This window comes from Electrophorus electricus, chromosome 8, assembly GCF_041902795.1.
Source record: "Electrophorus electricus isolate QZ-2024a chromosome 8, ASM4190279v1, whole genome shotgun sequence".
NCBI classification, from domain to species: Eukaryota; Metazoa; Chordata; class Actinopteri; order Gymnotiformes; family Gymnotidae; genus Electrophorus; species Electrophorus electricus.
The window spans coordinates 5,056,157-5,200,335 of NC_137504.1; the positions used below are offsets into that span (position 1 = coordinate 5,056,157).

A 144,179-nucleotide genomic window follows, 5' to 3' on the forward strand; every position below is an offset into this window, starting at 1 on the left:
ACAAAAGTCTGAATATATCTGCTACGTCTGACAGCTTTTACATCCCTGTTTGCAGGAGCTGGAGGAACAAGCATGCCCTAGGTTGTCATAGTGACCGTGGCCTTCACATGATGTCACAGCAGAGGAAAACTCTGTAGGGTGAAGCACTTAACAGCCGTACCCAAGAACATTTAGAGAGCAGAAGAAGGCTTTCATTTTTGCAGTATCTGTACCAATTTGAAAAGAGCCAGGCAAGCTGGGACTTAAGGTGATGCAGAAACATGAAAGGGCTCATTCCAATATGTGCAATTTAATATTTTATCTGGATTTTTCTTGGTCTGATATTGTTAATCACATAAGTTAAATGTCTTGTTAATCAAGTTCTTAGAATTATTTGTGGCGATTGTATTCTAGTTTTCTAAGTAACTGTCAAAATTCCTACACAATTCATCTTTAAGTAACCTATAAGTGGCATTTGAAAAGAGAAGAGCATAAAATAAGATGTTACACAAGAGAACAATCCATTTTATACATTTGTAATTTTGAAATCTGCATATATCTTAAGATTTTCAGGATTCACATCACTGGTGAAATTTTAATAGGATCTCTATTCAAGATTGTTTAATTTAAATAAAGTTGATTTTAAACGCCTCCCTTATGCTGTGATTTTTGGAATACACAGTCATCTTGGGAAGCCATGTTCAATTTTCCAAGCAAATGTTTTGTCAGCTTTATCGATCAAGCACATAATGGTAAAACATTAGAATGACGGCATTCCGCCCTAGCAACAGCATTGTTTCCACGGCAACATCCTCTCAGTCCATTTGTCCGGGACATCAACGGGCGACAGTGTTCACAATGTAGGCTGTTCATGACGAAATAGTTTGCAGGGGGCTAACAATAAAAAAGCAATGAAAAGACAGTAGGATATTATTGATTACTGTTCTCAGAACAGATGCACAGACTGAGCATGCATCTGTCGTCTGACAGACTTCGTCATGCTCTTGCTAAACTCTGAATAGTTAAGACGACCCACGCGTTTTTGACCGGCCCAGTCTGCTCTCTCCGTCGGCGTGCATCGCCAAGCAGAACATCTGCCGCGAGATTATAGTACAGCATGGAGCCCGCCGTGCTCATATTCTTGCTGTACGTGATGATAGCCCACGAGCTGGTGTGCGGACTTGTGCAGTACCGGAGACGAGCAGCCAAGCCACGCGAACGTGCCGCTGTCACATGGCACTCCAGGTGAGCGGCGGAGGGGCGCGAGAGCGCAAGGGCGCGCGCGCCAAAAAAAAAACAAAACAAAAAAAACCCAAACCAAACCAAAACGAAACAAAACCGCGCGTGCCTGTGCGATGAATAGCGCGAAGCGTGCATGTTCTTGTTTTGATCGCCGCGTGCTGTGTCGCCTCTCCCCTTCAGCGCTCGTGTGTGCCATGGCACATGGAGGTTTAGCAGCAAGTCCGTGAGGTCAGATAGACGAGGCTGGAAGAAAAGTGGACGCACAGTCAGGAAGGCGTGAAGCCGAGCGAATGCTGAGGATGGCTAATGGACCTAAGTCCGACTCAACGTGTTGAGAATACTGTAATAATAGATACATTACGCCGCTTACTGCCTTTAACTGTGCTTTGATGGACAATGAATGCAACTGTTTTGTTTGCCAAAAGGGTTACGTTTACATGTTAATATGGACATCTCCGTGTGACTTCTAGTGTGGTACTGTGTTTGACCAGGCAGCTGCTGTTTTTGTCTGTGGGGAAGTCTGTAGATTTGTGTGCTACATGTCTGTGTGTCATTTGTTTATGGATTTTGTGCTCCATTTAAATAGGAACAGTATTAATTAGTAATGTAATGCACCAAAAAATATTGCTATGGTGTTTAGAGTTAGATTGTAAAAGAAAAATGTAGTACATTGTTTTACATATGCATTATGGAAATAAACTAATGAAAGAAAGGAATTAATATTAATGCTAGTGATCACCAGTAAAGCAGTGATTCCTCTAAGCAAAGAATCAGTACACGTCACTGGTGACTTATACAGCCACATTGAGATTCAGCTGCTCCCTTTGCGTGATGTTCTGTATGCACAGTACTAATTAAAAGTAAAAATAAAGCTTCTGGTCCTGTGTTCCATCTCATGTCTTTGAACCATATACACAACAACTGAATCATGTGTTTTTTATTTGACATTTTGATCACTGTCCACTGTCTCAATATCACCGAAGCTGCCAGTTTGCCACTATGAAATAGGTTTGTGGCATCCTGCCTAAGTAACTACCTCCTACTCCCTACTTCCTTCTCCCTTCGGCATGCTGGTGTGGTAGGGAACACCAGGATGCTGATATCCTGTATACATGTCTTTGTTCCGATGCTTTGAGCCAGAACTTCCTGAAGCCAGTGGCTGTGCTCCCTGGAGCAGCACTGCAGCAAACATCAGTTCCACCGATGTCGCCATAGTAACAGACAACAGAGGCAACTCATGAGAAAATGGGATGCCGGAACTAACCCAGTGGTTTTATATTATTGACCCACACCATAGTGTCTACAAACCAACATGCTGAAAACCTGCCCTTGGGTGCAACACACAGTCATGGGGCCTAAACTGGACGTCCTCACGCTAGTGGTGCATAAATAAGTAGAGCCTGTGACCAGCTACAGCATGATGGAGATAGCCCTTTCATGGCACCAGAGGCAACTATGGATGCAGTACAAATCAGCACCATAGGGAGTGCTGATTTGTTCATAGGGAGGGTTTTGCAAAATAATATCAAAGAATGTGATTAACTCATCCAAATATTTTACCTTATGTTGTTTAAGTGGAAAGTGAGGTTCTGATTAATTTATGGATAACAAAAAGGTTATGGGGCACTTGCTTCAAGTGCTGAGAGGCAACCATTTCCTGTTGGACTGGGTGTCAACTGCCACAGTACAGTATGTACAGTTAAAATGTCATATTACCCATCTGCACTGGTCTCTCAAATTTGCTTGGTTTTCAGTTAACTGAGATTGACATGAGACTTTCAGATTCATCCAACAAACTAGGGGCATACGAACCCACAGTACTGGCTTTGCCAAGACAATGTTCTCCTTCAGCATTTTCTGTGGATAACTCCCTTGTTTATTTGTGAAGTAAAGGTGAACTGGACATAATGAGCAGGTGTGGTCTTCTGTGCCCTTTCTGTCTGCTTGCCTGTGATGAAAATGTACTAGAAGGAGTTCTCTTGCCAGTCTCCATGAGCTCCAGTACAGCATGTAACTGTGTGCTGAGTAAATGAAGTGGATAACTGGCTTCAGCAAATGAGGGTAATTTGTATTTCAGATGATGAGCGTTCATCGGTGAGTGTATATCCCAAAAGATTTCATGTTGTCTCAGTCAGAATTAGTTCCTGACTTTGTATGCAGTTTTGTACAACAAATTTACATAAAGACAGATAGCATTTTTATTTAAAAAAAATTAATGTTACACAAAACTTGTTTGTTGTTAATTACATTAACAGCATTTGGCTGACACATTTATTCAAAGTGACTCACAATTATGACTGAGCACAACTTGAGGGTTAAGGGTCTTGCTTGGGGACCCAACATTAGCAATGGCGGGGCTTGAACCAGCAACCTTCCAACTAGAAGTCAAGTACCTTAACCACTGAGCTAAATATTCAAACAAAAAGAGGGTACATGCCCACCAGAGGGTAATGGCACCAGAGACGTCCTTTCAGCTCTGCACGGTGGCGTTATGCCATAAGATGCAGCTTGGGCTATTTACTTCACACAAGTATGTTGCGATTAATCTGCAGTGGGTTTAAATGTAGCATTGAAAACCTCAGACAGGTTTTACCATTTCACTGGAGGAGGATCAACAAAAGGGGAACCCAAACAGAGGTTTTTAACACCTTCTGTGAGTAAGCACACTTTGGGCTTTTACAGTAATGCAAACGCTATGCAAAGAACAGATGATAGTGTCATATGGTCTTTGTGTGTTCTCTAGTAATTGATTTTTAATTCACACATTCTATGGTCTGTCTAACCATTAGGAGCTGTCACTTTACATTTGAAATATGCAAGAAAATCAACTCACAGCACCAAAGAACAACAAGAATGCACTTCTGATGTTGACAAAATGTACTTAAAGAATGTGACGTTCTGTTATACACTACCAATACACTTCTACTGGAGGCAATAGACCTATACAAGAAATTCTCCCATTTAGGGCTGAATGCAAAAAAGCAATTGTCAATTATGGTTCCACAAATCAGGCAAAGCACCCTTAATCAGCAAGTCTACTGTCTCTAGCATTGTTTTTTCTTGCTCCCTGTCAGCTTGTGCAGGCACCACCACATCGCCCTCTGTTTTCGCTAACTTGGAGCAGAACAAGAACCTGTGATCCTCCGTACGCTGTCTCAGGATTGAGTCACAGTCTCTCAGGCTACCTTAGGGAAGCCTCTGCTAGGTCACCTATGTCTGGATCGATGGATGCTCATCACTGCAAGGCTGAAACCCTAGAGTCTGAACCCGCTAGCACAGAAGGTATACAAAAACTCTATTTCACCCACTCGCAAAATTCTTGTTTTTTTAGTTTCCTTATTCATATAATTACAAGAAATTACATTCACCTCACAGAATGGATTTGCTTGATGCATTATGTTAAATGTATCTAATATGGTTATATAATAAGTGGTTTGTGATTGCTGTGTGGGGACTAAAGTATTTGCTCTATGGTAGATATGTGTGTGTGTGTTGTGTGCGAATGAAACTTTGAAGATCCAGAGTGAAACTTTGATGGTTCTAGCACAAGTCAGGCTGAGGTTTCTGACAGTAACATATTCCTGGTTCCAGAGAGCATGATCAGGGATCCTTTCACATTGGACCTCAAGAAACTGGTTCTGTGTAAGGTAGGGTAGATTATCTCTATATCATGTCATAAATCTAAGATAAGATGTCTCAGATAATGGATAATGTTACATGTTGTGGATTGCACTCTCTAACATACAGCCAGAAGCTGAAAGCATTTTTCCACCTGTGGTTTTGGATAGAGCAGGATATTGTTTCTGTCTCTGGGCATTGGGAGTTCCAGGTTGCGCCATGTGAGGGGATTGAGAGGGGAGATCATCTGTAGATAGCCTACTTCCTGCTGCAGAGTGTGTGAAGACTTCAGCAAGGTCGCCAGGCCGGACCCCAAACCTGTAGCAAGAGCAGCTTCAGCAAGGAGGCTTCCAGAGCAGAGAGAGGGATAGCATGAGTACTGGTGAAGACTACAAACACACACACACACACACACACACACCACACTGTGCTTCATCCTCTCCATCAGTACAGTCCTCCTGGAAGTCACACATCTTGCTGTCCTCTGTGTCACTGAATTGTTTCAGTGTGTGGTTTCAATCTACACCTCCCCCCTAACCACCATCTTGCCAGACACAATGAACTCTGCTGGCACCATCTCAAGCACATCAGAGTCTCTGATCCTCATGGGCACATGAACAACCACCAAAAACTCAGAGGCCTCAACGAGACCTCAGAGAACCTGTGTTCTCAGCTTCAGTGGCTAATCTTGGGGTCAGAATTCGCATTCCTGCCAGCATGGACCAGGACAAGCACGGATACTTGGAGAACTACCACCCTGCTCCTAACTGTGACCCATATACTGTTACTGGAGCTATTGCTCAGACATGCCTGTTGGATGAGGACAAGGACTAAGCAGAGGATCCTGTCTTATGGAACCTGGTCAATTCAAGTAAATCACTCCACATATTATAATTTCATGTTCTGTATTTAAAGAATAACAAATGTCCAGATTTTGTAGCACAAGATAATTCACTTTAGGCTTAGGATATAGAGGTTAGTGAGAAGGCCAAATGCATAATACATTATTAAATGCATAATAACATATATACATAATTTATTATTATTATTATTTTTACCACCACTATCAACAACTATAATAATAATAATAATAATTATTATTATTATTATTTAAATGAAGTTTACTGTAATTTGAAACTAACGACAAAATGTAGATATTAATCGGAACCAGTTTATGTTTATTTCAGGCTTTAAAAGGTGAACTCATTAGTCATTAGTGTGGATCCCACAAGGAGGCAGTATAAAAAAGCAATGTGCTGTCATTTCTAGTTGGTTAAGATATAAAACAAGACATATGGGGTAGTATCTATGCAAAGTAAATTGTTCTCAAGGATGCCATCCATGAAAACAGATAATTTGTCTCATATCAATTCAAAGAAAGCGTGAGAACTGCACTCAACAACCAAATGAGCAAGAGGTTTTTGCTGTGTAAACTGCTTTTTCTAAATTGCATTTCTGCATTGTTTGCTACATTTTCTTTTATTTACTATAAGGCGAATATATTTCAACTCTCAGCATCCTCAAAGCCATTCAAAATTAATGCTTGCAAGCATTGCTTAAAATATTGAATGTTACATGACTCACATGATCAAAACTAACACTGACATAGGTGAAGAGTTCAATACAACAAAAACAATCTACATGAATATATAGATATTTACACATTCTCTAGGGAAGAACTTCAAAAAGGGGAGAGGCTAATTCCTAAGTATCTAATAAAAAATTCAAGGTTTAAATTTTAGGATAAATTCAGCATTCATCTCCACTGCTGCCATGGTATCTAAATTGAGAATCCAAAAAGTTTGAAAATTGTATTGGTGTCCCCACCTCTCCTTCTAAGTGTGACTGTTCATATACCAATATATTTAAGGGCTTGAGTATTATGATTTGAGTGGCTTCTCCTGATACAGCTCTTATGTTCCTATATTCTGGTTTTAGTGGTCTTGATGTCCAAAATATCCCCTTGAGTATGGACAAAATAAAAAAATTAATAAAATTTTTAGAATTGCATGTAATATATGTTTTAATGGGATATTCTTTATCAGCTGGATGTGACCAGTTAGATCTGAAAAGAAACTGGTTTTCACAAGATTTTTACATGCGGCACCCTGAAGACAAGGGAACCATTCTGGAGTGACTGGAAGTGTTGACTTTTATGGATTTAAGTTTATGAAATTAAACTTTTGGCTACTGTATTACTGAGAAAGCTTATACATTATTTGCTTTCGATTATTTATTGTGCTTTCAGTATACAGTTAAATGTTCAACATGTGAAAAGCTGGCTTACCAATTGACTTTTACTTAACTTTTCTCCTATGCCATCTTACAAAAGGCATCCGAAGTCTTAAGAGGCCAATAATGTACAAAAGGAAAAATACCTTCAAATCTGTTAAAAATAAAGACTAGTTTTAAGTGGCTTCTTTGTGTGTCTTATACCAAAAGAACATAGTTTCTTATAGCCTGGTTTAAAGCTTGAAATGAACATAAGTTATCATACTAGGTCTCCTACCATACTAGCAGCAGGTGACATAGGTTTGCCTTTCAGATTTTCTGTCACGTTTCATGATTTCACAAAGATTGCACATCATGTATGGTATATTGATTTACAGGAGCACCCAAAATGTGCTCTGATTATTTGCTAATGCACCAACAGCAACATACTTTTCAGTATGTAATGAAATTAGGCAATGACATTCTTCCAAAAATAAGTCAAGCCTCAGTGAACTCTTTACAGATTGCTGATGCAGTTAGTATGAAGCCCACAAGAAGGCAGCATATGCAAGCGCTGTACCTTAGTCTTCGGGACAGTGAGTTTGTTGTTTAAAAGAAAAAAAAAAGTGGTATATTATCTATACAAACAATTATTTTGGAAGCCAACCAGTAGCACAGTTTTTTTTTTCATATCACATTTTTACTTTGACCACACCTTCGTGTCCTCCTTTGTGTTGAAAAGGTGCACACAAACGCTATGCCTACTGTTTCATGTAAAAAACCTGTTGCTATCTTTCTACAGTGAGCAGTTTGCTTAAGTTCTTCATAAGCCAGTGAAACAGCCCAAATTTACAGCTACATTAGTTGTGTTATGCTGCACTGTGCACACAAACAAATCAGAAAACTAAACACAATATTAAGTTTTTTTTCTGTTGCATGGCTTTTTGCCATGAGTGGCTGAAACCATTTCTGTTTATCTCATACTAGAAAAGATAATGTTTCAGTACAGATTATATACTGTGACAGAATGCAGAATCTCACTAGAGCTCTTTTTTCACTAATCTGGAACATTCCTTTTTATAGCCAAGAATGCAAAGCAGGCCCTCGTTGGTACCATAATACAAATTGTCCACTAATGTGAAGGCTTACTGTATTTGTGAATTAGTAACTAAGTCTAATAAATGATTATGGTGCAATTGTACATGTTATTTTGTAATTAATTGTAGTTAAATGAAAATGCTCCTCTGTGGATGACATATCCGGGCCATGTTTCCCAAAGTCATTATAGTGTAAATGAGAGAGAGTGAGTTCAGTGTAATACTCGCGCTAGCATATAAATTGTTTTATTATTATTATTTTTTTTCCAGTTAAAGATGATCTTGGTTGTGGGAAACCCAGCCCTGAGCAGCCATTCGTTTTGGGTTGGGTAACATTGACCTCTTTCTCCGTGCTGACCCCGAACCCCAACACGAGCCGGCCAAGTCCCGCCGTCTCATCTTCCGCCAACGACTCACGGAATGAGGCAAGCGCTCATCCATCAGCGCTGTACTGCTTGATGATGACAAATAAAATGTTATGCTCTGTCACATTTCTTGTTGACCCTGTAAGACAAACCTTCTGCCTGAAGGAAGCATATCCCGGAGAGGGAGCTGTATTTTCATGAAAGGAAAATGAGATTAAAAATACCTCGTCACGTGTTTAATCTAGCCCCCCATAACCGTGTTATATGTCTAATGGCCTAATGTTACACTTAATCAGTGATGTGGACTTAGAGAATACAAAGCAGGACGAAATTGGCAGGAAATTTTAATTAAAAACGGGAACCTGCGTGTGTGTGTGTTTGTGTGCGTGTGTCTGCGCGGCTCGTCATATTAGTTGTCTGCTTTAATACAGAGCGACTTAGTTATGCAACCATTATAGAAAACTGGCTACTGAAATTTCTACTACTGAAAAACAAAACAAAACCAAACACCTTATATATGTATACACGTTATAGCAAAATCGCTTCCCAGTCTGAACGACGAGCTCCACGATGACGTCAGCCTTCGCCTTCGGGAACTGGGTGGAGAGACGTAGCGCGCGCGGGCGCTGCTGCAGGTGGTACGCGGAACGCGCTGGTTCCTTTAAGAGCGACCGGAGCCCGAGCGCTTCCATCCGCGAGCTTCTTGCCTTCTCGGGGAGTCGTAGCAAAGCGACATGGGGAAGCTCCAGGAATTCGACATCACTTTCACCAATAACAAAGTGGTCTACAGCCCTGGCGAATCCATTTCAGGCACTGTGAAAATTATTACTGGGAACTCCCTGCCGTACAAGGGTAAGCAGATCACTTCGCGTCAAGATTTGCGGTTAGACGATCATGGATAATTGGTAGAGCTGTCACAGGGTTAAATGTTTTTAAAGTTAATTCTTAAAAAAAGAGACTCTCGCAGTCATTCTAGGCTTCACTCTTGCACGGCAAATCTATTAACATCTACTGAGTGGAGAAGTCAAACGTTTACCAGTGCCCTTCGCTGAATTTACTGTAGGATTGAGAAATTCAACGAAATTTTGCTAATCAGAATTTATCAACGAAAGCCTCAACAGTAGATGAAGACAACGGGACAGTACATTGTACAATATACTGCAATACACGCTGTAATTTATCATTCTGTTTCATTGTTGTTAAAGCTACATCCTGTGTGTTTAGTCACGCCTTTTTTCGGTTGGTCATGTTTACCTGATGCATCGATGAGTAAATTAACCGTCTGTGTGCACGTTTCAACAGGCTGAAATCTGATGAAGTATGCGTGCCTGTGTGTGCGCGTGTTTATTTCTTCCGTCACTTCCTCTGTCGTTGACTATGATAATAAAAAAAAACCCACTTTCTAAATATTACAAATTATGAATTATAGCAACCTCACATATTGAAAGACTGAAGCAGATGTTGACCTAACACTTTTCACCAGGCAGAATATGATTTAAGAAACTGAGTTAGGCAGCTCATTTTTCACTGAGAATGCGCTCTGTTTCTTTGGTCTGACAGGATGAAATTATATTAGAAGTTTAGAGAGAGCAGGATGTCAGCATGTATGCTCTTGAGCAGGTGAAACAGTGAATATCTACTAATAAACAATCCCTCACATGGAATCTTGGTACGTTTGGTAATGTGTACAATATAGTGATTGTCTCACGTTTTTGATATGGTCCATTAGTGCTTTATCTACCTAACCTTTAGACCCACATGATCAACTTCTAGTAACAGTCAGACTGGAAAATGATACTAACACTCAAGCATGGTTGTGTTCCTCTTTGCTAATCCTGACAGCTCATTTTTCATATAGACATTAAATGTTACACACACACATTAAATGTTTGAGATGAATCTCACTTTAACCTGAAAGGCCTGATACCTATATGTTTGGTGCATCAGTGTTGCCTTCGCTATGTGACTGATGGCATCATCACTTAATTGGAATGACAGTGGTATGCAGTTGCTAGGATATTCTTTTTGCATTTGTTATTGCCTGTTGTTCATTACAGCTTCATTCATTTGTCTGTAACACTGCTGCTAACACAGTAACCTAATATGAATGCAACCTTCTGTACAATAACAAATCACCATGCCATGCTTTAATATTGCTCTCTTTAACAGTCTAAACATCACTTATGCAGTAGATTAAATCTGTTCATTTAATCCCAGTCACTAGGAAACCCCTTTGTGGATTAGAGACCATGGATCTTCCTTCCTTTTCAAAATGAGTCTGTCATTCTGATCCCCTCAGGATTAAGATGTGTCATGTACATGGCGTGGATGTACACAGTATGCCTCCCTTTATCCCACTCTCAGGCCTTTCATTTGCTAGATGTTATCTTATACTAAATGGTTTCTTTGCACCACCAAAGGAAGCTTGCATAAAATGCAACATTGGAAATATGCATCTGCTTAGAATAGCAAGTGTTTCATTTTCCCCCCTCAGATACATCACTGTGTGGCAGTTCACTTTCAGTGCTGAGTGAGTTTGTGTCAACTAAAGATGAGATTGGAACAGCTCAGATGGAAAATACTCAGGATGGAAAATAGAAAATTAGCTTCATTTACTATTGTGCTCAGTCTCATTTAGATCATTAACGCTTTGTTCATGGGTTATGCAACCTTAACTTGCCATCTGACTTGGGGTTTTCTGTGATTATTTCCTACTAAATCAAGATCAAAACTTCAAAAGCAGTCCAAAACAGCATTCAAGACTGTTCATAGTTACTACCATCATAATGGTACCATCTTAACCTTAGGCTGTGCAGCAGCTGTGGAGGCCATTATTCAAGAAGAAAGGATTTTTCAGCTGTTATCAAAGGAATCATCATGTATTCTCATTTGTTATGGCTTGCTTCACTAAGCCCGGCACATTGTCTTTAAAGACACTTGATTATACTTTAACTGGGGTTTATTCTGAATCCAGCATGCTCTGATAAACAACTATCTCATGGAGAGAGACTGAGGTAGACATTGTCTTTAAGATCAATGTATAGACCGGTGCTATGGCCATGAAAGCCTAAGTCACCAGACTGAAGGTACTTAAGATGTCTCATGTTCAGCTTCCATGAGATATGCAAGGACATCTTATGGAATTCTGTCGTGGAAAATAGGAGCAGTGAAATCTGGTTCTGACCAAGAGGACTGTGCAGTAGTGTGAGATGGTGTGACTGTCACTGATAAAATGAAGGATTTACTCCAGTTCATTTATATTTGTTTTTTCAAACATTGCCCTGGAAGTAATAAAGCAAATTTGACTAAATTAGCAAAGGCATTTTACTCAGCGAGGCAAGATTCTCCTGACATGGATGCTAGACAGTATATGATATTATTTGATTTTAGTGGCCTTAATGCTGTAATTAGATTTAGATCGGAAAAGAATGTATTTCTGATTCCGAAAGGGGGAGTCTGATTGTTGATACACAGCAGCTGTAGGTAAAACTAGTTATTAAAGCTAGTCCTAAAGCTGCAACTTTGTCTAAAAAGGTTGTAGTGATGTTTTACTGCATTAAGAATATGTGAGGATGTTTTTCTTAGTAAGCGTTTATGTCTTTTTCTTTAGGTAGGTGGACAAGGACGTATATGGTCATATTCCTTTGTTGAAAGTAGGTTATGTCTTTACAGGACATTAGACGTACACTGTATCATTGTATAGCATGAGTAAGTAGGTGGCATAGATTAGTATGTGGGGTGACGTGAACATGGGCAGATGCACATCTAGCATGTCCGTAGAGCGTTCAGGCATTGGAGCTCAGCCATAGCAACCTTCCAGATTCCAGCCCTGTTATTAATGAGGAGCTGCCTTTGTGTTTTCAGTCCGGTGGAGGAAGAGACCTGCAAAAACAGGCACATCAGAGCACCAGATATCATGAGCACACCACTGCAGCATGAGAAGCAATATACGGCTGCATAGGTGTATCTTGGCTCGCTAGCATCCAGGAACGAAATATTCCCATGTCAGTTTTCACTGTAGTGTGCTTTGAGATCGATTTGCTCAGTTCTGGGATTTTTTTTTTACATGCAGTCAAAGATCAAAGCATGAGATTAGGCTTGTGTGTCATGCACAAAGGCTTGCTGATTGTCGTCTCTGTAGTGAAGCTCTTCTTTTCATTAGCTTCTGGCTCAGGCTGATAGATCCTGAGAGGCTACACCACTGTTGTTCCTGCTAGACATCCTTCAGCCACACACAGGCTCTGTGTGCTTCTGTGCACCAGCCTCTTTCCCATACATGGTGAAAACATTAAAGCTTTTTAAAGCTGTTTATATGATGGGGAAAGATGTGTTTGTTTGAAATTTCAAAACATTTTCTGATCTTGCTGTTGGTTTTAGGAAAAAAGTGGAAATTTTATGGTTTTATCCAAACACAAATAGCTCAAGCTAACATTGATTTATCATCCTGTGTCATAAAGTAAACAGCCTTTCTTCCCTGCAATGACAATGTGTCAGTAAATAAGGTGATTGACCTTTTCTAGCCTTGATAGCAAAAAAACATTAGTGTAAGAAGCTCAATTATCTGAGCTTATCAGACATTCAAATACTATTCAAAAAGGTGGACCTTTGAATAGTAATTACATTTAAAAGCCAATTACAAGTATATTTATAGTAAGTACTATTTTTATATTGTTCTTTGCTGTTCTTGAGTCCATTATTGTCCTGCACATCATGCACATCAGAGTCCAAGGTGCATTAATAAAGCAGACTTCATTAAAGATAAAAGAAGTGTGCAGTATTGCACTTTTTTAATGTCTGATTGCACAATAAAAGGCCCACTTCTTCCAGGGTGAGGGCAGTCCACCAATGCTCTCCAGTCCGCTAAGCACATGATCACACTATTGGGTGACCTAGTGCATTGCAGGGAACAGCAAGCACTCTCCTGCACTGTTCTAGCCATGCAAGTGTCTGATTGGCTGCAGTCTGGTGTCACTCCCTCTCAGTGAGAACATGAACACTTGCGGACACCCTATAACACAAACTCATGGAAAACCTGCCTGTGATGCAGGGGCAGACACCTCTGCTCATTGTGCAATAGCTGCGTTTCAGTGTGAGTTCCTCCAGCCTGTTCTCTGACTCAGTGATTTATTTTAGTCTGAAACCAGTGAACAGGATTTCCCTGCAGCAAGATTTGGTGTGCAGTCTAACTAAGTGTACTTATGGATGAAAAGCATGGATAACTGGAATATATTAATTTTCTTGTTCAGTTTCATGTTCTCAACCATAATCATATAGTGTCTGTGACTGTTTGAGTCACCTGAGTGTCATCTTTACCTCTCTGTAGTGGCTGGAGCTATAGTTCTCCAGGAAGGCTGCTAAGGCTAAGCAGTGTACCTCTCTTTAAATTATGTACATGCATTTATTAATGTATCGGTATTCTTGGTCAAGCTCCAATGTGCTTACTTACACTTAATGTGTAAATGAAATGTGTTAATAACCAATTAATGTACATAAAACAATACAATGTGTCTGTTTATTACGTATAAGTAAATTTATTAGTGTGATTGTTTTTGCTGTACACCTGGCCTCACTAGTCATAATGGGATAACATACTGAGCTAAAGTGTGTGATTGTTTTTGCTGTACACCTGGCCTCACTAGTCATAATGGGATAACATACTAAGCTAAAGTAAAACAGCTTTCATGCAAGCTTACCATGCAATTTTCACTCTACACTATGAAATCAGCAATATTACTACTTGCATTGTCCTTTGGATCTTGATTTAACTAAACAGTGTAAACAGGAGCACAGACTAACATTGTACATGCTAATGTTACACTTTAGTTTTCTAGTTACATTATGTATGTTCACTGTAAGATCATGGTGGGTTTCTCTCATTCAAAACCCTCACCCTCCTGGACTATGTGAGTTCAGCATGTGGCCTTGACTTGCCCTTTGGAAGCTCTATGAGTTTGGATCTCATTAACTAAAGTGGGTTCTAGCAGAGTCTGCCTCATTTAGTCAAGCACAAAGGAACGGTTACTATGCTTAATCACAGGTCTGAGTGTGTGTTGCACTGGTCTGCCTCTTCTTCTTCCTCTTCGTCTTCGTCCTGGCACCTGTGCCTACTGGCTGCCTTCCTGCCGGGCATTTGCTACACAGCGCTGCAGGCCCCGGAAAATGCCCAGCACCCCCCCCCCCCTACTTTTCTCACACTCGCACTCTGTACGTCTTTGCCAGAAAATGAAAATGGTCGAATCCTCTCTGAGGTCATCCAGACAGACGAGTCTGTGGATTTACATTCAAGGCTGTTCTGACGCAACCGGCATGAGCAACTGCTCTGGCGTGTTACCTCAGAGACGGGGGAAGACCATGATGGATGTCTTTGTGAATGTTTTGAAAAGTAACCAAAATAGTGCAGATGATTATTTAAAAAGTAGCCAATAAAAAAAACACAAACTAAATATCTGAATGTTGTAGCAGGCTGAGTCTGACTGTAAAAGCCAGGAGTGAAAATGAAAGTATCAGCCAGTGACTGAAATTGAAGAAACTGTAAGATGTTGTCTGTGGGAGAGTCCACAAGAGTGTTTAAATGTTGATGCTGCTAATGTGGCTCTTGAATAATTGAGGATGGCACAGAGGCTCTGTGTTGTATCCGTGTCTGTCTGTCAGCAGTCACATGAAGGCCCTTTGTGTGTTACAGCCCAACCCACAAATGTAACCTCAGCAGGCTGTATTCTCCTCTGCTTATTCTGGCTGCGGTGACTTTTCTGGAGGAACCATGTTAAGATGTTGAATAAGTCTAGATTTACACTGAAGAAGAGGCACTTCTTCAGAAGAAGATTAAGATTCTGCTTATTGTCATTGCTCAGTACAAGAACAAAGCAACTAAATGCCCTTCTAGAATGTCCCTGTGCAGAAGCTGGAGTCAGAGTATAGGGTCAGCCATTGTACAGCACCCCTGGAACTGAGAGGGTTAAGGGTATTACTCAAGGCCCCAGTAGTGTCTGAATAGCACTGATTCAAACCCCCAACCTTGCAAGTGATAGCCCTAAGACCTACCCACTAGACTATCACAGCCCTGGGAAGGAGAGTAAGAATGTTCTTAGTTCACCACCCTCTAAATCGGCAGGATGGCTGAGTCCTCATAGAATATGGAGGCTGCCCCTAGCTGTCTATGCCGGTGTGGCCATATCAGTCATCCTGTTTTGTACATAATAAGGTCTGATTGGACATCCATTGATCAGTGCTGTTTGTTTATAATTTGTGGGTGTCTGTATCTATGTATGTGTATGTTTGTGTGTGCATGAGATAGAGAAGGAGTGGAGTGGTTCTCTGACTGATCTCTTTCCATGGTCATGTGTGTGGGGAGATGTTGACACAAAAGTTTATCTCTGTCATCACTTGGGAATAGGTTAAAGTAGTTAGCACAGGATTGTTTTGTTGGAACATGGTTGCCATGCCACTAGCATTCAAGAGCCAGGGCCACACCAGATGTATGGGGCTTTCCCAGACCTGATAGCCTTCGTGTGCAGGTGCCCTCACAACTGCTGGGAGAACAAAGAGCCGTTTGCCTTCTCAGATATCCACAAGAGCTGGAGGAGGTTATGGACTGAAAGGTTTCACTACAGTATAGACAGTCTAGTGGAATTTTCAAGGGCAGAAGTGATAAGGCAGTCAAAAAAAGACTTCCGTGTCTGATTAAAAAAAATTGTCCAGTGTATGTCAAATTAACATAGACTATTCAGAAGGTAATCTTTCAAACGATATTTAAATTGGCAGTAAATAAATCCCTAACGTGGTTTATATAGTCTCAAATTTTTAAAAAAGCCCAAAAGTATATTCTAATTTTAAAAGTGAAATCTTAATGGACTTTTTATAGCTGGTGTAGTGAGAATATCATCCGTAAAACTAGACAAGGTTAAGTGTAAGTCTCCTCCTGCTCTCCTCCACTACGCTCTCTGGGAATTCAGGAATTCACACCCTGCCCCAGACTTCATCCTTTTGAAGCACTGGGGTATTGTTATGATTTACAGGAATTGTTTCCCTCTTTACATTTCAAGCAATGAGAAATATCTTGAGGGCAAATGGAAGAAGTTTGTTTCTGTAGTCTACATTCTTTTTCCGTGACTCATGAAAGATTAATTTCTTGATCATGCTCACATCATAAAAAAAACAGTCAGTGATCTAAATAACAAGAATGTTTAATGAAACTATAGTGCCAGTGACTAACAGATAGAACCCATTTTTCTGTTTGTTTTTCCATTTCATTTTGCACCAGTGTACAGCTTGTACACCAGAACTGCTTGTTAGTGAAAGTGCAAATACATGCTGATGCTGTAGATGTGTTTTTTATGAATCAATTGTCTATGCAGTGTGGGTATGAGAATGTATAGTTCAGTACTGATGCATAAAACATATCTCAGTTAAAAGAGTTCCAAGTTAAGCATGCATAAAAATGTGCTTGACTTTGGTCTCTTGTGGATATCTTAATATTCTGTAAATATCTAATCCACTTAGTTATAACAGCTGTTATGTATCTTATGATATTACAGTTTTCTTAAAATGGAATAGCTTTCTTTCAAATCAGGTTTGAGTGATTACTATACATAATAGTAGCCACACGCTGAAAAATTCTAATCCAAATAACAAAGTTAATGAAAATAAGAAAACAGGGCTGGTTGAGCCTTTTTGAAGATTGATTGATCTATAAATAATTTTTATGAGCTTCAGATGTTTTGGTTACCACAAGTACAGGATTTTTGCACAAGTGTGGTCATGCATAAATATGTGTGTGAGAGGGAGAAAGAGAGGGTGAAAAGGAGAGAGGGAGACAGAAACACAGACAGAGAGATAGTAAGAAAGACAGAGAGACCAACGCACCACCAAGCCAGGGTCACCTTTTGTGTACACCATAACTCATTTTTACTCATGCTAATCTTATCTCATTGAGCTCTGTAGAAACAGATGCTGGTAGTGTTGCAGGATTAAATCCTCTTCAGAATACCTGACAGGCTCCGTCATGGCCCATCTGTCTTTCTGCAGTTATGCCTCTCCTGCTAACATCGAAGTATTTTGAAATGGTTGCATATGGAGAGGAGGCCATTGCATTTTGGTTGAGCAATTACCTCGTAAACTTGGAAATCAATGCAAATGTATGTGAGGAAATTTGAACTGAGACTTGCATTTTATTTCCTCAACTAACTGAAAGTGGAGTTAGTCATAACAACCATTAAAAGCCCCATACTTTCTGCATACATTTTGGAGTTCCTCAAAGCTATATTAAAGTTACACATTATTATTTTTCTTTTCCTGTAAAAGAATACTTTTATATACTTTTACATTTTGGGGTTTCCCTTCTGTTGGAAGTTAAGGCTGCTAAATTCCATAAAGTTGTGCTGTAGTTCTTTCATATCTGCTTGAGGGCTGTTGTCATGCTCAATAGTGTGGTGGTGTGCATGCAGTTTGCAGTATTGTAGAGTTTCACAGCTGCAATCTGGAATTAAGTAGGCTGTATTTAAATGATAATGTTCACATTGGCTGTCTGAAACAGAACCACACTGACAATAGAGTTCAACTTCTGTTCTGCATTTTTGGCTATCTGATTTAGTAGTTGAAGATGAACAAACTTGTTTTTGAAACATTTCCAACTTGGTGGTGCTACTTGTGCCTAAAATAAACATGGCTCCAGTCACCCATTTACATTGATGTTTGCTCAATAAGTGGTGATCTAATGAGAGTTGTACAATTGTTCCAGCAAGCATGACTCAGAGGGTGTTCATAATCTGGTCACAATTTCAGATTAAATAGAACAGTACAAAGATACTGCCTTCTAGCTGTGGCTTTGTGTTGGTGAATAAGTGGTTAAGGAGTCAAGTGTGTGTGGCATGTGGCAGACTGGCATCGTGTGGCAAGCTTGGCCTGCCCTCTGTGAAGCAGCAGTGCCTTGAGTGACTTTGCTTGGGCAAAATGATAATAGCGCCATGCTGACAAAAAGAGCAGAATGTTCTAACCTTAGTAAGCATTTTATATTCACATGAAAAATTAAAAACTGAAAGACAGAAAGAGAGAGAGGAAATTACATGACAGGAAGAAAGGGGAAAAACACTCATTGTTTTCATCTGTACAGCATCACTCTGGCCTATTTATGTTTGCGTACTTTCACACCTTCCCAAGCTTGTATCCACCGTGTGCTCCCACAGCCGGCTCAGGTTTACACTCTCGCATTTTATGTCGGTGTTAAAAGCAGAAGCTCCTCTTAAACCCAGATGACCTGCTCTAGCGAGATGGGGGAGGCGGGGAGCAGCCGGCTGTACTCTCTGCAGAGGTCACGCAGTTACTGCAGCAGGATGTCCTGTTCACTGCAGCTGCCTATTATTCTGCCAAAGCCTCCTCTTCCTTTTTTCTTTCTTTTTTTTTTTCGTGTAGCAGTCATGAATTCTGGTGCAAAGCTCTTAATGGTAGCTTTGTGACCTTCTTGCAGGAAGTGCAGTAGCCTGTCCTACCGTAGTCAGCCACTGGAATCACGTGGTTGTATAATAAAATCAGAGTCAGTAAAATAATCAGAGGTAATACGCTTCGCTGAGGCTGTTAAGATGACTTATATAAATGAATTGTCTCGTTCGAATGTGGACAATCAAAGACAGTCATTTTTCGTCAACCATTTGCTTGAACCTGTTTGACATTCATTTGTCCTTCATTTCTAAAGCTTGTATGTGGCTTGGTCAGTACACCAAGTGGTTTGGAAGGTTAAGATCCTGGGTGCAAGTGCAGCATCTTTGCAGTCTGACTGTCCTGTAATTTTAGGCAGGGTCACATTGCTATTGTCACATTGGAAGAAAGGTGCTTATATTTACCATGATAACATTTTAGAATATTTAGTGCTGATGTATTGTGAGAGAAAGATTTTAAACCCTTTGGAATTATCTGAAATTCTGCAGGAATGACTCCTAAAATCTGATCTGATGTTCATGTAAGTCATAATAAATAAATAAATAGAAATTAAATATTAATGGTCCAAACAATATATAGTGTTTGATGAAAAAAAAATACTAAATATAGATTTGCAAACCTTTTCTTTTAGTTTGCCTGATTTAAACCATTTGTTTAGTAATGATATGGTACTGATGGAGCCATGGACTAATAAATATGACTAACATCACATTTGTAGCTCATATTCCATTTAAGTGGACCACTTATCATGCAAATGTGTGCAATAAGTGGATCACTTATCATGCAAATGTGATTAAGTGTCATACAACTAATATATTGAAATAGACATTGTTAGTATTTTCAGACGGATATGGAAATATCTGTCTTCAAATTTTATTTGGATGAAGCCTTTATTTATACTGTAAATGAAGTTTGCTCTGTCAACCTGTATGTTCAAGAATGTTCTTACCTTTCTACCTTTCTAGGAAGAAAAGCATTTGGTCAGTTTTACATAAAGTTAAAAAACTGAACCTATTGGCCTACTTTATAATCCATAACAATAATCAGTACATTATGAGGCAGACTCATAGGTTGATCTCAGGGAAATCTCTTTGTTAGATATAACATGTTTAATGTACATATGTAATCTTATTTATCTTGCAATCTGATCTCACAGAAACTTTCTTCATTGGGAATTTTGGCAGCCTAATCTCCTCTGTCTTTCTTTGATTGGTAGGTCTGCTCCTTCGAATCTCAAATTACATTCGGTAATGTAGATATCTGTTGATGTAAGAATATTTGATATTCATGTAAGCACACTTAAGGGCGTAATTATTGTGGTTCTGGCTAACAGTGAGGTTTTTTTTTTCTTTTCATGTCAACACTTTTGAATTAAAAGTCTTTGATGAGATACAATCTCTATGCTGTTATTATAGACGTTCTCCTGCTCTGTGTTTTGAGCAGATGATAGGGTGCTGTCCGTATTGTTCACTCATAGGAATGACCTTAAAATCACATTGTCCCTCAGTTTCAGTCTAGCCTTCTGAAACTCTGCTCAGCCCAGCTGGTAAACAAGGAAATATCAGTCTCTCCAAGCAGAAAGCTGGTCTCCATACCACCAGAGCCCGCCCTGCCTTGACGCTGACTCATTGTTCCACCCCGGTGATGTCACAGGGGTCAAATTCTGTCAGAATGGATTCTCAGCCATTCCCTGATTGGTTACCAGGTCGCTGCCAGTTTCCAGGGAGATTCCCCTCTCCCTCCCTCCTTTCTAGAAACTTCATTTGATTGAATACTATGGACAGTTTTATTAAACATTTATGTATGACTCCATCTCTTCCAAGAGCTCTGATTTGTATCATTATCTCTCAAGTCTCATTAGCTAAATCAATAATAGATGGACATGCTAACACTTTTACTTTTCCAAGATCAAAACTTTAAGTAATAGCTAATTCCAATAACCTTTTTTTTTCTATAAAAACTACTAAGATTTAAAAGGAGCTACTTTTAATTGAAGTGTTTCACTTAACTGAAGCATGACTATCTGCTCAAACAACCATCTACAACTCTAGAAAGACCTGTGTTTAGCAGGCAAAACATAAAACTGCAGCTGTTTTTCTAACTGATTCAAACAGTGCCAATATGTGCAGGGTCTACGTATTTGTAATGATATAATTGTAATTCCGGTACCATAGATTATAGAATTTATTTAATCAAATACATGACAAATTTGATTAAATAAATTCTATAATCAAGCTTTTTGTAAACCTTATACAAGCAATTCTGTCACATTACAGGCGGAGAATTACAGAGTTTAATCAATTTCAATCTTTTTTCGTGTGATATCCAACATTTTCTGTAGGTTTAGTCCAGTAATGATACCAGGTATGGGATCAGAGCTAAGAAATCTATTACTAAGTGACTTGCAGATGTTAGCCATTTTTAATCAGGATTTAGATACATTTGGTAGGCTGTTTCTAAAAGCCATAGATCGGATTGACTGAAAAGGCCATTTAGCCTCTCAATCATGGCAGTTGCTTGGAGTAGAAAATTTGTTTTCTTGAAATGGGAGTGTTAACTAGATGTTTCAGAGGCAGCAGGGTAGATACCGGAGGCTCTTTGTTGGTGTGTAATGACACAGTAAAGGCTTGCCTCGAGGAGGGAGGGGTTTCAGGAACACGGCTGGGAATGCCACAGGATGGAATGCATTCACTGTTGCTTTGACTTGCCCTGTGAATTTCATTCTGCTGGATTCGGTCTTAGAATGAGATTAGTGAAAGGCTGAGTTGGTGATATATAAAATCATTCTAAGAGTGCATTTGTCACTGCTATGTCTAGTAGAATCTCCCTCCTTGTTGGCTGTTGGCTCCTTCTAGTGTTTATAGTGATCTGTTGAGCAAGCAGTCTAAGCTCTGTGTCACATGACTGCAGTAAACTCAGCATACCCCAGAGACACCCCATTGCACTGCATCTCTGACACGATCACTGACTTCTTTATGCTGCGTAGACCCCTGCACCAGCACAGTGATTCACATCCTGAAGTAACCAGTTTGTCAAACATGTGGAGAGACTTGCTGTTTCTCCTCTCTCTTTTAACTTATCTGAGAGGAAGCTCCTTTTATTACCAAACTGCCATGGCTTAGCTTGTTATGTTTATCAGTTTTGTCATACCATTTTCCAGCTAAAATGTACAGCTAAAATTTTATCTTAGAGACCCATATCATTAAGGTCTATTAATATCATATATGTTCATGACTTTATATGTCTTGGTTTTTTAAACCATATATATGAAACACTTCATGCTGAGGTCTGGACTATGATAAAGATTGGGAAGAAGGTATTCCTCTGCTTCTTTTTGCTATCCGTAACACAGCTCAAGAGTCTTTAGAGTGCAGCCCTGATTTTTGGGCACACAGTGTGCGGTGAACTGAAAGTTTTATATGAGTAGTGGTTGCCATCCAGTCCCAGGACTAATGTTCCCCTTTGTGATTTCGCTGCTAAATTATGCAATTGATTGCACTTCTAAAGAAAACTAGCCAAACTTTTGAGGTTGGTGACAAGGTATTAGCCCCTTTGCTTATGTCGAGATCTTCCTTGAGTGTACGCATTGCAGGCCCCTATGTGATAGAAAAAAAGATTGTCCCCTACCAATTATTTTTTGGCTGTGTACCAACTATCTACCATGTGCACGTCTACCAAATTCAGAAGCCCTATGATATCTGCCAGAGAAGCTATCAGACCTGTCACCCTCGGGACGAGGGGATGACCTCCTTGCTATGGTTAAGAGATACTCATCACTGTCTTCTGATATGCCTTCGTGTGCTTTTGTTGTTTAGCATGATATAGATGTAGGCTCACACCCTCCAATAAAACAACATCCTCTCATGATTGGCCACCCTCCTAGCATCACTGTCTCCATGGTTTCCCTGTCTCGTGTCTTTTTACTTCCTTGTTGTGGTTCTGTTCCTTAGTTTCATTTTCTCCACCCACATTGTATAGTGCTCATTAGACCATGCATTTAATCCCTGTGTTTCTGCTGTCTTGTTGCTGGTCATTGTAATCCATGCCTTGTTTGTGATTCCTAGCCTTGTGATTCCTAGTGTTAATCCTAGACGCTGTTTGTGTTTTGTCTGCCTGCTTTGTTATTCGCTAGTATTAGTTAAGTTTGCTTATTGTTGCTGATGTTTCTGTCATAGCTTGCTACCTTTTTTGTATATGTGTATAGTGTATATGTGTATAGTTCCTTTTAGTTAATCATGTATTCCTGGACTCTAAATGTTCGCTCTATGACCCTGGACTGTTACAATGTTTACGACTGGATTTGCCCAGAGTAAAACTCTCTCTTCTCAGCGTATGCATCCGCCTCCTAACCGCACAATGTTACACATCCCTATTGAGTAAACTCCCATAAACGTGCTTTGTTGGAACAGGAAACACCATACTTACTTGATAATGGTTTAGTCATCCACAGTAACAGCCCTTGGTGTTCCCCTTGTCTCCTGGTTTGAAACCTGACAGAACCTTATGCTTTTGCATGGATTATCATAAAGTGAATAATATTACAGTGCAGGATTCATTCCCCATGCCTCGCATGGAGGACTGCGGCAATTTTGCTAGGAGCTGCTAATTTTGTGAGTAAGGTCGACCTTCTGAAGTGCTGTTTACTCTTTTCACCTCAGCCATCTCAGCTTTCGCCACTCCTGAAGCTATTGCACCACTTTCTTGTAAAAGTTTGTATCTGAACACCAAAGCTTGTAAATACACCAGACCTTTGCTGTAAACCTGTTTGTCGGGTTTGCACTCCATTACTCGTTATTACCGCTGTTGCACTGAAACCCTGTGTTACGGCCTCCCGGCCTAGACAGGGTGCTAACAGAATTGGGCACAGCTGATGAAGGACCTCTGTCTGAAACATTCTGCCTCTCTGTGTACTTTACTACAATTTTGAATCTCTCTCTCTCTCTCTCTCTCTCTCTCTCTCTCTCTCTCTCTCTCTCTCTCTATATATATATATATACATATATATATATATATATATATATATATATATATATATATATATATATATATATATTTACCTCCCATTTCACATACAATAACACCGATTTTCATATATGCACCCTTTTGGATTTGGATTTGACATACAGGTCTTACAATTTATAAATATAATTTTAACACTAATTACAATGTATGTTATCATAAAATGTATACTTTTGAAGTACTGTTTCAGGGAAGGCAGTGCAGTATAATTGCAGGGCTACAGGAGTCTTTATGACCAATGCTATATGATAAAGGAAATGAATATGTCCCTACTAGCTAAACATGAATTCATGAAATGTACATTTACATTTACGGCATTTAGCAGACGCTCTTCTCCAGAGCGACTTACAAAGTGCTTTGTCATTTACTCATAGAATACATCCTAACTAGTACAGCAGATACTAGTACAAATACCAATGTTCTAGAATACTGTAGAAATACAGGGATCACTGCTGATGTGTAGAAGTACAAAATACATAAAGTATATCTTAAACAATGATAAGTGTAATAAACAATAAGTACTAGAGTTTGTTAAACAACAGTGTAATAAACAATACCCTACAATAAGTACTAATTTAGTCATTTAAATATTCCATGAATAGGTGGGTCTTAATGTGCGTTTCAAGACTGCAAGGGACTCTGCTGTCCGGACAGCAAGTGGGAGTTCATTCCACCATCTTGACACCAGGACAGAAATAGTCTTTATGCTTGTCTTCCATGAGACCTGAAGCGCAGTGTTTTAAGCCCAGCCGTACTTGAGGTTCGAAGTAATCAAGGTATGGATCGGGCTTTGACCATTGAAATGCCTTCATTTGCTGTGGTGTGTACTACTCGCATGAGTGGAGCACAGGCTGTGTTTTTCCTGGTTGTAACAACGATGCCCATATAGCCAACAGCAGATGGTCCGAGTATGGATTTGCTACTGAACTCTAAGGATCCTCTCCTGCTCCTTTCCTTTAGAGCTGTCTGTTGTTTTTGAGGCAGTGACGGAGGGGCCGTCATGCCCACCGACCAAAAAGAGTGGCTTCCCTGGCAGCAGACTGGTGCCATCTGCCACTTGTGTTTGTGTGAGGCATTGATGGGGTGCTGCTTTAAACCGTGTGCCAGTAGCTGGCTGGACATCAAACCTTAAAATTCCACATAGACGCTTGTCTGATCAGAATGTGGCAACCCAATAACCCAACTCCACATCCTCATGTATGGCGCTAATGCTTTAAAACCATGCACAATGTCTTCACAGTATTCTCATGACTCAAGCATTCTGCTGTTGTTTTTTCAGTCAGGAGTATTGTTTTTTTTGCTGAGGAAGTGCAATCCTGCTGGCTTTCTCACATCTGAGCTGCAGAGTTAGACTGCACTGTAAGAGTCGGAGACAGCTGACCAGCACAGCGGACCTACTACTGATAATGGCATCTCTCACACTCTCATTTTCTCCCTTTGCCCAGTGGGTATTTCAGTAATTCTTTGTGATTATGAATGGGAAACCTGATGCTCCTGGGAAGGCAGTGTCAGTGAGAACTGAACTTGCCTGGATGTGTATGTGTGTTTGTGTGTGTGCATGTGTGAGTGTATGTCTGTGAATTACAGTGGAGAAGGGCTTTGTGTCCCCATTCTTATGAGCTCATTGGATTTGAGCTCATCCTGGGTGTGTTGCTGTTGGGCTGTTGGTGAATTTTGGGAAACAACATATGCTGTCTGACCAAATTAAGCCATTGTGGAGATCTTGGAACTGGACAATTGTAATGCAAATAAGGGTGGCCGGTGCTTTCTCTTAAGTACAGTATGGCAGACGGCTTTCAGACCGGATGGCCATTTCATGTGTTTGCAGGAGCTCTCCTTTGGAGTACTTGAACAATACTGTCAGGATTTTTCATTAATGATAAAAAGTGCCTACACTTTGATTGGCCCTACTGATTAAAAAGCAGATTACTCCATTTTACCTATTGAATTATTCCTAAATCACTTCAAAGTTCTTAGACAAAAATTCTGAGGTGATTTTGAGGTGATTATAATGAATTGTGCCTTTAATCTGTGTGCTAATTTTTGGAAAGAAGAAAGATGAAAGGGCCTCTGACCATAACGACTGTGCCTGCACAGTCACAGGCTAGTTCTAGCATTTACTGTATTAAATGTAGTATGTACTGTATTAAAGATAATGCCAGTTCATGGTGTTTTTATTCCACAATCAGAAGTCTGAATTAAGGCATGGAAAAATGGGATATGGAATATAGTGCTTCACAACTAAATTTAATACAAAATGAAATTATACTAATTATTGAAGAAAAAAGGCATTCATTTGAACATATAAATATAGAGAATGTAAAATGGATTAATTAGACAATGAAATAATATGAGCTGCATATTATATTGGTTATGATAATTTCATATATGATCCTATCAATTTTTGGAAAAAATTCGTAACAAATGCTGGAAAAAAACTCATTAAGCGTTTACCTATTTGTTTAATATTTTTGGTGGCATATTGAAGCTGGAATGTGTAAAGACATGATCACAGTGTAGAATGCTTTGAGCCATGCGTTTGAGCGTGGTAAGACTGACCCTGCTCTCTGCTTTGCAGCCATCAAGGTGAACTGTGTGGGATCATGTGGCGTCTCAAGCAGGATGAACGACATGTCATGGATGCTGGAGGAGCAGTATGTCAGCAGCATGCTTTCCATAGCAGATAAAGGTGAGAAGATAGACCACCTCTCGTCCAGTCCCTCTGGCGCAGTTGTTCATCATCTCCTGCTCATTTACTGGTTCAGTCTGCTGAGAAGTTGTTACAATGGCATACGGCTGGTCCTCTGCACGTCTTCTTGTGTTTAAATTATTCGCACTTGCAGAAGGCATTCGTCTTTTAAAGGCATTCTCGACGTGCACTCAGGAAAACATGGCCCACTGTGTCTTAGAGCAGGTGACAGTTCCTCTCGGAACTGTCTGCTTTCACACTGTAGTTCAGTTCTTCTTTTCATCCGTAAATATGCCACCTTTCATTGCTATCATTTCAAAGATGGCTTGCACTGAACTTTAAAAAGCTTGTGACTGCAGGTTATATTTGAGTGGCTGCTTGGTCTGACATCTTGCTTATGGTCAAAATACCAGTCTGTCTGCACTGAGTGTGTCATAAACAGTTTTCCATCTCCTACTGCTAAAACAGATGATTTCAGTGGAAATTAAGCAGTGAAACACAAAGAGACTCGCTTGTGTGGACCAAATAATGTAGACTGACAAACCTCCACCCATCTTTGTGTTTAATTTAAAGCCCCAGGTCTATAGTGAGTGACTGTTTCTTTGTTTTTCCATTATACTATTTTTTCAATTGTTTTATATGATGTATATGTGCCCTCAGTAGACAAATGCAGGGTCATTGTGCCGAGAGCATTTCTCTCTCTCTCTCTCTCTCTCTCTCTCTCTCTCTCATTTCTCTCTCTCTCTCTCTCTCTCTCTCTCTCTCTCTCTCTCTCTCTCTCATTTCTCTCTCTCTCTCATCTCTCTCTCTCTCTCTCTCTCTCTCTCTCTCTCTCTCTCATTTCTCTCTCTCTCTCTCTCTCTCTCTCTCATTTCTCTCTCTCTCTCTCTCTCTCTCTCTCTCTCTCTCTCTCTCTCATTTCTCTCTCTCTCTCTCTCTCTCTCATTTCTCTCTCTCTCTCTCTCTCTCTCTCTCTCTCTCTCTCTCTCTCTCTCTCTCTCCCTCTTTCATACACTCTCTGTGCTGTCCCCTGTGTGTAAGTGTGGGCTCTAGGCTGAAGGACATTACGCGCATCTCTTGTAGTGAGAGTGCTTGTTAGTGTACATGCTCTGGCGTGTCTTACCATCGCTCTCCTGCTGACCTTCCACCTCGCAGCCCTCTAAGGCAGCATGGGGACAGATGTGCTCCCTAATGACTCTCCTCAGAGCCCATAGCTGAACAAAGACAGCGCGTGGCTTCCTGCTCGCTGCCAAAAGCTAATGCCACGCACCCATTAAGGGTTTCCTTGCACGCTCCAGGGCTCAGCACTATGTACTCATGTGCTAATGGGGCCTCTCGCTCCTCCTCGCTGCAGTGTGCTGTGCAGGGCTGGAGTACTGCTGGCAGTGTCTACTTGCAGGCTTTGAGTGCTGTCTCATGTTCCTCTGTGCTTACTGGTGTGATGTTTTATGTTCTACATGTGTTGTTGTGCAATCAGTATCAAGACCTGCAAAAAGTGACGCAAGTACAGAACTCAAATGTCAAAGGTTTCCTGTTATTTTATTGAGGAAAAGTGAAACGCATCTTCGTGCATTTTGAGGAGGGGCCTTTTTTGCTGCGATTGTATGTGTGTGTCTATTTTTTTTTTTTCCCCTCCGCAGGCTGCTACTGGATACATGTGTGTTTTTTAGTATTAACCATGTAACACAACTCCACATTAATGTCCTAAATAATCAACTTGAGTGTTCATTGATCTACTCATCTCTGCTGAACAGTTTCTTTCAAGTGTATTCTCTTGTTTTTGCTTAGTTTATTATTATCGTGCACTTATTTCTTGCTGTCTTGCTCTGTCTTACTGTCTTTCTCTTGCTGAAGCTGAATAGTAATGTAGTATGCAGGCTGCTGGAGGGACACTGTTAGAAATGGTTCTGACACCAAGCCCTCCTATTGACCTCACTCAAACTGAGCTGTTTCTGCTTGCTGCCAGAGCCCTCCCGTGGCCCTTTAGCTCAGTCTGATTGGGATAAACAACAGGTTAAGCAGGATGTCAAAGCTTGATTTCCAAAGGAGACTCCTGTATATAATATATTCTTGATTTATTATTATATTATTGTAATATAATGGTCATTAATATATAACTTGTTATATATCTTAATATATAACTGTATTATACTTGTGCATTTTTTATATTGTTATACAGGTATGTATAAGCATAAACAATACAACGTATTTTGCAGACACGTTTTTACTAACTGTAGTGCAGTACACATAAAAAGTAAAAGCTTCATAATCTGAAATATATTGATGTGCCTTAGCTGAGCAGAGCTCTGGTCATCTATAATTATAGCACATCCAAAGTGATAGTGTTACAACCTTCAATAAGCATGCACAGTTCTGAAGTGCAAGAGTCTTCCTTTTTCTCCAAAGAGAATTCTTTTGAAATATGCCAGATTTCTCCTTGTGCTCTGTGAAGGATTTGGCGATAAGCCACATGTTGTGTCTGGTTCGTGTTACCACACATTTGCTTGCAGTCCAGTACATGAAAGGTGTGCATTCTTAGACTTGTGAGATTCATCTAATGCAGTGATAAATGGCATTGACAAAAAAAAAGATTAAGTCAAAAATTAGCGTAAGATACTTTTTGTATTGTCTTGAAAGTTTTATGATAAAAATCTGTTAGTTCCTTACAAACTAACATCATAAATTGGCATCATAAATTGTCATTATTCTTAGTCTTTATTATTATGAGACATTTGTGTTTTTGGATCTGGTTAAAGATTTGTGTTCCAGCACATGTCTTTAAAAATACAGCAGAAGCCAAGTACTTTAGACAGGAACTGGTCCTTCTCATCATTTCCTATAATATACCTCTTCCTGTCTGATAGACTCCTTCATGTAAACACGAGGAGATTAATGTTGTAGCTCTCAAGTTGCAGTAATTGTATTTAACTCAGAAAACTGCTCTTTACAGCACATGTTCACATAGGGTATTTAATGCATAATTAACTAAATGTTTTATATGTGCTTAGCACATATGTACCTATGTACAGCAACAGCTTTTATTTCATATATAAGTATATAGTTACTGTGTTGGAGTCCCTGAAGATGTCTTGGTGGTTTTCTAGAAAGTGTATTTCTTTTAAACCCCACACTGGCTGTTTTTGTGTGCATTGTCACTAGAATTTGTTTGTCATATGCATATCACCTTGACTTTAACATCTGCATCCTGTCAAAGTCGTGGCCATATCTTAAGACACTATGTGCACACTATACCGCATGTTACCATTCACTGTACAATATTCGGTACTTGAGGAGGTGATCTTGGCTCATGTGTAACAGATAATTCAGACATGGTGTTCTTGATCACCAATCCTGTTCTCACAGCTCTGGTTCTCTCCTCCTGTAGGTAATCTGCCAGCCGGAGAGCACAGCTTCCCATTTCAGTTTCTCATACCAGGTAAGATTAAGGATAAGTGGACTCCCAACATCTGAGTATGTTATAAATTAATTACACACTATAATCCTCCTGGATTAAATTGACATTTACATGGTACAATGGAGATCACTGGAAGTCAAAACATAAAAGATAAGTTTCATAGTGTAGGTATCAAATTATACAGTGGTGATTTTGTTGTGTATACAAACTTAGCGACTCTGAATAATTTCCCCATGGTTACTCATTAATGTTCTGACTAACATCAACATTGGTCCAACTCCCTTCCTTCCTTCCCGGTCTGTCCTGTTTTACGAGCAGCTGTATGCAGAAACTGTTCAGCATTGCTCTTTGAATAGAATTCATAAACACTCCATTGGGAATGGGTGTCTCTTAAGTGTTAGGTATACCACATGGAGGTGTAAGGTCTAAGATAGTCACTGATATCTCTGAAACATGGCGATGGGGGTAGAGGAAGATGTCCTCTTTTCACTTCTTGTCCTGTGACACTAGCAGTGCTAGCTGTACCAGCTCTCATGAGTTTTGTCATGCCTCCCACCTTACAAATTTCTGGAACCATCTACATGGATGGCCGCCATCATTTTGTGCCTGTCAAGGCAACAGTATGTGACTCGATAGTTCAGTTTCATGCTTAACTGAAAAATGAAAGAAAGAAGCAAAAAAAGATGGAAAATGATAAATCAGGTGTAACAATCTTCGGTCTTGGTAGTGACTCATTTCCAGTACACATGATGACACACAGAAGCAGAATGGTCTTCCAGGCAAAGAGCCAGTTTGGAAACAAAACTGTATCAAGGGAACAAACCAAACAATCAAAATGACACACATCCTACGCAGCTGTGACCATGCATGCACATCAGTGAAAGGAGAGCAGAGCAGGGCTGCTAGGCCTCTGCATATCTTTAGATGTTAGAAATATAGTATACTTGGCTCCACTCATGAGCTAATGATCAAGCTCTTTATGAGTTTAGTTGGCTGTGTTACAGCAGGGTGAGCACAAATTCTGCAGTCTAAATAGCTCTCTCTGTGTCCTCGGTTTAATGCCTCTGGATTATAGTAATAACCTCAGTGATGGCATACTGTGCCCTCTGCTGACACATTACAGAAGCACACACTACACTTTGATGCACTGACATAAATTTAGAACCTTTTAGAGCACGTTCAGTCACGACTGTATGAAAGGTCATGAAAGGTGTTGGGCACTGGGTTTGTGCTATGATTGGTGTTTAATTACCTTAATGATTCAATCTTCTGATTATGGATTCTGTACCTAGAACCATATAGCAGAAGCTTTAGAATGAATTCACTTATATGGATGTTTTTAATAGTTCCTTAATTTACAGCAATTAAGCCATCACTGTTTATACTCCTGCACAATCCGTGGATGTCAGAAGAAACCAACAGCAGTCAGCCGACAACAATCAGCTTGGCCTGGAGGAAGGGTTGATGGCAATTTTGGCTGATTGGCTGACCTGTGTCTGTCAGCACTTAGGTTACAGTGCTAACAATAACCTTTCTATAGGAATTGCTCTGGGGAGTAACTGCTGTTCTGAGCAAGGGAATAATAAATGCAATGGCGGAATGCCTTTTTCCCCCTGTCTGAGCTCCAGGCTGTTGATGGAACGTTGTGGATTTGAGCTCCCACTCAGTGGCTTGGTTGGTGATCATACTTCAAAACATCTTGACAGATTTGACCTAAAAGTGATCAAATGTGCCTAATGTGTGTATTTATAGCATCATGCCCAGCCCTCCATTTACCTGCCAAAGCCTCCAGCAATAACGAGCCTTTTTAGATGGATCCATCAGTCTGTTCTTTTTCTCGTCTTTGTCACCCGTTTCCATTATTAGCGCTACTAAATGAGTCCCTACTATTCACAATCCTACCATAGTGGAGCAAGAGACCATTTAGATCACAGGGATCTTAACCAGTGACAGTGCTATATAAAGCTTTGATTAATTAGCTCCATCGAGCTCTGACTAATAAGTCTCTAGGTTACTGTTCCCAACATTTTAAAGAAATAAAACAGCTTTTCTTTAGATGTTTTTATAATAAATGTCAAGAATCACAGTCTACATGACTAACTTTTACAAACCGTGTCATTCTCAGCCCATGCTCCCACCTCTTATGAGGGACCTTTTGGGAAGATCTTGTACAGAATCAGGGCTGTAATAGACACGCCACGGTTCTCTAAGGACTACAAGACCCAGAAGCCCTTCTACCTTCTCAACCACTTGAACCTCAATGAGGTGCCTGATATAGAGGTAAGAAGTTGTAACACTCTTTATAAAAAATAATGTATACAGCATCCATTCATGTCCCTCCAGATATTGCAAAAGAAACCACTCTTTTTATTTCATCTCCATCGGAACAATCATTAATTACAAGTTACTCTTTTTTCAGTATCAGGAAAAAAGCAAGAAGCATATTGTACAGAAAATTACACAAAACCTCCAAAACTAAGTATAATATTAAATGTATAAATAATCAATCAGTTTGTGCAGTCTGTACTGCACCCACTGAATGCCACTTTCAGCCATCCATTCTCACAGTCTTAAAACCACAGAGTTATAGCTGTGCCCTACCCTCCTAAAAGTGTTCCTAACATGGTGTTGCCCAGATGGGTGCACACCAGATTAAAACACCTACATACTTAAATATTATATCACCATATTCTCCTGAATCATTCAACCCAAACCATGAAGAAATATATCCGACAACTTATTTGATTCAATTCCCAATTCCTAAAGTAATTTCTTCTCCCAGCAACCTAGCTGTGCTGTGACAACTAAGAAGTTCACCTACCTCCTAGTGAAGACAGGCACTCTCCTGCTGAAGGCTCACAGTGACCTGAGAGGCTACACCCCAGGGCAAATCATCAAACTATCTGCTGAGATTCACAACAAATCTGGCAAAGACACTGGCTATGTGCTAGCTAGCCTCATACAGGTGGGAGCACACATTTAGATTTTTGTAACAGCCAATAAGCATTCTTACTTCAGTTGAGACTTTTGCAAGACCAGAGAAGTGCGGTGTCAGTGGTTTTTAGACAGCTGTGGTTCTAGGTTCTTGATGATGTAAAATGAGGAACATGTCTCTTATACCCATGTCTGTGTGCATATGTGGAATCAAATTGTGGGGCCAAATCCTTTTGGGATAGTTAACCGTTATAGGGTAGATAGGATAGATAGCCGTGTCAAAGGCTACTTTGCTTAGGGCTTTGAAATGATAAGCTGTGAACAAGTGTGCTCCATGTTTGTCCCATGTATGCTGTTTCCTTGTTTAGCTTTACATATATTTAAATAATACTGACCAAAGCCATTGGAGATGTATAAATTGAGTTGTTTGAAGAGGTGGAGCAGATGAATTTGGATTGGCCATCCCTCATCAAAAAAAAAGCTTTTTAGCTTATTAATCAACACAGATTTCTTTTCAACCTCCTTTCTAGTTGCTTTTTTGTTCTTTCTGAAGGACCTGTGTTCATGTAATGTCATTGATTATCTGTGCTCTTTTTCCTATGCACAGAAAGTGACCTATAGAACCAAACGGCCATTGTGTGACTTGCGGACCATAGCGGAGGTGGAGGGGGCGGGTGTAAAGGCAGGCAAACATGCAGAGTGGCGGGAGCAGATCATTGTTCCTCCCCTCCCTCAGTCTGGCCTTGCTGGCTGCAGTCTCATAGACATCGACTACTGCATCCAGGTTAGGGAGAGAATGCCCTATTCTTCACTTACAGACACACAAAGGCTGGGGGGGATTTTTAAAGATCAATAAGCTCTAGTCATTTTGTTTTATTATCAGTAAAAGAATTCTTTAAAAGTATTAATTATCATAATGCTTCATGGAAAAAAAAAATACTCAGCAGACTGTACTTCACAGACCATTAGTATTTATAAAAATAGATTTCATGAAAATCCAGATATGCTTTCTCTTCTTGACCCTTGCAGACAGTGACCAATAAGACCAAAGAAAGCATCAGTGCCTGTGATTGTGAACTTTTATTGTAACTTTCTAATTATCTCTGATTCCTGTAGGTGTCACTAAAGTCTCCTGAGACAGTGGTCACTCTACCCATCTACATTGGGAACATTGCCATCAACCTGACTGCTTTACAGTCACCTCCAGTCAACACTCTTCAGCATGGTGCTCCAATGCCTCCTATGACAAGCCTCAGTCCCAGACCAGTTGTTCCAAGTGCTCCCCCTGTTGAGGATGACCTGGAGGCTGAGCAGGGTGCAGGGGGGCTAACCAGTGAAGAGATTCCCACCAAGAGTCACTCCCAGCAAGACCCATCAGGCCAGGCTCTTACCCTGTCTCCCAGTGCGTTCAGTCACATGCCAGGCCAAGCTGTTATTCAAAGTCATCACGCCCAGTCAGCAGAGAGCTCCACGCCTTTGTTCTGTGTGTCCACGGGTGCCACTATCCCATTTTTCTCTGAAGGTAATGCCACTCCTGTGCCCACCACATGCCCGCTTATTCTGCCTCCGGAGTACAGCAGCTGGGAATACCCACATGGTGAGTGACCTCATGTGTACACATTATCCTGTTTACTTGATGCAAATATTATCTGCAACAAGAACCAATACATCATTGTAAAATAAATTGAACAGGACCCATGGGAAGGAAAGCCAGATATATCATTGAGATAATTAATCCTGTTTATTTTTTCCAGGGCATTACATATATTTTTTAAATAAATTTTTGTCTTCTTTCTCATTCCAAGAACCCCCACCCACATATGAGGAAAGCTGCAGCAGTAACAACTCCAGCTTCAACACCAGCTTGACGTAGATGAGTCAAGGCACTGGAAAACACACATTTCCATGTGTACATCTGCAAGTGCCCCTGCTGGATGCTCTAGTCATTGCATCCCTATCCCAAATCTGAACAAGTTTAGATAGAAGGGATCATTGAATTTTCATTTGATTTATAATACCAGTACTCTTTGTTCCTTGGTATGGAAGAAAGGACCCTGGAACAAAAACAGGGAATGAGCTTATCAGTGCCTAAATACAGTAGCACTCCTGAACAATTACAGGTTAATGAAACCTACTGCATATATATGAAAGGAATACCAGCATCTGTGATGTCTTTACATGAAAGTCTGTATCTATATGTCTTTCACTTGGCCCAAGCTGACCTTCTGTGAAGCCTGTTTAAAAAGACCGGCTTAGTAAAGCCACAGCCTGCATGACCATTTCTGTAGGACTTTAAAACAAAACTGTGGTCACTTTACGCCTTTGATCTGTGAACCTGCAGAGAAATGTTCACTCAGGCCATTGAGAGTGTAAGATGGCTGTTGTGGAAACCCTGGTTATTAATAGGTAGCCATCTTTGCTACTGGAGGAAGACACGGTACATCTGTCACCCTCCTTATCACTGAACTGCAATGAGCTCTATGCAGACACTGCTTTAGCTTTCAACATATAATGTAGCTGATCATTATATATGGGTAGAGAAGGCACCACATGGTGAGTGAACAGTAGCTACTACTCTTTGGATAGACAGAGGAAAAACAATTCTTGTTACCTTTCTACCTTGGATGTTGACCGCTTGCTTAATTTTCTCATTGAAGATTTAGGAAGACCTTGCTTACCCCTTAATCATTATTATATTTAGTACATTTTAACTATTATGTAATAATTGCAGTAATAATGTTGTTGGATAAGAAAAAAACATTGTTGGAAGATATGAGAGTGAATTATCATTACTTTGTAATGATTTTGCACTGGGTCATTTATTATAAAATGCCGCTATCAAATTGGCTGTTATGACCCTCTGCATGTATTCTTAAAAGTCGATGCACACCCAGTGAGTGTGTGGGGTAAGTTGTGATTAGCATTGCACTATAATGAAATGTTTACTTTCAGGTGCAACCAAGAAAATATTTCCTGAACTGGAATGAAATGCATGGGCTACAACAAATATGCACCACTGAAACTTAATGCAAACCCCAAATGTTTGTACATGATTTGTATCTTAATTTATTGTGTTTAAATCAAGCCACAACTACTGATCGTAAAAATTTATTGACTTCCCAGTTGAGGCCTTATATCATACTATGATTGTTATGTGCATCTTTGATAGTATTCCTACAGTGTTTTAAAAGTATGATTAATCATGATCCTTGAACTGTTGGTTTATCAAACATTTGAAATATTGAAGCACAAAATAGCACTTTTTAATAGAATTTGATTCTGTCTATTTCTATATTTAATTCTGTGAATGAAAGACACAGCGAGTGAGAAAGACCTCCTTTAACCAATTTCCAAAAATTCAGTATTGTTAAGTTAGCTTTAGATTCAGTTTAGTGTTTACTGTCATTTTCGGCATAGTGGAAACATTGTTCAAATTCCTGGTTCCTCTCCAGTCTTTCTCAAGTACATGTTCAGTTTCAGTCTGTTTAGTTCTAAATACTCAGCCGGGAATGTTAGTCATCACTGTCCAGCATCTAAAGGTTGAGAGTTATGTTCTTAGCATAGATTTTACAACAGACTGTGCATCCCTGTTGCGGTGGGTTTGTGTATTCAGGTGCACATGTGCATGCCCGTAGACTTTTCAGTACTACACGAGATGCCATTTAATTTAAAAAAGTGTCATACATTGATAACATTTTAAAACAGTTAAGAATTTGTATTCAATTGTCCAGTATCTAAATCGGAGAGGTAGCAGTCACAGAAAACAGGCAAGCTGTTAAATGTGTAAAGGGCCTTCCTGATTCAGTCAAAACCAAAACTGTGCTTCACTAATCCCACTAAGGCATAGTATGTAAAACGTCTTCCATCTACACATTGTCACACATGCTTGGTGTGACAATTGCAAACTTTAGATGTTAGAACATTGGAATAGAGTAATACGGTCTGATAAATCGTTTTTTAAACACCTGAATGGGTTTTTCTTGAGGGATTCAAAGCAGCTTGCTCATGAATGTTCAATACAGTACTGCATCATTCCAAGGATACAAGGATACTACTGTTCTCAAAACAAAACACCATATAATTTTTTTTTTTCATTTGTCCACCTGGAAAACTATGGTGACATACCTGCACGAGCATATACCACCACGCATGTTCTTAATTTACATCAACCCCTTGCCTTAACTATGAAAATAATAATTTAGTCTTACTACAGCTGTGGCACACAGAGATGATATGGCTGCGACTTGGTTTTAATGGTTTTCCTTTTGCATGTTATTAGTTTCCTTGATTCTATACTCTAAATGAATACCAATGTATTGATCAAGAATTATAGATCCTATTAGTTTTATCTAAAAAGGCCCACCATACTTGTTCATCTCCTTTCACAATGAAAAAGGTGTTGAAATTTGCAGAGTGCAGTAAAGTGGCTCCAGCTTTGGTTTGAACTTGAGATGTATGTATTGACCCCTCTAGCTTTTCATAATTCTCATCACCAAAGGTTCAACAGCTTTATTACTTTGTTTGTCCATCATATGTTACTTTTTTAATTGAAATGGGTGGCCTGTGGTTTTGTACTTTTCTATTGGAAACAGTGATTATGTGCATATGGTGAACTTTGGAAATATGTTATCGCCCGATGCTTGTTAGCGGGTTTTGCAATGCAGTAGCACCATTGTGGATCAATGTTGTATTTCAGAAAAAAAATCTAAATTGTACAGTGTACTAATAAAATATTATCAGCCTCTATCACTTTGCATGTTGCTGTGTCATGGTAATATTTATATAGTGCTTCTCCTGAATGCTTATTTGCTTCTTTTTTTAACCAGGATGGGTAGAATTGGATTCCAGGAAGTCCCACTTCTTTATTGTTAACTCATCAAATTTATCAAGAAAGTTAAACGCAAGTCTATGTCTGAATGCAACAGCATTTGTTGTTACTACTGTGGCTAAGCAATGATCAAAATGCCCAATTTAGGAAAAGAAAAATGTTGCTTGGTTAACCTGAATTGCAGGTGTGTGCACACTATGAATCCTTATTGAAAGGACTGTTTTATTAAATGGTGATTTTCTCTTAAAAACAACTTTGATAGAAAGCTAGCAACAGAATGATTATAGTCAGCGAATCCAATGCAGTTTAAACAAAGCTAAATCTTGTGTGGAGGAGTTTAATATAACCAACATTTCTCTTAAGTTATAAAACTACCCCTCTATCAATGTCAGTGAGAATAAGCACAACTGAATTTTACCATGACAAGCATTAAAGGGTTCTTTGCTGAGTGGTCAGTATTATGACTAGCTAAGAACCTGCTGTAGATCTCTGCTCTCTATGGGAGAAGGGTACTAAAAGATCAAGGCAACTGGAGGACAGGCCACACCTCCAGACCCGTCTGCTGCTGCTTTTCTGTTGCCATAGCAACTAGGCCCCGATCCATCAGTGTCTCGCACGGACATGGACCGAAAGCTATCTGCATGCACAGTAGCCTGCCCAAGGCTAAAAAAGAGGGTGATTTTGGGAGGGGATCTGATGGATTGCAAGTTGAGGGGAGAACGGGGAGAGAGAAGGGAAAGATGATGGAGTGATAACTGAACGGTATAATCGAGATGTAAAGATGAAGTTTAGACAGCGTCCTGCGCATTCGTAAATAACATTTACATATTGATAACACGAACACATCGTTGATCAAACCTTATGTAGACAGCAAACACAGAAACAAATACACATAATTAAGCAAGCAAGCACCACGTTAAATTGACGAAAATATGAACATGGATCATTACACCTCAAAATAGGTCGAGAAATTGAATCAGTGACGTGGGGACATAAGGGGTGGAGACTTGGGGTGAGGAACCATGGCTTCAGTGAAAACTGAGGTAAGCGAGAGATACAATTTTACCTTGTAACTTTTTTTCCGCGATGTTCATAAGAGTAAACTCGAATGGTAACAGTGATTACGGAGGCTCTTTGACGTACCCAGAGCCAGACGTCAAAGCTTTGAGGGTTTTTATTTGACCTCCATCTGCACAAATTTTCAAACATCCCGCCTGATGGTCTCAGTCTAAACTCGCTGCTTTTGTGTAGTATCGACAAGTGAGTGAGCATGATAATACCGACGGCCTGCTTGCTGTGGTATCGCAGCCCCGGAATCTGTATAAGATTCAGTATTCACCTTAATCAATTGATTTGTGTGCTTTATGCTGGTTACGGGGCCCCGTGCCATCCGGCTTCATATGCTATGTTGCTACATTCATAACGATAACAGTTTTTAAAAATGTGCTTTTGTATTCTTATCAATGCACGCTGATGCTGCTTTTGTGCAGTGCATTGAACTGCTCGTAAACAGTGTCTTTAGGTACCGTTGCAAAACCAAGTAGTCTGCATTTCATACAGGAAGCTAGCTAAAGCTAGCTAGAGCTAACTATGAGCTAAGATAGAAAATCTGTTGTGCTGTTGAGTGAATAACACGTTGACTTGGGTAAACATATCAAAGTTGGCACGTGTTTGATGAATAAAAGCGTCAGTTTAGCTGGATAGAGTTAGATTTTAAAGGTCATTGAATAAATACACTGCCAGTCTATTAAAGCTACCTGCTGCTGTCAAGTGTCCTCACCTTCATATTTCTGTCTGTTTTAGTCCTTAATTCTGTTAGACTGACACCGAACAGAGTGAGATACCTATCTATCTGTCGATCTGTCTAGTAATAGCTTGCTAGTGTATTTTCCAGCGAATGACTGGTAGAAGTGCATAGATTCAGTCATATAGCCGCTGTAACCTGTTAATGTAATCTCTTGGTTGATTTCCCTTAACAGTACTAGCTATATATCTGTGTATTCTCTATGCTGAAGTCGTGATATGTGTGGCTTGCGCCGATAGCCTTTATTTCCATGTCATTCTTAATTTACCCCACTTGTATTATTTCTACAGAAAAGTGTTAGGTGTCGGAGGGAACCTACCCTTCTTTGCCTGTAGAGGGAACCATACGCTCATGATATTCCATTCAGTTCACACTACTTGCTGGTGCTTCCAAGTTAGGAAGCAAGAACGCAATTACATGCACGTTTTCTAAAGGTTCCTGCGACTGTAGGCGTAACTGGATCTGTACTACCTGGCCAAATCTGGCGCATCCACTTTCGTCACATTCGGGACTGCTCCTCATTGAATTGAATAATGAATCTCAGGCTTAAATAAAGTCAGATAAGTGTGCTAGAAAATCAGTAATTTAATGAATGGTTAATGCAGGTGTTGTTCTGAATGTTGTTGCTGTCTGATTGCCATGTTCCTCTGTGTGCATGGGGCCATTTTTGATACTTTTGATTTAGAACTAATGGAGTAGTAGTCTTGATGGATATTGTGTTTACAAAGTCAGGCTTGGTAATGGGGAAACCTGATTTTTCTGATAATTCTGAAAAGCTGAAATTCAGTGCAGGTTTCTAACATTAGTAATAAGTCACTGTGATAGAAGTGTACCTTGAGTGTACATATGCAAACATCTCAAGAGGATTCCTTGTTTGTCAAAAGTGACCAGGACTACTTTTTAATGTCTGCAGTATATGTTTCTGTATTCCTATAGTCCTTACTGAGCATGCACAGGAAATGTCCTGCTGGTGAAAGGCAATATTTGGCTTAAAGCAGGAAAACACATTTCACTGTTCTTTACAGAAATGGCTTTTGACCAGGTTCATGTCAGAAAACTTTGACAAGCAAGGTTTTGGTTATCATGGTTTTTGGACTCCTTGAAATTGAGAACAATGATTTTGGAGTTGAGTGATACACCAGCAGTGAATCAAAAGGCTTCACAATATATCAGTTGTTAACCAATATCACAATATCCATATTATGTAACTCAAACCTACATTGTGCTGCCTGGTTTATGATTCTGTTGTATTTTGATGCGTTCTAAAAGATTTTTGCATGTAGCCAGAGCCATATATCTCTGGTTTAGTCTTTGTCTGTTTACTTACATAATTTGGGTTAGTCTTAGGCCATAGTTCGTTCTCAATCAAGCTATATTTTTAAACTGGTGCTGGGTTTGTTTGATAGTTCTTTGTTGTGCAGAACATAACCTCTGACACAGTGTGGACAATACATTTTATGGCTATACACTCTTTTCCATGTCTTACTTTTAAGACAAACGACAAAGTTTATTGCCATTAATATGTAAATGCAAGTTGCAAAGGAAATCACACACAAACAAAACAAGATACCTAAATTTGTATTACCTGATGAGCATTTTTTTAGTGCGCTGTCTTTGTTAGGAGCCTTTGTAGATGCATAACTCCATAGGTTGCCCTGGTTACCTATGGGCCAACCTGAAAACTGGGCCAAATCTAAGCATTTTCTACAAGGCTACAAGATGGCTAGAAATGTAAAGTCTGAGATCTAGTGTACTGTATATCAAATAAATTGTTTCTGTGCCTGACAGCCTACACATTTTTGACAACTTATTTTTAATTAAACTGTTTTGGAGACTTGTTGTGGTTGACTATTAACTGACATGTTGTCAAGACTACTCTTTATTTTTGGGTAAGAGCTAATTGAGATTTGGTTCAGTCATTGTGTGTGCGGTTATCTACAGATTTGTCAGCATGCTTATTTAAAGCTAAATCCTGCATTTAGCTGTGCACAGATAACGTCCTTTGCCATGCCATTTATGCTCTCTGTTTCATTAACACACTAGCACTTCATGGGCCTTACACAGTAGGGGTGTAACAGTACACAGAAGTCACGGTTCGCTTTATACCACAGATTGGACATAATGGTTTGGTATGAGTTGAGTACAGCATGAAAAAAGCAACAACCCCACCCCCAACGCATAAGGCTAGGCTTCTTTTTATTTATTTATTTTTAACACGCAGTACTGCAAGTTACATGGTGTCTTATAGTCCCCCCTGAGCTAGTTGGTGCAGATTGCAGCGCATTAAACAGTAAAATGTAAATGTCGGTCATATTATTATATTGTGCTGCTTAAGAAAATGGTAGCATGTTATAAAGCCACAGAATGAATAGAACAAGAAAAAAATTGTTCCACCTAGGCTATATTTGGACAGTTAAAGCTTAAGCCCAACCCAACAAAATGTAAATGCATATTGCTTCGGTAATGATTTTGGCCCTGTCTGCTTTCCAGACATAAGTTGGACTCTTGTTCTTTGGGGGGGAAATGAGGCGTGGGGGGTGCTAACTCCAGTGATTGACTGCTATAGTGTAGTGGGTAACAATGCTGCTTTTGTTTTTGGGCAAGACTTGTATTTGAGGCACTTCGGCTATGTTCACCTACCAACATGAAGCAACTCAAATTCTATGTCTTGCCTTAATGTGAGACAAATCAGATTTTTTTTTCAGGGATGGGTGGACACAACTCCCATCTTGTCAAATCAGATTTGTTACTTTCATACATTCTGTCTGATTCGTGCTGATATGACATGAAGGAGAACGGTTAGATAGGAATTTATGTGGTTTTTTGCCTATATGCTTGCGCCGTAGTTGTCAAAACAACAATGGAGGAGAGCAACACCAGTACCCAGAGAATTTGTAGAGAGACAAATTTCCACTCTTTAATGTCTTCTGGGTTTGTCAGATGCTAGTCCCCGACGAGAGTTCAAATAAATGAATGGAGTCAATGGGGCTAAATAGCTAAAATTGAAAACAAATGGGTGTTTGGGCAGTAGGCCGCTAGCATTTCTGCTACTGAGTTACTGATTGGTGAGCTGACACTGGAGTGTCATAAATGCTTGTATCATACGGCATGAAACTCGGTGACTACAGAAAAATGGAAATATACAGGTTTTCTTTTCTATTTTTAAAGTAATGCAGGCTTCTACTTTCTACAAAATTAAAGGAAGATCCTGGCCAAGTGGTGAGAGACTTTTCATTTTTAGCTGTTAAACTCAATTTGCCCCTGTTCATAGACGACTCTCAGGCGCCCTCTGGGGTTCGGCAGTCATTTTTTGGTATAATTAGAGGAATATGAAGTGGAGAGGCTTCTTATAAACCGGTTTGGCAGTGACAATAGCTATGAAAACCACAAGCTATCAGTCTGACTTTTTTCGCCTTCTCAACCTGATAATGTAAAGCTGTTGAACTGTTTGTCATCCTCCAGAGCAATGTGCAATGCATACATGAGCTACTAACCCATACATTTTGTGCTTTTAATACCATGTGTCAACTCAAATACGACCTTTTTTGTTTGTTGATGACACAGGTGACTTGTACAAATATGTATCCATGTATGCATGTGTGATGTTTAGGAGGATAGATGTGTTTACATTAGAGATATAGGTCACTTGCAATTAAGAATCCGGACAGGCAAGATGGGCAAATCTGATCTCAGCAAAAAATCGAAATTGAATGAGGCTTGTAATGTGAACATGGCCTTTCATGTGTGGTCTAAGATCGGATTCATATCCAATTTGTGTCCATGCAACTTCAGTGAGAGTGGTCAGATCAGAATTCATGTGAATTATTATTTATTTTATTTTATTTTATTGGCCTATACGTGGACGCTTGCCGCTGTCGTCATCAGCCATCACCGGCAGCGATGTAAAACATTAATGGACCAGACCCACAGCAGTAGCTGCAAAAACAAACTGTGTTGTTTTTGCCATCTTGACCTGATTGCATACAGCTGACAACCTGTTGCCATCTTCCAGAGCAAAATGTGATACATGATACTATTCTATCCATTATGCCTGTTTTAATACCATGAGTCATCTCACATGTCACTTGTGATTATTAATGTGAACCACCAAGATGGGCAAATCCGATTTGATCAAAAAAATCTGAATTGAACAGTGAGGTTTGTAAACATAGCCTTTAGGTTGCTAATATTAACGTAGCCTTTTGTGTGCAGTCCTAGATCGAGTTTGTGAGCATGCAACTTGAATGAGAGTGGTCAGATCAGAATTTACGTGACACTTGCGTATACGCAGGTGCTTATTGCTGTCGTCATCAGCCAGCACCAGCAATGGATGAGAACAACAGTGACAACCGTAGCTGCAAAAAGCAAGCCGGCTGGGTCACTTAAACCCTCTCGACCAGATCATGTACAGCCAATGAACTGGGTCACTTGCAATTATCAGTGTGAACCATCAAGATAGGAAAAATGGAAAATGCTTATTTGTTTAACTAGGTTAAATATTTGAATGTCCTCCAGTGATATCATTTTCAATATTCAGTATTAATTTCCATCTTTCATGAGCTAATTATATAATTGCCAAAATGTTCAATCAATAGTAAATTTCCACAGCTCTTTCTGTTAGATAAAACCTGCAATTTCTACGCTATAAAGGCTACACAATTTTGACAAAAACAACGTTATTGTTTTGAGACAATGTATTTGTGGTTACTAATTTATTTGTTAAAGGCTAACATATTGTTAGTGGTAGCTCAGTGGTTAAGGTAATCGGAAGGTTGCTGGTTCAAGCCCCACCATTGCTAAGTTGCCACTGTTGCAAGGCCTTTAACCCCCAATTGCTCAAGTTGTATTCAGTCATAATTGTAAGTCGCTTTGGATAAAAGCGCCAGCTAAATGCAATAAATGTAAATGCATTTAGATAAAACTAGATAAACATATGCGTCCATCTACTGGAACAGTAATTGCAATTAAGCGGGGTCACAAGATATTTTACATTTATTTGAAGAATTGAGTTAAACAGCAAACCAAAGAAACATAGCAATGAAGTGCTCAGTAGAAATCAGTTGTATTTGAGCAGGATAGTCACTAGACTCCAGCCCCCCAGGAGCTTAAACTTATTGCAGACCAGCTGAGAGGCTCCAAGTTATCGTTCATGGTGGTGTAGAAGTATACCAAAAACATCAAGTTCATTTTCACTCTACACATATAGATTTGATTAATGAAAACTTTCCTCGTAATTTCTTGGATTGATCACATTTGGTATCAGCTATCGACCTCTTTACAAATGCACTGCTTTTGAACTTTCTTCTCACAAAGAGGAGAAAAAAGTTATATGATGAGACTAGGCTAGCAGTAGCTGAGATGAAAATACGTATATGTGTGCTTGTTAACCTTTTAGGACTGACTTCCCACTTTATTTCAAGCCACTTTATTTCAAGTAAATTTCAAGCTACAGGGAATCTACTACTAGATTTTATTTTATTTTTTTTGAATATTAAATTTCGTCGGCTTGATAGAAATATCATATACATGGCTCAAGTCTCCTTTATCAACTTGGGTGGGTTAGTGATATGAGTGCTTCAGCAATTTTTACAGCAGTACTGTATTTTGCTCAAATTTCAAAATTGTGTTTGTGATATTTTACGTATGCCTTTACCAGAGGTTTTTATGTAGTAAACATGAATAGTTTAAACCCTGATCGTCACACCCTCTGGTGGCTGAGACACGGATGAATCCAGTTGCATCATTCTGCAATGATGGATATGATCAACAAAACCAGCATGTTAATTTTTAAATGAATAAGCTGTCTGGCTGCATGTGAAATTTGACCTTTCTCTGGCTCAAAATTGTCCAGCACTCTAACTGAAAAGATGCCTCAGGACTTGTTCACAGCCTGTTGGAACTTCCGAAGTGACACTACGTAGCTGTACAGTCAACAAATTAGAACCTGTAACTGAAAACACGGGCTTCCCACACTGTTCCAAATGGAGTGCAGAGTTCAGACATTTGAGTCACTTAAGGCTGGTAATGGGATCAAGGGACACAAAATCTAAGGCTCCATTCACATTACTGAGCTGAAGTGACTCCTCCATTTTATTTGTTTCCTTAATGTTACACTGATCTGATTTTTGTCAGGGCTGTGCGGACGCACACATCCGATCTTTTCAAATGTGATTTGAGTCACTTTTGCATGTGGTCCTTTCAGATTCATATTCATTTTGTGGCTATGCAACTTGAATGAGAATGGTCATATCAGAATTCATGTGTCTTGCCTATATGCATCAGCCAAGAATGGCAGCGCGGCAAAGCAGCAATGAGCGAGAGCAACAGCATTGACAGCAATAGCTTCGAAAATAGCAAAAGCAAGCCGTCTAGCTTTTTTCGCTCAGTTGACCTGAACTTTTACAGCCGACGAACTGACTGGTCCTTCAAAGCGAAAGGCATGTGTGGGAACAGATGACTTCACATTAGACAGGTCCCCCACTGGCCACTTGCAATCATGAACTTGAACAGTCAAAACGGACACATTCGTTCTGAACCAAAAAATAGTTTGGAATTTAACAGGCTTGTAATGTGAATTTGGTAATGTGAATTTAATTTCTCTCAATGTACTTTCAGTCAGAGCATATCAAATGCTTTTTTAATCATACTTTTTTTTAAACCACCAGTTGTTTTGATTTTGAATATTATCCCATCCACAACGAAAGTTGCATTCAATCTATTAACTAGCTAGCTAGCCCTCCTGAAAAAAAGTGGCTTTTAGCTCTCTCCTAACAATACAATTGAAGCATTGTCTGCTGGCAACACCATTGGGATCAACATCTTTATGTAATAAGCCTGAATTTGATTGGCTCGAAACACCTTCAACTTGGAAAATTGTTGGTTAGTAAATGTCTATATTGTTTAAATTCTCCGATGGAAAATGGCAGCTCACATATTTTGTTTCCACTGCACCTCTTGCAGTAGACTAACAAATTTATTCATTCAAAAAGCAACATTTTTGTGTGCAGTGGCTGATGTTGTCAGTGGCAGAGTAGTGCGCAGTTGTGCATGCACACCTTCAAGCCCTCCTTGGAAATTACTTACTAGTTCAGAGGTTGTAATTATGAAATGGTTTGCGTTCAATTCGTTTTTGGTCGGGGGAAATGGATGCCATGAGAGAATTCCTTTTGTTTTTGTGTTGTTTATGTACATAGAAAAAACTAAATATCTGCATGAGGCAACTCTTTCTGGGTTCTTCTGATTAGCTTTGTTACTATTACTAATCAACATAAGTGCAAGTTGTCCACAAAAAGTACAGTGCAAAACTACCGCTAATGATCTTAAAACTTCTAATGTCTACTGTTGGAGCAGCCTCCATACCGACAAGCAGCATGACGTTTTGTTACTGACACGCCCCCAACTCAGAAAGTCGGGCCTTATCGGAAAATGGGTAGCTGCAAGTTGCCAATCGCACAGCAACTACACAGAACATATCAAAATGATAACTTGCGCTACATTTCAGGAGAGGTGGGTAGTGTAGCCAAAAACTGTACTCAAGTAAAAGTAATATTACTTTAAAACAATAATTATTTAAGTAGAAGTAGTCATTTAAATTGCTTAAGTAAAAGTAAATAAGTATCTGTTAAAAAGACTAAACAAGTAGCAAGTTACTTCATTGTAACTAACTTATTACTAACATAAGGCAACATGTATGTACGTGTGTGTGTGTGTGTGTGTGTGTGTGTGTCCTACCATGTAAAATATGAGGTCCTTATAGTTTTTGTGCTGAATTAAAATCTGTTTTAAAGTTGTTTCTCAGGCATAGTTTTTAAGTGAATTGTACATGAATATAGGTTACATAATTATAAATAAGGCTGTTATTACACTAAAAATATGTACAGGCTTAAACATCCCTCTTAATTGTCCAGTAATAGTTTGCCAACATAGAGGGGCTCCACTTTCCTTGGTACCGATTTTCCACAGGCCTGCTATACATAACGATAGGTGAAGTATAATCTGTTGTAAACTATTTGTCCTCTCTAAGTAGACAGCTAAAAGCACTTTGGCAAATGTCTGCTAAATGCCATATATGTAGATGCAAATATAATGAAACAAAAAAAACTGGTTGATTAGAGAAATTCTGAAAACATTTGTATTCAGCATGCAAAAATACCTTATAAACAGCTATTTTTCTTTGCTCTAGGTCTTTGTCCTACTTAGTTCATGTGTTATGTTTAAGCTACATGAGGTTTTTCATATCGGCTAAATATTGAGCATATAACAAGTCACAAGCATCAAACTGGATTTGGTGATTACTTTGTGATTAATAGAGTTTCTGGGAATATTCTGAGCTCTTATATTTACATTGCAATTATGCAACTGATTAGTCAGGCTGGCTTGCTAACTAGATAGATGTCCTACGTCGTCTAGATAACAACTGCGTCTTTATGTGGTCAGAAGAAATCTCAATATATAAAATCAATAACAAACCATCATTTTATAATCTTGAAACCTTTTATAATACTGAAAATATGCCTCAATATGAATTATGCATTCCTACATGCCATGAATTCAGTTCAGCTGCTGCATTTATTTTTCTGCTTTTTGTAGTTTATAGCTACGTAGCTAGCTAGTTATTTTTTGTTAGAATATCACTGATGCAGGACCACACTTTACTTTCATATTAATAATGAAAGAGCATTATGACAGAGTATTAGTTTCACACACACACATCTGAGCCTTAAAGAAAAGGATTTATTGCAAGCTGCTTTTCATAAATATAATAATTTGAGTCCCATGGCAGAAAATGTGCCTGTTCCTTGTCCCTTACGTTGGTCTACTGTCCAGATGTCTAACTTACTGAAGTAAAGTGGTAGCACTCAGTGATCATATTGAGGGATTTCACTCAGTGATCATCTTTAGGATTTCACCAACCCTTCCACACTTGACAAGTTGTGGCAAAACTTACAAAATTTTAAAAATATTTTAAAATGTAACAGAAGGAACATTGACTAATATAATAGAGTAAATGTTTGATTTTGCAAATGTACTGAAGTAAGAATATAAAGTACCCTCTTTTAAAATGGCTCTACAGTTTGTTCGAAAAGTTACTTTAGTAAATGTAAAGGAGTAAATGTAGCGTGTTTACGACCCACCTCCGCATTTCAGAAACATGATGCAAATTCATGAACACTATACAAATTCAGAAAACACTTTATTAACAGTGACGACACAGACGCTGCATTTCGGAAACACGAAGCAAATTCAGATCACGCATTCAGCATCAGAAATGCTGCAAATCCAGTTACATCAAAATGGAAGTGTTGTTTCCGGGGGAAGAAAAGGTATGGACAATTGAACAGCTCGTGAAAAGAAGTGTGTGTCTGTGGTTAGCACTGTTTTGCCATTGGTATACGGTACAGCCTGAACGATTGGCCTATTCGCGCTTCGCATTCTTGCGTTTGTTGTAAAGGCAAAGTTGTAAAGAATGCTGCCTTCAAGTATGTTGATAATACAAAAACCCAACAAAAATATAAACCTGACCCTGCCAGTAAATATATAGGTTAGCTAGCTACATTCAGTGTTACTATGTTACAGTCCAGTTGAACCTGATGGGATACTGTCTAATGCAACTCGGTTTCTGTTTATATATCTACATTTAGAGTGTTTATTGATTTCAAATCATTTTGTATGCATGTAAAAACATAGCACTTTATATAAGAGAGTATGAATAAGACAACTGACCAGCTGGTCATGGTAGTAGGCAAATAATGTATTAAGACAGAAACTTGGACGTGTTAAATGGTATTTTTATTAGTGTTATTTAAGACTGCATTCTGTACAACATAGAAACAGTAAATATTCAAGAATGTGGAGGATGAATAGGTCAGTTGTTCATTCTAGCCTAACCAATGATCATTTCAAATATAATTATTTTTCATCAGCTACTTGGTTATTGCTAGTCTCATAGGGGTCCATCCTCCTGCGTGTTCTCCAGCAACACTTCTGTTGTGTTGTGGCTGGATTTGCAGAGTTTCTGAACTTGCGTGCAGCTTTTTAATTTGCACTGCGTTTCGGACATGTAATGCACATCTTTTCATTTTGATGAATATGCTTTGTGTAACCGTACCGTTTTTTTCATTTGCGATTGCTGAACATCGCTTATAGCAATTGAGTTGGATCAGAATGTGAAAGCAGACAACCACTGAATGTCCCTTTATAATGGTAGACATGGGCAAAAATATGAACTACCTCATCTTTGATGGAGTGCATGAGTAATGCGTCTCAACTGAAACTTCTCCCTGTTTCTTTTAGAAAGAATTTAGAATCTAGCTTGTGCAAAGTAAATTACATAGGTGTGGTTGGAGGGTGCTGCCCCCTCCCCAAAGTGTTATTTGAAACTTACCCCATTAATAATTTTATATATAAAACAATATTATTTTTATTATTGTTGTTGTTGTTGTTTGTTTTTAGGCCTACTGATTTTTACTGAGCTGAATGTCTTGAGTGGGACAGTGAAACAATGAGGGAGATGTAATACAAGAGATTCAGTTTATTTTTCCTGACACACCAGTCACCATAAAAGCAGCAGTGGTTTTTCATGTCGAGACAAAATACATAGAAAGGAAACATTTGACTTGTTGTTTTATGTCTGGTATTTTAATGTAGATTGTGTTTCAAAAATGCCCTGATCATTGTTGATGGAGAGTTATTTGAATCATAAGATTTGTATTGTCTGTTGAAAAGTGGTCAGAAGCTAGGACTCACATTTCTGCACCACTCCAAGCCTAAAGACAGATCCAAAGGCTTTATGTTGTATGCTGAGTGTGCTTCTATTTTAATATAAAGAGACCTTCACAAATTATATATGTAACATTTTTAATCCGAGACACATCTGAGACAAATCTGCATCGAATCTGCTCTTTCATTGTATCCACACACCATTCCATGAAATGGCTGCAGTGTTGTTGTTGTTTTTTTCCTGCTCTTCTTTCTTCGTGAAGAACAGCAGAGCTTCAACTGAGCATGCCCAGAGAGGGCCATGTCAATGCTTTCTACAGAGAGTTGATCATGTGACCTGAGCAGGGACGGTGCTTGTGCGGGAAGCTAGACGTTAGTCAGTGGAGCTTTGCTTACACCCTCTTCCTCCTCCCCCATCAATGGAGACCCACAGCTTAAGCCAGGTACTGCCATGTTGCTGGAGGGCTCAACTTACAACAAGGCAGGATTATTTGCTTCTCCATTTTTCAGTCTCTCTTCTGGAAAATGCATTGCCAATATATACCTAGTATGGTATTTTAGAGACTGTTTGATTCCTGAAAATAGGCCAAAGTCTATCCTATGTGTTTCTTTTCCTTATTTTTTCCATTTAACTTTAAATTTAAGGTTCTCATTTACCATTCAGTTATTTTTGGATCTGTTAAATTGCAGATGATCTGATTGATCCATTAACTGACGTGGATGAATTCGATTACCTTGTCCATTTATGTTCCAGAAGGTGATGGGAAGGCCTTCCTGACAGCTGTTGGACAGAGGCTCTGTGCTGGCTCTTTCAGATATTTTCTAATACCTGGTCCTGTGGTTTCTCTAACCCTTCTAGAGAGAAGGGCTTTTCATAGGGGAGTTGGTTCAATAGGGAACAGAGGTACCATGAATGTCAGTTTAAAGATGGGCAAGTAATTTGTCTGTTAAAGAAAAGCCTCCTGAGATTTCACCAGGCGTAGCTACAGGGAGGAAAATAATAGCATCTTTTCAAACATTTCATTTTTTCTCTGCATTTAATCTATGTGTGAGCTGAAAGCCAGTGTTGCAATTGTGCAATTTTTGTCCCTCAGAATAAATAGATAGAATGCTTCATATAATGTCTCAGCTGAAATGATGCTGCATGTCGATGTGTGGTTCATTAAATATAGATTTGAATGGCTTACACAATACTGGTAAATGGTTGGAAAATGGCTGTCCTGGTAAGACTACGGTACGCTGCTACCTTTTATATTATGCTATGTTATTTTCCCAGAGACAGCTCAGTGCTGATAGATGGATGAGGATTTCCTTGTCTCTCTCATTTTAGATGGGGTGCAGTGTTTGTTAGAGAACTCGGGTCACTTGTAGGAAGCTCTTTTGCATGCACAGAGCACTATGCTTTCATTTTCATAAAAAGTGTGTTTAAGCTAATGCATTCCATGGACACTTCATTGTAGTTACCATGAGGGGAAATGGCTCTGGCTTATCGGGGTTGTGTAGGAGAGCACGTGTCTGGAGCCCACTCTTTGTAATGCTTACACTCTCTTCCCTTTTTTCTCTCGTTCTCTCCCTACTGCTCACTCCCTCCTAATATCCTTCTGTGGCTCTTTTCCCGTCTCTCACACACTCTCCTTCTTTGCCTTCCCCCGCTGTAAAACCAGTCGAGCAGAAGAGCTTGTTGCCAAAATGGAACACATGGAACTGAAGATTCTGCCTTCCTCTATGAAGAAACATTATATGCTTAGAGGCATCAGGCTCTAAATGTGGTAACTAGGGCTTCATAAGGACCAGTAGATTTGACTCTGATGAGTGCGTTGCCTGCCAGCCTGAGGTGAATTTTAAAATGGCTAACGGAAACTCCACTGAGCATGCTCCATTGGTGAGCATAGTGATGCAGTCTGATGTTGACAGTACAGTCTTGGGCAGAACAACACAGCGGGACACCTTTGTGGCCCAGTGATCTTTAAACTCTGTTGTGAAGGGGGGGAAAAAGGTTGAAAAAATAATAATGAGAGCCAGCAGTGTGGCAAGATTCTGGCCTGTGTGAAATGTTCTTTTGTCTTTAGATTTGGTAGTGGACCTCTAATTCTCAATTATCCCTGCTTTGGTAGTTAATGATTCTCTAATTCTGCTCTGATGTCTGAAAAGTTTTTTGGCAGGCGTTAGAAAGACATACAGTACTTTTGCATTGACACTGTTGAGCCAAAGCAACACAACAGCCTCTCTTCAGATCAGATCGTCTTGTATTGAATCCCTTTTTCTTTTCCTGAAAAAAAAGATGTTAAGCTCTGTTTTTTTATGAAACCTGAGAACCTAGATACTTCTTGGGTTTTTATCAGTTAATGATTGATCAGATACTGGTTAGTGGATGCCTTCAGTTTAATTTTGTAAGAGTAACAACTGATGCATAAAAAGTACAGGATTATTCTGCATATGCTAATTTAACTCTGGTTTAGATGTAATAAAATTACTGACTTTGTAGAAGCAAAAGGCTTGGATTTCACAGGTTGTTCTTGTAACTTACAATTCGATGTTGTAAACATTGCGCCATTTTGTTAGTGCTGATTTTGGCTTGGCCTTCAGTCTCTCATGACACTTCTCAGGCTCAGAGGAGCTAAAGGCCTCTAGGTAGATGAGGAGATTAAGGATTGCTAACACTCTTGGTCCTGCTTGCTGTTGTGGGGAATAGGCCCTCTGGCTGTGTAGAGGGCATGTTCCTTTTGGCCTCCTCATACCTTTCCTTATTTTTTATTTTTGCGAGCAGCGAAATGGCTGCTTGCTTTCATTTGGTGCCCTCCTTTAAGAAGAAGAAAGTAAACATTTGAAATATGAACTGACTGAGCATGCTCTGTTCGAGCTTCAGCGAGGCCGACCAACAGAGGGAGCTGCTGGGTCACGTGACCAGCAAGCCGGGTGAATGTCTGCATGCAGGAGGAGAAGGAAAAAGAAGAGCAATCTGTTCGAGGCTCTCTCTCTCCCTTAATGGAGGCCATCGGTAGAAAGCAGGTATGATGCTGCCGGAGGAGCACCTTTAGCAAAGGAACAATCCTTCTTCCATGCTGGCTCAATCCTCCTTCCATGCTGGCTCTGAATATTCATCATCTGAGGCTCATTCCCTTGTTATTTTCCTTTTTTTCCTCCACAATCTACCTTTTATTTCTCCATTTCACATTCCATCCATTGAGAGTTGCCTGCTGTGCTCACGCTCAGAGAAGGGAGCTTTCCTGTGACTGAGAGGTGGCATCCAGGCTTCAGATTCAGCTGTGCAGTGCTCTGGTCAGCAGCCTGTGAACAAGCTCTGCAGGCTGAAGCAGAGCCCACTACCAGAGTCTGTTGGACCTTGTGGCCAAACATATTGGCTTCTGCTTCTCATGCGGAGGTGAATGGGAAGCTGGGTGACATGGCCTAAATGTTGTTAGCTTGGTAACTTGCAGAAGGAGAATCCAGTGGATTATTGCTGTCTGGTTTTATGGGCATTTTATGGGACAATTGCAGGCAAAGAAGAGGACTGGTCTCATCTCTCAATGGCAAACAAAAGATGCTTATTTGAAACAATTAATAGGCTGCCTTTCTTCTTTTGTTGAGAACCTTCATATGTTAGGGGTATCTTTCAATGGTGCTATTTCTTGTTCTTTTTCTCTACTGGCTCAGGATTGGCACATGAATATTTGTAAAGAACAGGGAAATATTACAACAGTCCCATGTAGTTTGCTGCAAGATAATGCATTATTGCAGGTTTGGACTTGTTGAGTAAGCTTGGCCTAACCAAAAGAAGAGTTTTAATAACAGGTTAAATGTTCCGAAAGCAAAATAATTTTATCATGCTTGCTTCTTTTTTTTCCTAGTTGTATTTTTGGGTCTTAGGAATTCTCTCTCTCTCTCTCTCTCTCTCTCTCTCACTGCATTTTTGAAAAGAGAAGATGGGGAAAGAGAGGCATTGTCCCAGCTGAGGGGACATCTCGCCAAGAAACAGGTTCTGTAACCAGTGTGAATACCGTGCTTAGTGTCATCTCCACCGTTGGAGGAGCCAGTGAATGAGTGAAAGAATGCAGCACCCACAGTGACATTAAGGAAGGTTATTTTTGCATCTGTACCAAAGACCTCTTTCCTTTGTTCTTTCTAAACATAATTTTCCGGAAGTGAGGATTTTGATCTTGAAAGCGTGTCTTAGGGATGAGACTATTGTTGTTGGTAGAGTGTGTATGATTTCTCAGGCTTACCTCTGCATTTGTTAATCCATCACAGTATTCCTTCCTTGTATGATCCTATATGGTACAGGAAGTCTGTGATGGGCTTGTTTAAGCTGTAGTGGTCTGAAAAGGGGTTGTTGGTACACTCATTCGGTTAATCATTGACCATATTCTTTTGGTTTTATTCTAAATATTTTTTTGGAGGTTTAATTAAGACGTAGTGCGATAGAAGGGTTGATTGAAAAATGAGTATGATGCATGCTGCATATTTCCACTAGTCTCATTTTTGCATTCTACTTTAGATGTCCTCCACATCCTTGCATGAATTCAGGCTGTTATTTCCTGAGTGGCTTACTATACAATAGCATGGGATCTGTGTTATAAACCTGCCTTAATGATGTGTTGGCTCTTGGGTAGTTTCTGCTTGCCACTCTTTGCCTGGCTCACTGTGGTCTGTAAAGCTGCTTTGTGGCAATGGCTGTTGTAAAGAGCACTATATAAATAAATTTTACTTGACTAGTATACAAGTTTGTATTTAGTTTACATGCTGCTGTGTTGTATAAAAAACATTGACTAATATTTTGTTTTGCTCTAACCTAAGCTGTAGTCACTGTTCATTAACATTGGCCTCCTGTATAGGTATCAAACTGACATGAATTGAAGTCTCAGCTGGAATAAGAAGCTTAATAGTTTGGTTTATTCTTTTTATCAAAAATACATATCAAAGAATTTAATGCAGATGTAAAGAAAAATCGTATTTTTCCATGGGCAGTCACAAATACGTTGATTTTATATGAGCTAGGGCTTGTGTTGCTCCTGCTTTTGAAACAGTAAGCTGCTTCAGTTTCTGCAATGGAATGGCATTTATTTTTGGAGAAACAGCTTGGCAGACTCAGTTACCCATCAGATGAAGAAGGACTCTAATATTAAATGATCCTTAGTGTTTTCCTATTTGATGTCATTCTTAAGCTATTATAAAGACAAATGTAAATTATGCTAATGTTTCCCAGGTACATTTCAAAGTCTATGCTTTTCTTATGTCTTATATCTGCGAGAACCTTTCGATGAGTTCATTAGAAATAATAGAAATTGGTTGCCCGTCCTACAAATGTCACAAATCCTGCTCAAACGCCCCCTATTCCACAAAAACATTTGCTGTCTTTCCTGTGTCAGTAAACAATCTGGTTAGGAAATGGCGGTTAGAAGCGGAGGGCCCTTCCCTCTCCCTCCCCTTCTCTACTGGGCATGCTCCATCTGCCCTGCAGGGGGAGAGCTTGAGAGAGAGAACGCCACTATTTGTAGCCAATCTTATTTTTTTCCCCCCATTTTGAACTTGATCTCTGTATACTAGCCTATAGTAAGTAGATTGCTAATAATTTAGCCCATGGTAAAATCAGTTGTGTGAGCAGGCAACAACTTTTTTTTTTTTTTTTTTTTTTTTTTTTTTAGAAGTCATAGTAGTCGCTTATCCATTTTCGTGTCTGTGGTGTGTGGACAGAAAAATATGTTTTTAAAAAAAAAAAACATCTGTAGGTTAAAATGCATAGCAGTGAGTTTAGGCTCCTTAAACCGAGTTAAGAGGCCATTGAGCTACATTTATAGCTTAATATGGCTCAAAGCTGGATCATGCGAAGTTGCTCGTTGATCATTTGAAGTGAAGAATGTGTACAAGTGCATTTAAGACCAGGTTTGAAAACACTTCACCTTCTCATGCAGGAAATGCCAGTGGATAAGGTTGCAGAAGCATTGGTTGTTGGCTTAGGAGAGAGCAAACATCTGTGCTGTCATAGACAGCCCTTCAAAAGTGAGTAGAGGTGCTGGCATTTGCTGGAAATCAGATCTCAAGCTAGCTCAATTTAAGGTCCCGTCATCTTAGACGGTCTTTAAGACATGTCTTCTAACCATGTGACACATGTATTAAACCATGGATGGTGCTGGTTTTCCGAACAGGTCTCACAGTTAAGTTAGAGCAGCTTGACAAGTTACCTGGGCTTTGCATGGTATGAAGGACAGCTTGTGGCTACTTCATTCCTTGGCTGCTGACTGCTTGTAGAGGTCAATACCAAAACTACTACATCATTTTTGGTTGGGAAGTCTTGAGTGTGTCTGCCATATGTCACTAGTTCAGAAAGAGCTGGGGAAGTATGCCTTTAAATGTTAGTAATGCAATAACGGAGTTTGTTTTATTTATTTATTAAACATGTCCAAGTATTAGAGATTCTTTCAAGTCTTTCTCTTGGCTCCTCTTGCTACTTTTTATGAGATGAGAGTTCACAGTGATCTGCTTGACATCTAAAAAAAATTAAGAGAAACAGAGATGGATAGGACTGCCCCTAAAGAAGGTAAGGGTTTTTGGGCCTCTGTGGAAAAACAGTAGTGCTTTCAGAGTGCTCATACCAGTGGCCATGATGGAAGCCATGGTAGCTCCTTTTTTAATGACAGAAAAGCTCCTTGGGTAAACAGCGGTTAGCCCTGAACTGAGGAATACAATCAAGGGGCAGTATGACAATCTCTCTCCTGGTTTTATTGGACCAGAACATGATTGGGTTGGTTAGGGAAAGGGGGACTCTTATTATGAAGTGGCTCCCCTGGTGGTGAGAGAGGGAAACAGAAAGAGGGACCGACCTTTATTGAGAGAGCAGCTCCAACGAACGGCAGACATTTTCTGACTGTCCTGCGGAAGGCAGCTGGTGTGGCTGCCAATCAGATGAGGGTTGAGGAGCTAGGCAGGGGTGGGGGAGGGGCAGCAGTGGGAAGAGCCTGGATTTTGCTGTAATTACTGCACCTTCTGACCACCTTCTTTTGAGCCTGGCTGCTGAAAATTCCCACAGTAGATGTTGAAGGCTGCCAAGTGAGTGAGAGTGTGTTATATGAATACTTCATATGAGCAGATGCACAGCACCAGTTGACTGTAGTGGACTCTTCATTGTCTACAGGTCTTGAACTGGACTCTGCCCTTTTATGGGGAAAAAAAAAGTTTCACTTGCCTACTATTTAATGTTTGCCTTTTGAAATAGTTGCTAATTATAGATATGAAAATTGGGTGGCTAGTGGAAATCCCTGATAGATATGTTAACCTGTTTGTTTCTCTTGCAGTGTCCACACATTCCCTGATAGCTTCATGGTTCTGGATTGACGAATGAGCTCAGAGAGCGAGCACAGAGAGGGGTTGGTACAAAGAGATGTCATTTTGACTGTAATCGTACAGAGGAACTTGCTCTGCTCTGTGTTGAGTGGACGGGCTTAACACTTTCTCATTCCTGAGCAATAGGCAATCAACTGGCTTTAACTCTGTCCCTCTGGAGGTTCCCTGTGTAGAGTAGTAGGATTGTGGCCTGCCTACGGCTGGAGAAAGCTCAAAGCTGGATCAGCATCGCTGCTTGCCAACAGGATACTGTTAGTTTTGATAAGATCTTGATTTGTATGTAGCCACCCTGTTTGTCTGTCTGTGTTTTGGCTCATTGAGAGATACTTGCACTGAGGCATCAGTGGGTTCACTGCTCTTTGTGGCTTGCAAGCATTTCAACTTGAGTCATTGTGCAGTGACTGGGGAAATCTAAAGGCTGGCAAAAGAGAGCAAGACCTGCAATTATCCACTGAAGTCCCTGTACATTGATTTTTCACAGAGCACAGGCCTTTCACGCTGCACGTCACAATGGACACGTAACTGCTGGTTTAGTCATGTGTTCTCTCAGGGGCCATTAGACCCCACGCAGTTTGTGCATTGTCCAAACGAAGCATGGAGATGACACTCTCACTGCAGGGCTCTGGCTGTCTCCTGTAACTGGGCCAAAAGCCAAGTGCAACTTAAATGGTACAACCAAACAAAAAGGAAATGGAGACGGATTAAAGGAGTAAAACACTGTGAAGGAGGTTTGGTGATTAGAGGTAGCAAGAGTGAAGAGATGTTAATTTAGGACCTATGTGTGGTCTGTGTTCTCTTCCTGTTCTTCTAACACCTTGCACTGGCTTTCTGTTTGTTCATATCTGTGTGAACCTGTATAAAATGCGCTAAACAAAGGAGTCAGGAATGATCTCCAATACTGTAGGCTGTATTCTTCCTATGAATTTGAGAACGTGTTCTGGATAAATAACCTTAGGCACCTGAAAATATCTTTCGTGACTACTTTCACATTGGGTAGACTTCTTTGTAGAGAGAGATGTGGAGAGATGCACTGTTCAGATGGAGTCTCTGCCAACCAATCAAAGCTCTTGTTATTGAGGTGTTGTTGAAATGCATTCCCAAGAGATGATATATTAACTCCATGTTTTTCCTTTCTGTTGATCTCATGCACTCTGATAGTGTGGGGGGTTTTGCAGTAGAAGCAATTTGACCATTTGGTTATGTTTCTATTCCTGAGAAAAGCATTCCTTTTTTTAAGGGTAAAGTTCTGATTCTGAGCATCTTTTCCTTTGAATTGGAAAGTTAATATTTATCTCAGTTATCCTTGCCCTTACTTCATAGTATAATTGCTAAGTCTGATAACCTTTGCTAAGATTTTTGACTATTAAAGCTGTGACACTTTTTTTTTTTTAAAGAGTACTCATTCGGAAGCTTCATCCTCTATTTTTGGGGGGTGGGGGAGGAGGGCTCTGATTAAGATTGTATTTTGCCATTGTTGCTGTAGTCTAATGAAGCTTGTGTTTCAGCCTGCCGGTTTGGTCAAGGGGGTTTTGGGGAAGAAAGAATCCATGAAGACAGAGAGCATGAAGGACGCTCACAGCGAACTACAAGAAGGTGAATTTGTTTCTCATTTTGCTGTGTTTATCACTGGAACTTATTTTTGTGGGTTTGTTGCTCATGGTCATTTTTATGCAATCTGCTGTTCTGGGCCATTCTCTAGGGGGCGATGGGGCCTGCTTGAGTAGGTTGGCAGAACCTTCCAAAAACAACACTGATATGAATGGGACCGATGAGGGTGCAGAAGCAAGAAAAGCTCAGCGGGGCCATGCCGTCCAAGGGCCACCTGTCCCATCGCAAGCTACGGAGAATGGGCTACCAGAGACTGATCCCCCTCATGGCTCCACCATGGGCAGTAATGGATATATTCTCAGTAAGGGTCAGGAGGACTCACCGGCTGCCCAGCATAGGACTAGCTGGTCCCCCATGGGGACTTCGACTGCAGGGCATGCCTCTAAAACACTCCCTCCTTCAGCAACACAACAGCCCCAGGGCCTGGGAACTCTAAGGATCGATACAGGGCCCAGCTTGGCAGAGGGGCGCTCAGAAAAAGAGACTAAGAATGGCATGGCGTCGAAAACACCTCCGCCTGTAACGATACACAGAGCACGCAAAACCATGTCCAGGCCAGCCTCGAATCAGCCACTAAAGGTAATGGCTGGTTCTTTCAGTGTTGTGCAAATAAATTCACAAACGTGATATGGGTGTGTAAAGATACAGCAATATGCAAGAAGTATTATCTAAATAGAACATGAATATGTTTTTAGTAGAGTCTGTTAAGTACATAAGACTGAAGATGCATTTTAATAATCTTAAAAATAAAAGAATGTTCTGAAAAAGTGGTTATGGTAATTAATTTTATTTATTTATTTATTTTACATTTCTTGGATGTTCTCATTTTAGGTCTCTTTTTTTTTTTTGTCATAATACAACTGTCTTTTCCACTCAGGGCATTGAAATAGTGTTTAATTTTTTCTTACTGCAGATTTTAAACAGGGAAACAAAAGAGCCAAGTGTGGTGAAACCTGAGAGAGTAGATGGAGCTGAACCTGGGCCACCTCCACAGATCCCTCCCACTCAGAACCAGCTACCTCAGAGCCAAACAGATGCCACACCAGCCAAGCCACACACAGGTTATCGCCTAACACGCTAACCCTGCTTCTTCTGTTCAGTTTGACAGGCTTTCTGACTTTAAGTTCATTATTGTCAGACCAGCCACTTAGATAAAATATTAAAACTATGAGCTTATCTTGCAGATAAAATATTAAAACTTCAGGCTATTTGTAGTTGTTGCAGCCTCACACCTGTTGACTCTTATACCAGATGTTCTTGAATGCAGACAAGCATGTCATAGCATCCATAATGAGCGTCCAAAAGGCAACAAAAGTTTGAGAGATTTATTTGTCCTCTACATAACTTCACTTCTCTTTTATATTGGCATGTTTGCATTTGGTGTTGTGTAGACATTTAAATGCATGCCTTTGTTTGCTCAGTAGCATCCGTGTTGAGAAAGAAGAAGAGAAAGATGGGAACGTACAGCCTCATTCCCAAGAAGAAGACCAAAGTCCTGAAGCAGCGCACAGTACTGGAGATGTTCCAGCGTATCTCACAATCTCCACCCAGTCCTCAGGTAAGATTTAACTCAGATGAACTCCACCTTAGGAATACATGTAAGCCTTCCCCAACAGCCAAGTTCAGACAAAACCTTGATGCATGTTGAAAGTTTTGCTTTTATTTTCGGTTCATGCTCTGTTGGCAGCCCGCACATTTGCGAGCTGCTGACAGGGTGTCATCCGAAACATATATGGATTGTATACATAGAAAAAGTATGTGGATTGTGTAATATCTTGTCAAAAAAATCCTCGAAAAACTTGTTTAGCTGTTTTGCATTGTTGTGTTGATCGGAGAACAGGCTGATTCTGAGCTGGTTTGAGGCGATTGGTTGATAAGGTTGAGAGCAGCAATGACCTCTTTGACCTCTTCTGCTCTACAGCAGCCAAAAGAGGCTGTACAGGTCAATGGAGAGCAGGGAGAGAATGAGTCTGAGGAAGAGGAGTCGGAGGAGGACTCGGAGGAGGAAGATGACTTGACTGGAGAAGAGACTGTCCCAGCATCTCAGGAGGGCAGCAGAATACCTTCTGTCCCACAGGTTTGGCCTTTTTTAATTTTTGAGATTTTGTTCACCTACCTGCTGATGTCCATCTCCTCTTTTTCTTTCTGTCAGCTACGCTAAAAACCAACCAATAAACAGAGCTGGTTGTGTCTGTATTGGTGACCAATGAGTAAACTTAAAACATTGGGGACAAATCAGTTCAGTATCGGTATAAAATACAAAACAAACACAAATCTTTGATCTAAAGCTGGTTGTTGCTTGTGTGTGATATAGCTTGGTGATGAGCAAGAGTCTGAGGAGTCTGCAGAAGAAGAAGGTGAAGAAGAGGAAGAGGAATCTGACTTGGTGAGATTTATAAAATATCCTCAAATCTAAAGACCTTGATCTGGACCGACATATCATTTGTCAAGCCCTGAGAAAAATGTAAGATTTTTGAAGATTTTTGAAGCTGGAACTATGATTTTATATTATTCAGGGGCCTTTGTGTCTTTTTGGGTTCTGTTTGCAGTATTATGATTAAAAAAATGGAGAAACATCTTTGGATCAGATTCAAGTATACTTTTAGAGATGAAAAGAAATTGTATGTTGCACTTTTTCAGGGCAGTCTTTGTCATATCTTTCAATTATGAAACTGGAAACGCACTGGTCTATATTCATATTTGTTCTTTAAGTTGAAAGCTCCATGTAGTAATATTATGACGTGTTATCCACTTGTCTTTCCCTGATTGGTCAGTCAGTCAGAGGATTAACGCAAGTCAGTTGTGAGTTCTTGATGGGAACAAACTAGGTCTGATTTAAGACATTAAGGTATGCGCTCTCATACCCAGATCAAACATAACCATGGGCTGAGGTCATTTACATATGAGCCCCCCATCAGTATGAGCTCCAGTAGCTCCCCTTTTAGAGGAGGTGGAGAATGGTGATAATGATTCCCAGGCGGTTCCCAGGGAACAAACATACTGTCCTACTGATAAATATGTAAGTTGTGCTTGATGATGAGAGCGTCTGCCAAATGCCATAAATGTAATTAAACAACATTTTAGTTTTGGATAAGATGTATTTGAGGCCTTTGTGACGAATAAGTTGGGTTTTTTATGAGATTTGAGGTTTACAAGTGATTTTGTTTACCTCAGAGTTTGGAATCTAGCTTGAAGAAGAAGTTGAAAAAAAAATCCAAGGGAGACAACCCATGGCTACGGCCAGCCCGGAAACGCAAGAAGAAGTTAAAGTCTAAGTCCGAGGGAATTCCTGGTAGAGTACCCTCTCCTTCATATGAGTAAAAATTATAGAGCTAATTTGCTTTAAACAGTTCATAGCCTAAACATTGTAATGAGAAGCACCACTGATTCAACACTTGAGGCCTCTCTCAAAAACACTATAATTTGCTTGCCCTGAGCCGCATAGTGTTGGAATAGTGTCGCTGATGATCTCCCCTCAGGTGTGGATGTCCAGACTCAGTCAGCGGCTCAGAGCCCAGGCCAAGCCCCTGCCTTGACCCCGGTTCCAGGCCCTGCCTGTTCCCCCACACCTGATGACCAAGGCAAAGAGTACACGGAGGTTCCATTAGACTCAATCGACCTGGAAGCCCAAGAACTTCTACTGAATACTCAGACCACAGGTGAGCAGAAGCCATTGTGCTTATACATACTACAGTTTTGTTTTTTGTTTTTTTACCATTCACATGGCATATTCTGATTAGATATACTTCGGTATAGTAGATGTACTTATAAATCATGTCCTGAGTGAATACGTTGTACTGGGACCTTTAGTTGGATTCAAATTGTCCATTTATTCCACTTAACGTTTTCTTGGAGTAAATATGTAGTAGTGTTGGTGGTATGGACTGTTAATTTCAGCCTAATTGTTAGTCACAACAGTGACATTTAAAATGGTGGGTATTTAAACACTGATTAGTATCTCTGAACATTTTGTACTTACTGAGCAGAGCTTGCTTTGGGTGGTGTCTGTTTGTTGTTCATTAAGCTGTGACTACAAACTCAGAAGGCCTAGTAGTTGATACTGTTGCCTTGCTGGTTCAGATGACTCATCAGCAGAGCAGTCCCTAAGGAAAGAGTGCCCCCTGGTGTTGAAACCAACATCCATACCATAAACAACTTTGTCAAGCATCTCTGATATGTTTAACTGTTTCCCAAAAATGCAATGCATCTAGCTGAGGATGTGCAGACGTCCAATGACCTTTTAGCTCGATGAAGTAATTTTTAATTTAAGTCAAGAAGCCATATGGTTCTTTTTAGTGTCCTGGAACTGTAAAATGAAATGTAAAATAATAAAATATTATCTAATGTAAAATATTTTAAAATGTCTCTATCAATAGTTTAAATTGTATTTCACACATAACTGGGGCCTGGTTCACAAGCAAACGGTGTCCTTGTGCGAATAGATTTAACGTTAAAAGCTTACTTAGGCTAAAGTTCAATTAATTTTAGTGATAAATCGTAAACGTACTATAGAACAGGGTTTAACCATGGGCAAAGTCCAGGTCATGCTACCAAACTGTTACTTGTGGTAAGTTCAGTAGCAGTGCACTTTTAATAATTGATTTGGGCATGAAATTTGCCAAAGTTACACTGCATCTTCCATTTAGTTATGTGACATTATTATATCAGAAATTAAAACTCTTGGTCTTAGAAATGGTTAATGGCTTTCTCATATAAATATTTGAATGCATTAAATATATAAAACCTGAATGGGCTGTGTACTTTGTTAAAAGTGCTTAATCCTTTGAGCGTAGAGATGTTGGATTTTTGCGTTGGAAAATGGATCACCTCAGAGCAACATATGTGCCACAGGTCTGCTGTGGACTGGAGGCTTCTATGTAGCAGACCACCCTCAACCTAGCACCAACACTACTATCTGAAAACTCCAGCAACATTGCTGTGCCTGTACCCTCATACCAACACCCCTGCCATGGCGGTGTCACTGCTGGGTTGAGTATGATCCAATTCCTAAATAATACCCGGGCAGCAGTTGCTCTGTTGGCAGTGTTGAAAGAGATAGAGGGTGACTATCAAATTGTACATGTCTGCAGTCTACAGTTGTATACTTATGAGAGTATTATGTTTCATTTGTCAGGGAACATGCAACAGAATACATTCATCTCAAAAGAGAAGAGATGCTTTTAACTTTTCCATCTACCCTCCCTGGGAAGGTAAACAAGGTGATTGATATTAAAACAGTCACATAAGGAGAGTGAACATGCATCAGAGTCTGATTAGGTTAATGCAACATGATGTTCATGAAAGTCTTAAACTCAGCACAGTGGCTAGCAGGTTCCATTGTTTAATAGATCTGAAAGAATAAGCCGATTATGCAAAAGTGGTAGCTTGGACAGGAATACGCTGTCCCCTGAACACAGACCATGTAGCCTTGCACGGACTCTGTGAAGCCAAACAAAGCTTTTCAAATATGAATAAGCCTAAACTCCAGAAGGGCATGCACGCGCGCGCATGTGTGTATGTGTGTGTGTGTGTGTGTGTGTATATATATATATATATATCTCAACATGATGTATTTGGAGAGCATTTGACAATGGTGTTATTCCATAATTTTGATGGCTTGCTTATAAAAAGACTTCCTGATCACCTTACTTGCCTGAGACTAACAAGATAAACAGTGAGAGATGATCACTGAATTAAACATTTACTAGATGCTTCAGTTGTGGGTGAATTTGTAATGTATCTAAAATTGGTCGATGTTATGTGGCACATCTTTGTGTTTCTAAGACCCGACTACACCTACTTGTTTCATGCGTTTCGCATATCTATATTATATCCAAATATAGTATCTTTGTTTTTGTAGATGTAAATATAATTTGTCTAATCATTGCCCTTAAGTCCTCATGGGCCTGTTTGCTGTTTTTCCTGGTGATTATATCACTCTATTTGCTTTGTCTTATTTAATTATCAAATTAAATATGACTTTGGTATTCGGTACCAGTCAAACACAAACTCCTTTAATTTTTACTATTTTCTACATTTTAAAAACGGGGAAGGTTTCAACTGATGAAATAACACTCATATGATTTATGCTGTGAGAAACAAATATTGACTTGGATTTTATATTCTTTGAAGTAACTATTCTATACTTTAATGACCGCTTTACATGCTTTTGGTATTGTCTTAACCAGCTTTATAATCCAGCCTCCTATGATGCCTTTCCATCAGTCTTGAAGACATTTTCACATTTGCAGAGCACATGTAGGGTGAGGAAGAAAAGTTCTGAAAGAAAACTATTTGCTGAGGGTGCAAAATTGTCTGTGTGTGTTTTGAAAATGAATTCATATATAAGCCAACACATTTTCCAAATTATATTTGTCTTAGATACAAACTTAAACATAATTCAATTATTCAATAATTAAGTTAAATGCCATTTTTACTATTAAAAACATGCATTTAGTCAGGCTTGTTTTATTTTTACAGCACAGTGTATTTGTAAAAACTCAGTTCAGCAATGTTTGAGACTGTGTACCATATTGAGTCATCTGGAACCTTCTGGCAACATCTTGAAGCTTTTACTTTGTGATTTTTATTCATTCAATTTGTTAAAATCCCCCATAAGAAGCATTACCTTCCCCTCATAGTGTTTAAGTAAATATAAGTAAGATTAAAAAAGAATTGAAAAACACAGACTGTGGTGGTGATCTGTTGGCATTCTGTAAATTACTTTTGGTGGTCAGTCAACTACCAAGACATTTCATAGGACAATGTAATGCTAACTCGAACACATTCACACAGAGGACTGTTAGGAGTTTCTAGTCATTTACATTGGATGCCTTGTTTCAGATAAATCAATACTCCAAACCCTTTACTCTAAACTCCTACATCTATAAGTATACCCAATAAAATGGCAGTGAAGTGAGTGAAACTGAAAGGTAGGTGTTCCCAATAAAGCTGCCGTATTGTGTATTGAGCGTATCGAGGCTAAACTAAGCAAGAACAACCTATACATTGTCTTAGCAATGTGCAGAACCTGGCATTGCAGAGAGCTCATATTTATTCTGCCCAGATCCTCACAGTGATGTCCCTGCTTTGTGTGTTTTTCAGGCGCATCGGGGCCACCAGCGGGCGCTGCCACTGACATGGTGCAGGAGCTCCCTCTCTGCAGCTGCCGTATGGAGACGCCCAAGAGCAGGGAGATCCTCACACTGGCTGACCGGAAGTGCATGGCCACTGAGAGCGTGGACGGACAGGTGAGATCATGCAGAGCCCCACCTAGAACCCACGAAAGAGAACACTGGCTATAAGCCTTTTATTTTATTATGTAAGCCTTATTTCTCAACGAACTCTTTAGTGTTACTTCATGCTGTTGGAGTTCAGTTCATAAACTGGAGTCCAGGTATCGTTCTTTTCTTGAAAATGAGATAACAAAAATACAAATGTTATAAAGCCTGTTGTGTTTAATATTATTTCATGTTGAAAACAAGTCGGTTACTCCGTTCTTCCTTTCTCCTTGATTTAACATTCATAACCTAATTAATTAAAGGTTCAGTGGTACTTCGAAGGAAGCCTGTATGTGGGTGTGAATTGCGAGCAGCCTCTCCACTCTGATTAACTTTCTCAAATTTAGAAGGAAGCCTTTGACATGTTGAACTCCGTGATGAGTAGACTGTTTGTTTTTTCCTGCATGTAGCTGAGCCGCTGCCAGAGTGCTGTGCTGAAGCACGAGATGATGAGGCCGTCGAACTCTGTGCAGCTGCTAGTGCTATGTGAGGAGCACCGCACGGGAATGGTGAAGCACCAGTGCTGCCCGGGCTGCGGCTATTTCTGCAGGGCGGTGAGTGCTCAGCTTCACCCAACACAGGTTGCCAGCCTAATCAATGAGACCATAACTTCGGCTGTGTTCAGACTGCAGGCGAATCAGATTTGTTTCTCAAATCAGATCTTTTCAGACGACTGTCTGCACTGCACTGTTGCAGTGATCAGATGGGATTTGTGTGTCCAGACATCACCAGGCTATCTGCATGTGCTGTGGTAATGACATAGGCATCAGTAACTATGTAGTTATGCTGGTGAATTGTTCTGGTTGGGTTCTTCCAGCTTCAATTGTACATCACTTCATTTACTGTTCTCTTCCACAGTGCTTACAAGTTCTCTGGTATGAATCTTGGCACCCCCGACATCGTCATTTATTATATTGCGAGTGATGCAAAAGACACTTTTAAAATCCAATTTGAGCATCCAGACTGAGATGCAACAGTAAAATCTGATTGGAATTGCATTTTAAACCACCTACATATGTGGTGTGGATCTGATTTGCAACAATTCGTATAGTTGTGTGTTTTTGTTTTGTTTTTTAGCGTCCAGACTATCAAAAATCAATCTGGATGCAATATGGATAACTCGCATTCAGACGTTTGAGCTATAACTTGTTAAATAGTAGCTGATGTGAAGGCAAATAAGTGCTTTTATATGCTATCGTCTGAGATTTCTGCACATTCTGTACATGAAATGGAAGAGCATTGTTCCTAAATAAATTCCTTGGTAAGATTAAAAAATCTTGCTTATTTGTTGCCACAGACAAATCTCATTAAGTCATCAGGCATGTACCTAACTACCTTTAACTGTAGGGAACCTTCATGGAGTGCCAGCCAGAAGTGAACATCACCCACCGTTTCCATCGGTCCTGTGCGTCAGTGCTGAAGGGCCAGAGCTTCTGTCCACACTGTGGTGAGGATGTCAGCAAAGCCAAGGAAGTCACCATTGCCAAGGCTGACACCACTTCCACCGTGCCCCCCAGCCAGGGCCCCAGCACTCCGGGCACCTCGGAGGGTAGGGCGGACACCACCACTGGAGGGTATGCAACGTCAAACACTGTTTCATTTTTCAAATGGTTTTGTAGAGTGATGCACTGATTCTGGTCACTGGCTGCTTAGTTACAGTCAGGAATGACATACCATTGGCATGGTGAGAGCATTGTTTCAAAGATGCAGTACATCTGTCGCAGTTTTTTTTTTTTTTTTTTCTTCTCCATAGTAAAAGTGATTGCACTTACTGTGCAGGTTGTAACATCTGTAGGTGATTTGTCATTTTAGGCCATCTCACCTCTCTTTGCCTGGAGAGGGTAAAGCAGACAGCACCTTATCCAGAGCTCCAGAAGCTGTGGATGGGTCTGCTTCTCCAGGGACCAGCAGACCAGGGCTTTTGGGTTCAGTAGCAGGGACTGGATTTTCAGCAGGACCCCCTAAAGAGACTTTGGAAACCATCCTACTTGCACTGGATTCAGAGAAGTAAGAAAGGACCCAACACAGTACATCTTTACATTATACTCAGACAAATACAAGCTTGTCCATGATATGCTTTATTGGTCATGATGTATTACATGTAATCCAGTCAGCAAAGTTGTCTATAGTTAAACTAATAAGATTGACTAAGATTCCACTTATGTGTATGTGTAATGTGTATGCAAAATTGACTCCACTATCGGTATTTCACTTTTCCCATTTTCTTCTCAGGCCCAAGAAGCTTCGCTTTCATCCAAAACAGCTGTATATTTCTGCCAAACAGGGAGAGCTGCAGAAGGTCTTACTCATGCTGGGTAGGTCACGCTCCACAGTCTGGCCACATTGTCGTTATCATTCTTTTTAGTGCTCACTGGAGGATGCGAGCATGTCTTTCTGTGTCCTCAGTGGACGGAATCGATCCCAACTTTAAAATGGAGAGCCAGAGCAAGCGCACACCACTCCATGTAGCAGCTGAGGCTGGACACCAAGAGGTCTGCCACATGTTGGTCCAGGTGACTATTATGTGGATTAGCTGTTTTACCTTGGTTTCAGGGAGCTAATCCTGCACTGTTTCAGGAGCTGGCAGGTGTTTTTTCCTTCTCCTTTTAAATAACGCCCTTTTGTTAAGGTTGTTTTCGGTTTGCTTCCCAGGCCGGTGCTAACCTAGACATATGTGATGAAGACCAGCGCACGCCTTTGATGGAGGCCTGTGAGAACAATCACCTAGAGACAGTGCAGTACCTACTGAGGGCTGGAGCCATTGTCTCGCACAAGGTCCTTTAGCTGGAATACTTTAGCACTGAGTCCACTGTACACATAGGCTGACACATGACTGCTGCCACTACTTCCATATGAATGTTCATTTTCAAATGTTTAGTTGTTGAAATACTTTGAGGCTTGTTTTTCTGAAGAATTAAATGCTTATTTTCTGTTTTCTTGTTATTCAGGATGGTGAAGGCTCTACCTGCCTTCACCTTGCTGCTAAGGTTGGACATTTTGGTATTGTGGAGCATTTGCTGTCTACAGGTTTTGTAGATATTAATTGTCAGGTATATGGTGTTTCATTTCACTTCATATCACCTCTGTTATATCATTTTTGATATTTTGCCACTTCAGACAGTCATGCCCTCGGGTTATGTTATTTTGGTTTGTATTTGGGGATATCATATTCTTAGCTGTGCTCTGTTTGCAGGACGATGGAGGCTGGACAGCAATGATTTGGGCAACGGAGTACAAACACATAGAACTGGTCAAGTTGCTGCTATCAAAAGGTGCTGACCCAAACATCAGAGACAAGGTCAGTGTAAGCCTTCAGACGTGCACGGCTCAAAATATGTTTTACTGCATATGGGTTTCAGATGTGGTTTTTAGAGCTAGGAGTTTTGAACTGAGGTTCACCCTTCAGTGGTCTCTGTGGTTATAGAGGTCAAGCTGGTACAGGTTTACCAAGCACAGCAGTGTTGGAGGCCTTTTTAAGAAGTGTTACAGGAGATTTCAGTTAAAATGGGAGTAGCCACCAAAACCATGTATCCAGCAGTGGTTCTGTGTTCAGAAACTGAATGGTTGGAGCAGGGATGCCCAACTCGTTATCTTCAGTAGTATCTAAATATCAGTGTGCTGAAACTAAACGCAGGAAGATAGTAGATCTCCATAACTAGTATAGGGCACCTCTGGGCTAGAGGATGGCTAACACCAGATCTTGTGGTGACAGATGGGCTCTAGAGGTGTTTTGTTTATATTTAACATTGACGGTGACTGTATATTTGAGACTCTTTGGCTTATTGTTTTAGAAGTCTGCCTTGTTTGCTGCTAGATGCAAAATTGGGACATTGTTTTATTGTGTGTTGCCTCATGTTCTCAGGAGGAGAATATCTGTTTGCACTGGGCAGCATTCTCTGGCTGTGTGGAGATTGCGGAGATTCTCCTGGAGGCCCGGTGTGATCTTAACACGGTCAATGTCCATGGAGACTCACCTCTGCACATTGCATCACGGGAGAACCGGCTGGAATGCATCATGTGAGTGCAAACTGATGTGGAGCCTTGAGGTCCCACGCATGTTCCACAGCTCTGCAGGCTTTTTGCTAATCAGCACAAAACAGCTGTGGGTATACATGGAAATCACAAATTCAGTCTGAGAAGCTTTTAAATGAGGAGGGACATTTCCTCAGACACTGTGCCTGTAGATTTTAATAAGATATTGTGTAAATTGGAACCCGGAGTATATATATGCATTGCGACCAATGGCACTCCAATGCAAATGGAGGAAAAAACACAACTCCAATGCAACCCCTGCAGCTTGTTTCTGTCGCGTGGGGCTGATGTGAGCCAAAAGAACAGGGAAGGAGACACGCCCATGGAGTGCTGCAGTCAGAACTCCAAGGTGTGGAGCACACTGCAGGCCAGCAGGAGGCAGAGGGAGACCAGCGGTGACGAGAGTTCTCCAGGAGAGAAACTCCTCAACAGGTACCTCAGTGAGGCCTGGACCACCTTCTCATTGCCTTTCATTCTGGGGTTCATTTTTCCCCCACTCATTCTTTCCTGTTTCTCATGTGGTGGTAATTTATAATACGTTTATAATAATAAGTTTATAATGAGTATAATAATTTTTAACTTGTTCCAGTGTTTGTGACCGAGTTGCCGATTTTGGTCTTTCACCTGCATGTGTTCAGGGACATAGCACGGGGCTACGAGAGAGTACCTGTCCCATGTGTAAATGCTGTGGACAGTGAGGCTTGTCCTGATGACTACAAATACGTCCCTGACAACTGCGTCACCTCCCCCATGAATATTGATAAAAACATTACTCACTTGCAGGTAAAATGCACAGTGATGCATCTCTGTGGCCACATTTGTTCTAGGAGGAGCCTACCTGTGAAAGTCTCGCAGATCATGATGCCAGTCTCTAATGGAACAGAATGTTTTTTTATGTCATCCACAGTATTGTGTTTGCAAAGATGACTGCTCTTCAGCCACCTGCATGTGTGGCCAGCTCAGTCTGCGCTGCTGGTATGACAAGGTGAGACCCAATAACTTATAGCCCAGAGAAAAATGGCCTGCATATCCCCACTCTTTCAGAACATCAAAGGTGTGTGGCTAACCAGAGCCCAGTGCAGTCCTGAACTACTAACCCAAATGTCCCCAAAGTTTTTCCACATGCGCTTTCTTTCTGCTCTCCCAGGAGAGTCGACTGCTTCCGGAATTCTGTTGCGAGGAGCCGCCTCTCATTTTTGAGTGCAACCATGCCTGCTCCTGCTGGAGAACCTGCAAGAATCGCGTCGTTCAGAACGGACTTCGGTATCCTATCCCAAAACATATTCCAAGTTTTCTCGATGTTCTTCCTCAGTGTTTCTTACTGAATGACCTGTTGCTCCCAGGACCAGACTGCAACTGTTCAGGACTCAGAACATGGGTTGGGGCGTTCGCACGTTACAGGATATTCCTCGAGGAACGTTCGTCTGCGAGTGAGCCTCTGTCTTTTTGTCTTCCTGTCTGTCTATCTCTCTCTGAACATGGGCATCCACTCAGAATTGGAGTCTTGCTTCTGTGGGTTGTAATGTTTTGAAGATTAAGATTCCCTTTATTGATCCTCATGGGGGACATCCAAGTGATACATCAGCTCCAGCTCAGAATAAATAAGAGTTAAAGCTAGAATTACAATAAAAGAAAGTTTTTATTTTTACTATGGGGACAATTACTATACACAGTTGCCTAAGTGAAATGGAAGTGACCGTGTGAAATAGCAGCAGGTATACAACGTTGAGGACTAATGGGACTATAGACAATGTCAGTGCAACAGTGGTATACTGTATAATTATTGTAACATATGTAGTATACAATAGTAGTAGAACAATCAATAGAACAAGTGTGTGTGTGTGTGTGTGCGTGCGCGTACGTGCGCGGGCGGTATGTAATGATTTGCAAGACATCTAGTGCAGTCGAAGTTGTAGGAAGAGGCTCTTGAGTTATTGTATGAGGAGGGTGCTGGCCAGCAAGAAGACAGACTGTGTCCTCAGCTTTTGTTATATAGTCTGATTGCAGTGGGCACTATCAGACTATCATTTTGTGTATTTATGCAGCACTAATGCCTCTCCTGCTGCCTCCTTTGTGCAGATACGTGGGTGAGATCATCTCGGACGCGGAGGCCGACGTCAGGGAGGATGATTCCTACCTTTTCAGCCTGGACAGCAAGGTAGCAGCAGACTTCAAACGCTTGTCCCACACTGCCACCTTGGCTTGTGTGGTGTACCTCAGTGCAGAGGTGCTAGCCTGGGGCTTGAAGGAGACAGATTCCCAGTGGTTTGACAAATTGAACTGCCTGCCTTTTTTAAACATTTTACCATGGTAGTAAACAACTTTACATTGCATACCATATCAGCAGAATAATTTGAAATTATGTTAGAAACTCTGCAGTTATTCTTGACTGTTGGATGTTTTAAGTTTGGGCAACCCTGGCTTAAGTAACTGGCATAATGAGCATTAATGTGAGCTAGGTTGGACAGCTATCAGCAAAACCTGGTGAAACTACCAAGCAATCAAGCTTCAATCTGACACCCCAGGAAGCTGGCTTTCCTTTAATCCCTAATTCTCTCGAACAGTTCTCCTGTTGTGATCAGTCACTTGTGCTTATCTTTTCTTCTTTTCCACCATTCCACTTAACTATTCTCTTAGCTTTCCTGAGCCAATAAGAATTGTTTTATTGCAGGCCGGGGATATGTACTGTATCGATGCTCGTTTCTACGGCAACATCAGTCGGTTCATAAACCACCACTGTGAGCCGAACCTGTTTCCGTGCCGAGTGTTCACCTCGCACCAGGACCTGCGCTTTCCGCACATCGCCTTCTTTGCCAGCAAGAACATCAGCACTGGGGACGAGCTAGGGTGAGCCCTCGATCAGCGTGGCCCGATAAGGAGCAGCTAGCCCGCAGGGCCACCCTGCCAGCTACGGCCATCAAGGCATTAGTTTGCATTATCAGATCAGTGGAGTGTAATTAGGAACAATTAAACATGGTTGGAGATGGAGCTCAATGGAACAGAATGGAATAAAATGACATGGGGCGGGGTGGGGTGTTTGTTTTCTTTTGCTGTAAGATTTCATTGTCCTTGCATGCTGGCTTGTGTCTCCAGGTTTGATTACGGCGATCACTTCTGGGACGTGAAGGGTAAGCTGTTCAGCTGCCAGTGTGGCTCGTCTCAGTGCAAGCACTCAGCAGCGGCCGTCGCACACCAGCAGGCAGACAGCACGCCGGGCGAGCAACAGACCACCACCCTCCCGGACACCAGCTCGTCCATCACGCCCCCGAGCCCCAGCTGAGCCCCCCCCGGCCTGGGCTCCCCCGCCTTCCCCGCCTTGCCTGGGCTACCGTTCCTTGCCCTCTACCAGCTGCCCGCACCATCACCTCCGTCACCAGCACACCCCGGCAGTGCCCAAGTCATGTGGGGAGTCCTGGGAAGCAGCCTGCCTGCACCACAGGCCTCTCACTCCAACCTCGCCGCCTGCCTGACGGAGGGGCATGCACGCAGACCGAGAAACTGGGCGTGCTCGGTAGAGGAGACGGACGGACACAGACTGACTTGTCAGCGTCTAGTTCTTCTGGTTTAGGATGGCATTTGTTTTCCTGTTGCAAGGGGCTGCCACATACAAGCTTGCGCGCGTGAGCTAAACTGTGCCAAGTTGCCCTGCAGGATTCCTCATCACTCTGTATCTGTTTGGAGCGTGTGAGAGCTCATGTCATTCTGTCACCTTCTGTTCCCTGCAGCCAGTGTCCACGCACAATTCAGTGACCAAGATGTGTTTACTTCACGTCAACCTTTTTTGGAACATCTGGGACGCATTCACTCACAGCACACTGACCTTTCTCAAGGACTTCACTTTCCAGGCATTTATGATGACAAACATTTGAAATTCCAAATTAAATTGTTGGCTAAATATTTTGAAATTCAATCAGGTTTTTTTTTTTTTTTTATATAAAACCCTTCAAGTTATTGTATTTTTTTAAACCGCTTCGTAGCATATCCCGATTGTTTGATGATCGATTATATTGGAATAGTCTTCACGTGCAAATCGATACCAGTATGTTCCAAGCCCAGTCTTAATGCTTTGTGGACCACACTGAGCTCATGTGGTTATTATTGACTCATTTGCAGACAATTCTGAACATCTGTTAATGTGGTTAAACTCTCATAGCTGCTGGCCGCTTGTTAGCGTATTTGCAGATCTCTTTTGCTGATCAGTACCCATCTGTTGGGTTTGTTCTCCTAGCCCGACACAGACAAGGGGAGGTTCTGGAAGTCTCGGTGATAAACTGCCCATTTTGAATCATCTCCCGCATGTTGCTGGCTTCGACAGGTTTGCCTAATATGAAATGCACACCTTATTCTATTCAATTGCTATAATTCCTGAGCTGGTTTGATTTTGGTTTTGCTTCAGTCATGCCAGCCCATTGGCCCTTCCTGTGCTGTAGGAGTGGACTGCTCTAAACACGTTTGTGGTTTCCATGGCTTGGCCCTTCCTGCTACCTGTCCAGAAATGTTGCTGTTTCGAACATTTCCTCTCAACAGCAACGATCCTTTTGTATTTCTCTTGATTAACATGGCAAGACTTCAATAGTTTGCTTAAAAGACCATGAAAAATCAAACTACAGACATTTTGGTCAAAGAATGTGTGGCTGGACAATAGGATATTGCAAATGGTGCTGAAAAAAGGTTTTGTTTTATGTTATTTTTTTATTACTCACTATGAGAATACAAGATGTAAAATAAGATGAAGCAAGTGTTGCTTTTTTCTTCATTTTTACACTTAAATTTACCTCTGGTTTTCTAACTCTAGTCGTCATCGTTAGCCTGTTCCTATTTTGTTAAATGCGTTCATGTTGCTAGTGAAGCTATTATTCTGTCGTTTTAAATGTTGGTAGTATAGTCACGTTATTTGTGCTGATTCTGACATGTAGATCCAAAACACTGCAAAATGAAAGGAAAAAATGTTACATATTTCTCAAGGTAGACACGATGCTCCAATGCATCGAATGGTTGTATATTTTTGTTTGTTTTGGTTTTTTTTTCCTTCAATAAATGTACTTCTAATAAAACAGGTAAAAATAATCTTTTGACTAACAACTACTAATACTGCCGATGTCAGATATTTCCATTTACTTCAGCTGTGCACTACCTGCCTTGCTGTAAGCAAGCACTGGCTGGGACTGAATAAACGACTGCCACAGACTAACCAGGACCAACTAAGTAACCAGGTCCTACTAAATAAACAGGACTAAGTAGCTGGTACTGACTAAGTAACCAGGACTGACTAAATTGAAAAATGTTGAAGAATCCACGCAGTACTGCCAAAGTTCAGCTTCATTTGCCACAGAGAACTTGCTCATGTTTAAACTCTCATGCATGTATGAGCTTAAGAATGCAACTAACATGAAGGGCTTTTCGGTCTCTGTCAAGTTCCAGGGCTGATCTGCAGGTTTTTACAGGTGAGTGTTTTTTCTTTTATTCTTAAACACTCAGTTCTTATCTTTGAATTTTGAATCTGCACCACTATGAACAAGGTCAAAGTAAGCCAGTGCTCCAGAACAAAGTGAAACATGAAGCAGGAAGTCTCTGATTGTTCCCCAGCAGTCTTTTCAGTTTCTAAAAATGATATGATGGTTCTCTTCCTGATTATGGAGAGAAATACTTGATTCAGAGATAAGTCAAACAGGGGACTGGGGAAAAGGCTTTTAAGGAGCCAGACAGGAAACTGCCTTTCCGCATTCCACAGAGCCAAATCTAGAGGCCCAGTTCCTGTGTCTTCATCTTTTAGTGTCAAGTGCATTGGGGAGGACTGCTTTGAGTGCATCCACTTTCTGAGTATGAGCCTATTGGCACCCGAGAACTCGGATCTTAAACGTCCTAAAGCAACAACATTAAGGGCCGACAGCAAGCCATGAGAGGAGCGGAGCACCAAAGCTCCAAATGGACGGAAAGGAGAGCCACAGTGGTGTACGGTAGGACCACCTTGGCTTCCCAGCTGTGACTGGTGTAGTTTATGCATTGAATTACCAGCCTTTACCTAATCCAGCTAACGGTGCATGTACTTGTTTTAATGTAACTTTATTTATCTTCTAATACGTAAACCATCACCTTTTGGCACTTAACACTTTTGAGTTGACAGTGTAATTACATTAGGGGTCTATGCACTTGTGTGAGAGAGTAATGGTAACGCACCCTTTTTTTTCTTTCTTTCTTTTTTTTGCACCATGTACGTAGATTATATTCTTTGCAGATTAAATAAAACTGAATTCAAATGTTACACTTAAGATCATGAAAACATTTTGTTAGAAATTCACTGTAAATTCCAGTTAAACCATGGGCCTTTTAGGTGTGTAATGTTTGTAAATGAATTCCTAATAAAAGTATTTTGTGCTAAACTGAAATGTCTGGCCCATATTACATTTACTATGTCTTTTGTAATTACAATAATGAGTCAGAAGTTTTGCAAAGGCCTTGACGTTCATGGTCACATTAATATTTGCTGTTAATTTCCCTGGTAGCCTGAACATCCTTTTAATTAAGACGTCTGTTTTGACCTGGCGCCCCTGTGCTCGCTTGCGTGACTGAAGCTGTCCGCTCGGCCACGTTTGGCACATGGCGCATGCTAACCCAGGGTGCCGAATGCAGCTCCTGGACTCGGTCCGCTGAGCTGCCGGACAGGCAGAAAAACAGGAGGGCGGCAGTCGCAGACCTGTCAGGCGCACTCGGCGAAGCCGCTCAGACGCACAAAGGCCTCCCGAGCACCGCACAGACGAGTGGATATCACTCAGTTGTCGACCTGGAAAGGTGCGCAGGCATGGACCACGCAGATATCATCAGTACGCACGAAACGCCCCAGGAGGGTGTCACGCTGTGGTTCGGCAGGTAAGATCCCAGGAAGAATGCAGGCCGCACCCAGACGTCTGCGGTTAACTCCGTCTGACACGTTTCCCTAAGCACACACCTGAGAAATGGTAACTGAACAATATACCCCGTTAAAGGCCTGATGAGGTGTTGTAGGCCAATTTGAATACTGCAAATGGGCCACTGAATAAAATCTGCATCAAAACCCATTCTTAAAGCTTAAAGGCAAATCTCACTCCTCAAGGTTAAGGGAAGAGGTGATGTAGAATTGACTAATAAATAATTGTTTTCTATATTATATAAATCTATTTGCCGATTTATGTAGAACACAACTTTCAAGTATATTTTTGTTAATTGGTTAACTTACCAAATTGTAAAAATGGACTGCTAATTTGTAATATACACTTTGCACCACTAGATGGAGGTAAAGACGAGGATTAAAAAGTCGTGTCGCGTGCAGGCAGAAGAGCCTGTGTCTGTTGTAGACCGACATTCTCAGTACCAAGACTTTTACTTTATTTTAAAAAGGCTATGGATTGAGCATTTGATTTTAAGGTTTCTGCGAGCAGTTCATATTCTAACGGGGCGTATGACTTTCTTAGTAATCCTCCCTTCATTAGAAATCTCTCGCGCGCGCACGCAATTTTTTGCTCTCTTCAATTTACTCTATTTAACAAAGAATTGTCCCATGCAAAACCTTGTTATTTACGTACGAATTTAAATATTCTTTAAGAATTTCTCTATCACGCATGGTTTTTGTTTTTGTTCCAGCATTGGACACTGAAGGGGGATTTTTTTTTGTCACTTCAGTTTTAATGAAGGCCCAAGTACTTATTAGAAAATGTAATTGCTCTGTCACTTAAAAACCATGTATGATTTAAAAAAAAAAAAAAAAAAAGAATTTTCGAATTCAGTGTAAGCGGTATCAATGTCCACCTATTTTAATTCGAACCAAAAAAAAGGTTCGAATTTTGTTGCTCAGTGTTGGTGACTACATTGTTCATGAACCCAAAACGTCCCTGACTAGATGTACGACTCAACTAATGCTCTTGTCCTTATCATCAATCTCCCACATCCTCCATTATGTCTAAACCTGAACAGCATCAAAAACGTAAGACTACTGGAGGACCCTAAGGACCCACCTTCTAGCAGTACACACACTGAGCAATGCTTTATTTCCCCAGTTCGTCATGACTTTAGCAGTTTCACTATCGATGCGGCTGCTGTAATAATGATTAAGATTGTGTTCTTATAGCAAACCAATGGGAAAACGGAACTGTTGAAAACACCTCACACGCCTTAAGCAACGTTTTTCTCTCCTTTTATTGTAGAGAAACCATAATATAAAATGTAAAAGTCCAATGTCGACATTTAATGGGAACTTTTAAACATAAAGATAAGCAACTGTTAAAACTTTATTACATGGTACTTGGTAAGCACCAACCAACACGTCGCCTCCGCGTAACCCGCTCTCCAGCAGGTGGCTTCAGCTTTAGACACATGTAACCACACTTAAGGACGAGGGCTGCCTGAATCGCTTACATTGGTGGCGGGCACCTAAGTGGAAGTCGGGAGAAGCAGCGCTGTATGAATTTGTTTTTGAAACGCGAACGTTTTTAAGTACCAAACGTCTGTACGCGATAAAGAAGGATTTGCGTGTGCATTGCTGTTTTCTGTGCGCCTTTTTTCTCTAATATGACGCACAAGTGATGTTTACATATTGGTTACGTGACCTGTCATCGTGGATGAGGTTTCTTTGGGTGTAGAACGCGGAATGGATTGGATGTCGGATGTTATTTGGTCTTGTGAAAAGCGCTTCATGAGGATTATATAAGTTTTCTGTGTTTTTGTAGTTTCCTTGCGGATGGAATGAGAGGCGACGGCGCGCGGAAAAAAAGATTAAATCAAGAGCAGACAGTTTTTATTTAAAAAAAAATCAAACAAAAAATAAATAAATAAAACAACATACACGCGATGGAGACTCTAAGTCATAACATATGTATGTACTCTGTTGTTTTCCCTGCTTCTCGTATCTGATGTTCATTTGGATTTTACCTGTTGGATATCCGCATGTTTAGGATGGCTCGCTTTGGAGACGATCTACCCACCCGCTATGGAGGTCCACCAGGCGCTGGAAGAGGGGGAGCCCGGGCGGGAGGTCCCCCAGGCGGCCAAAGGATGTACAAACAGTCGATGGCTCAGAGAGCCAGGACAATGGCTTTATACAACCCTAAACAAACCAAACAGAACTGCTTTACTGTCAACCGGTCTTTATTCATCTTTAGCGAGGACAACGTAATAAGAAAATACGCCAAGAGAATAACGGAATGGCCATATCCTTCCTGCTAAAGCCTTGATGTGAAATTTGATGCAACCATTTAACAAATAACCCCTAAAATTATATATCGGTGATAAAATGTAGACTCCGCTGTGTATACAATTTTATGACACATTAATGATAGGGAGTCGAGTAACCTTCTTTGCCACAAGTGTGACAAAATTGTTATAGGTATTTTAATATTAATGGAATATAATCAAAAACACTCATCCGGCGAGTATGCCGGGGTGTTGTCTTGTGCGCTATTTTATTCGGTTGTCTAAGGGCAGAAAGTCGAGCACTCGCACAGCTGTACGCAGACGTTGAAGGCAAAGTGAAGGCTCGGGGTGAGAGAACCGACCGCACGTATAAACCCACAGCACGTGCAGACATTAGCCATGACGTCCAGTCTCTTCCAGTTAAAGAGATTTACATGTAATTAATGTCAGCAATACATGTAGAGCCCGCTGCTACATCCTATCATGCAACGCAGATGTGACAAGTAACCCGAGTGACCAAAGCATCTGTGCTGTTTTTTTTTTTTTCTCGCAACCTTTCTTTTTTTTCCTCTCTCCATTGAGTCGAGATGCAAAGCATGAACAGCTTTTACGGTTCTGTGCATCGGCTGTTTTTTTTTTCTATAGCCAGCCACGTGTTTCGCCGAACGGAGCAATTAATTATCTTACCAGGGTGACACTGTTCACCTCTTACGCGGAATATCCCCAGCCGAGTACGGAGGAATAACCCACCGAATCGTTTTACTCAAGAACGACGGTTCCGAAAAGGTGCTTTCCAGGGTACTGAAATATCGCAGTGAATAACAAGTGTGGAGTTTTAGGCTGGATGAACAAAGAGCGTTTCCCGTAAACCTACCGTTTTTCGTGTTAAAAACAGCACATAACACCGCGTTTCCTTGTTGTTTTCGTTTATATAGACTGATAGTTAATCGGATGGATAGACGGTGGGTGTAGGTCTGTCTTTTAAAAGCACCCATAGTTTCCAACGCATTTACTAAGTAGGAGCAAAGCTCACAACGTACGTGACCGAAGTGGAGCATTATAGAATTTCCATTTGGGGAGTAAACCTAAAGACCTAAGCTCTGAGGAGTATGAAATGTAAAATTGGTCTTACTCATAAGATTCACCTAGATGCTTGTCATCATTAAGAGCAATTCCCAATTTTTCAGTGTTGTCGTTTATTAGCTAAATATAATTTAGCATGTGAAAGTTTGTGCAAACATCCAGATTTATAGTTCTTGGAGTCTTGAAGCACTACATGTATATGTATATCTTGTTACATATTTTTTTCCCATGCAGGCAATGTATGACATGGCACAGTTATCATGTATTTACCTGGAATGTGTGTCAAATTTGCACAAATAAGTTATGAGAAAAGGCACAATTTATGAGGCGCATGTTGGTGCAGACATGCATAAATTGTCAAAACACCATATAGTATAACATATTGGATGACTAATGTTAGTCAAGGTACTGTTTGATGTTTTAGTGCAGGCTTGCTTTCTTTATATCATATGGCTACATTTGGTTTGTCAGTGAAATTAGTATGTCGATGTTTTCCTTGACCCACACACTCCATTTGAATACATGATCTTGGCCACCATCATCGCCAACTGCATTGTACTGGCACTCGAGCAGCATCTCCCTGTAGGTGACAAGACGCCCATGTCCAAACGCCTGGTAAGCTCTCCTTTTATTAGTAGCTATCCTTCGGCTTTTTCTTCGCCCTCTCTCTCCCGCCACTTCACTCCATAAAGAATCTAATGCCATCTTTGATCTCCTTCTTTCTAATGAATTACATTTGTCTTTTTTGCTTATCAATCAAATTCTACCTTTTTGTCAATTTCATGTGGCTACCTACCTATATTGGTGTTACCTTTCCTGCACCCCCTGTGTAAATCAAGTCCCCACTTAAGCACATTAGTAATTTGTGGCCATGCACTCATGCGGGTGACCAGGGACCCTATTAGAGGTGAACCTGTTACCTCTATGTCTGTCTTGGAGCGCCAACCCAAGGCTAAAGGCTTGGCATCCACTCCTGTGGTCCATGCAGGAAGCACATTTGCACCTCATTAAGCCCTACCCTGCTGGGAGCTATTGACATACATATGAACACATGCTCTTTTTGTGACCCATCCCTAACACACACCGAGCAGGCTTTGATTCCTCTCTCCCTGTTATCCTGCTCTGTTTGAACCACCATCTGAACACTATTTGCCCAATCACAGCCATAAAACACTGGCCCTTAGTGACCTATTGCAGAGCAATCAAAGCGGACTCCCCGACGGCTGGAAGGAGGCAATAGCATCCTCTTTATGAGATGGAGTATGTAGGCAGAAATGGCCGTGGCCAGTGCAGTTCTGTTTCTAGAGCAGAGCCACCATGAGACAATGTTCTCCTCAAACGTGGCCACCTGCTCCTGTTCCCAATTAACCCAATGACTGTGAGACACCATCAGCAGCTCCACGTGCCCATTAGCAAACAAAAGATTCTACCCACTGGGTGGAGAGGGGGAGGGTAATCAATACAGAAGGATCCATGCTGTACTCCATTTTAACATGGATGTTATTGCGCTGCTTCTACAGTGTCAGAAACTATGGTGCAGTTAAAAATAGAAGTACTCAGTATGATGGAAATGTACAGTTCTACCTGCAGTTGATGCTCCCATTACTTGTGTGCTAAAACTCTAAAGATGGATAATTATTGAAAATGAATCATTGCGTTGATATATACACATGTAGCCTACTGTCAACACTATCATGCTTATAATCTTCTATCCTCTATTTATGCTCACATCAGGTTTTTAATCAAAATGTCACTTCCCAGACAAAAGTTAATTACATTGAATATTCAATGTTAAGTTATTCAAAACATGAAATTGCTGCATTGGTAATAATACATGATCAGGTAAGTAGCAAACTTAAACTGCATTTAGGCATTAGTCAGCTGCTTAAATATATGCTTTGCTATTGTCTGGCGATCATTTCAAAAACCACACCTCCCTATGACCAGTTTTCTTGTTCAGACATCTAAATAATATATGTTCATTGTCTTCAGTATTTCTGACAGTTATACATGTCATAACCCAAGGACTAAGGAATACATTTAGAAGCCCCATGATCATTTAACTAGCAAAACCTCTACAAAGCACTCCTGAATGTCACTAATGTGCTAAAGCTAGATTATTGTTAGATTTACATTTAAAACTAAGTTGAACGTATATCAAGGTGTTTTTTTTTATAAGCAAGCTTTAAAATTTGACTCATGTGAAAGGGCACAGATGTGCTTGGAAGGAGTGAGGTGGAGGTCAGACCAGTGTAAGTGCCTGAGCTGTCCTGGGACTTTGGAGATATTCATGGGCGAGATTTCAAAGGCAGTGCTGTGGTCAGAGCAGCTCCTTCACAATGATTGACAGAGAGATGTGCTCCTCTATTGTACATGCTCTTCATGCTTTCTTAGATTCAACAAGCTGCACAATGAGCGTATTTCTCCTACAACCAGTTTGGTTAAGCATACACTTTTTGTATATAATAGCTGTATCTACAGAGCTTCACTGGTCATTTTTGTAGTTACTCAGGGGTTTTGTCCAAACTCAACACAGCTTCCCTTCAGTACTGGGCTCTTCACATGGTTTGGACAGCCTTCTCCTCTCCTTACCAGCAGAGTCCCTGTTCCTCAGTCCATTTTGAATGTGTCGGCGTGGAAAGTAGAATATGCTGTCTTTCACTCCTTTGCTCTTTGTCTGTCTTTCCATCCATGCTTCAGTAATTCATCTCGTCATTTGAACAAAGAAGCCGTCCTTTCCTTCATTCCCTCTATCTCTCTTGGCAGGATGACACAGAGCCCTACTTTATTGGAATATTCTGTTTTGAGGCTGGCATTAAGATCATCGCCCTGGGCTTTGTCTTCCACAAAGGCTCCTACCTCCGCAATGGCTGGAACGGAATGGACTTTGTGGTCGTGCTCACTGGGTGAGTTCACAGCCCCAGGATGGAGGCTCACTATGCAGGAGATAGGGGTGTGTGTGTGGGTGTGGGTGTGTGTGTGTGTGAGTGCGTGCATGCGTGTATGCTGGCAAGGGTGTGCGTGGGTGTGTGTGTTTTGTGTGTTCAGGAAATTGGAGGATTTTTGCTGAAGTGCTTATACCACCGTTCTTCTCGGGTTCCTTTCCGTACTGCCGTGAACCCTCTGGTGTGTTTGTCCCTCAGTAAGTAGAATAGGAAGATGTTTATAGACAAAATATGAAGTGTAGACTTGTCTGAGAACTTTCACGGTTCCTTGTACTGCTGCATCAATGGTCTATGTTTGGGATTTAAAGGAGGAGGGTTTGGATATTTCTATATTTTTCCATGAAACAATTTTAAAGTGTGCATCTTTCTCTATCTAGACCTTCCTTTATACAGCAAATATCCAATGCATATTAATTGTCCACAAACAGAATTAAGTAATTTAATGTAAGTTGTACTGAAATCTTTTCTTCTGGCATTTGACAGTCGGTGTGATGCATGCACAGTGTTGGATCCTAAGAACTCCGCTGTCACTAACTCAACTGCCTTTACCCCACACACACTCTACTAAATGGAAAGTTTTACTTGAAAGAACAGAGGAAGATTCATGGTTCAGTGTCTTAATTCCATCTGGAACAGCGGGGCACTTTGCAGACAGCCATCCAGGGGGCAGATGTTGGTCTGCTTACCTGAGGAGCACTGGGTGGTTGACTCAGTTCCGCTGTGTGGCTCTCCTGTCCTCAGCCTGGATCACTGCGCAAAACAGCTGGGAATTTCTCTGTGTTTATACACTTCAACAGCGTAGGACCAGGAGTGGGAAACGTTTTGTCTCGAATCTAGGCGTGACAGTCTGCATTATTTAAAGTGTGTTGCCTGAGCTCTGTTTATTTAACTAGAGCTGATGATTTTTTTTCTGCTTTATGTAATTTAGCTATTGCATTTATTAACTGTAGTGGCAGTCCTGCTGAAACAGTCTGGGTTCAGATGGCTTGCTAATGGGCACAACGGCAGCAATCATCTTCCAGTCCTTGTAAAAACCTATCTTCATTGCTTGCGAGTGCTTCTACTAAACCGCTCTGTAATCTTAGACATACACCAACTCTGTTGTCGGACTTTCACAACGGTATTTTGTTTGCACGTCATAAATTGCTGCCTCACTGTGGCTCACATGCATCACCATGGGGCTCGTCACATCAGTGGAACAGAAATGAACCCTTCAGTGTGCCTGCTGCCACTGTTCCGGCTCAAGGACGGCAGTGACACATCAGCTCACGTAACCTGCCAAACGTGCGCCTCTTATGTTGCGTTCCTGTCCCTTAACCTTTTGTCAGTGACGTACTTATCGTCCCTTGATTTTTCCATATTGCCTCTGTATTGTTTTGTCTTCTTCCTCCTGCTCATCTCTCCCTTATTACCACGTGTGCGTGTTGTACTGGGCCATGACACTTTGCAATTTATGAGCGCGGTGCCGCTTGCTAGTACCAGTTCCAATTATTTATGGAGCAAATAATGGGTGTTCTGAAAAGTGAATAAACAGATAAATCAAGGGCAGAGAGTTGAACGAATGAAAAGAATGAAAAACTGAAGACGTGAACGCAGCAGAGGCAGTAGGACCAAAGGGTCGATGCGTGCTGCAGAGAACTGGGGACCTGAAACACTGGCTGCAAGTGAGCTGCTGAAAACAGCAATTTGTAGGTTTGGTGGAGACCTTAAAGAGAAATCTTTATATCTTGGCCATAATCATACACACATAACTACCAACACAGATTTGGGTCAGATAGATGTGTGTTCATGCACACATTTCAATCATTTCATGAGCTGAAATGGTTACAAAAATTGCTGCTGTAATTGTTTAGACTGAACTACGATCCCTTAAGTGAAATCATGGTCCACTTGTGCTACACTTGAGTTCTGACTGGGGAAATGGGGCATGTGCGACTCTCAGTAGGTCATAAAATCCAAATCGCTAACCTTCTGACTCCTGCCGCAAATCAAACTACAAAACCTTCACTAAAATACACCACACATTGCTGCATAGGCGGTAGTGTGTCTTTGGTGTTTGGTGTTTCTATATGAAAAGATGCCAAAATATTGAAATACTTTACTTCAACCTTTTAATTAGACATTTAGAATTATGGTTAAAGTAAGTCCTCTGTGGCCAAAGGTATGCTGACAGCCACACTAATTACTGAGTATATGTGTTTGTCACGCCAATTGCTAACAGGTATATAAAGAAAAAGGTTTATTTAACGAAAGAGAGTGCATTTGGTGTGCGTTACCCGATCAGATCAGAAATGTTTGAAGGGACGATGTCCTACACACTCCCAGACAGAGCTCTGTTGTTACCATCGGCTACCGTTACCTCGACAACAGAAGCCTGGCCCCGTGCTGTCCTCAAGCAACCCCCTGATTCCGGGAGATGATGGAATGTCTTCTCCTGCAGCATCTTCCTCATCCCAGTCTGCCACCCACTGCCCCAGCTCCCATCCACCAAAGGCCATCCACACCTGGTTTTCCCACGAAAGTGCTCCTTATTAACTCTCAGCTTCACATGCTATGGACTGATCACACCCTCATCCTCTCCCCCCACCCCCGCCCTCCAGCACTCCCCACTGCCCGATTATAGTTCTGATTAATTCAATGATGCTTTCGTTCACGGCGAGGTGCTTACAGCGTGGAATGCCTGCATCTTTGCACTCCTCCTAAACGATGATTTATACTCTGGCGGCACTGTGCAGCTGGCAGGACTGCTGGGAGCATCAGGAGATCCAGAGTAGGATAAATGTTATTGTTTTTGAATGCTATTGTTTTCACAAAGGGAAAGAGAGAGAGAGAGAGAGAGAGAGAGAGAGAGAGAGAGAGAGAGAGCGAGAGTCAACCTGCTGTCACTTAGCACCTGAGTAACTGCTGTCAGTAATCACGTACTATAATCTCTATACAGTGCTCTCCATCTGTTTGTCTTGCTTCCCTCTCTCTGTGTAACCTTTGTACCTGTGATAACTGCTCCAACATGGCAGGTAATAAACCTACATCTGCAAGTGGCACTATCTGGTGGACATGAAGAGGCTGCATCTGAAAGAGAGGTTAATATGCTGTGTGTGTGTGTGTGTGTGTGTGTGTGTGTGTGTGTGTGTGTATGGGTGTGTGTGTGTGTGTGTGTGTGTGTGTGTGTGTGTGGGTGTGTGTGTGTGTGTGTGTGTGTGTGTGTGTGTGTGTGTTTGTGAGTTGTGCTATACATGGCTATGCTCGAACACACGTTCTCTCATATACAACAAACACACGTTCACTTGTATACAACAAATCCAACCGCTCCCTCTGCCCCTGGGGTCTCTTCCTTTTTCACTGCTAGATCATTAATAGATTCTCCTGTACATGAACACAAGAATGTTTTGTATAACTTTTTTTTTTCCTGAAGACTTCAATTCCATCCCAAATCCCAAGATTTTCTGGAAAACATTCATCCAATGTCAGCAAAGACATTGATGTGTGAGATCAGATTTGTTGGTTAATTGGTTATTTGAATAATAGAAAATTATACTGTTGCTATACTCCCTCCATGTATTCCATGTATTCGAACCTTCATGTGAAGCACTGGTGTTCGTTAGGGCGCGGAGGCACTCACTGGGGCTTTTCTCCTCGTGCTCAGTGGCTCCGCTCTGCTGTCCTCCCGCAGACGCTGCCTGGCTGCACTTGGGTCAGCCCGACTCGATATGCGACTGCTGGGTGAAACGGCTGGTGCAGCTCTGGGGACAGGCGCACCTTTGCGTCCTGCACCCATGAGACAGGAGGAGCTGTTAATGTGAGAATGACTCTGTGTCTGTTGCCCTTGGGTACGGATCGATAGCGCAGAGCTCAGGAACACAACGAGCAGACAAGCACACACCCAAGCCGAGCGGTCTAGGCTAAAAGAGTTTACACGATATTTATTTCTATTGCCATCAGCCAACATGTAGGTTTAAGCTTACTTGGGATTCTCTGATGTGTTCCTTATCTAGAGAGGATAGCCTTATGCTCGGTCCATTAAATACCTTTTCTTCCTGATGATCATGGTATTTGCGTTTTATGTGTAAAGATATGTGGACGAAGCCATTGGTCAGTACAGACCTGAGATTGAAGTTAAACATGAAGAGTATTTTTCTAAGTATCAGGTGCATACAGCAGATCTGCTCCTTCGAAGCAGCATAAGCTGTGGAACGTTTGCCTTGCCTGGGTTCGTTTCCTCCCATTAGCCCCCCTTGATCAGCGTGCCTCCTTTAGACTCTCCGTCCACTTAGGCTCAGAGCTACATCATTCCCCAGACAGGCACAGCGCATGAGGGGCCCAGCCAGACTGTCCTCACATCATTCTGAGTATGGGGTGCTCAGTAGGAGCCCTGACGTTTAGGCTGCTGCCTGTTACTATGGTTACAGCACAGCCCCTCCCCCCTGACATGGAGTAAACTGATGAGTGGGCTGTTTGCCTCGGTCTGTGATAACCCAGGGTAGGTAGGTCCCCGAGGGCAGGACAGGTATGACCCTGAGGGCAGGCAGTACTAGGTGCACTGTGTGAGTGGGTGGGGGGGCTACTCAATCAAACACATTCCTCGTCTTTGTAGGGCTCATCTTCTATCTCTGCGTCCGGTCCGCACGTGGGTCACATCGTCTCTGGCTGTTATGCCCGCGTCACTCGTCATGCTCCGAGCTCTAGCCGTGGCAAGCAGTCCCTGTTCCATGGCACTCCTGCCGGGCGCCAAAGCCCTGACTTCAAAGAAGAGCAGGAGGGCCCGGGCTGCTTTCATGTATTCGTTGCCCGGCAAAGCAGTGGCTGCCTTCAAAGTGGCGGCGACTCACTTTGCTCCGTCCCCAACGACAAGGGCTCGAGTGCCATTTGAACGCTCGCCAGTGCCTCCTCACACAGAGGGCGACGCTCTCCCTCGAGGTCTGATGCCGAGCTTTGTGTATGCACACACGTGTGTCCTCGTGGGTGTAGAAATCGTGTAGCAGTGACGCGCACAGGAGCCAGGGCTGGTACTGCTGCTGAATGCTGTGTTCATTCTCCTCACCTGAGCACATGCTCTACAAGCTGTGTGTGACGCACCCAGTTCCAACAGCACTGGGGGCGATGGGGTCAGTGGGATGATAAAGCAATTAGTGTTTGTGGGAAGGTAATGTGTGTTGGCGGGACATGTTTGTTTTAGGGTGCGTCTACCTAGAGCCTGAGAGACAAACAGCACGAGCCAAGACGTCACACATAATGGATAATGTAGTTCTGACAATTAGTGTCCTCATCATTAAAGCCACTTTGAAGCAGGTCCCTGCTTCTTCAGTATGGACACCTCTGTCTGCTTCTTCTGTCTCCCTTTTTCTCTACTGTCCTCTGTAGACTACACTTGCTGTTTACTCCTTGCAGAAAAAAAGGAATTTTTTTAAATTGACCTAACTTGATCATTGACCCTCCCCCTACGCAGCCTGATTTTTTTCAATCACTGGGGGCTCCACTATAAGCTCTGAACATTTTAGAATATTGTGATAAGGTTTTGTTCTTGCTTAGTCTCCTGAAAAGTGGGTATTTTGAAAATAGATGGCTGTGGTGTGACAGTGATGCTCGCTGAGTTGTTTTCTTTTGAGAGGCTTTGTGAGATGTTTTCCCTGAGCTGCATGTTGCTTTCAAGACTTGACAGAAGTGATGCTGACAAGCTCTTCATTGGGCACGTGACTACGGGCCATGTGTAGGTCTCAATCTTTCACTCACTCACTCACTCACTCACTCGCTCGCTCACTCAGTCTCTCACTCCCTCTTTCTCTTTCTCTCACTCTGTTTCTCTTTCTCTCTCAGTCTCTCAGTCTCTCTCTCTCTCTCTCTCTCTCTCTCTCTCTCTCTCTCTCTCTCTTTTCCCCCATTTCTCCCACTTTAGTAAAGCACACAGAATATTTTACCTTTTCTGTCTTCCATAGAAAAGCTTGTGTGGTCTCATAATGATATGGTCTCTGTGCAGGTGTTTCATTTCTTCCATACACAATGCCAGTCTGTTGTATTTACATGTCTCCTGCAGGTGTTTGCTTCACACACACAACCGACCTGTGCTAGAGATGTGGGCCCTTTTAGCCTCTGATTATGACTCTGCTTCTGTCTCGTTTATGAGGGGGGGAACAAAAAAAACAAACCTCATGGGTTTCATTTTGATTTGTATATTACAGCCCCTTTATTACGGTGCACAGATGGCATTACTAGTACTATTGGAGTCCTTCTGTAAGTAGGCTTTATATCATTATATCATTATTTGATTTTTAGGCTTTATATTATTATTAGTTTCTTCTGTCTTACACAAAACACATACTCACAAAACCAAGTTTGTATAGCTCTATGCCTCATTTACAACACCTTTTAAACCTCTCTGATTGTCCCTTGTACTAATGATGAACCTCACTGAAACTCCCACAGTGAGACTCCTCATATACTGAGGCTCATCCTACAATGAGACTTCTCCTACAGTGAGAGATTCCTCCCACAAACAATGAACAGGAGTATCATGTTCTAGTGATCTCACTGCCCACCCTGTTTAGTGTTTACTCCAAGCTACGTTTCTGACTGACTTTTTTCAACTTTCTACTACAAGAGTTTTAAGATCTTCAAATTAGTTGCTTTTAACTTTCCTAATTCTTGGCTGAGATGAAAAATCATGGAGCGGCCTTCTGGGATTTTTTTTTTCTCTCTAAAATCATCACCTATGGTAAACACTTTTTAAAATCCGAAGGATGTACAGAGTTGAGACCTGTTGATCTTTAGCTCTACTTCGGTCGTCTCTTTCGTCCGGTTCTCCTTCCCCAGATGGCGTTCCCCATCTCTGCTCTGCAATGATCTGGCCCTCTGATCTTCACCAAGGGCCCACTCCAGCTGCAGACACTGCGAGAGAGGGGCCACAACCCTCCTCTTGACCCTGCTTTATGAGTGACGCCCCTCACGAGGTTAACACGAGACCTGGCCCTCTCTGTAACCAGCTCGCTCACATTTAATCTCCTCAGAAATGTGATTAGCATATAACTGAAATATTTGCTCCTACCTACGACCCATGACTGCATATGCTGCTAATGCAAAATGTCACAAAAGCAAAATTAGACACGTGTGCTGACATTAACAGCTCTGTTGCTTAAAACATGAACAGAGCAAGATGGAATCATGACAAAACAGCTGCCGTTCTGCACCACTGTGTAAACGTGGTATGACTCTCTGGAAGTGATTGGCAGGTTCTGAGAACGTGATCTCACACAGTTGAAGCAGGCCTCCATGTGTTGGAAGAGCGGGAACGATCAAGTTGATTTCGGAAGGAAACACTTTCCGCTGATTACCTTATATGTCATGCAGTGACACTGTCACAGTGAACATCGTCATTAAATTTGATGATAACGAAACGATAATAGGCCTGCTCTCCTATAAGGACCAGCCTACAGAGAGGAGGTTAGTTCCCTGATACACTGGGACCAGAAGAATATTCTTTCACTCAACGTCAGCAAGACCAAGGAGCTGACGTTGGACTTTCCAAAGAAGGAGCTGTAGCACATGCCCATTATCATCAATGGGACTACAGTAGAGATGGTCAGCAGCTTTAGGTTCCTCTGCATAAACACCACCAAGGCCCTCACATGGACCATGCACACCACTCGCGTGGTGAAAAGGCACAACAGTCTTTTCTGTCTCTGAAGGTTGCGGAGGTTCGAATGCCTGCATCCTCGGCATGTTCTACACCTGCACGGTGGAGTGTGTCCTGTCAAGCTGCATCATCGCCTGGTATGAGAAGCGCACCGCTCTGGACCAGAAAGCTCTGCAGACGGTGGTAAGGACAGCTTAACACATCACTGCGGTTGAACTCCCATCATTTCTGGAGCTGTACACCAAAAGCTGTCTGAGGAAGTCCAAGAGGATCACAAGAGACGCCACCTACCCAAGTCACAGTATGTTCTTACTGTTGCAAGATGGTTCAGAAGCATACAAACCACAACCTGCCAACAGATTCTTTCCACAGGCCATCAGACGACTGAACAGCCAGTAGTACTCTAGCGCGGCCTGTACTCTCATATACTCACACTCACATGGAGAATCCATCCCTCACCAGTTGCTTTGCACGTTACATGCATTGTCATGTAAAATATCTTGGACAATAATATATAATATTTTGTGGCATACTACTACTACCACCACTCAACTCATTCTGTCTCTGACACAGTGTCTTGGATTGTATTGCAATGTATGTATGATGAATGCGTGGTGTGTGGAAGGCATTTGTATAACTGTGTATTTTTATATTTTTTTAAATATATATATATATATATTTTTGCACATCTATATACACAGATTTACTTTTTTAGGATATGGACATGGTAATATTCACAGGTATATTTTTTGTAAATCAATCCTGCAAGAGTATAAGAAGTAAACACTTAAGCTTTTCACCCACCTAACTCGTGTGTATGTGCGTCATGATACAATTTATTTGATTTGATTTGAAAGGCTGAATGTGGGGCTTTTTAGCTTATCTTCAGTACTGCTGTTGGTATGTTTATGTTTTTAGAGCTGTGGCTTCGGTTTTATATTTAAGAGACTATACATGCTTGTAAATGTGTTTGTGCGTATGTGTATGCCGCTCTGTTTGTGTGTGTGTGTGGGAAAGAGTTATGGAGGGGACCGGAGTCATTTGCGGTGGTGTTGGTGACATTTGCGTCAGCTCCGTTGTATGGCTTTCTCCCTGAGGAAGGGGGTCACCTTTTGGTGTCATGGCATGTGTGACATGGCTGCAGCCCTGTGTCTGTAAAAGAGCCAGAATGAGTTCCAGCTCGGGGGTTGAGAAGGTGTGGAGAACCAAGGAGAGTAGAAGAGGTTGGGCAGAGAAGGGGTGAGGGGGAGCGGTAGAAAGGAGGGGTGGAGAGTAGGGATGGAGAAGGGGCCAGAGAGGAGTTGTGGAGGATGGGTGGAGAGACAGGATGGAGGATGGGTAGAGAAGAGAGTTGGAGAAGGAGTGGAGAGGATGGGTGGAGAATGGATGGAGAAGGGGGATGGACGCCACATGTCCGAGACATGGCTGTTTAATGATTGTAATCATGCTTCACTAATGAGCAAAAAGCATTTGTATTCTTAGCACTAGTAGTGGTTCATTTGATTACCCCTGGCCACTGGCGTTATGTACTCATCAGACTCTGGTTTTATTGCGTTGTCTCTGTGGTCATATTTGTGTCTGCTCCCCATCTCATGAGGCAGTTAGATACTGACCCCAATATCACAGCTAACACTGAGGGATATGAGAGCATACACTTACTGTTCAATAATTAAAAGCATTGATCATCCCTGTCTGCATGTGTTCTCCTAATTCCATCAGGGCCAGCAGGGCAGACTCTGGGGGAATATGTGGGCTAGGGAATTTTATGAGGGCTATAATGAGTGCTTTGCTGCACTTACTATCCAGCTGAGGAGAGAGAGAAGAGGAGAGGGGAAGCATGAAGTGGGGTACAGCCCGAGTCAGTCTCTGTTCGAGGGAAGTGTCAGAGAAAGCCCAGTGCCACACACTGCTTATCAGCACACTCTCAGACGAAGCAGGATCATGAAAAACAAGCTTCTCTACACTCAGTCTGAGAAAAGAGTGCGCTTCCCCCATCCTGGGCCAGAGTTGTTTTTGCCTCTGTTACTGTTCCTTTTTTCCCTGTTATTGTATTGTATTTGATTTTTACTTTTTGCAGTAATTTGACACACTAGCAGACAGGAGTTTGTCATTTGATTAGGGTGTCACGAATTGTTTGTGCAGTGTTTTTTCTCTGTGTGTATGCTACCTTTGTTCCAGAGGAAGATGGCGAGGACCTGGGCGGAAGTGTGAACAGGTAGGAGGATAGAGAGGGAAAGATTACATGAGGGTTTGAAAGGAAGAGGGGACCAGCGGGAGCTTCTGGGTGGATTAGGCCGACATGGCCGGCTAGAGCCTGAGGGGCAGCCTCTTGCCTGGGCCTGACAGGCGTGGTGATCTCTTTGGCATACCAATCCTGCAGAACGGAGCCCTGCTTTTTTCCTCTGGCTTGTCCTGCGCTGCACATCTCTTCCTTCTGATGTGAAGTGCTTCGCATTGCTCTTGGGCTTGTTGTCGTTCTGTTTTTCAGCGATGATGAACAGCAGTGCTCTTGAACTGTGCAGCCAGCTGACGCTTGCGTACTATGTGACTTTGATTTTCTGCCAAATGTGGAAGTTAGATCTAATGATATAATATATTAATGAAATAATATAAATGAACTACTTTCTCAGTCAATAAAAATGACTGAGTGCTTTGTGTGAGCATGAATATGTGCACTGGGGAAGATATGAGTGTTGTTACATGCATTGAGTAATAGGACTGTGAGATATGCAGTGAGAATGCTGTGAGCGTCAGTATATACAGTGTAAATAATGTGAGTGTGAGTATATGCAGTGTGAGTATATTTGCTATGCCAACATGAATGTTTCAGTGTTTGCTTTCAGGTTTCTACTCGTTGTAATGAGGACTCATTACATGATGTGTCAGAGCAGTAGCGGTAATGTGTTCTAAGTGTGGACGTATGTGTTAACGTGTGAAGACAGGGTTTGAAGGTGCTTGAGAGTAGTCCAATTCACAGCTTTTTTGTTTAAATATTCATTCCAAAGAAGCTTAATAGAATTTGTAAGAAGAATGAATGTGAACTCTCAACACAAAAAATTCACTCAAGGTTTACTTACTCCATAACATTGTATCACTAGCCATATCTTCTAGGGTTTCTCATAAAGCATAAATACAAGCTGAGTAAAGTTCTTTACATGACCTACCTCTAGTTGTAATCATGGTATGGAGACACCACCATGGCATGGGGTCCAGAGAAGAACATCTTTCTCTTGCTGAGTCTCATCTCCTGCATGGTGCTGACCTTTGGCTGACCTCAAGGAGGAGTTGGAATGGTTTGTGCAGTTGCTGAAGTGCACACTCGTGTCTGCTGAAATTGCCCGTGAGCTCTCAGACACTGGCTGGCCACCTCTGTCTAGAGCCCTACCTCAGTTCTTCACTGCTCTGCAGCCCAGGGAGTCCAGAAGCAGGTGGAGGGGCCTCAGATCCCGGTGTGCCATACACACTCACACACACACTCAAGAATTAGTTCCCTACTGCTTCTCAGCTTTCATTAAAAAAACAACAACAACAAAAAAACCAAAAACAAACAAAAAACAACTAATAATCTGTGAAAATTATAGTAAGGTTATTTTACCTAAAGAAGAAGCCCATTCTTAGGCTGTCCCAGACATGGCACAATCTACAGTAAGCAGTATTAGTACTGTACTGCATTGAATCACTACTGTTGTCACCTGACTCACTATGGTATCAGGATAAGATCATGCGTGTTTGACTACATCACTGAGGAAAGTCATTATCTCTGCTCTTGTTCAACGGTGAGTTTTTATTCAATCAACATGCCACATTGCACTTATGACAATGAGGAATTCATTAATTTCTTAACAGTTTAGCAGATTTTGTTGTTAAATTTCCTGTTTCCTCTAACTCTTTGACCTTGCTGGCTGGAGATCAGAACTAATTGTGCAGCAGTGATCCCTAGAGGAACAAACTGAATAGATTGTCTGCAGCATGGTGAGGGAAGCAAAAATATGACATTTGTTTAAGTTGTTTCAGGAAGTTGGTCCTGACTGGCAGGCTCAAGATATACCATCCAATAAGTCTTCCAGGAGTGGTCTCAGGAGATACCATCACATCTGGAGGTGAAAATGGGGGTGGTTCAAACCTTTTGTGATTCTTCTCTCTGCATTACTGGTATCATTATAAGGATATGCAAAGCTTGCCTGTTTTCTCTCTGCTTGGATTTTATCGTGGTGATATTTAGATATCAGTTACAAGGTCTATTTAATTTTTTTTATGTAAGTGTAAACATATTAAATTTGGCGGCATGTGTTTTGCACAGCAGTTTATGCACAAACCACACTGCAGTTTACACACAGTTACAGGCAGCCATAAGTTTGGCTAACAAAGCTTTTATATACAATGTGCTCTGGTTAATGCAGTATGAATTGACAGCGACTCATGATGAACTACGTTCATCACCATGCTGTGTTTTAGGAACAGGGCACCGAACACCGGGGAGGCTTTTTAGTCTCCATGGCAATTGATTTTAGTGCTGGCTGTCTGTGATTTGTGAGGAATGATTGGAGACTGGGGGGGGGGGGGGGGGTGAACCTACTGGATAATACCAGATTTACTCTCATGATTCTACCCAGAATGTAAAGCTTGGTGCCACCTTGGTAAACCTACTGGTTAATACCAGATTTAATCTCATGATTCTACCCAGAATGTAAAGCTTGGTGCCACCTTGGGAAACCTGCTGGTTAATACCAGATTTACTCTCATGATTCTACACAGAATGTAAAGCTTGTTGCCACCTTGGTAAACTTACTGGTTAATACTAGAATTACTCTCATGATTCTACCCAGAATGTAAAGCTTGGGGCCACCTTGGTAAACCTACTGGTTAATACCAGATTTACTCTCATGATTCTACCCAGAATGTAAAGCTTGGTGCCACCTTGGTAAACCTACTGGATAATACCAGATTTACACTCATGATTCTACCCAGAATGTAAAGCTTCGTGCCACTTTGGTAAACCGTACTGGGACGTCGGATGGATTGAAGATCAAAGTCAAACTGAACCAGAACAATTGCTGCTATTGCAAAATTCCACATCTTTGCCATTAAAATTATTATGTAAAATTATCAGTATATCTAGGTTTTAGACAGAATGAATGGTAGCATGTTTATATTATATGTGGCTTGCAAGAACATGTTTTTCAGATAGGTTAAGCTGATTAAAAAAAATCCGTGGAGCAGAATAGCTGCAGGTTTTGTCAGGATGCTGTATCCATACCGCTGTATGCATGCCACTACCTCACAAACTGCCAGGTAGTAACAGATAGCTGCCCTTTTAGCAGTGCTGAAATAATGCCAGGTAGCAGCTACTACCCACCACTGTACAGTGTACTCGGAAAGAGCTTTCTGACTAGTCTTCCTCTTCTCCATCCCCTTTTCTCTCTCTCTCTCTCTCTCTCTCTCTCTCTCTCTCTCTCTCTCTCGCCTTCTCACTCTCTCTCATTTACCCTCTCAGGCTTCTCCTACCAAAGGTCCTCCGACCTCTTCAACTGACATTTAAAATGTTAATACCTGTTCAGATCTAAAGAAAGGCATCCTGATGCTCAGGGTCATTCCCTGCCATGCGACATTCCCTGCCATGCGACATTCCCTGCCACTGCAGCCCTCATCTTAGCAGCTTTTACTCCAACTGGCTCTTCAAAGCAGCCTCTATTTCTAAATCCCTCTGACACGGGGCCAGTGATGCCTCTATCCGGTTTACTGCATGTATTTAGTAATCTGCACGTTCTAAACAACAGATGATATTGTCAGGTGCTACGCAGATTGCTACCTCAAAGTAAATAAGCACAGGTGTTATATTCTTACTTGTTCCTGGGTTTTTGTAATACTGTCGGTAAACTAACAAAAAGAGTAGTGTGATCCTTCTCAGTCGTCCCCATGTGTCTCTCTGTCAGACTGATGCTGTGCTCCAATAAGCCCAGCAGAGTCTCCGTCATGTCACCTTCTTGTTACTATGGTGACAAAGAATGAGCTGTTTCCAGCAAGGTTTATGCTTAAGTACTATCACACACACTTTCTCTCTTTTCTCTGTCATCTGTCTGTCTGTCTGTCTGTCTGTCTGTCTGTCTGTCTGTCTGTCCTCCCGTCTATCTATCTGTCTGTCTCACACACCCTCAGATGCATCCTACATACAAAGTGTACTACTGAATGTAGGCAGCTATTCTTTATTTCTCTCTACACACACATGCATACACACATCTGCAAACATGCATGCACACATGCACAGAAAGCAGCACTACTAAACATTGTTATTCTCATTTGAATCTAAACAATAGGTTTAATCTTAATAACACAAATATATTTCCTAAACATAAAATTTTATATATTTTATGCTGCCCCAAAAGTACTTGAAACCTGTTACCAGAGGCAATTTGATTGACGAATATGGAGGGAAAACCATGTCCCTTTCTGGCTCATTGTTAGACACAGATATGAGTGATACCTACAGTAGAATGAAATGTCAGCCACAAACATGGTGTGTTTGTGGTATACACATTAGTTTCTTTTCCTCTTTTTCAAGCCTTTTTGTGTTTAATTTTTTCATAAACCCAGGAATGGTTAATAGAGCTTACATATCGTGAGCCTAGCTTGCTAAACGTAGCAAGTTTGTTCTTTTAAGGAGAGGTTTTGTGGAGGTTGTGTTTCGTGCCTCACTGTGCTCTGATTTCACCTGAAAAATCACATGCTGGATCTGCTTCTGCCTTTACTGTTACTCTATGGGGAAAACTACTTGAGAGCACTTTGACTTGCAGAAGTACAGCATGCACTACAACCAACACCATGAAGAACCACCCTGCTCCTGTGCCACTGCTGATGGAAGCCGCAGTCAAGTCAAGTTCAAGTCAAGTTTGGTTTATTTGTCACATACATAGTCATACACAGTATAACGCGCAGTGAAATGGTTTGAGTGCTCTGTCCAAACTGAGGAGAAAAAAACAAAACAGGGGTGCACAGAGAAATATATATCTATATATATACAAAATATATTAACAATGTATGTACAATATATGTATATTATGTTTATATACACAATGTACAATGTATATATGGAGATATATATATATATATATATATATATATATATATATATATATATATATATATATGTATGTACACAATGTACAGTTCCATCTTACAATTGATGACAATTACAGTGGTGAAGGCTATACTGGCATAACACAGAGAATTTAGGGGATTAAATGAGCTTTTGCTTTTTGGAAGCTGCTTCTGTCTAAAATGCCAAGCTTTCCTTTTGTATTGAGTGTGTTCAGCACGGAGGGAGGAATGATCATGTTCCAGGTGTTGCTGATCCTGACGTCTGTCCGTCATTTTGGAGTCGTGGGATCGGTTATGACGGGAGGGCGTTCCTGTTCTTGTCAGATGACGTCTGCGTTTCTGTCGGCAGAGAGCAATGCTGGTCAGTGTTGGCTGCCCTGGAAAATGGCCTGTGCTTTTACAAAGCCTTTTTGTTTGTTGTGATGGTTGTTGTTGTTTTTGTTTGATAGCAGCAGCTAATTCCAGATGAGAACAGAGCATTTATCCCCACAGAGCGTCTAGCTCAACTGTATGGAGGCAGTGTTGTGGCTGGACCACGGGCTGTGCAGGGGATGGATGAGTGATTGTTTAAGAGGAGCTGAAGGGGAATGGCACCATGGGCTTAATGATGGAACATTGGTGCAGGGAGACAGTGAATGCACAGATGAAAAATGAATAGATAAGACTTTGAATGCATGACGATGGGAAGGCAAAAATAGTGTTGTTCAAAAAAATAGGGCTTGCCCTGCCACAGATGCCGCTGACATGTACAATGGCTTTAAAATGGATCTGATTTAAAACCGTATGAATGTACGTTATTAATTTTAACTTTGCATTTGAGGGTGTGTGTTCTTACATTCTTACTGGCTGTAGTAGGACAGAATACAATGTGAAACTAAAGAAAAACAAAAAGGAAAAATCATATATACATTACCAAATTGTATGCACTATACAAAGTAAACTTGTTCCCTATTATAACAAAGGCATGGGTACGTGTGCATCACTTTTTTGAAGATATATTCTCATTTCTGATCCATTTGATATTTAGCGTCTTGCAAGCCCCAACAAAATTAGTTCTATCTGTGTGAAACATTTTTGCAGGTAACCATACCGCATAAAACCTGCTGAAGGCATTGATGAACCTTGAATCAGTAAGTTTATGCACAGCTCATGCAAGTAAAAAGCACAGTGCAGCACTTGCACATCTACTCCTTGTGCGTCATGTAACAATAGACCATGGTCCAAATGCATCCAATCCTATGCCTAGGGGACTCCATCATTAACCTGTCTGATTTTCTGGGTCTCTCAGTTTCTTTGACAGGTAACATACTTGTACAATATTGCAGAAATTAGTTGTTTACCGTGAGTAATCCAAAGTTATACTGTGCACACTCCTTCTCTAATGTGTTATGTTTGTTGAGTTGCTTTTTTATGATAGTGTCTCACGAGATGTGTGGGAATGTGGTTCATGCAGGGATAGTTAAGGGGTATCTCTCTGCTCTTGACAGATCTGCAGAGAATAAATGACCTCCAACTCTCAGCAAGCAAGCCATTATTATCTAGTACAAAGTTAAGCCATTTCAGAGGACTAACATTTGGCAAGATTCTTCTCTGCTAAATGCACCTATATTCTTCTTCAAAGACATCCTGTTGGACAGAACCACTTCCACTTGTGCTACAATAATCATGAAAGCTCTTCCAGACCCTACTTTCTGTTATACACAAAGGCTGTCAGAAAGACTTAACAACATGAATGAGGCCTGCAGTGGCTCTGACAAGTATTCTGTGTTTTGAGGAACATTCATAATGAGTAGAGTCAAGCTGAGCTTCAAGGCTTTTGGTGATGAGTTACTGTCACTTCAGGCCTGATTTTAATGTCATCCTCTGGAGTATTGGGGGCCTAAGCATTACCTTTAAAAGATATCTCAACATCTGAATGCAACAGGAATGATAAACCTAACAGCCAGTTGGTGTTTGGCAGATGGTTTCCCTGGGTGAGTTTGTTGGCATGTTGTGCAGGATTTTGCTCTCTGAGAGTGTAGAACCACTGCTCCGGAAGAGTGAATTTCATGATTCAGGTGACTTGATTAAAAAGATACACATAGAACCTTCTGGATATATTGTAGATATAACTAAGCACTTTCAGTGAAGGATTTTACAGAATGGAACTCCATGTCCAACTTATCAAGTTCCACAGCTAACATAGTCGCTCACAGATCCAGACAGGGGAATGTGTGGACTGGCTGAGGAGCTAGTTTGGATTTTCCCATTATGAATCCTATATGATATTGCCCCACATTGTCAATGGTTCTAAAGCAAACTACAGCTCCTATTGCTGTTGTTGAAGCCTCAGCAAAGATGCACAATTATTTTCTCTGGCATAAAAGAAATGTGGCTCGTACATAATACCTCGATATTTCAAGATGCTCAAGAGCTTTCAAGACACTTCCTATAGAATCCTTTCTCTCTCTCTCTCTTTCTAGAGGAAGAGTAGCATCCCAAATACTCTCAGCAGTCTCTCAAACTTCTAATGCAGTCTAATGTTAGTGGGGCCAAAAATACAAGAGGGCCATGTAAACTATTGACCGTAAAAAGCACACCTCTCCTAGTATATGCCTTCTCTTCATAAGAGATGTGGTAAGTGAAGCTGTCCAGTTCCAGCCTCATTAGATAAGCAGAGGGTACACCTCCAGATTCAGGTCTTTTAGATCTCTGTGGTTCTCTCATACCACAAAACAATAAAAGTTGTTGGGCATCTGCTTTGAAGACTACAGGGCCCCTCTTAAAGCATAAGAGCACTCCCAAACAGGTGTTTTTCAAATCAGGTCCACAGAGGACTGTGTTATTTAGAGACATCATATGATACTCAACACTTGAGTCGAATACCACCCTGATCTCGTCAGTGGATGATAAACGGCAAAAATGGAGCTCCATGCTCATGCACCTTGTGAATTCTTAGTATCTCTTCCCAAGAGCAGAAAGATCTGAGCATCAGGGTTCTGCAACTTAGATCTGGACTGCCTCAAGCTACCAGTGCAGGTGGAGAAATGCTACTTCTGGGGAAGGGATTTATTTATGGTCATCTGGAATCATCTCACATTCAAACAGTGTAGCGAGGGGGAACTGACCAATTCACAGTCTCTATAACAAAATGATTAGCTTGTGCCAGAACAGGTCCTCATGATACACTGTCAGTCTTGGCATGAAAAAAAAAGTATTTTTGCAAGAGACTTATTACTTTGTTCATCGAGCACTGCATACATCCTGGTTGCTTCCTCTCTTTCTTCACTAGACAGATTTTGAAACATGACATGGGGTAGTCAGTTGCTAGGGTAGTCGGCTAAACCACAAACCTCAGTGCAGTTAGAAGTGACTAACAAGGATGCATCTCCATCTGGCTTCTTGCTCTGCTCACCGCTTTCAACCTTCTTTAGGGTCCTCAATATGGCAGAGCTGCTATATACCTGCTTTACACCTGTCCCTACCACATTCAGAGTATTTGCCTGTGGTCTCACATTCTTTTGTAACACATGTGGTGGACCCAACATTATATCAGATAGTTTTCTTTAAGGAACAACTTGCATTCCTCAGTACCTTTTTTTCCTGAAACATATGCACATTTTCAAAGTGTTGGGTTTTCTATTAATGGAGCATTGTTTTGTATTTCTTCCATCTTTTTCTCTTTTGTATTGTTTTGGTTGATCTGAGTACTTGAAGGAATGTCAGCTTTGTAAGCTCGTATTAGACATGCTATTTCTGAAATGTTCATCTAATTTGGGTGATTGGCTAGGTGAGAGAGGGAAAAGAAGAAACCTTAGTCATTTCTGATCTTTGCATGCTGTCAAACAAATCTGGAGAAAACAAAAAAGGTGGGAATACTAAGTTATTGTCCTCTTTGTACCTTGAGCCCAAGTCAGCCCATTTTTTTGTATACCTAAAGGGTGTCTTTTCAATATTGGATTACTGTGAAAGGCCAGGGAGCAACCCCTCCTCTTCTAGTTCATGTAGAATGTACCCTAGTAGTGAAGCTTTACATTGTCTTTGTTATTGAGATTTGGAAAATTCTGAAGTTTTCTGAGAAGAGCAATTCAACCACCTGTGGTGCTCCATATGTTTTCTGAAGCTTTTGCCAAACCATTCTAAGAACTCCTTCTGGACTGAGTACAAGAACTGAGTGAATTCTCCTTGCCTGTTCTGAAAACTCCTTACATAGCCATGTAGTCATCAGATCCAGTTCCACTCTAGCAGACAGACTGAACTCTTTGGTATCATTCAAAAAGGATACTTCCTATGACCAGTGATTATCTTGTTGATTGTCAAATTTTCAGAGACTAGACCTACCATCTCTTTATGGTAGTATACATGCACATGATTCTGATCCGCATATATTTTCTTTATTCCTCTGCAACTTTAATGTGATTGCTATTTTTGTCTGTTAATTTTCATATCATGACACACTATAGTTTCATACTTTGGTATTGTATCTCTCAGTTTTAAAATGAATCTCTTGGATCATCTTTATATTGCAGCTCTATAAAGTATCCCTGTAAATGTTGCTGAACTCACTGGTATGCTCTTTTGGGCTTAGTGGCAGTTTCAGAGGCTCCTCTGTGGCTCTTCACAGAGGTCTTCATGTTCAATCAGTACCGCTTGCTCATATTCCACACCTAAAGCTGGTGTGGCAACAGCAACCTTCTAAATATGCAGCCTAGCCTCCAGTTAGGCTTTCTGTCATATCAGCTTCTTGTTCAGGGAGTACTGCTCGGGCATGGACTGCTTCAGCCCTTGTACCGGCATTGAATGTGGCAGAGCTTGGTGTGGCAGACCTTTTAATTGACTTGAAAGAGTGTGAGATCTGAGACATGGTATCTGCCATCTGCAGTCTGATGATGAGCACTCTACCTAGGCTGTGTGTTTGTGTCTCTTTGCTGCAGTGAGTGCCAACTGGGCAAAGCACAGGTCCTGCCAAACCACAGACTCGTTGCCAGCCGTAAACTCATTTGATCTATTCTCCTTCACCTTCCTGTGTGTGTATGTAAGTTTCTGAACGCTGCTCCCTTGCTGCTCTCTGCTTGGATCCTCGGCCTGGGTTATCCTTTTTTTTCTCTATTTTCTTTATTTTCATTTTTCAAGTCATTTTTCACACTACAGTGTCTTGAGAAATGACAGTTTTACAGTAAATTTACAAAGAATTCAGATGAACTACAAAGCCATAAGTGGCTGTTTTTCCTTTGTGATCGTCATATTTCTAGAATTAGTCCTACAGATGCAGAAGATTACAGATACTAAAGAAACGGGTGAGAAAATGGCTCAGAACGCATGTGCTGTCAAAATTATTACAGTTATTCTACAGAAAATGACAGTGCTGGAAATTACTTTTCAGAGTTTGTTGTCTGAGCTTAAGAGCTGAAATTCCTGTGCTACGCGAGGGACTATCAGATTGTGGGTGTGCTGGTAGGAGAACGCTGACCAGCGGCTCAGTGGAGCAGCAGACACGCAGACACACAGAGAAGGGCCGGCGGATGCATGAACTGAGTCGCTGTCGGGAGTACAGATGACTGGTTGGAGCCAAACCCAAATGCAGTGCTACGTACAGCTCTGCAGCCATGTCCTCCACCCCTGCTAAGATCAGCTCCTTCATCTACTGCTGATGCTAATGCTAAAGCTAGCACGTGAGCCACTGCAAGGCCTCCGTGTCGATCCTTGCAAAGGCAGTGAAAGAAACACTGGGAGAACCACGGGTCCACTGGGCCTAAACCTGTGGACAAAGCAGACGCTCTGGCAATGGCGTGGAATATCAGAAACTCATAGTTTGCTGTGAGCCAAGCATCACAGTCTCTGATTTAAATGAAAAGCCGCCAGCAATACTGGCTGACTACACCACGGAGAAGCGAGTTATTATGCGTGTCTGCAAGAGTGACATGCAAAAGAAGGAGACTGTTACTAAAAAGGGACTTTAATAACCTCTTCAGCACAGCTTAACGTTCAAACATTTTATCAGTGGTCCTCTGCTTGCATGGAGAACAAACATATTCTCAAGGCTACTTGGTTTAAACACTTGGCTACACAAACACTATAGGTCAAACAGCCTGAACTTATTGACCTGTTTTTATGGAAGCAAGAATTTTTTAGGCGAGATGGACTGCACACAAACAAGAGAGGTGCCAAAACTCTGACAGAAAACTTAATTTTCTCAGTGTGCAATTTATCCACCCCCATTAGTGGTGATACATTGGCACAAACACCCCAGGACTCCCTTGCATCAGCGGATTTTATCCCTCCAGAGCAACATCATCTTCCCTCTGTTGTGGGTGCCATGATGGAACTGCAGACCTTGAATGAAAGCCACGATGATGACCAAGCTTATCAGCTTACAGGGACACCTCATCCCTGTGAAGACTCTGCATCTCCAGTCTCCCATCACAGCATCTGAACCTCCTAGCAACAGTGGAGAATCTAGTATTGGCTGGGATGAGGCTGTCACTTTTCCTGTTAGCCAGCCCTCAGGCACAGTGTAAAATCAGTTCTTCCTCTACCCCATCTGTTGCTTCATCTCCACTTTCATCCTCCAAACCTTCCCTTGTGGAGTGTCAAACCCAGTCAACAATTCCATTTATGGCATTTGGCATACACTCTATTCTAGCCAGTACAGTAGGTTACAGTAGGTTCAAGATACCATTGAACTACAATGCTGTTGAAATACAGGGATCAATTCTGATGGCTTGAATCCGGTATAAGCTCTATCTCAGACAACAGTAAGTGCAATAACAGACAATACCCTACAATAATTAGAGTTTCAGTTACTCGACATAGGTGCAAGATCAGTGGCCATCTAGCAACAAATAGATGGATCTTCAGTCTTGGTTTTAAGATGGCAAAGGACTCTGCAGTCTAGAGAGCCAGAGGACATTCATTCCATTTTCTGGGAGAGTCAAGATCCTCCACCACCTGTAGTTCAAAAAGAGAGACACGTTCCTCACCCACAAGAATAACAGCTGCCCTCTCTACTCCATCACCAACAGAAGCCCCATCATGCACTGTACTGAAAGATGACACTCCATTCTCAAATAGTGTGCCACATTGATATTTTTGAGGACCCTGCTTCTACAGTAATGTCAGCAGTACATGTTTTCAAAAGAAGCTTGGTCCCAGTATGTCTGTAATCTCTCCCGTTCCAGTGCTTATCAGAAACAGAAAAAACAGTGAGTACATGTCAGATACTGTAAATATGTCCAACCTGCAGTATGTAAGAGCCATAGATTTTGGAGCAAAGCACACATTACTACGTTAGCTCTTCTCAATATTAGATCACTCGCAAACCAATCTCATTTGATTAAAGATTATACTATAGCCCATGGGCTTGATTTTATGCTTTTAACTGAAACATAGTTAAATGAATGCAGTCCCACAACCATATTAATTGAGACTGCACCGCCAAACTTGAATTTTATAAATGTCTCTCGTGTCAACAGGAAAGGTGGAGATACAGCGGCTCTATTTAATGTGTCCTTCCAATGCAAGCAGTTATCATTTGGTGACTTTATATCCTTTGAGTATCTTGGTGCAGTTATGAAAGGGATGGCAAGAATATTACTAGTAACGGCTCTCAGCATGAGGCTGGGAGCACACACTGTTGTGATCACTCTCTGGATTTAGTTATCATATCAGGGTCTCTTAAGGATGTAGCTTTGTCAGATCATTACTCTGTGTTCTATGTGGACCTCACTAGAACGTAAGACTTGATGCATCAGTTTTTAAGAAGGGGTTTATAAATGACAGCATAGTTACACTTTAACATGAACAAAATGTGCACATCACTGTACAAACTGTGCACATTTATCGGGTCTGTTGATGCTCTGCTGGGCAGCTTCAACTCAAATATTGTTAGTGTTACTGATGAGATTTCTACAGTTACAGCTAAAACCATGTCACACCAACAAAAAGCACCATGGAGAAATGCTACCGTAGTTCAAATTCAAAAGGGAGAATGCAAGAAGGCTGAACGCAGGTGGCAAAAGACAACTGATTCACAAAGAAATCTTCAAAGATAGGCTGCATTATTACAAAGCAATAATCGCAAGGCAATGCTTTTTCTCTAGCATTGTCAACAATAATTCACAAGGGTTGACAAATTAACACATTTGTAAACACACATGGCCCCTGAATTAGTATCAACTGAGTAATGTAATGAGTTTGCATCTTTTTTTAGCACTAAAATTCTCAGTATCAGACAAGCCATTAGTAGCCTGCAACCCATCCTTCACCATATAAAGCTATCATGAAAATTGCCCCAGTTTAGCTATAAAAAATACAATTTTAATGCATACATACTCGATACAGTGAGTAAGCTTAAATCATCTACTTAACAGCCTTGATGCCATACTGATTAGCTTCTTAACGAATGCGTTTCACTCTATAGCAGCCAACATACTGAGTAAACACCTCACTCTTAATGGACATTTTTCCTAACTCACCAAAAACTGGAGTGGTGAAACCTCTATTAAAAAATAGAAATCTGGAAGCAACTCTTTTAAATGATTACAGACCCATTTCAACTCTACTGTTCATTGGGACACGGCTCATGTAATGTGTTAGGTTGGGTGGTGTCTGCGGTTCCCCCCCCCAAAAATTGAAATGAATCTTATGGCATTGGCTCCAATTAAGGTAACATCTTCCCAGACACTGTATTTAAATGAGTATCACTTTTACTATTGCACAATCTCAGTGCAGCTTTTGATACCACAGATCATAACATTCTCATAGATAGATTTGAGAAGTGGGTTGGACTCCCAGGAACAGTCCTAAAATGGTGAAAATTGTACCTACAAGTCAGAAATTACTTTGTCGAAATAGAAAATAATGTTTCTGAAGGAGTGCTGTCTCCCAGGGATCGAATCTTGGGTTGCTCTTATTTAACTCATCTCACCACAGGTATGCTGCCGACACTCACATTTACATAGCCCTCTCCTCAGGCTCTCCCCTTGGATCTCTGTGTAAGTGCCTGAACACATCGCTCACTGGATGGGCCAGAACCTTCTGCAATTGAATAAAGGTAAAACAACGATTATTATATTTGGCAACAGCAATGAGAGGTGCAGACTAGCTGTGTTTTTGGACTTGAAAAACCTAAAGTCTAAAGAGCTAGCTCTTAACCTTGGCGTACTAATAGAATCCAACCTCAGTTTTAGCAATCACATCAAATCAGTTACTAAATCAGCATATTATCACCTTAAGAATATCAACAAGGTCAGAGATTTCTGGACTAAACCAGACCTGGAGAAACTCATACATGCATTTGTCTCTAGCAGGGTTGATTACTATAATGGCCTCCTAAGGAGACTCCCAAAAAACGCAATTAAATAGCTCCAGTTGATTCAACATGCAGTTGCTAGAGTTCTCACTAGAAGCAAAAGAACAGAACACAGCAGCCCCATTTTTAAGTCCTTAAACTGGCTACCATTATACTACAGGGTTGACTTTAAGGCATTATTACTGGTCTGTAAATCGCTTAATGGTGTAAGACCACCATATCTATCTGATATGCTGCAGCATTATGAGCCAGGCAGAATCCTCAGATCATTAGGCACTAGTCAGTTAGTCCTGCCTAAGATAAAAACTAAGCACTGAGAGGCAGTGTTCATCTATTATGCTGTTTTTAAATGGAACCTGTTGTCAGAGGACTTTAGGAATGCCCTGAAACTAGATGCTTTTAGATCCAAACTAAAAACATCCTTATTTTGCCAGGCTTTTGGCTCATTTGATGAAAAAATGGAATAGATCTAATCGACAGTGAATTTTCATCTGGCACTTCTTTTGTGCTTAAAAGAGAGCAAACTTGTGGAATATTTCTAGATTCCAGTTAATTCCACAATTGTCGCATTTGCTCAAAATCATTAAAGGAATATAATTGGTGTAAATCTGTTGGTGTATTCAAATGTTGCCTCTGTTAAGGTATACTGTAATTGGAACCACATTTTTCAAAGCTTTACAACCACTATATACCTTTAATTGCTAAGACGTGGCACACTGCCACTGCCACGGGAGGCACTTATCCTGGATGAGTTGTTTCCTACACCTGCCCTGTCGGACCTGTTGGTGCCTCCGCGGGCTTGTTGGGTCACACCTCCCGCCATCCGCAGCTGGATTTGGTGGCACGTCCATCAGTGCCCAAACAACCATTTCACCCCTCATCTGGGGTTATAGCCCTTGGTCATCATGATGATGAAACAATCCATCCATCTCGAAGAATAATTATCTTCATTACATCCCAATATGTATTCACCTCATAAACAGAGGAAGGACCTCTGACCCGATCAATGTTCTATTGATCCAAAATGCAGCCGAGGATGGGGGGGGGGTTGTTGGGAGCGAGGTTGCATCTCACCCGGGATTTACTTTTTGTTTTTTTTTTTCTTTTGGCTCTCTGAAATGGAAATGGGTTAAGAAAAAGTAGGTTTTAACCTTAATTAAATTGGGGGAAAAACTCACAGATGAGAAGAATGATTGATTGTGCTTGATTCTACGCACGCCTCTTGCTGTCTGTCGGTTACTGAAGGAAAAGGTATGCTCATGCGTTAGCCCTTTATTTTCCCTCTTTCATTTATTTGCCTCACAAAAAGCTCACCGCCACCATGTTCAGAATCATTCATTCACAGGCACATGATTTGGAGCGTCTCAGAGATGAAGGCAAGGCTGTGGGCTATAGTCCCAGTGTACACATTTGCTTGAATATATTAATCCTATAAAGGAATGTCTATTGTGAACAAAATGGCCTCCACGTGATGGTAGCCGTTCTGTCCGAGAGCATCTAGTATCTCCCTCTCATCGCTGACTGGGATCAGTAACATGAGGTTACTGGTGGAGTGGTCCAGGCCTGACAGGGCGATGCTTTGTTCTGTCAGAATATATTTCAGTACTACAAGTTAATTAAAGGGATGGAAAGTGAAAGGGAGTTGGCTTCTTCCCTGCAGAAAAAATCTCTTTGTGTGTGTGTGTGTGTGTGTGTGTGTGTGGTGCATATGCATATATGTGTGCATGCATGTGTGCGTGCCCGTGTGTGTGTGTGTGTGTGTGTGCGTGTGTGTGTGGGACAGAGAGTGTGAGTAATGTGTATGTGTGTGCAGATTGCCAGATTGAGTGAGTCATGTGTCTAGCCTTCATGTTTGTTGTGGAGCATGCCACAGGAAATGAAATGCAGCCTTTATCTGAACCTTCTGACATCCACCCCCCCCCCCCCCCCCCAACCCCGGACATTTCCGTATAAAAACTGAGACTGCTCCAAGCGAAGGAGCCAGCCTATGTGGACGGCTCCCTCCCATTTGGGAAAGGAAGCATTACACTGAAGTGTACAATGTGTTAGAACTACTGTATATCCAGCACAAAAGTGTATTCACAGAATACACAGACTCTGGGGTGTCACATTTCTCGCACATGCATATTTGGTGCATTCAGTGACCAAAGGCACTGTGGCTATGGAGTATATATACTTATGTACTTACAGACTATACATATGAACAATTTATGAATATTCTTTGTATTTGTCTTCTTATATTCCCCCTCTCTCATTATTTAATTTGTACATTGATTAAAAGCTGGTGTGCTGATGGCCAAACATATCATTCTATGTCTGTTCTTGGAATCATGGCTCCTCAGGTTTTGACTGGGGGTGTTGTGTGAATGGCTCTAAACAAGGGTCCCAGCTGCTTGGCGGGATGTATAATGAGGTTTAGCTGTCTTTGTTGACAGAGTGCCTATTTAGTAACTCATCGTTCTCCAAGCGTCTCCTCAGACTCAGAGCTGAGGGTTTGCTCTGCAGCTGTGGTTTTGTCTTTGTGCTCCACACAAGACTCAGTTCAACAGTTTTATATGTGCAGCTCAGAGCACTGGATCATCACTGTTTACCTAATTTCCTCATTCTTCGACCAAATCAGGTTTTAAAGCATCTTTAGTTCAGTCATTTCTAAGTAATGACAAAACAAAGTGGTCAATGAATGATATTTAAATAATTGTTAATGTAGCAGTGGTAGTTTGTGGTAATCAAAGGTTATTTTAAATTATTGTGTTAACTAAGAAGCTGTATTAAAAATACAATACTAAGCAAATACTAGGAAAAAAACTGTGGACTTGACGAGCAGAGTTCAGACATCACAACAAAGAAACACTCAAGCTTGGCTTAAATAGTGGCTTAAGTACAGAGAAAAGAAGCGGCAGGTGCTCAGAATTCAGGAGGAGGTAGTGACGGAAAATTCACACACATACATATACATACATACATACATACATACACACACACACACACACACACACACACTGCAGATCAAAATTAGAGAACAAACAATTTCCTAAATGTCAAGGTCACTGCGTAATGAATTTATCCTAACAGGAGTAAAAGAGCACTATTTTAAGATTATTTCATGAGTTGTATATATTTTAAGGCACAGTATAAAAAACGTAACTGAGATAATTAAAAAGGAACACTGATCAAATTTAGAGAACACTTTCAGATACCTGCAAGTTATTGGTGTTAATCTGGCACCTGGTGCTGATTTCCTTAATTATTTGACAAACCCTATTTAACTGGCCGCCTAACTTTCCAGTTTTCACTGACTTTGCAAGATGGTGACCGCTCCAAAGTGACTGAAGCCGTCCGGCAGCAGGTTGTCCAGATGAAGGCCATAGCAAGAGAAGTTGGTCGTTCCGAGTCTGGGATTTCTAGAATATTGCATCTTTACAACATCACAAACTCATTCAAGTCCGTGAAGATGGCTGGTCGCCCACAAAAGACAAATGCAAGAGAGGACAGGATGATGTCGAGAATCTCCATGGGTAATCAGTTCAACACTGCAGCTGGAATTGCTCGCCAGTTCAGCACTGAACAGTGTAAGGATCTGTCTCTTCATACAGTGTCTCGACGTTTAAGCGCATTTGGACTGAAAGCCCACTTTGCAGTGACCAAACCTCTCATTAGCAGAAAGAATCAAAACACCAACGTGGCAGAGTGCAAGTGTGTATCAGAACCTTCTTCAACAACACGTGGTTCCTTCCTTGCGTTCATCATTCAGTAAGCCAGCAATTTTCATGCAGGACAATGCCCCCTGTCACGCAGCAAAACGGGTAAAGCAGATCCTTGAAACTGAAGACATTGAAACAGTGAAATGGCCAGCCCAGAGTCCTGATCTAAACCCAACAGAAAACCTCTGGTAAATCCTTGGTGACAAAGTTATGGCCAAGAAACCCAAAACAGTCACCGAACTGTGGAAGAGACTACAAGAAGAGTGAACCAAAATCACACCAGAGCAGCGTGAGAGACTAGTGATGTCCTGTGGCCGCAGATGTGCTGAAGTCATTCAAAGCAACAGCCTGTACACTTACTACTGATTGGTGACTGTTGTAACCTTCAAAAAATTTAGTTTTTAGTAATTTTTCTCTGTGCTGCAGCCATTGCTGTTCGCTAATTTTGATCATTGTGTTTTCTGCAATATAAAGGTTTTATGTTGAAATACCTTGGTTATTTTGTTCTAGTGGCATGGTATACCCCTAACAAAAAATAGTTCAAATGTTGATTACAAATGAAGATTACATTATTTCTGAAAAAAGTAGTGTTCATAAATTGTTCCCTAATTTCTGCTGTGTGTGTGTGTGTGTGTGTGTATATATGTAAATATGTATGTATGTATGTATATATATATATATATATATATATATATATATATATATATATATATATATATATATATATATATTCTCTACCAGACTGCAGAAATTATAATGATGTGCATTGCAGGCTATCACACAGCTGTTACTATGACCTTCCATTGCAGCCCATAGCAGTGGATCGCACTCAAGATCAGTCATTCTGGGTACTATGGTACACTCTTCAGTGACCACCTTCTCTTTGGAGGAATACAGAGTGAAAAGAAGATGGGTAATAGAAAGATTTTCTGAGTCATACTCTTTTGGTGCAGAGAGAGATATTTGGAGAGGAATAAAAGCAAGTGTTCGCTTCCTTTAGACACAAATACCTCACTTTATCCTCTATCTACAGTGCCGGCGTTCTTACAGAAATCTCTTCAGAGCGAGCAATAGTTGCTCCAGATTTTGTGTGTGTGTACTCGGGGTTTGTGCAGTTTCAAAGATCTTAAACCTGAGTGTGGTTCTGAGAAAACCACAGTGTATTGTGTTATTGAGTATAGTGTGCAGGCCTTGAAACATACCATGCTCCCCAGCTAAAAAGGCAGTCTCTCTGTGGTCTGATGATAAACCGCTCACTCAAAGTAAATCCTAAAATTCTTCATTTGTAAAGACAGTGCTAGAGACAGCATATAATCTACATTTATCATTTTCAATGGCTGTGGTTACTGGCATATAAATATACCACATTTCATATTTCACTGCCATAGCACTGCTGTATAGCAAGATTCACTAATCTAAGCCTTGTGTCAGTTCCAAACCCAAGATGACATTTTGTTTTATTTATTTTTTTGTACAATCTCTGATTCAGCACTGTGTGTACGTTCATGTGAATTTGCATGTGTATATGTAGCATGTGTGCATATGTATGTGTGTGTCTCAGTGGTAAAGCAGCACAGGATTGTGCTAAACAGTGGGTTAGCGCTTTGCCTCCGACACGCTCTGCAAATGGTTTTAATTTGCTCTCTGTGTTTGCAGCCTGTCTGAGCACTGGGGCCTGTAATAAGGTGATGATGGCCCAGTGCGTCCCCCAGGGCACTACTGCCACTGCAAAGCTCCTCCATAAGCGGCCGGCCAGGTGCCGACAGGCTAGAAGTCGCCATGGTAGCACAGGTCCACTTTGACCTCTGGTCCTAATGAAAGGTCAGCTTGTGTATATATGTGTCAGACATCAGATACTGTACATTAACAAAGCCCAGACCAAAATAAGTGAATGAAACAGGGTTCAGACAAGCCATGAATTTGACTCTTTAACTGGTTTACTTGACTGAGAAACTTGACCCAAAGTGGATTAGACCTCTGTGTGTGTGTGTATATGTGTGTGTGTGTGTGTGTGTGTGTGTGTGTGTGTGTGTGTGTGTATGTCTGTGACTCTCTGTGTGTATCTGTGTCTTGGCAGTCCAGCAACACCCCCCCCCCCCTAATTTATAAGGGTGGATTGATTGAGGAAATGGTACTAGGAGGGACATTCATTGCTGTAAAGAGGAAGAGGCCTAGCCTGGCATGGCCTAGCTAATCCTCCACATCAGGTTTGTTCCACTACTGGAGGCTATCTGTGATCTTTCTTCACTGTTGTGAGGCGCAACTGATGTGACACTCCATTGGGATAAAACTTGTGTCATGGTTCAAATTTTTTTTTTATGTGGTTATGCACTGTGATATTACGTAAGACCAGCCAAGGACACCTTAAAGACCAGCTGGCAATTCTGACTGATTTGGAGTTCTGGAAGAAAGACGAATACAGCATTTTCATAGGCTGCCGTTTTAACTGAGGAAAGTGACTGCACACATGAGATTTGGGCTCTGCTCATGAACAAGTCTTCTGCCTGTCACTCCACAGATGTTTAGAAGGCAGCATGTTTTCTGGAGCTCTCTCCTGCTTCAACCACCTTGCACGTCACAGCAACTCTAAAGCTCACACTGCTTCACCACACAGAGGAGCATGGTCAGTAAAGAATACGTCACTCCTCTGAAGAGAACCTATTGATGAATGTTGGTTGATCCTGGTTGCACATTTCACTTTGTTCTTAAAATAAGGAGACAGGGTGTTTTTCAATGTGAGCCTGCTTCGTCACTGCAATGTGACAGTATGAATGTACATTTGCGATATAATTCACATTGAAATTATAGATAGATTTTTTTTCCCCCTTTACTGTCATATTACACACATGCATCATCATATTTCACACACTATCAAACTCTCACACACTCTCCTATGCAATCTCTGTCATAGTCTCTCACACATGCTACCAAACGTTCCTGCATACACTGTCATAGTTTCTTCCTCACACACCATCAAGGTTGACAGGTGGATGGGTGTGGTGTGTGTGTGTGTGAATAGCATTTGTGTGTTATTTCTACATAGACTGTAGTGATTGCTGTCATACAGGTTTGTTCGTGTGGGTGTGCACGCTATATGACACTAATGGCTAGTGGCAGGCAGGATGACTTCATTAGCCTGGGCATCGTTGTAGGCTCCAACTGCCTACCTGCCCCCTCCTGCCTGGTTGGGTCATATGTCCGCGCGGTTCCTACACAGTGCGGAGCTCCACTCCTCAATATACCCAGGAGCACAGCAGCTCAGCAGTACTGCCTAAAGTCCAAGCAGAGCCGTTAGGCTGTCGGGCAAAATGGAGAGGCCAGATTCATGCTCCCACTGAGCTCCAGCTCACAAACTGCTGCTAATATCTACTGGACACGCTCGGAGAAGGCCCTGTTTCTCCCCATTACAGCGCCAAACTATGACTGGGAAGCCCGGAGAAGCCGATACCATTTCCATGCAGGGGAAATGGCTGAGGGGTGAAGAGAGTCAGCTTGGCTTCTGCTCATCCGTGCTTCCTTCCCCGTGACTTCAGGAACAGTCCCTTGCTGTGTGAAGTACTATATACTGTCACGTGAGCATTTAGTTATTTTAGTTAGATTGCTTTTAAAGTAATTTATCTTCAAAAGCAGTAATTCATGCTGTTGCACAATATTAAAATGATTGTTGCTGTAGTGAAAACAAAGCCTGTGTGTGATAATTTGTGGGTGCTTTAAGAGGTGATGAGTCTGATGCTCTAACTTTGGGTCTGCTGTAGGGTCTAGTACCATGAAGGAGGCAGGGTTTGTCACCTATGTATTGAATGCGAATAGGGGCCCATTAGTTGCATCATAGAGCTGCGTGCAGCTTTCTGTAGCTGATCTGAGGCTAGATGCTAGGTGCTAGGTGCTGGGTGCTGGGTGCTGGGTGCTAGGTGCTGGGTGCCAGGTGTTGGGTGCTGGGTGCTAGGTGCTAGGTGCTGGGTGCTGGGTGCTGGGTGCTGGGTGCTAGGTGCTGGGTGCTAGGTGCTGGGTGCTGGGTGCTAGGTGCTGGGTGCTGGGTGCTAGGTGCTAGGTGCTGGGTGCTGGGTGCTAGGTGCTAGGTGCTAGGTGCTGGGTGCTGGGTGCTAGGTGCTAGCACTGTGTGGCTGCGGGGACAACACCCCCCTTCGCTGACAGCTCCATCTTTTACTAAGATGTGTGAAAACCTCAATTCCAGCCCAGTGCAGCTGGGTGCAACAGTAATTACCTAACAGTACAGCTTACTGTGTGCTGCAACATCCCCCCACCCCCAATATCTCACTCTCTCTCTCTGTCTCTCTGTTTTCATCCCCCTCTCTCTCATTTTTCCTTCCGCATTGTGTTGAAGGACAGAAGTAATGGCACAGTATCCAGCTGAGAATAATGAGCTCGGGGTTTTGGAAATGAGCAAAATGAATTAACATTTGCTGTAATATTCCTGCGACTTATTGAATGACATTCCTACAAGCACTGGAAGTCGCAGTGTCACTTGCCGCTTGTGACTTGGCAGCGGTTCATTTACTGGAGTGGCACTGCGGTCACGAGCCCTTAAGCACAGCACAGGAAGAAATCATCGGCCGTCAGCCTCCCTCCTGGTCAAGCTGTGTTCCATCTCTCCACATCTGACTGCCAGAAAATAAAGCCACGGCTTCTCTAACATGACTGCCAACATAGATGTCTCCCACTCGGTGAAATACTATTATTGACACTTGCTGTCACTTCTGACTGTCTCAATTTGTTGTGGACCTTTGAAAGGTAATTTCTCCATCTTTGCACCTTGCCACACTATAACGAGTCTCCCTGAAACACTGAGCTGAGACATTGATGGCAAGTGTGCAGTTTGCATATAATCGTAGGCCAGGATTCACTGAGAAACAGCTGGTCTTGAATCTGGAGGTCGGTCTTATTTTTCATTACATTCATTGTGATTTGTCATGACTACATCCAGCTATAAAGCAGTGAGCAAGATGTCTTCTCATCTGTGTGTGTGTGTGTGTAGGTGTGTGGGTGGGTAGGTGTGTGAGGGAGGGTGGATGTGGGTGTGCACACCAGCGTGAGTGAGCGTGTGTATGTATCTGTGTGTAGCGTGTGTTTGAGCGATGGCAGATATCGTTCCTGTCCATATTTCCTGTGCCCGAGAACACTGCCCTCCTACGAAGATGTATGGTGCTGTCGATAAGGGGTTATTAAAAACCACTCTGCTCTCCCCCTCTGGCTGCATTTGCAATCATGAAGCTGGCTCTTTGCTGTTGCGTCCCTCTCCAAGGTCCTGTTATTAGAACAACACGATAAAGCTTGGGAGATTCTGCTCGATAGAAACAATGAACTGGACACGAGGATCTTAATGAATATTAGTTTTAACTTGGCAGCAGTTGGCCCTGGGTTTTGGCAATCACCTTAATCCTTTTTTTTTTTTTTTTTAGTTGAAATACTATACAACCTTGCCTGTTTTCTCATGAGCAGGCCCTAACTTCTGCAAATTAATTTGCCAGATCTTCCCCAAAACACCACATTGCAAACGTGCATTCGCCATTTTTCACCAGTAGAGGGCCGTTCTGAAGATTTCAGCACAGGAGAAAGTGCCCTCCTGTCCTCGCCTCACCTCGCCTCGCCTCGCCTCGCCTTTCCTATATTGTGGGAATATTCACACGTGCACATTTCCAATATGCTGGATGCTTATTTAAGGCCATCTGTGATTCCTCTTCCGATCACCCCCACCTTCTTTCTCCTTGGCCACATTCCCTGCTCCACCTGTGTGTCCACCTCTCTCTTTCCTCACCTGTTCTTCTCTCCACCCTTGCTGTCTTCCTCATTTGCCAGCCACGCTCCGTGCTTCATCTGTCCGTGTTCCTCACCTCTTCTCTCTGGATCCTTGCTCTCTGCACCACACCTTTCTCCCTCTTTCTGTTTGGTTCACTTTTCTGTGCTCTGTCTCATGTTCAAACCCACAGAGGGCTTGGTGTGCTTGGTGAGCAGAATTTGCTGCAGCTCCTTCAGTGAACACAACAGTCTGTTGGCTGGCACTGGGACTGTCTTCCAGCTTCCTCTTTCTTTATTATTATTATTATTATTATTATTATTATTAGCTGCAGTCTTCTTTCTCTGTTTTCCTCTCTTGACTCTCTCTCTCTAAGGAGGGGAGCTTCTCTTGCTGGCCTCTATCCTTCATTACCTTTGCTTTATACTTCCTTTCTTGGTCTCCTTTCAGTTATTTGCCATCTGAGTGTAATCGTAGCCTGGATCAGATGTTAGGTAATTGAGGAGAGAAGATCTTCAGGCGTGTAATGCAACTTCTACAGTATAATCTCCCCAAAGCCAAGTATTTGATTTGCTGCTTTGCCTCAGGAATATGATGTAGGAATGAAGAATGCTGCCTTCAGGAGAGCACACACTGCTGGCTCCAATACAGTGGTCCTGAGGGTAATTCCTTACAACCAGGCTCATGTGCAGAATGCCACCAACTGTGTCTCCCTGGCAACATCTCATCACTGTCATTCTAGCACTAGCTTTATGATGGGGTTAGATATGATTATGCTAATTTTCCAGCACACACATGCACACAGACACAAATTCCTACTGGTCTTTTGCTGCAGATACTGAGCTCTGAGTCATGATATGAAACAATGGGTGATAGCACTCAGCGTGTTGGGCACTGCAGGGTCCATATGTCTGCCATGATTCAGATGATGGTCTGATGCTTCATATCTTTTAGGTCTGTTGCTGTGTGAAATAACGTTGCTGTGCTCAATTGTAATAAATGTGCAAGCTGACATTAATATGCTCAGTATGTAATAAATGGTTGTGGGTGTGTCTTGTAGGATTTTGGCCACCGTGGGTTCAGACTTTGACCTGAGGACCCTTCGGGCTGTGCGAGTGTTGAGGCCCCTTAAACTGGTGTCAGGAATCCCCAGTGAGTGAAAGCACAGGAACTAGACATGCTTTTATGCAGATCACAAAGTAAATAAACTGCTAACTATGTGCACATGTGTTTGTATGCATGCATTTGGGCGTGTGTTTTGTACGCGTGTGTGTGTGTGTGTGTGTTTGTGTGTGTGTGTGTGTGTGTGTTAGGCCTGCAGGTGGTCCTGAAGTCTATCATGAAGGCCATGGTTCCCCTTCTGCAGATCGGCCTTCTCCTCTTCTTCGCTATTGTTATGTTTGCCATTATCGGGGTGGAGTTCTACATGGGCAAGTTTCACACCACCTGCTTCAAAAAGGACACAGGTCAGCCTGATCTTCCAGCTTGCTCCTAACACAACTGACTAGCACCCAAAGGCCAGTAATGGCAAGCATTTGAGGGTTCCCACCACTGGTCTTTCATCTTTCCTGAACATTTGGGAGATGAAAGAGATGTCATCTTAGCATGCCAGATGTGTTTATACCTGCCCGTTAACCATCCCGATCTCCACAGTCCCAGATTCTGTCTCCTCATAGTCTGAAGGGGGAGAATTGCCACTGAATTTAACATGTGATCATTCTGGAAATTTTACTTCCTGATCCCAGTCGCCTGGCAGATGAAATCTGCCACCTATAACTATCTCAAAACTAAAACACCAACCTGCAAAATGCAAATAAGCTCATTTGTAGAAGCTCATTTAGTTGAGTAATATTAAACAGTCTAAAAGCTTATTAACTTTCAAAATGTATTTTATCAGGGGAAATAAATGATCATTAGCCTGTAGTAATTACACATATTAATATTCTTATTTTTTCCCCAGCATTCGAAGACTATTAATCCCACACACATTTTAACACATTTTTTTTTTTGCTAAAGGCAAAACTATAAACCTTTTAGGCCTGCATAGATTTTGGAGTTTATTAATCACCCAATTGATTGAATATAGCTTTTCAATATTATTTTTTATATAACTTACATTGTTAATAGCATAAAAACCAAGGGCTGTTGGCAGAGCCAGTCTGGCCTTTCCGTGTGTCATCAGGTTCACTGTTTAATGTTTTTCTCTAGTGTTACTATCATAATCTCCTAAACCTTACAGTGTAGCCTGTAAACAGGAAAGGATTTTTAGTAAGTGGAGTGATTTTTGTTATCATAGTGTGTTGATCAAATCTGGGCAGCTGTACTAGACTAAAAAGCCAGCTGTTCCCACGCACAAGCCCAGTGCATTTGGTATGGAGAATAGCCACGGAGGCTGTCCTTCTGCTGGGGATTTCACTCTATGCTTACTGACATTTACCCACAATCCCCTGCAGTTTCACTTACAGGCATAGCTGAGGACTTGCTGAAGAGTGAGCGAGATGACAAGTCTCTCTCTCTCCCTCTCTCTCTCCCTCTTCTCTCTCTCGCTCTCTCTCTCTCTCTCTCCCTCTTCTCTCTCTCTCTCTCTCTCGCTCTCTCTCTCTCTCTCTCTCGCTCTCTCTCTCTCTCTCTCCCTCTTCTCTCTCTCTCTCTCTCTCTCTCTCTCTCTCTCTCCCTCTCTCTCTCTCTCCCTCTTCTCTCTCTCTCTCTCTCTCTCTCTCTCTCTCTCTCTCTCTCTCTCTCTCTCTCCCTCTTCTCTCTCTCTCTCCATCTCTCAGGCTTTCTCTTCACCACTCTCTTCCTGTCTCTCTTTTGCAGCCTGTTTCTCTCTCTACTGTCTCTCACTCTCTTAAGGATAAAATGATTGTAGATGTTCAGCAGTGTGTAAATGTTGTAGTCTGAAGTAATTCAGAAGGAACAGTAGAAGGTTCATATGAGTTAATCATTAAACTGCTACATATGACATAATATGCCTCATGATTCGTTTTAAAACAGAGCACAAACATGGTGGATACCTAAGTCCAGATTTTTGTGTTTGTTTAAAATGTCTTCCTTTGGCTTTGTCCTTATTGAGCTAACCCCTGGAACGTTTTAAGCCTTTTTCTCTGTATTTTGTTACATTGTGTGGTTGCACAGTACTGTTAGGAAAAATATTGGAAAAATTTGTTTGCCAACTGGAACCCTTATGTGCATATGCGTTCATGTGTGTGCTTGTATATGTGTATATCTTATGGGGACTGTGACCAATGACCGTACTCAATGCTACACGTTTAATGAGTAGGTGTGTCTGTGTATATGTGAGGTGTTACTGTCTGTGTGTGTGTGTATATGTATTTCTAAACAGTTTGTCTGTGTTTAGTATATATTTATTTTGTACTCCTCCATGTGTGTCTTTATGTAGACGAGCAGGCAGCCGATTACCCGTGTGGCATGGAGGCTCCCTCTAGGCTGTGTCCTGATGGCACAGAATGCAAAGGGTATTGGAAAGGACCGAACTTTGGTATCACGAACTTTGACAACATCCTGTTTGCCATTCTCACTGTCTTCCAATGCATCACCATGGAAGGATGGACTGATATCCTATACAGTGTGAGTAGCCTTCAACCTTGACATAACACATGCACCAATAATGAGTCATTTGAGCAGGCACCGAGTTATATTTATGCTTCCACTGCATACACACTATTTTTACAGATTGGGCTTTAATCTCCAAGGCTTTAGTCTGTCTACTACACCACAGCTCTTGTGTTTGTTGGTTCTGCTTGTCTGGTTCCTAAAAGCTGGTCAGGGACTGATTGTCTCCACTAGCAATAAGATTTATATCCTCTGCATGTACCTGTAAATTCTGAATTTGTATGAGGGATAGTGTTGGATAATATTTTGTGTATGTGGATACTTTAAAACATTTGAATCTAAAAAGTGAATCCATGATTGTTCAAGATGAAAAGTCAGTATAATGGGCCAGATTATGGTCATTTAACCTGTAATCAAAACTGTAAGCATGGATTTAAAATAATGTCCACAGCAGTGTCAGTTCTGGGCACAGTTACTGTTATGCTGCCCCCGTATCACTCCTTCCCGAAAAGAACTGTAGTGTTGGCCACTGTTACAGAGTGTTCGGAGTGATCCCACTCCCAGCAGTCTTTGTGCTGCGAAGCCTTTAAGAAAGCAGACCGTGAGCGACGGGAGTCCAGTGCGGCGAGGACGTGTCGGCAGGCTGGCATTGTTTCACCTGGCCCCCGCTAGCGGCCTGCTAAGATCTGAAACGCGTTGCTGTGCCAGGGCGTGGTGGGGGAGCAGCATATGCCACTCTCCTCCATCCCCACTGCACAGGCCTGTAGAAAGAAAAAGAGCAAATGCAGCCTGCATCCTGCTTCCAGCTGCACACCCTGCTTCCCTCGTCTCCTGCTTGCTTCTTCTCTCTCTCTGTGTCTTCCCCTGCCCTCCCTGAGTGCTCTCAATAAATAGGGCAGACAGACTTCACACAGGCTGATGGAACTTGAGAACAGGCTCTCAGACTCTGATTTGTGTTCTTTTTTCTAAGCATAGACAAGTGGCTTCAGAATATTCAGCACCTCTTTTAACACTGTACAGACCCTTTCCAAACGTGTTATTTAGCATTTGGCAGCGGAGCACAGATATTTTTAACTTCTACTCTATGTCTGTAGTCGGTCCTCTTGCTTGATCATACTAGATGTTTCATTACTGGTGGGGCTCATGTCATTCCGAATTGCAAAGCTTTAGATGGATAACATGTATAATAAACATATTGTGAAAAAAACTGCATAATAATGATGAAATGTAGCAGGGTTTTTTTCATTTCATGACAAATAAATGGGCTTTAATGGGAAACAACACTACAGCACTGTTTTATTTAAATGTATTGGAAGTATTACTTAGAAATTAGAAGTAATTCTCTTTAAGTAACATAATCAGTTCTACAGAAGGCAGGCCCTTTTATTCATGCTTTTTATAACTGGAGAATTACTGGTGTATGCAGGCCAGTGGGAAGCATAAAACTAAATATTACATTAGTGCCAATTTGCAGTTACTGACACTGTAAGGTAAAGCAACCCTTCTAGCAGCAAAGTCTCAACATTATTAATAAGTGCTTCACTCATTTATAACACCAGCCATAATTTAAGAACAGTCCTCAAAATATAGGCCTGTCTCACAAAGAAGCTGCAAGCAGCATAGCCGTAAGACATTCTCCAACACACACAAGTCATTTTCCATTACTTACACACAAGATCTGGTCAGAGGATGATTATTCTGATAATTCACAGTTCATGTCCACCCACCCCTGATGAAATGGTCAGGGAGGGGTTTATGCTGTGCGTCTAATCAGGAAACAGCCATCTCATAGGCTTAGCCTGGTTCCTGAGCGCATCAGCTGGAGGATGCTGAAGGGGTTCACAGCAAGGTTTAACATGGCCAATGCCTAAAAGGCATGATGTATGACACTTGGTCATCAAATAAATACATTACTGTGGGAGGTTAACAGACAGGCAATCTATTTACTATTTACTATACTATTGCATACTGTATCCAAATATGCTGTGTTTAGGTGTTGTATAATATGACTGGCTATGGAAAAGCTCTTGTATTGTGGCTTGGTTGATGGTGCTTTCGATTTGGCCGATCGACAGTGAATTTTTCGTATGCTTGAAAGTTTTTATTTTGAATGAGAAATGCATACTAAACCACCTGGAATATGAAAAGTAAAGGGGAACTATTCAGTTCTATAATACAGTGATCATCATCTGGACTATGATGCACATGTAATGTTTTAAATGGCCTTCTTTCAAAAGTGGACTTATTGCACCAGTTCTGGTTACATGAACAGTAAACCTCATTTTTTGAAAAGTGAAGTCTTTTAATTACAAACTAACAGAGTGTAAGCTACTGTACACTGAGCTTTCTAAGTCTCCACTGATTCCCACTGGTACGGTTCAGAAGTCTTCAGGCTACTTACAGATAAGCTGTTTTCCAGACTGCCATGTGCAGTTGCGTTCCTGTTTGGGCCTGCTTCCCGTCAGAAGTGCCATCCATCTGTTTGATGTGGTGATTGGGAATCCGAGCTCTCAAACATGTGCTAAGGCTGCTTCTGATGTCTGTGTGGTCCAGTGCACTGCTTTTCCTACTTTTCAGTTAAGATCCATATAGAGTCTTTATGATCACATTGGTGCTCCTTTTTAAATCTTTCTTGGTGCTTTCTGAATGCTATTGTTTAATGAGGTTTGATTAGTGTTTGTTTAACATTTGTTTAAGTATTGGCTGATCTAAATTTAAATGTTTGTTGTTCAAAAAAAAAAACTTGTAAGAGCATTGTGTGAAGATCCTAGTGTGAGCATGATTAATGAATCAGCTCACTATTATGTGATTAGTGTGAGACAACTTGCCTTTTCTGCTGTAAACTGTGTCTGATAGTGACTAGGACTGGATAGTGATCCTAGCATACTTTTTAACCTTGGGTACTCAAATTAGGAAGTGCATTGTACCAAACGTACTTGATCAATGCCTCAGCCTTATCCTTTTAACATCATGTGTACTCTTTACCAAGCTCGAGCGTCTTGAACAACCTTCTCTAACATTTGGATGAATGGTTGTGAAGTAGGGATAATAACTTAATGAAATGAGAATGATGGACTGAATCCAATCTCTATATTACATGCTAGGCTAGACTGCTGGGACTGATAGCTATCTTTATAGTAATGCAGTGTTAAGTGGATGGAATGAAACGGCCCCTTTAGATGGGAAATGTAGTAATGAATCTGAGGTCGTATATCTAGCAGCATAAAGTATACAGCAACTTCATACTAAAGAGATTAAGATTTCACTACTATATATTTCAGTTTGCTGAAAAACCAGATGCCACAGCACCTGTTATTGCTCTGATGGTCCATGATGTGCTTTTAAGTTTTACCTACCAGGAATGTAGCCCTCAGAAAGCAAAGCATGGGCTCAGAAGCACTTGACAGGATCTGCCCATATGTTTCAAAAGTTTATAGAAGGATCAAGGACCGAGGAGGAACATGGTGCAGGTCTCCCACATGACCAGCTGAGCTCCCGCCTGTCAGACGTCAGGGTGGTAGCCTTTGCTAATGACATGGTGGTCCTTGTTTCACGCTTGTTGATTTTATTATGTTTTTGCTGTAGTAGATTAATAGATTTCTGCCCAATTACCACTGCTGTTTCATGCACTGTTACAGAAGTCTGATGAGCTCTGCTAGAAATATAGACTTTAAATGGTGAGAGGTTATTACAGTCTAGTGTATACTGCGCAATAAGATAAATGCAAGAGAATACTAAGATAAATGTGGTATATATATATATATATATATATATATATATATATATATATATATATATATATATATATATATATTATCAAAATGTCTGAGCTACGCAAAACAGAGCATGCATGCAAGAAATTGCACTAAGCATATATTTCTCTTCAGTCATGCACTAGGTATACGCAAACACTCTCTAGTAAGCAGTGTCTCTTATTATGGCATTGAGTGGCTTGACTGAATAAGTCCCTTGGATTTTAGGGGATTGTGGAAAATACTGTGGCGCGTTTGGAGAGCCGAGACCAGTGTATGGCCACTAAGTAAAGCCAGGGTGTGTATACAGTTGAGATCTTACATAGACTGAAATAGCTGATTGTGTGTCCTTGTGGGTGAGCCAGTGTATAGGTCAGCCCCACAGCCTCCCTACAACAGGCTGAGTCACAGGGTCCTCTGTGCGCCTTGACCCTGTCACTGGGCCATCCTGTGCTGCCACAGCCATCTCCAAGCTCATTAAACACAGTTAAAAATAGTGTGTTGGGGGCTGGACTGAGAGAAAGTGTATTTGCACTCAAGTAGTAGTGAATCATCTTTCCAATTTTATTGTCTTGTCGTCTCTCTCGCTCTCTCTCTCTCTCTCTCTCTCACACACACACACACGTTAACACTCTCTGTCTGTCTCTGTCCGCCCTCCTTCTTTGTGGATGTAGCTAATTAGAATGGTTGTGAAAAGGAGTGCTGAAGAAATCATGTGGGCCTTAGCCCTGTGGGGCTGGCTTCAGAAACAAAGCACTTGTCTTTTTTATTGCAAAAGTTGCAGCTGAGGTGAAAGACAGGATGTTCACTGGAGTTTTATAAGACCTTGAATATGGCCATAGTCTTTCTCTGCTTTCGAAGTGTACATAGAACTAAACTACATTGGCTCACTGCTGTAGAGTAGTCTAGTGTAGTCTGTTGAATTGTACTGTATTGTATGCAGACAGGTTAGTAAGACGCTGCGAAACAGGACACATGAGATCAAAGCTGGTAAGAGAAGATGGCTGCAATTTGTTCATTAGTATAAAAGCATTGTGTTGCACATATTCATAAAATCTAAAAAATATATATATTTATTTATATATTTTTTATATTTTTGTGTGTGTGTATATATATATATATATATATATATATATATATATATATATATATATATATATATAAATATAAAATACATACATATATATATATATATAGCTCTTAAAAAAATAACTCTTTCATCTTTGGCATTTTAAACCGTAATTGCTTCAGAGGCTTTAGATACATTATAGATCATATCCCTTTGTAGTTTTAATCTTATGTTTCTTTTGGCTTTAATATTGTTGCTCCATTCCCTGGGCACGGTAGTATCATGTGACGACCCCTCACCAGCAGCCTCTGACAGGGGAGACTGACGTCCACGTGACCTTTGTTTATGTTGTGCTTTTCTGTTTCACATGTATGTTTTGGTTGTAGGCCACGCCTCTCAGAGGTGGTGCCTGTTGAGCCTCATTTGCTGCATCATCTGTCTTGTTGTCACTTTATAAGGCCTTTGTTTTACTTTGTGTTAATTATCAGTCAGTAATGTTATGTTGACCTGTTTCTGCATGCTTTTGTTCTGTTTCGTTCCGTTAAACTCTTCGCTTGGAGACACGCGTTCGTTTCCTTCCTATTTGAACGTTCTTCGCCCTGACAAATTAATCTGTAATCTGATTAATCTGATGAATGTCACCTGCTTTTTTAAAACTTTTTAAAACTACCTTTTCAGATGAATCCCCAGTGTATGATATGAAGCTCTACTTTCTCTGAGTCACTTCCTTTTCTGGGGCCAGAGCTACCTGCATGTGTTCTGCTTGCACTGCCGTGGATGATTGACAGCTGTTTACAAAGTACCTCTACACATTGTTAACATGATTCAATCAAGTCGGGCTCGTGTGGGATGACTCAGCGGAACCTGAGCTTCCTGGCACAGCACGGCGGCACCTTTTGTCTCGTGATGGAGATCATTAGGTCGGTGCTTTCGGGCTCTCTTCATGTGGAGGCTGTTGTGCCTGTCAATCACTGAAGACGGGACAGCTTTATTTGCCCTGAATGCCAACGAAGGGGACCGTCGACACTTTCCTACCGCCTCACTTGTTTGGAGTCTACCCTTCGTGCAATGAAATCTTTCTGGTGATTTCTGCTGGGGATGCTATTGCGGGTGACAGGGTTGTGAGGCTGTTTACCAGCCACCACACCACCCCGTCAGAAAGACGTTTCATTTGCATACAGTCGAGACTCACAGAGGCCGGGGGATGATTGTCGTTCAGAAGTACGCTGTATGGTCCGTCTTACTCTCGCCTACTTTTAGAGCAGTTGCTCAGCCTTGAATTGTGGGTGCTTTAACGTTGCATGCCGCAGTCGCTGCATGCAGAACCCATCATTTCAGCTATCAGTAATATCAAAAAAGGTGATGTGAGCTGTGTTTACTCTCAGAGCTGGTAGCAATATTTAATAAAAGGGGCTTTGTAAGCCTGGTTGGTGATAAGAAGTTTTTGTAGATTTGCTGTTCAAGTTAGTTTAACATTTGAATGTACAATAATTGATGTGGGATGTGAAACAGTGCCTTAATGTTACAATCAAGGAAAATAGTCGCTATGACAGTCTGTCACGTTACAGTCTGAGTTACGTAACAAGAAGACGTGTCCAGCAGGGATTACAGGCCTGCTAGGAGTTCTCCACTACATTTAACACAGGGCTGTCATAGAAGAGTGCCTGTCTGTTAACCTCCCACATCGTCATTACCAGTCAGTCTTCTGTGGTCATTGTCCCAGTGATGGCCTTGTAGACTACTTTCCTTAGCAGCTCCTTGTTAAGACAGCAAGGCAATGTAACGCATTCAGCAGCGTATGTTAAATTCAGGCTGTTGAACGAACAAAAGGAAATGGTAACCATAGCACAAGCCTGTACTAGCACACTCCCTCGCTCTGCGAGTATCCCCACACTTACAAGGAGCTTTTTAGGTGCTTTGTTCTAATGCTGTACAGTGATGTATTGCCTTGGCATTCAAGGAAAGAAGAACTCATCCCCTCTTCAGCACAAGTGCGTGTTGACAGTGCTCAGTGTTCTGTAATAATAGCGGCACTATAGAGGGGCTTTGCATAGCATCCCATCACCTCCTCCGCCCCGCTGATGTTTGCTCCTATTCTTACACTGTAGGGAGGTGCTATAGTCCGTCAGCTTAGGACTAATGAGGTGGGGAATTCTAAAAAATGCGTGTTCAGAGAAGCTGCCGAGATGCTGCAGTGCGTAGAAGCAGTGGGCAAAGCAACAAAGCACTCCTCTGGCAATGAAAAGCATTTTTCAGTCTCTTTCCCTTCCCCCTCGATATTCTTTACAGTAGAAAGACTTTATGTTCTTCCAAAATTGCTGACTCCTTACCTGCTTGATGATGCAAGTTTGACCAATTTCCGGCCTGCCTTCTACTCGCTCATCTGCTTCCTCCAGCGGGGGACTATTTTTGATGAGAGTGAGCAGGTAGTGGGCAGACAGACAGGGGGCAGGAGGATAAAACCAAGCAAACATCATGCGCTTATGTAAATGTTGTATTGTATGGAGACTAGAAAAATAGGGCATGTGGAGTAATGAAGTAACAGACGCTTCCAGCCAAGGCAATTAGCAGCATTTGTAGTGTCCTAATGTAATTGAAGCTTTCAGAGAGATAGCTTAGGGCATTCCCTCTTCTTGCTTACCTGGTTTAACTCAAGAAATGTGCCTGGTAAGTTAGAGTGTTCATCATTTCATGACAATTTGGAAATGTTTGATTTGAGTATGGACTGTGTGAAATGGGTGAGAAGAAAATGCAACCAGATATAGTTTATTTCACTGTGAAATGACAAAAAACAGCAGAGATGTTGTTGACTGTGGCTGCATACTTAAGGCTCTTGTTATTATACCACCGATGTATTTGGTTCTTATTACACCACTGTTTGATTAGCGATTTATACTAGAGCTTACCGAGATCTTTTACCATTACTGTGCATAATTGTTGCAATTTACATGTTACAGATAAATCTTAAGAGCATTTATGGGTGGGGGAGGAGGTCGATGATATTTTAGTTGCACGCAGAGCCCTACAAGCTCATTAATCTCCCTTGCAGAGGCCGTCTGGAGAGTGAATATGCTGAATATGCTTGTACATTATGAAGAATTCCATTTTCAGCTTTTCTACAGTGCCGCTCCTAGGGTGTAATTAGTAGAATTAGGCCAATCAATCCCTTCTGCTCTCCCCATCCTGAGTACTAAGGCAAATCAACTGAGAGGTTTCTTTTATGTGATTCACAGTCAAGGCATTGGCCTTATCAGATCGTTTATCGGATCCACATGGTTTAGAGATCTGTAAGGAAGACAGGAAGGTAAGCAGGAAAGAAATGCCAGTGTGACCTGATAAAGAGGTCAGCGGGGTGACAGGTGATTTAAGTATATGATCAGATATTTTCTCTACATCAGAATTCATTTATTTAGCTTTTGAGAGCAAGAAGAATTCAGATGTGAGCAGCTGCTGCTACATTTTACTAATCCCTCTAAGCTTTTGAGCAAGTCAGTCAGAAGATCAGCTCCTCTTCCACAGCTCTGTGGGACCTCCAGCATTGGGGAGTGAAGTGTCTGCCACAGGTTCTTCTCGAGAGGCACTGGGGCTTCTAGCTGTCTGTTAAATCTCCCTGCACTCCAAATGGCCTCAATCCTTCAAACTTCTCATTAGATTATGCAGTAGATCAAACAGGAGCCTGAGCCTTGGCTTGCATTCAGAATGTTGCTGCCACAGTTCTATGATGACTGCATGTGGGAGAGGATTTATAATGACTCAATTTATTTTGCATTACACTTTCGCTCCATGAGTGAAATTATAAGTGAATTAGTCTTAACTGTTTTATGCACATGGCAGTCTTCTCGTTAAAGCAATAAAGAGGATCTAACTTGGAGAAGAATTCAAAAGAATTGACCCTTTTACCCTGTTTGACTCCAGATGATGCTCATCTATGTCCTAACATGACTTTCCAAGCCTTTTCGTAGATTAGAAATGAGGTACATCAGAGATCCGTTCTGCAAAAGTTGTCTTTATGTGGCTTGTGTGTGCAGACCAACGATGCATCGGGCAACACATGGAACTGGTTATACTTCATCCCCCTCATCATCCTCGGCTCCTTCTTCATGCTCAACCTGGTACTGGGTGTCTTATCAGGGTGAGTTAGCTTTCTGGGCTATTCCTCTCTGTCCCTCTATCTCTTTTTCTCAGCTCTCTTGTGCTTCTTAATTTTTGTTCTCTTTCTCTTTCTGTGTCGTTTGATCTCTTTTTCTTCTTTTTCTTTTCCATTTGTCAAGAGATTGAGACTCATCAAGTCTCAAAGCACCAGGGTCCACAATGCTTGGCTAAACAAACTTTCCTTAAGCAGAGAAAACATGATATATTCTGCCACTGTGCACACGCATCTATTCATACACATGGGGTAGGGGAGAGGAAAGGATTTGTGAAGTGGCTGCAGTCCTTAAGGGCCCCTTGCTTGAAGATGTATGCACCTTTAAGATGCACCCATTCCCAGAAATATTACCATAATGAAATGGCACTGTGTCTGGAAAAGGCTGTACTGTGGAGAGTGCTTTCGATCTTAGTAAAATGCCAGACTCAGTTGATTTACATTAAATGCCTGGTATGGTTAGTTATAGGGGCAAACAGGAGTGCATTTTATCTTATTATGCAGATTCATACCATTGTCTGTTTCACAAACAAAATATTGGCTCTAAAACCCTGTTCAAAAGAAAGCCTGGCCACTAGTAGTGCACAGAAATCAAACCGATCCATCAGGGAATGCTAGTTTTGGTCTGCCTGTCCACTGTGTCCTGTCCACTGACTTCAGTATCAGTATGACACATCATATAGTGTGCTAAGCCTAGATTCATTCTTATTAGATCCCACATACTTTCTGCTGCTATGATAACCCAATTAAAAGAAAAACACTATATTCTAAGACAATGGGGGAACAATAATCGTATTTAGGATTACATTTATTTGTTGTTGAAAATTGGTGAAATTGAATGCTTTCCAACCAAACTATCTCTAGTATTCTTTAATCAAAATGTAAGTAAATATTGATTAAAAACAACCAGTCTTTGTTTCATGATTCTGAATATTTTCATCATATTAATTTTATATAAAATGTCACTTTACAATATGAAAGTCTTGGTAACAGATTTTTATATTAACAATCTTGTTAAAATGGTCTATGATCATTGTAAGCCCTGCAATTTATTGTAAGCCCTTTAACACAATTTACTGCATTTAGCATTGTAGGAATGTGTTCGCTACACTGAACTTCCTCTATGTTGATTTTGTACCCTTGCATGCCCCCAAAAGAAGGCTTTTTCTGATTCCGTAACCTTCTTGTCTCAAGCTGGGTTTTGGAATGTCTTCTCTGTGGCCATCAGCCATAGTGGATTCCTCATCTCGCCATTTTGTATGCATTTCAGTGCTGCTCATGGAAACACTTGCTGTGTCATATCCAGAGGACAGTGCATAATTTTTCGATTGTCTGAGCCATTGTGATACTTTTACATTAGATCTCATGTCTGTTTCGGACATTGTCTCACTTCTCACTGAAATTTACATTTAACAAATTAGAAACAAGTGGGTGCTATAAATATTTGAAATTTATACATTAACACCATGTCAAGATGATTTAACCGTTGGATACTTACTGTTGGGAATACTGAGGAAGGAATACTTTCTGTTCACCTTTTAACTGGGAATGTGAAATCATCTGCATCCAAATCCAGCTAAACTGCCACCAACATCCTTCAGATAAGATCATCTTCTCTTTTATTCCACTCCTTTTCACTCAGTGTTTTGGCTCCAAAAAGCCACTCCTGCCAGCCTGTTGCCGAATTCTCTGAAGTGAAGTGTCTTCCTCTGTTTCTAGCCACCATCTCCTGTATCTTCTCTAGCAGATGTTGGACTTGAGATCCTTCTCCCCATTTGCAGTTATCCAGAACATGGTATCACTCACACCCATGCACCAGCCACTTCAGGGGCTCTCCCTCACACTCGATGTACTCTTCAATGGGTTTCTCTCTTAACCTCCATGGCTGAACCATGGCTTGATCTATAGTTTGTCACTTTCTGACGTTTTCTCAAGAGGATTGCGGTAGAACCAGCCTGGAGTGGCAACCACTGTTAGTTGCCACCCATTTACGGTGTTCCTCTTGACCACGCATTGTACTGTTGTTCTGTATTCATCAACATCAAATGTGTTGGCACCCAGGATCAGGTTTCCTGCAGAGCTTCGGCCAGCCCACGATGCTCCAACAATCACCAGGCGCAAGTCAGCTGGACAGCATGCACCATCTTTAAAGGAGGGGCAAAATCAGTGAACATTTTGTGAACACAAAATAAACATTTGTGAACAGTGCAAGCAACTGATGTGTTCATCTGCAAAAACTCAAATCAGATGGTTATGTTCAGTTTGGTGATATGGCACCCGGAGATGATCCATGTACGTTACTCACTCAGCCGCCCAGATTTCACCTCTGCATCCTGCCTCTGGGCAGCAGGTGTTCTCTGGGCCCTCTCTTCCACCATCCTCTGCCACTTGTCCAGTTGCAAGGACACACTGGTATTGATTACAAATCGTTGACCATTTTGTTCTGCCACAATTTTGGCAATTTTAGATAACAACAGGGAAACCTGACTACTGTCGCCCTGTTTTGTTTTTTGATCTCAAGAACATGATACCTGTTCTGACATTTCCTCAGAAGCCATTGGAGGTCAGGCCACTTTTTCACAGGTTTCTCTAAGGCAATGAAATCAGATGAGGTCACTGAACTAAAAACCTCTGTCATATGTTTCCATATATGCTTGCGCAACAATTCCGGATGCTCCTCCAAAGCAATCCTGTAGATCCCTGGGAAGACTGAGTCCACAGGGATAACCAAAAGAAAGACATGAGGCCCAGGCAGGCGGTGACAGGCTGTGAATGATTTCGAGTCTGTCAAACATAGGAGTATTTTCCACAGCATAATGCCGCCACCAGCCAGGAATATCAGCCACGGTGATTTCCCATCCACGAGTCTCCCCTTCTGCTTTTGACAGCGAGCAGTATGCCTGCCAGTGTGAAACGCATCTGTGCCCAGAATGGTGTTGCCTACAGAACTCTTCCCACTTGCCTCTGTTCCGCCCAACTGTCTTACCCCCGATCAGAACAATTCTCAGCTTACGTTGATCCGTTCTTCCTGGAAAACAACTTTCATGTTCGTAAGTGTGTTTAAAGCAGGGTGTGTGTTAAACCAAATAAAACCTAATTGTTCCAGTATGTGAACCAAATCTGCTTGCAGAGCAAAATGCTGTATATTTTAGCTTTATATGTTTTTTTCAGCAGTTTTTTCATGTCTTACCTGTGACAATGGCTGGTAATGTAAAAACACCAGAGTCAAGCCAACAAAATGTAATCAGTCCTGTCAGGTCTGCGGAGAGGTGAAGAAAGAAAAGAACGAAAATGTATAATTCAGAAAAGTAAGATTGTTTACTTTTGCTGTGCAATACTTTTTTATTAATCATTTTATCTCCTTTGTGAACACAGTGGTGGAGCATTTCCTGTCTTTCACTCTAGTTTCAATAATTCACAGTAGTTACTGAATTTTAAGCCTTAATATTAATAACTAAATAATTAGCCTGAAGTTTCAAATTTTAAAAAAGAGGGTAAAGCATATTCAGAACACAGGCAGTTTGAAATTCATAAAAATCCCCAGACAACATGTACGATGTCTTACTTTCTATGATGTTTTGAAAGTAAAATGAAAGTGAAACTCATTTCGTGCACTGTGTTTTGCCAGTATTTACATTTAAAATTCACTTAGGATGACACTAACTTGTACTGCAGATGATTGATGATGATGATGTTGTAGTGGCTGTTTAGGAATAGTTTCATAAGAGAGTTTACATTGTAAATATCACAATGTGAATATCAATTAAGAGATTTAGACAATAAAATAAAATATGACACGAAATTAGAAGAAATACATTGTGTGTAGAAGCTATTAATGTAAAGCATTTTGTACTCAACATATTGCCTTGAGTTGTTCAAATTAGAACAGTGAATTTTAGGCTCTTGAAGCCAAAATTTAGAAGTATGAAGGTTTTTAATTGGAGCTGGTCTTTAGTCACTAATGATGCTCGGTTCTCCACTCTGTGTGAGCTCTCTTGCGGGAGGGAATCCCTGATTGCCTCATCCTTTTGCCGTCCCACCTTGATTAGAATGGCTTTATAGCACTCCGTTGCCTTTCCCAAGTCTTGAACACAGAGTCTCTAAGTTTTGGGGGTTTTTTTTCTTTCTTTTAGCCTCTGGCTCCTGATCAGTGGGAGTCGGAGAGATATAGTCCGAGGCGGAATTTTGATTAAAAGGAATAATGCAGTAGTGTTTTGCAAGAGCATGAAGATGAAGTAGATCTAAAGGTGGCAGGGTTATGTTTGATCCAAAATTCGTGTTATTGGAGTTATAATGTCAAATTAGGGAATCATGTTGCCTGGGAGACCTGGGAGAGGTTTTGTTCTGCTACTTTTTACCCATTGTGGCTTTTGCAGTGCTGCTGAGCTACTCTGGTCAGTTTCTCTTATTTATATGGGACACAACGGTATGTTTTAGTCATGTTTATTGTTCTATAGCTGTGGTTCTCAACTTAAATCTGAGGCACTTTATACAGTTTCAAGTACTCCCTGCAGAAAAAACTGCAGAAAGAGATTTTTCGTCTGTGTTTTAATTTCATCTGTAAATGTTAGAATTGCACACTTTTTCCTGCACCTTCATTGTCTGCAGGTGACATTTGCTTCCTCAGCAACCTCCACCTTTTTTTTGTCATGATCCCTTTGACTTCTTGGCTCTCCACCATTCACCCATTGTGTCAAAACACAACTAGGTGTTAAAAAAAAGGCCCTGGTGCTCATGGCCTGGTCATACACAGGTGTGTGAGCTTGCAGTAGCAGCACACATCACAGTAGGGCTTCTCCACAGCCCTGTTTGAAGGGAAAAGCCACTCTAGACTAGCAGGGGACAGCTAGACACCGGCCGAGTTGAGACAGGAAGACAGCTGAGCCAGAAGGCTCAAAGGTCTGCAGTCTGTTATGGCATGGAGACCCTGGGTATTATTGTATGACTGCTTAAATCCATTTGCTAAACGATTTCTGACATAAGACTCATTATTATGCAGTACAGAAAGTCTTCACAGTGATATGTTGTATCTGTGGCCATCATGTTTTTGTTAATGCAGACATTACTTTTTGTGTGCGTTTCTGGGTGGCTGTGTGCGCACGTATGTGTGAATGCGTGCTCTCAGAGAATTTGCCAAGGAGAGGGAACGTGTGGAAAAGAGACAGGAGTTCTTAAAGCTGCGCAGGCAACAGCAGATTGAGAGAGAGCTCACTGGCTACCTGGAGTGGATCTGTAAGGCAGGTCCGTGGAGATCCGGCTCTCTCACTTTCTCTCGTTTGCCTATTCCAGAGCTTCACTCTGTTCACACTGCTGTGTGTGTGGATGTGTGTGTGTGTATATATATATATGGTATGCTCCCTGCTACAGAGGAGGTGCTTCTGGCAGAAGAGGATCAGAATGCAGAGGAGAAATCTCCAATGGATGGTGCATGGTATAAGAGGAAACAAAACAACCCAGGTAAATAGAAGGCCAGGGCCCATGTAGCTGCTTTACCATAGAAGCCAGCATGCAGAGTATTACCTCTACCTCCGTTCATCATCACTTTTGCACTGTACAGGAGCAAAATCAATTTCTTTTATTAAATGTGGATGTATATTGATCCTTCCGCCTGGTGACACTAAAATGAAATGAATGAGGCTAAGAGATTAGCCGCTGAAAGTCTATAGTTTCAATATCTCATAATTTGGTTGCTTTCCTGTGCAGGTCTGCCAAAGTCTGCATGTCTTTGTGTCTAGGCACACATGAAATGCAAGCTTTTAAAAGAATCCTTTAATTTACAATGCTTGCACAAAGTTTGGACTCCCCCCATCTGAAAGTAATAAAAGTCACCATAGATGTACAGAAGACATGTATGGTGACTTTCATGGTCTCTACCCAGGCAACATGGTGGGTAGCATGTTTGTCTCCTAGCAATAGGGTCTCCAGTTCGCATGCCTATCTGGGAGGAGTTTCCAAGTTCTTCCCATGTATATGTGGGTTTCCTCCAGGATCTCCAGTTTCCTCCCACTGTCCAAAAAACATATGATGGCATAGGTGAATTGGCTTTCCTATAGGTGAACTGGCTATCTTAAATTGTCCCCTCAGTTGACTGTTGTAGTCATTCTGAAGTAAATGTCTGTAGGTGAGAGTGTGTGTAACTCCAGTGTGCGACTGGTGGTGTTGATTGTATTGCATCCTTGGCTTCCTCAAAAGGCACTATAGAAATGCAACTTTACTCATTCATCCATTGTCTAAATTCTTTGCCATTCCTTTTTATTAATTTTTTCATCCTCTTTCTCTCTCCCTCTCTCTCTTTTGCATGAAATCGCTCTTCTTGAAATGTGGTGTGGTCTTTTGCCAGCACATTCACTGCCTTGTCTTTAACGTATTGCTCCCGGTTGCTCTGCCTCATCAAGGCCCATAATCTCTGTCAATTACACCTGGCATGGATGCCAGAAGTAATTACAGGGATTAAGACAACAGGGTTAATTAGATTAAGCATCTCCCTCTGTTTCTCTCTGTCTTACAAACACACACACACACACACACACACACACACACATTTCACAGGGGAGAACACTGGAGCATTCTGGTTAGGCTCATGCAGTACTGGTCCTGTATAGTGAGTTGCTTAGAAAGCTGAAATACAGAAAAGCGCACAGGAGCTCTAAATGTGGACCCACTGTAGTAGTCGTCGTCTTTGCCCCATAGCTACGCAATGTGTGAATTATGGCTGTGAGCAGCAGAAATTCTTGGCCAGTTACTTCACTAGCCTATAAGAGACTCGGCTCTGGTTTTCATGCTGTGAGATGTAAAAACCTGATTAAAAACATGATTGACTGATACATCTCAAAGACTGCAATTAGCTAGCTGCAGTTGTTACCAATGGGAAACATAAAACCTAAGAGTTGCAGTCAGCATTTCCTGAGTGCCTGGCTTATGGCTCAGTCTAATGAATGACTTGCAATGTGCACACATCCATCTCAGTAGCTGCAGACTCGTGCTGCTTGCTGTATGTAAAAGGCGGTGGGCTATGAACAATCAGGCATCTTATACTGAATGATGACATTGCCACCAGTGTCAGTCCTTAACAGAGTAATCATCAGGTGCATTGTTTCTGCCGCTGATCATGATCCATTGAACTTTAGGTCTTTGATGTTTTGTTTTATGAGTTATTCTCATATATGTGTATATGAGAGATTCTCATATATATATATATATATATATATATATATATATATATATATATATATATATATATATATATACACTCACATTAAGTGCAATGTCAGAGAGATGTGGATGGTTTCTCTCACATCTTACCTGTCGACTGCTGTGTGTATAGTGTTGAAAAGGGCCAAGACCAAGAAAGGGAAGAATGACCTCATAAGTGCTGAGGAGGCAGAGGACCCCTTCCCAGACATTTCCTCCGTTGGTAAGACCTGGCCTGTGATATCTCACTGCTATAAATGGATCCCTGCAACACACAAAGATAAAAGACACACAGTGGTTTTCAGGCACTGCAGTGTTATTCTACAATGTTATACTATTTCCTTTAAAGTTGTCAGAAAGAGCTGTCCCTTATTATATGGATGCATAGTGAAGAAAGTAATCTGAGGTGTGTAAAAGGAATGTTTCAAGAAATTTGTACGTGTTTATATATTTTTACATAAATATAAGAAACAGTATGGTTTACAAGCTGTGTTACAAAGTGCTTCTGATGTGCTAGGAGGTGCTTATATATTCCTAGATAGATGTTGCATTTTAAAAGCTCAACTGTAACTTTAGCTGTAAAATGCGTCACGTATTATGGCCATTATTTCTGGTGGCTGAAGCAGAGTGGAGTCATCATTGAGAGTTATTGTTAGTTCGTTGTGATAACACTTCAACTTGAAACCCTTCATGCTGACCCAGAGTAGTAGGTTGCCCTTGAGGGCTCTCTGTCAGACTTAAGAGCCTGATGTAATTGTATCTTCCTCTCTCCTTTAATTTCGCCAGCTTTTGTGTTGGTTATTAGGGGCACACAAAGTGGCTTTTAGTTCTACTTTTTCTGTGCAGGGATACAATTCCTTGGCTTGAAGGATGACTAACGCAAGCTTCTGGAGCAGGAGTTGACTTCCCGCCCAAAAAACCCTCAATAATAATAATAATAATGCTTAGTCACTGTCTACGTGAAGAATTAATACTACATTTGCTAATTCTATTGATCTGTGAGCAGCTTCGCATTTTCTTGTGGTTGGTCAACCTTGAGAGAAAGCACTCTGGCTGATGCCTTGCCTTCATTCTGATAAACCACAGCCCCTCCTGGGTCGCCGTTCGCCCGGGCCAGCTTGAAGAGCACCCAGAACGGCAGCTCCTCGTACTTCCGGCGGAAGGAGAAGAGGGTACGCTTCTTCATACGCCGCCTGGTGAAGGCACAGAGCTCCTACTGGATCATTTTGTTCCTGGTGGGCCTGAACACGCTGTGTGTGGCCATCGTCCACTATGACCAGCCTGAGTGGCTCACCCAGGCGCTGTGTACGTACCTCGGCCTGAGCACGTGCGCTCCTGTAGGACTGAACAGAATCATATTATTGCCCCATGCAATGAAAATTATTCATAGTTATTATTGTCTGTTTGGATTTGGTCATGTATGTAATGGATGAATTGGAGTCATTGTTATGCTAAACATAAAAAAATATATATTTTGAAAAAATATTTAATGTAAATGTCAATGTGCATATTTGTCTGACTAACACAAAAGTGCACATTCACTTTTAAATGAAAAAATATTTTATGTAAATGTCAATGTGTATATATTTGTCTGACTAAGACATAAAGTGTACATTATTATGGATAATAGCAAATTTAGCTGTACTAATCTGGTATTGCCTTATCGCGATGTGTGTGTCTAATGCATTAGATCTGGCGGAGTTTGTCTTCTTGGGCCTGTTCCTCTCTGAGATGACTCTGAAAATGTACGGCCTGGGGCCCAGGAATTACTTTCATTCCTCATTCAACTGCTTTGACTTTGGGGTGAGTCACAGCGGGATGAGTAAGAGGAGCCCAGGGGACCAGCACACTCGCCGCCATTAGCAGCCATTACGATGCTTACTGGAGAGCCGTCCGCATGCTCTAGCTAAAAGAGACTTCTGTTTACTCCTGTTCATTTAGCTTTGTATTTATCCTCTATATTCAGTCTTGCTCTCCGTTTCCGCGCCCTCTTAAGTCCCTGTTAAAAGTGCTGCTACTCTACCCAATGTGTAAGTGATTAACGCCATGTCCACTGGCGTGCTCAGGTCATCGTGGGCAGCATCTTTGAGGTGGTGTGGGCAGCCATCCAGCCAGGAGCCTCGTTCGGGATCAGTGTTTTGAGAGCCCTGCGCTTGCTGCGAATCTTTAAAGTTACCAAGTGCGTAGACCCTTTCAGTGCACACACACACAAACACATGACCTCACACGAGTAAGTACTGGCATTTATCTTTCATTCACCAGAGCTTATGTCATAGGTAACATCAGTTTTGTATTCCTCAGAAGAAGGATGTCATCACGATGTTAAGTCATTTTCATTTCCTACTGCAAGATTTTAGGAACATTTTATTTTTGACCTGAAATAAAACAGTGCTAGACTCTTCACAGCCTTTTATACTCTATGAGCAAGGAAAATCAGGTTAGTATTGAATTGTTTACAAGCTTTCCTGTATGTCCAGTAAGATCTTAAGAACCCCATCTGTGCCTAGGTATTGGAACTCTCTGAGGAACCTGGTGGTGTCCCTGCTGAACTCCATGAAGTCCATCATAAGTTTGCTTTTCCTCCTCTTCCTCTTCATTGTTGTCTTTGCTCTGCTGGGCATGCAGCTCTTTGGAGGACAGTGAGTGGACCCTGTACCTAATCCCTGTACCTAATTCTCTCTGATGAAGATGCTTTGACAAATACCTTGATTTCCAGCCAGTTTTCCCTCTGCTCCGGTGTCCATTTGTTCTCACACCTCTAGTTCTTGCCCTCTGAGTGTATTATAAAGCCATAATGATCAGCGTCTAAAATAGCTTCACAAGGCTCGAGTAAAGTCTCCTCTCCGGCACTCCAGAACAAAGCTCGGCTGAACCCTGCCCACTTCTTTTCCCATGCTGAGAATGCTCCAAGGATGTGCCATCGGGAGATGCTTTTCATAGTCGCAGCAGGGACTGTTCCTGTAGTGAAGCTTTGATAGCAGCTTGTATACTGCATTTATGCCCCATGGAGCTGACTGCAGATCAGTTTTCTTAGTTAATCCGTGGCCCCTTTGCTCAGTTTGATTCATCTTCTGCAGGTCTGAAGTCAGAGAGGCACCATATGGTAGGCAGAACTGCCTTATCAGTAACTGATGAGACCCAGTCACAACATTGTGCTTAATTGTCCAGTGTCATTTGGATAATGGACTGGGAGTCTCCTGCTGTCTACAGCATGTCATGCTGGCAGATTGGGAAAATGAAGTTTCAGTTGTTGAACTGAAATGCTGCAGAGAGCACTCAAAGGGACCTGTCTTTCTGTAGACCCAGCGAGAGTGATTGTTTGCACTTGTTACTTTTTGGTAGACAGCATGTCTCCTTGTGGCTTTTCAACTGAACTCACCATTTCCATGGTTTTCGTTAGTGTGCTTTATGTATTTGTTTCTTTCAAAGGCCATTCCCAATCATACATATCATATCCCTACCCATTCCCCCCTCTCCTCCCTAATCCCGCCTATGTCCTTCCACAAACATTTGTGAGGGAGAAGAGATAGAGCTTGACAGCAGGGATTTCGATTTCCTCGCTCCAGGACTTACTGAGCTGATTATACAATGTGCCTGCCTGTTTTAATGAAGGGCGCCGCACTGGCTGGATAAATAAAGCTCTGACTCAGACCCTCTCCGTCTCTCCCAGTTTTCCTCTCCCTCCGTGTTTGTCACTGTGACCCACTCCTCTTCTGCTGTACCTAACTGAAATCACGGAAGTGATACGGCTGAGCTTTCTGGAGCAGATCTCTTGCACAGTAAACGGTGTCTATGTGTCTAGCATGGAGCTAACAAGATGACACCCTCAACATGGGATGAGCATTTGGGATGGGCAGAAGTCGATTTGCTGGAATCCCCCTAAGGAAACGCGGCTGCCATTCAGGAAACGCTGCTTTTTTGCAGCCCTTCCAAGTCAGTGTCGGTAGCGTGAAAGAGGATGTGCAGCACTCATAACTCAGCAGTGACTGGGTCCTTGGACTTTCACTTATGCTGCAGAGTCTACGGCACACAGAGGTCTTTGCGCATCATCTCACCTGTCTGTGTTTGCTGGGATTAAGTGAAGGCTCCCATAATGCCTTTGGAATTAGTATGCTTTGACTGGGCTGGATTAGGGGTGTAAATCCTGGAGTTATTTGGGAGGATAATAGATTATTTGTAAACACTGTTGTGGTCTAACCAGAAACAGTGAAAGACAGAGCAGAGAGAGAGCAGATATGTAATATGTTTGTAATAATTTTTCAAAAAAATATTTTACGCTTTGCAGAATCTGTTCTTCTAAATCATTGTATTATTCAAAAAGTAAAAGCACAGATTTATACATTTTATAACATCTTGATACTGTTCACACAGGATGTGTGTTATTCTGAGCAAAAGTGAGACTTGCTGCTGTTTTCTTTTTCCATCAAGATTTAACTTTGACAAAGAAACACCCACAACAAACTTTGACAACTTCCCTGCTGCCATAATGACAGTCTTCCAGGTATGCCCTTTATCACCCTGCTTTGTGAATCTTATTAAAAAATTTTAAATGAATAGCATTTAATACATTTAACAGAGTTGATTACTTCTGTACTGTGTGTGTGTGTGTGTGTGTGTGTGTGTGTGTGTGTGTGTGTGTGTGTGTGTGTGTGTGTCTGCAGATTTTGACAGGTGAGGATTGGAATGCTGTGATGTATCATGGGATTGAGTCTCAGGGGGGTGTCAAGCGAGGCATGTTCTCCTCCATCTACTTCATTGTGCTCACTCTCTTTGGAAACTGTATCCTCATTCCTTATTCCCAGGACCAGGGAGACTTTGTTCTGTCCGATTCAGAGAGCTAATCAAATCTAATCTAATTAAATGCACTATATATATATATATATATATATATATATATATATATATATATATATATATATATATATATATATATATATATATATATATATATATATATATATATGAGTATCCTCATTGCCAGGACCAAGACAGTTCTATTATGTCTGATTCAGAGATCTTATCTAATCCAATCAAATACAGGATCAATGCAGATGCTTCTTTAACCGCAGCTGAACCAGACACTCTTCTTAATGTATTCTTGGCTATCGCTGTCGATAATCTTGCCAATGCACAGGAGCTGACAAAGGTAGGTTAATCAGTCATATTAGCTGCATGCTTTATGCTTTTATCTATCTTTTGCGCTGGGTGATTGTTTCATCAAATGCAGTATCCCCTCAGATATTTTGAGTTACAGTGAACGATACTGACGAGGCTGTGATGCTCCTGGACCTTAACTACAGAGCATCACTTTCGTCCCTTTGTTCTAATCCACTGGCGGTCTCGTCCAAATGTAAGCAACATGCACTCATCTATGAACCTGTTCCTGTGACCTCCAGGATGAGGAGGAGCAGGAGGAAGCAGCCAAAAAGTGCCTGGCCCTGCAGAAAGCCATGGAGGTGAAGGAGGTCAGCCCTGGGTCTGCAGCCAACATCTCCATCGCCGCGTAAGTGCGGGGCCACCCGGTCACGTTTATATTAGCCTGTCTCTTCAGTTTTACACTCCTGCTGCTTTTATACCGGTCTGAAGTGTGTACAGTTATTGTGTGTACGCAAAGCGCTTTTGTACTGCAGTGTGCTTTTCCCAGTCCATTCTGATTTCCTTGCTTCTGCATTCTTTTGTCGATCTTGAAAGTGTTGGCAGTGCCGTCAGTGAACAGACGGTCACATGTGAAGCCTTGTCACACGTCGCCATTACTGGAGCTCTCAAATTCTCTTTTGTTTATTTTGTCACTTTGTGACTGACTGTTAGTTTGTGACATTGCTTTTCACCAGTTTTATGATTGTAAACTACATTAATATTCAGAACTGAACAGTACTATTATAGCCTACTGTTATGAGTCAAAGTTTGTGAACCCTTTGGAATTATCTGGATTTTAGCATTAATATCTTCTAAAATGTTAGTGGTTTATATATATATATATATATATATATATATATATATATATATATATATATATATATATTAAAAAAAAGCCCTCACTTTGTTATTCAGGGTCCATAATGTTCATTGTGGAAACATACTCACAGAGGAAACATACTCTGGCAGCTAAATTAGCTTGCTAGCTAATAGCATATTCAAGAAAGGGAGAATCATGTGGCATGTTAATGGTAGCATTTACTTTTTGAACTGAGACTTATTGTAAGTATATGTAGTCAATGTACACCTGGGCCCATAGTCTTGTAGAATATAATAGTTAACTAGTTAAATCTGTGCCCACATGAAGTTTGAAGCAGGTCTAGGTATGGCAATTACTGTGGACAATCAGGGTTCCAGCTCAAAACACCCCAAGGTGTCAGGTTATTTCAGTTTATTTCGGCTGCCAAATTAACGTTTGTCTGCTCTGCACTACATCGTTGAGTTCCTTAATAGTTTTCAAGTCAGTATGCATTCAACTGAAGGATACTGCTAGACTCAGGTAAACGCAATTAACAGCAAATGATTAGCCCGTGGAAAAAGAGGTTCATCCTATTAGAGTGGCTTAACAGGTAAGGAAGTCATCAGTAAAAGCAGAATTATAAAATAAATATGGCAATAAATTAAAAGTAATTAGTCATTTAGAATAAAAAAACATATTTACATTAAAAATGTGAATTAAACAATATAGCATTATAATTCAGCATAATTTTATTAATTAAAGTATATTTTCTGTGGGTTCCAGTTGTTGTTACATTTGAATGCTAATGACATTACATTAATGATGTAACTCTTGCCCTTTGTTGCTATGCCTGCAGTGAAGAGAAGACAATAAATAAAAGAGGGAGGAGCTATTTTAGAATAAATGCATAAATACATTTTAAATGTGACTACATTAGGGAATTAATAAATGTAGTTTCAGTCTTGATTTTTGAAAATGTTTAGTATTTTTACAGTTCAAATTACTAGTGTGGTATGTGTGTTTGCTGTGTGTGTTTTTCAATTTGGAAAGTGTTTAATATCTAGGAGCGGGTCACTGATACACATGGTACTGATAAGCACACTAAACACACATGCTATGTAAGTAGGGCCACTCAAACAGTTTTCTTTTCTAATACAAAGCGACGTGTACATGGAAAGTCAGGGACAGGTGTGTCTAGATTAAAATGACCAGATGACCTCCGAGTTTTGTGAAATCACACACACATTCACAG

General features: G+C 41.3%; 5 protein-coding genes across 26 annotated transcripts in view; all 5 read left to right on the forward strand.

Moving 5' to 3' along the window:
* The first annotated feature begins 1,096 nt into the window (after positions 1 to 1,096).
* On the forward strand, positions 1,097 to 5,673 carry glulc (glutamate-ammonia ligase (glutamine synthase) c). The gene is given in 6 exon segments (XM_035527135.2): positions 1,097 to 1,224; positions 4,969 to 5,109; positions 5,111 to 5,160; positions 5,163 to 5,210; positions 5,379 to 5,495; positions 5,498 to 5,673. Coding segments are annotated over 6 exon segments (660 nt in total).
* A 3,319-nt stretch (positions 5,674 to 8,992) lies between these two features.
* arrdc1b (arrestin domain containing 1b) lies at positions 8,993 to 37,746 on the forward strand. 2 transcript variants are annotated; one of them, XM_027003671.3, is made up of 8 exons: positions 9,009 to 9,364; positions 26,541 to 26,651; positions 30,037 to 30,087; positions 32,192 to 32,346; positions 32,849 to 33,031; positions 33,608 to 33,784; positions 34,117 to 34,597; positions 34,806 to 37,746. In XM_027003671.3, exons 1-8 carry the CDS (start codon positions 9,247 to 9,249, stop codon positions 34,871 to 34,873), a joined length of 1,344 nt encoding a protein of 447 aa, XP_026859472.2. In that variant the 5' UTR covers positions 9,009 to 9,246; the 3' UTR covers positions 34,874 to 37,746. The 2 variants fall into 2 exon arrangements, with proteins under 2 accessions (XP_081575075.1, XP_026859472.2); XM_081718949.1 differs by lacking the exon at positions 32,849 to 33,031 and having other exon boundaries at positions 8,993 to 9,364.
* Positions 37,747 to 37,890: 144 nt separating this feature from the next.
* ehmt1b (euchromatic histone-lysine N-methyltransferase 1b) lies at positions 37,891 to 76,989 on the forward strand. 9 transcript variants are annotated; one of them, XM_081718947.1, is made up of 28 exons: positions 55,976 to 57,395; positions 57,641 to 57,940; positions 59,195 to 59,282; positions 59,389 to 59,876; positions 60,211 to 60,358; positions 60,719 to 60,855; positions 61,219 to 61,374; positions 61,612 to 61,683; positions 62,472 to 62,589; positions 62,777 to 62,956; positions 66,402 to 66,547; positions 66,988 to 67,131; positions 67,925 to 68,151; positions 68,390 to 68,584; positions 68,810 to 68,892; positions 68,984 to 69,090; positions 69,230 to 69,352; positions 69,526 to 69,627; positions 69,771 to 69,875; positions 70,440 to 70,594; positions 70,874 to 71,041; positions 71,248 to 71,392; positions 71,517 to 71,594; positions 71,757 to 71,872; positions 71,953 to 72,039; positions 72,689 to 72,767; positions 73,281 to 73,456; positions 73,703 to 76,989. In XM_081718947.1, exons 3-28 carry the CDS (start codon positions 59,237 to 59,239, stop codon positions 73,887 to 73,889), a joined length of 3,768 nt encoding a protein of 1,255 aa, XP_081575073.1. In that variant the 5' UTR covers positions 55,976 to 57,395; positions 57,641 to 57,940; positions 59,195 to 59,236; the 3' UTR covers positions 73,890 to 76,989. The 9 variants fall into 9 exon arrangements, with proteins under 9 accessions (XP_026859471.2, XP_026859467.2, XP_026859466.2 ...); XM_027003667.3 differs by having other exon boundaries at positions 57,641 to 57,712; XM_027003670.3 differs by lacking the exons at positions 55,976 to 57,395; positions 57,641 to 57,940 and adding an exon at positions 37,891 to 39,088.
* On the forward strand, positions 76,442 to 79,804 carry LOC145658947 (uncharacterized). The gene is made up of 3 exons (XM_081718986.1): positions 76,442 to 76,566; positions 77,182 to 77,476; positions 79,534 to 79,804. Exons 1-3 carry the CDS (start codon positions 76,506 to 76,508, stop codon positions 79,802 to 79,804), a joined length of 627 nt encoding a protein of 208 aa, XP_081575112.1. The 5' UTR covers positions 76,442 to 76,505.
* Positions 79,805 to 81,349: 1,545 nt separating this feature from the next.
* The window catches only part of cacna1bb (calcium channel, voltage-dependent, N type, alpha 1B subunit, b), a 103,426-nt gene continuing 40,596 nt past the window's right edge, over positions 81,350 to 144,179 (forward strand). For all 13 annotated transcript variants that reach the window (XR_014124830.1, XM_035526982.2, XM_081718944.1 and 10 more), the window contains exons 1-17: positions 81,350 to 81,469; positions 83,621 to 83,760; positions 118,324 to 118,415; positions 118,577 to 118,729; positions 120,664 to 120,851; positions 129,686 to 129,789; positions 134,927 to 135,042; positions 135,169 to 135,258; positions 137,126 to 137,215; positions 138,079 to 138,297; positions 138,683 to 138,795; positions 139,059 to 139,171; positions 139,500 to 139,631; positions 141,421 to 141,493; positions 141,654 to 141,771; positions 142,071 to 142,138; positions 142,389 to 142,495. Coding sequence is in view for 12 of the 13 variants with exons in the window: in XM_035526982.2 (XP_035382875.2) it covers positions 81,377 to 81,469; positions 83,621 to 83,760; positions 118,324 to 118,415; positions 118,577 to 118,729; positions 120,664 to 120,851; positions 129,686 to 129,789; positions 134,927 to 135,042; positions 135,169 to 135,258; positions 137,126 to 137,215; positions 138,079 to 138,297; positions 138,683 to 138,795; positions 139,059 to 139,171; positions 139,500 to 139,631; positions 141,421 to 141,493; positions 141,654 to 141,771; positions 142,071 to 142,138; positions 142,389 to 142,495 (2,009 nt within the window). In the remaining variant the exon portion in view is untranslated. The remainder of the gene's footprint in view (positions 81,470 to 83,620; positions 83,761 to 118,323; positions 118,416 to 118,576; positions 118,730 to 120,663; positions 120,852 to 129,685; positions 129,790 to 134,926; positions 135,043 to 135,168; positions 135,259 to 137,125; positions 137,216 to 138,078; positions 138,298 to 138,682; positions 138,796 to 139,058; positions 139,172 to 139,499; positions 139,632 to 141,420; positions 141,494 to 141,653; positions 141,772 to 142,070; positions 142,139 to 142,388; positions 142,496 to 144,179) is intronic.

Excerpts from the sequence above, each read along its gene's own strand:
- arrdc1b (XM_027003671.3), top strand. The coding sequence starts at position 9,247 with ATGGGGAAGCTCCAGGAATTCGACATCACTTTCACCAATAACAAAGTG. Across the intron at positions 9,365-26,540 it reads GAACTCCCTGCCGTACAAGG|CCATCAAGGTGAACTGTGTG; the intron begins GTAAGCAGATCA and ends TCTGCTTTGCAG. Across the intron at positions 32,347-32,848 it reads ATGAGGTGCCTGATATAGAG|CAACCTAGCTGTGCTGTGAC; the intron begins GTAAGAAGTTGT and ends TTCTTCTCCCAG.
- ehmt1b (XM_027003664.3), top strand. The coding sequence starts at position 53,280 with ATGCAGGAGGAGAAGGAAAAAGAAGAGCAATCTGTTCGAGGCTCTCTC. Across the intron at positions 60,856-61,218 it reads AATCTCCACCCAGTCCTCAG|CAGCCAAAAGAGGCTGTACA; the intron begins GTAAGATTTAAC and ends TCTGCTCTACAG. Across the intron at positions 72,040-72,688 it reads CGAGGAACGTTCGTCTGCGA|ATACGTGGGTGAGATCATCT; the intron begins GTGAGCCTCTGT and ends TCCTTTGTGCAG.
- LOC145658947 (XM_081718986.1), top strand. The coding sequence starts at position 76,506 with ATGAGAGGAGCGGAGCACCAAAGCTCCAAATGGACGGAAAGGAGAGCC. Across the intron at positions 76,567-77,181 it reads GAGAGCCACAGTGGTGTACG|CTGTCCGCTCGGCCACGTTT; the intron begins GTAGGACCACCT and ends GCGTGACTGAAG. Across the intron at positions 77,477-79,533 it reads GTCACGCTGTGGTTCGGCAG|GATGGCTCGCTTTGGAGACG; the intron begins GTAAGATCCCAG and ends CCGCATGTTTAG.